At 52.9% G+C, this 121,896-nt stretch overlaps 4 protein-coding genes across 5 annotated transcripts in view; 1 reads left to right on the plus strand and 3 right to left on the minus strand.

Annotated features, from left to right (window-relative positions):
- IL17RA (interleukin 17 receptor A) overlaps positions 1-28,909 on the plus strand; it is a 38,547-nt gene extending 9,638 nt beyond the window's left edge. Inside the window, exons 2-13 of one of the 2 annotated variants that reach the window (XM_068141832.1) lie at positions 1,190-1,214; positions 5,269-5,409; positions 7,167-7,291; positions 9,103-9,229; positions 12,323-12,370; positions 12,478-12,635; positions 15,762-15,839; positions 16,271-16,346; positions 16,431-16,445; positions 20,115-20,216; positions 22,237-22,278; positions 24,864-28,909. In XM_068141832.1, the coding sequence (XP_067997933.1) occupies positions 1,190-1,214; positions 5,269-5,409; positions 7,167-7,291; positions 9,103-9,229; positions 12,323-12,370; positions 12,478-12,635; positions 15,762-15,839; positions 16,271-16,346; positions 16,431-16,445; positions 20,115-20,216; positions 22,237-22,278; positions 24,864-26,368 (2,442 nt within the window). In that variant the 3' untranslated portion in view covers positions 26,369-28,909. The remainder of the gene's footprint in view (positions 1-1,189; positions 1,215-5,268; positions 5,410-7,166; positions 7,292-9,102; positions 9,230-12,322; positions 12,371-12,477; positions 12,636-15,761; positions 15,840-16,270; positions 16,347-16,430; positions 16,446-20,114; positions 20,217-22,236; positions 22,279-24,863) is intronic. The other variant, XM_068141833.1, reaches the window with a different exon arrangement.
- A 3,103-nt stretch (positions 28,910-32,012) lies between these two features.
- On the minus strand, positions 32,013-36,999 carry TMEM121B (transmembrane protein 121B). The gene is given in 2 exon segments (XM_068141740.1): positions 32,013-36,245; positions 36,247-36,999. Coding segments are annotated over 2 exon segments (1,512 nt in total). The 5' UTR covers positions 36,988-36,999; the 3' UTR covers positions 32,013-35,474.
- An 8,903-nt stretch (positions 37,000-45,902) lies between these two features.
- HDHD5 (haloacid dehalogenase like hydrolase domain containing 5) lies at positions 45,903-56,381 on the minus strand. Its single transcript, XM_068141834.1, has 8 exons — positions 56,241-56,381; positions 55,888-56,088; positions 55,496-55,608; positions 54,261-54,354; positions 53,731-53,764; positions 53,136-53,310; positions 51,537-51,725; positions 45,903-49,586 (listed from the first exon to the last, which is right to left on the minus strand). Exons 1-8 carry the CDS (start codon positions 56,334-56,336, stop codon positions 49,229-49,231), a joined length of 1,260 nt encoding a protein of 419 aa, XP_067997935.1. The 5' UTR covers positions 56,337-56,381; the 3' UTR covers positions 45,903-49,228.
- Positions 56,382-65,484: 9,103 nt separating this feature from the next.
- ADA2 (adenosine deaminase 2) lies at positions 65,485-100,892 on the minus strand. Its single transcript, XM_068141836.1, has 10 exons — positions 100,597-100,892; positions 98,961-99,289; positions 94,068-94,293; positions 83,899-84,109; positions 78,264-78,391; positions 77,073-77,163; positions 75,190-75,298; positions 71,923-72,080; positions 69,534-69,736; positions 65,485-68,622 (listed from the first exon to the last, which is right to left on the minus strand). The coding sequence occupies exons 2-10, from the start codon at positions 99,274-99,276 to the stop codon at positions 68,514-68,516; spliced, it is 1,551 nt and encodes a 516-aa protein (XP_067997937.1). The 5' UTR covers positions 99,277-99,289; positions 100,597-100,892; the 3' UTR covers positions 65,485-68,513.
- Positions 100,893-121,896: the final 21,004 nt, after the last annotated feature.

Genomic DNA, 121,896 nt, shown 5'->3' on the forward strand with positions numbered 1-121,896 from the left:
ACCTGCTCCAGTGTTCCACCACCCTCCTGGTGCTGCAACTCAGTCCCAGTGCATTGGGATAAGATTAAGCATAAAATGTCTGAAAGCAAAAGGTTTTTCTCCAGTCCCTTGGTTGTGTATATGCTGGTTGGGTCTTCTTTTGTCTGACTTGCACACAGAGTCCAAGCTGCAGGCTTTGCTGCTGCTGCTGCTCATTAGCAGTGCAACCAAATGGCAAAACCCAAGAGGTGATTAAAACCTGGGGATGGCATCACTGTGAGGCATTGTGGTGGTTTAAGCCCTAGCTGGGAGTTAAGAGCTCAGATGGGGGCAATCTCTCCCCTGCTCCCCCCTCCTCCCTCTCAACAGAGAGGGAAAAGAAAGGGAAGGGAAGGAGCAAATCCACCAAGCAATGATTTGGAGTCAGCCTGGAAGTAGAGAGGTGAAGAGCTGTCTTTAAACAATATCTGTATAACACTAACAGGTATGGTTCACAAGGGCAAGGAACAAGGATGGATGGGAGGGGGCCAAAGAAGAAGAATACAAACCCAGTCTCTGTGAAGAGGCACAGAGGCAGCAGGGAGAAGGATCAGGCCTGACCATGGGGCAGAGGAGCAGGAGGGCAGCTCCAGTAGCTCTCATCCAGGGGAGGCAGGAGCCAAAAGGAGAGCCAGTAGCTGCAATGCCCTGCTTTTGATCCCCTAGCTGGGCAGGGAGGGGGAGTGGAACAGACTCAGCTTCCCAGGGGAGAAACGCCCTGCAGGGAGGGCAAAGCACCTGCAAGCCCTCCCCCTGCTTTGGTTTTGTTTCCAGGATGGGGGTTAGCCCAGCACAGGCACTGGATTGGCAGAATGAGCACCAGAAACCTCACTACAGAATCCCAGAATGGGCTGGGTTGGAAGGGACCTCCAAAGCTCACCCAGCCCAACCCCTCTGCACTCAGCAGGGACATCCTCCACTAGATCAGGCTGCCCAGAGCCCTGTCCAGCCTCACCTTGAATAGCTCCATGGATGTGGCCCCAACCACCTCCCTGGGCAACCTGTGCCAGTGTTCCACCACCCTCCTGGTGCAGAACCTGCTCCTACCATCATACATCACTGTTCACTCAACTGTTTTCCCCCTGGCTCTCTCCTGCCCCCAAGCAGCAGCCAGTTACTGTCAATGCAGTTTCTACTCTGAGAGTAACAGTCTTGTTTCTTCCCCCCACAGGACTTGAGCTGCCTGGTCAAAAACAGTAAGTCATTTTGTTCTATGGGGTTTTTTTTCCCCTTTTATTGCAGGTTTCTCATTAGACCATGCTGGGCTAGGGGCATTTTTAACTGGGCCCACACACCAAGTTGTTCTTGCTAGAGTGGGAGAGATGGAAAGCAAAGCACTGCTACCATGCCTTGCTTTGGGGTTGATCCACAGCCCCAGAGCCAGCCAAAGGAGGAAAGGGAAGTCACCAGGGTGTGGGGGTGGGCAGTGGGGTGGGAGCCAGCCCAGCTTGTTTAGCTTCTAATTAAAACTGAGCTGGTCACTTTTCCAAGAAATGGGAGTTTTAGGCCAAGCCTGCCAGGAAATGTCCATGACAAGCTGCTGTGTCTGTGAGAGTTCATGCTGGCAAATGAATGCAGAGAACTGGGATGCCAAAGGGGGCTGCAGCTGAGAGCAATTGCTGTCAGTTATTCACCTTCTAATCCAGTGAATGAACTCAGTCTTGGTGTTCTGCTTAACCTACATGCCTCTGTCATTAGGGAAAGGAGGCTAGAGTTATTCTAAGGCCCACTGAACAGATATGTTGGACACCTAGAATCAACCAGGCTGGAAAAGATGTGTCCAGAGAAGGGCAACAAGGCTGGGGAGGGGTCTGGAGCACAGCCCTGTGAGGAGAGGCTGAGGGAGCTGGGGTTGCTTAGCCTGGAGAGGAGGAAGCTCAGGGGAGACCTTATTGCTCTCTACAACTCCCTGAAGGGAGGTTGTAGCCAGGTGGGGGTTGGTCTCTTCTCCCAGGCAACCAGCACCAGAACAAGAGGACACAGTCTCAAGCTGTGCCAGGGGAGGTTTAGGCTGGAGGTGAGGAGAAAGTTCTTCACTGAGAGAGTCATTGGTCATTGGAATGTGCTGCCCAGGGAGGTGGTGGAGTCCCCATCCCTGGAGGTGTTCAGGAGAGGATTGGATGTGGCACTTGGTGTGATGGTCTAGTAGGCATGAGGTGTTGGGTGCTAGGTTGGACTTGATGATCTTTGAGGTCTAAAGTAGAAGAGGTCAAATCTCAGCACTGGCACACATTGAAAAGCTTTGAGTGCAATTGTGGGCATTGTAGTCTAAAAAAATGAGAGTATCGAGTGTTGGTTTGGCACACAGAGGTGTCTGGACAGCACTGCAGGACCCTCTGGCCTTGCTTTGCAGTCCTTGTTCTAAGTGGGCTCATTTCTGCTTCAGTACCCAGCCATGTGTAGAATAGAATAGAATAGACCAGGTTGGAAGAGACCTTCAAGATCGAGTCCAACCTATCGTCCAACACCACCTAATCAACTAACCCATGGCACAAAGCACCCCATCAAGTCTCCTCCTGAACACCTCCAGTGATGGTTACTCCACCACCTCCCCAGGCAGCCCATTCCAATGGGCAAGCACTCTCTCTGTGTAAAACTTCCTCTTAACCTTCAGCCTGAACCTCCCCTGGCACAGCTTGAGACTGTGTCCTCTTGTTCTGGTACTGGCTGCCTGGGAGAAGAGACCAACCAGTGCCTGTTCACAACCTCCCTTCAGGGAGTTGTAGAGAGCAAGAAGGTCTCCCCTGAGTCTCCTCCTCTCCAGGCTAAGCAGCCCCAGCTCCCTCAGCCTCTCCTCACAGGGCTGTGTTCCAAACCCCTCACCAACTTCATTGCCCTTCTCTGGACTCATTCCAGCAAGTCAACCTCCTTCCTAAACTGAGGGGCCCAGAACTGGACACAGGACTCAAGGTGTGGCCTAACCAGTGCAGTGTACAGGGGCAGAATGACCTCCCTGCTCCTGCTGGCCACACTGTTCCTGATGCAGGCCAGGATGCCATTGGCCCTCCTGGCTGCCTGGGCACACTGCAGGCTCATGTTCAGCCTACCATCAACCTGTACCCCCAGGTCCCTCTCTGCCTGGCTGCTCTCAGCCACTCTGACCCCAGCCTGTAGCACTGCTTGGGGTTGTTGTGGCTGATGTGCAGAACCTGGCACTTGGATGTGTTCAATCTCCTGCCCTTGGACTCTGCCCATCTGTCCAGCCTGTCCAGGTCCCTCTGCAGAGCCTCTCTACCCTCCAGCAGATCAACTCCTGCCCCCAGCTTGGTGTTGTCTGCAAATGTACTGCTGATGGACTCAATGCCCTCATCCAGATCATCAGTAGAGATGTTAAAGATAAATCAATGAAGATGTTCAAGTGTACTCCTGGCAGCAGTGTTTTTGCAGTCATGCTTGGTGTGCCAGGTTCAGGGAGGTGACTGTGCTGGGAGTAACCAGATGAAACACTTGGGGTTTCTGTTTTGACAGGAGGAGGGTTGGGTGGCCTTGGTTTGGAGCAGATTTCCCAGCTCCACCACTAAAATGCTGCCTTGTTGGAATATTTGGTTTAAGCTCTGCACTGTTCTTGTTAGGTTTTACTGCTCCAGGGGAAGGTTTTCTTGGGTTGCTTTGCTCTGGGGGGGTTGGTTGGTTAGGGCTGTGTAGTGCTTAGGGCATTGTTTCTCTGGAAGTGCTTTAATCTTAGCAGGGTTTCCGTAGATGTTTTTGTGGTAGAATGAGCATTTGAGGGTTGTCTGCTTGCTCCCTAAGCCTCAAATCATGCTGTTACAGAAGGGATGGTGCCTGCTTTCCTCTGTTCCCATTACTGACCCAGCCCAAAAAGACTTGACAGTGTGTTTTGGGGTGACTGACCATGCTGTTTCGAATACACTCTGGTTAAGTCAGATATCTGACCAAAGTCTAAGTGGATGACATCTGTCTGATGCCTGTCATAACTGAGCTCATTTTCTGATCAGATTTCATCAGCAGTTTCCCCTAGCACTGTTGACTGGCATCATTCACTTTTCTGTCCAAAGAGCTCTTTTATTCAGGCAAGGCATTGCAAGCAGCTGTTGGGAGTGACCTCCAGATGGATATTCAAATGAGCAATGAGGCAGTCTTTAATCAGAAAGTAATTCACTACTGGAGCAATTGCCCTCAGTACCTGAAAGGCTTCTTATCCCTGGAAGGCTGGGAATGAGTATGAGTCTTCTAGCATAGGTCTGTTCAGCAGCCAGCAATGGACCTGCTGCAGGAGATGGTGAAATTACTTAGAATGAGAGAATCAGTAAGGTTGGAAGAGATCTCAAAGATCATCAGATCCAACCTGTCACCCAAGACCTCCTGACTGCTAAACCATGGCACCAAGTGCCACATCCAGTCCCCTCTTGAACCCCTCCAGGGATGGGGACTCCACCACCTCCCTGGGCAGCACATCCCAATGGCTAACAACTCTCTCACCTCCCCTGGCCTTGCTTAGCCTGACTGCATAGTGTGATAATTACTAATGAATTTTAAGGGAAAGGCAACTTGGAAGTGTCACAGTCTCACAGTATGGCTAAGGTTGGAAGAGACCTCGAGGATCATCGAGTCCAACCTGTCACCACAGACCCCATGACTAGACCATGGCACCAAGTGCCACATCCAATCCCCTCTTGAACACCTCCAGGGATGGTGACTCCACCACCTCCCTGGGCAGCACATTCCAATGGTGAATGACTCTCTCAGTGAAGAACTTCTTCCTAACATCCAGCCTAAACTTCCCCTGGCACAGCTTGAGACTGTGTCCTCTTGTTCTGGTGCTGGTTGCCTGGGAGAAGAGACCAACCCCCACCTGGCTACAACCTCCTTTCAGGTAGTTGTAGAGAGCAATGAGGTCACCCCTGAGTCTCCTCTTCTCCAGGCTAAGCAACCCCAGCTCCCTCAGCCTCTCCTTACAGGGCTGTGCTCCAGACCCCTCCCCAGCCTTGTTGCCCTTTTCTGGACACCTTCAAGTGTCTCAATGTCCTTCTTAAACTGAGGGGCCCAGAACTGGACAGTTCCTAGAATGGAAGGAAGTGGAAGTTACTAGACTGAATGAACTCAAGCAATTTCAAGCAATTCTGTGAAGTTTTTGCCTTCTGGAAAGAGCCTTTCTGAGCTGGGACACTGTCAGTCACCCAGTGCTGCCCCCTGAGTAACCCTGACCCAAAGAGTAGACCATAATCGCAGTTAAGCAGAGCTTCCTCGCCTCCCCCCTGCCCCCAGTGACAGTTTTCATTTGCTGGACAGGTACCTGCATGGAGGCAAGCTGGAAGCCTGACCTGACTCCTTCTGCTCCAAGCAGTCTTCACGTCTCTTCTGATGTTTTCCACCAGATGGACGGAAAACTGCTGCCTGTGCTTCGGATCGAGTGGAAGGTGGCCACTGATGGTAAGTGGTGGCTGGTGAATGTGAACAGGGAACAGAGGAATTAGGTGTGACCTGGTAAGGATAGGGAAGAGAATTATGACTTGTAGATCTCCACTGATCTGGTCTTGAGAGCAGGCCTTTGAAATCTGGGGGGTTGACAGCTGCTTTTCATTTGGTGCAGGCTCTGGGCAGCCTGACCTAGCTGAGGATGCTCCTGTTGACTGCAGAGGGGGTTGGACCAGATGACCTTAGGAGGTTCCTTCCAACCCAGACCATTCTGTGATTTTATGATGTTTTGATTGTTCCTGACTGAATCAGGGCTCTGGGTGTGCTGGGTGTGAGAATTGAACATGTTCCCACCTGTGGGGTAATGACATTTGACATGGGAAAAGCAGGTGAGAATGGAATCGAGTGGCCCACACCTTCACAACAGAAACAAGGGGGTCTCTTCACCCAGGCAGCCAGCACCAGGACAAGGGGACACAGTCTCAAGCTGCATCAGGGGAGGTTTGGGCTGGAGGTGAGGAGAAAGTTCTTCACTGAGAGAGTCATTCACCATTGGAATGTGCTGCCCTGGGAGGTGGTGGAGTCCCCATCCCTGGAGGTGTTCAAGAGGGGATTGGTTGTGGCACTTGGTGCCATGGTCTAGTCATGAGGTCTGTGGTGACAGGTTGGACTTGATGATCTCTGAGGTCTCTTCCAACCTTGGTGTTACTGTGATTCTATGACAAATGGGAGTGTTGTCTTTTCAAGGGGTAATAATGACTGCAGGGGAATTCTGTCTGCAAACAGAGCAAATGAGAGCTAACTTGGGAGAGCACAAACAAACTGTGCACTGTTGAAGCAGTGCAAGTTGCTCTCATTTCCTGCCATCCAGTCCTTGTAATTTAGGTGTCCTATGGGCACCTGTGTCTTGGTAAATCACAGAATCACTCTGGGTGGAAAAGACCTTCAAGGTCATCAAGTCCAACCATTTCCTGATCCCTCCAGGGTCACTGCTACTGCATATCCTTGAGCACCATATCTGGATGGCTTTTAGATACCTCCAGGGGTGGTGATTCAACCACTTCTCTGGGCAGCCTGTTCCAGTCTTCAATAATATAGAAGTTTTCCCTAACATCCTAACCTAAACCTCCTCTGGTGTGACTTGATTCCATTTCCTCCTCTCCTGTCAGCTGTGACTTGTGAGAAGAGACCAGCACCCACCTCTCTACAACCTCCTTTCAGGTGGTGGCACAGAGTGACAAAATCTCAGCCTCCTTTTCTTCAGACCAAACAACTCCAGCTTCCTCAGCTGCTCCTCACAAGACTTGTCCTCAAAACCCTTCCATGGCTTTGTTGCCCTTCTCTGGACAGGCTCCAGCACCTCAGTGTCTCTCTTACACTGTGGCACCCAAAACTGAGCACAGCACTCAAGGTGTGGCCTAACCAGTGCTGAGTACAGCAAGACAATTGCCTGTCTGCTCCTGCTGGCCACACTATTCCTGCTCCAGGCCAGGCTGCACTGGCATTCTTGGCCACTTGGGCACACTGCTGGCTCATGTTCAGCCAGCTGTCAAACAGCTTTCCAGCCACGCAGCCCCAAGCCCGTAGTGTTGCATGGAGCTGCTGTGACCCCAGAGGCAGGACTCAGCACTTGTTGGAGTGCTTTTGGCTGGCCTCAGCCTGGCCAAGTCCCTCTGCAGAGCCTCCTTGCCCTCCAGCACATGGACTCTCCCCCTGGCTCGGTGTTGCCTGCAGACTGACTGGGGTGCTCTCGCTCTGCTCTGTGTCGGCAGCCAGCGTGCGGTATCTGGAAGGAGCGGAGCTGGCTGTGGTGCAGGTGAACAGCAATCAGCAGGTCTGTGCCCAGTTTGCCTTTCAGAACAATCTCCCGCTCCAGGTTCGTCCAGACGGAGGCCGGGTGAGTGCAGAGGGCTCCAACCGCTCTCCAGAGCCCACAGCTTTGCTTCTGCTTTCAGGCTTCAGTTATAAAGCACAGACTGCTTAGGAGGGTGGCTGAAGCTACCAGGATATACCTGGCTTGACACCTGCTGCCGTTGCCAGTATGTTTTGCTCTTCTGAGTAACAAGCTGCTTACCTTGGCTTCTCTGTCCCTCAGCTTTGAAGAATTGTTGTTTTCCATGCCTCTAACGCCTCTGAATGATGCTTAAAGCAAACTATTGCAGGAGTTTTTGCCTTCTGCTTGACAGCTGTGACACTGATAGCCTTTTTCACTCAGCCCTTCCCTGTGCTGGGCTCCCTCTCCCCTTGTGCTGGGCTCCCTCTCTCCCTGTGCTGGGCTCCCTCTCCCCTTGTGCTGGGCTCCCTCTCTCCCTGTGCTGGGCTCCCTCTCTCCCTGTGCTGGGCTCCCTCTCTCCCTGTGCTGGGCTCCCTCTCTCCCTGTGCTGGGCTCCCTCTCCCCTTGTGCTGGGCTCCCTCTCTCCCTGTGCTGGGCTCCCTCTCTCCCTGTGCTGGGCTCCCTCTCTCCCTGTGCTGGGCTCCCTCTCTCCCTGTGCTGGGCTCCCTCTCTCCCTGTGCTGGGCTCCCTCTCTCCCTGTGCTGGGCTCTTGCTGTGGAGAAAAGCACCAACCTTGGCCATGCTCCTTCAGCTCACACTTAGCCTTGGAAACTTGGTAGGAAAGTGCTGAGCCATCCCCAGCTGCCTTTCTGAGCAGCAGGAATCTGGAGCTGATTGCTCACCACGCAGAATTTAGCCACAGTTAGCTTACATCTGGAGGCAGTGCTTCTGCCAGAATCTGTGCAGCACTGCTGGTCTGGAGAACAGTAGGGATTAAAGCAAGTGTGTGGAGTGGCCAGGTACAGAACTGTATGATGGCAGTTCCAGCTGTTTAACACTCACATGGTGTGGGAGTTTTAAGCTGTGCCTTCAAAACTTTTCCCAGCTCTTGAGCAAAAAAGCAGTAAGATGTAAACAAATCACTCTTGGGTGTAAGAAGGAAAATAAAGGCCATTCTAACCCATCCATGGGAGAGAGATCTGCCATAAGAGTGGCTGCACCAAAACAATTTCTCTTCTCTTCTTGCTGCTTTGCTCTGGGGAGAGAGACTAACTTGCTCCTGCTTGACCTTGGCTGCATTGGTTTGGTATTAACTTCTCTGCTCCTTTCTCCCTCCTTTTGTACAGGGGGATAGAGGGGAAGGCAGAGAGGGAGAGGCTAGTAGCTTCTCCTGGTCTTTGGCCAGGGGGGTCCTTGTGCTGTTTATCAATTGTAAATGCTGTACCTCCTGGCTATTTTGTACGTGTCCCTTGCAGTCCATTGTAGGTTGTGGTGTTGCTTGTGAATACAGCTTGCATCTGCTGCCAGCTGAGCTGCTCTGGCAAAGTTAATGTTTGGGGGGGGGGGGGGGCGAGAATTTCAACCTACCACACATGGCACAGCAAGATTCCTACTACACTACAATTTCAGGCTCAAAACTGAGCCTAATATACTTCCAGTTCAGAATGGGATTGAGTGGGAGCTCCACACAGTTGGTTGGCACAAGGCTGTTGGATCAGGTGGAAGATCCCAAGCAATAACTGCCCTGCTGTCATTTCAGACACAGGGCAGGGGCCTGGTGCATTCCATGCACCTCACTTCCTTTGCTTTGTTTGGGTTTATTGCAGTCAGGCTTCAGAAGAAAGGTCACCTGGGCTGAGGGAGCCCAGTGGGGCAGGGCCGTGGCAGCTGTTAGTGCTTTGCTTTGAGTCTTCATAACTGCATTTTGGTTTCAGTGGAGCTTCACTTTCGACCGTTTTGAAGTGGAGCCTGGCCAGACTTACCAAGTGACTGTCTACCACCTGCCCAAACTGAGTGTGGATGGAGACAACAACTGCAAGTCCAAGTCATTCACAATGCCTGGTAAGAGGTGCTGGAGTCCCCTGGCAGCCTCGAGCTCAGGGCTGTGCTGGCTGTGGCCCTGTGGGCTGGGGGATTTGTTTTCAGGCCTGATCTTGTGAGAAAGGTTGGCAATAGGGAGGCAGGATGAGCAAAACCTCCTGTCCTCCCTGAAAGCTGCTGTTCAGAAAGTCCCTAGTGCTAGCCTTACCTCCAGTGCCCTGGTGTTATATATCCAAGATGTGTGTATCCTACATTGTGCTGCTGAGCAGGTACAGAGGCTGGAAAGGACTTGGGGGTGCTGAGGGATGAGAAGCTGGGCAGGAGCAGGCAGGGTGAGCTTGCAGCCCAGAAGGGAAATCACATCCTGGGCTGCATAAAAAGCAGCTTTGCCAGCAGATCCAGAGAGGTGATTCTGCCACTTTGCTCTGCTGAGACTTTACCTGGAGTACTGCTGGTCTGGAGCCCTCAATACAGGAAGGACAAGGACCTGATGGAGCAGGTCCAGAGGAAGCCATGAAAATGATCAGAGGGTTGGAACAGCTCTGCTATAAGGACAGGCTGAGGGAGCTGGGGGTGTTCAGCCTGGAGAAGAAAAGGCTCCAGGGAGACCTAATAGCAGCTTGACAGTACCTGAAGGGGGCTACAAGAAGGATGTTTGCAAAGGCCTGCAGGGACAGGACCAGGGGCAATGGCTTCAAACCAGAGCAGATTTGGATTGGATGTGAGGAACAAGTTCTGCACCATCAGGGTAGTGGAACACTGGCACAGGTTGCCCAGGGAGGTGGCTGGGGCCCCTTCCCTGGAGATATTCAGGGTGAGGATGGACAGGGCTCTGGGCAACCTGATGTAGTTGGGGATGTCCCTGCTGTGTGCAGAGGGGTTGGACTGGATGAGCTTTGGAGGTCCCTTCCAGCCCAGCCCATTCTGTGATTCTACCATTCTTCATCTACCTGCAAGGGACTGCAGAGCAATCTTCAAGCTGCCTGCAGGCTGTGACTGCAGCTTTTACTTCATTTGAAATCTCTTAGAGCTGCTCTTCTGCTTGGGGAAGGTGGAAGCACAGGACAGAATTTTTTGAAGTGGATGGAGTAAAGTTTGGCTTCTGTTAGTTCTCAAGCATGGCAACTTTGATTTCAAAGGCACCAGCAGGCATAACCAGGCAGGAAACTTGATAGAGCTGAGTGCCTGACCCTTTCTTATACATGTGAAAATGTTTGTTGTTCTCTCTGAAGATCCTGAGCAGCTGCAGTGCCCTCTGGCTCCACTGCCTAGGTTATAAATATTGGGCACCCAATACCCAGCTTGAAAACTGATTCAGAATTTCCCTTACCAGGTTCTAGCTGTCTTGTTGACTCTTTAGTTATGAGGTGGCAAACATGTGGTGTGCCAGTCAGTGTGTGCTGGAAAAGGAGAGGAGGCACTTGGGTGGTTCAGTCTGGAGAGGAGGAGGCTGAGGGGAGACCTCATTGCTCTCTACAAGTACCTGAAGGGAGGTTGGAGTGAGGAGGGGGCAGCCTCTGCTCCTTGGTGGCAAGGGACAGGAGCAGAGGAAATGGTTGCAAGCTTTGCCAGGGGAGGTTCAGGCTGGATGCTAGGAAATATTTCTTCCCAGAGAGGGCTCTCAGACACTGGAATGGTCTGCCCAGGGCAGTGCTGGAGCCACCATCCCTGGAGGTGTTTAAGCAGCGTGTGGAGCTGGTGCTTAGGGAGAGGGTTTAGTGCTGACCCTGCAGTGCTGGGTGGAAGGCTGGAGTGGATGAGCTTGGAAGTCTCTTCCAACTGGATGTTTTCCTGTGATTGTTTTCAGCCCCCTTATGCTTTCTTATACCTGGTGACTCTTCAGAGCTTCCTGGCTTTTATCCCTCACTGTTCTTCAGAAACCTAATGCCCTGCATCAAGCTCAGCAGCTGCAGGCAGCTTTGTTGATTCCAGCTCCTGTGAGCTGCAGCAGCACTGGAAATTCTCCAGCTTGGAAAACTGGAAGTTTAAGCTGTGCAATGTTTTGTTTTCAACTCTTTAAGCAGGGAGGTTTTCTTTTCCTTTGTCCAGACCCTGGAGAAGAGACCTCATTCAGGCTGAGACTTGTGAATCTCACATTGCTGAGCACTGAATATGTAACTGTGGATTTGCCACTGCAGAGAGCTGCCAAAGATCATCACAGCCAAGCTGCTAAATGAAATGCACCAATGTGGGAGTGTTCTCTCTTCCAAGATTCCAGCCTCCTCACCACTTCTGGGGCAGAGTGCTTCAGGGGGAATCTATTGCTGTGGGGCTCTCAGAGATCAATATGAAGTTTTCCTTCCACTCTGACTCTCTATGTAAGCTCTTCAGAGCTGTCAAACACTGCTGTTCCAACCAGTGCTGAGGCTTTCCAGGCTGAGGAATTATCTCTGGTCTGAAAATTAAAGGAAAAAATTAAAACACCAAACCACCAACAGAAACAAAACCAAAGCAAAGCAAATGCATCAGTGGAAGAGCTGGAGCTGGCTTATGGACATGCTGGAATGTAGCCAGGGAAGGGCCACGAGGGTGATCAGAGGGCTGGAGCTTCTCTCCTGTGAGGACAGGCTGGGAGGGCTGGCATTGTTCAGTCTGAAGAAAGGAAGGCTCCAAGGAAACCTTCTTATGGCCTTCCAGTATCTGAAGGGAGCTACAAGAAAGCTGGGGAGGGACTTTTTAGGATGCCGGGTAGTGATGGGATTAGGGGGAATGGATCCAAGCTAAAGGAAGGGAGATTAAGGTTATATGTTAGGGAGAAGTTGTTCCCCATGAGGGTGGTAAGAGACTGACACAGGGTGCCCAAGCAGGTGGTGGAAGCCTCATCCCTGGAGGTTTTTAAGGCCAGGTTGGATGTGGCTCTGGGCAACCTGCTGTAGTGTGAGGTGTCCCTGGCCATGGCAGGGGGGTTGGAACTGGCTGAGCCTTGAGGTCCCTTCCAACCCTGACAACTCTGTGATGCTATTCTGCTGCAGAGTTTGGTTTCTGACTTGGAACCAAGGTCTTTACTCATCAGGGAGGGCTTGGTTAGGTGTCTGACTTCTGATAAGAAAGTGGGTGTTTTTCCCCAGTGGAAGTAGAGTGTTTCTGACTAGTCCCTGGTGCTCTTTCTTGCAGGTTGCAAGGACTCTCTGATGAAAAAAACCACCCCCTGCATAAACACAGGTAAAAACCCAAGCAAACCCAAACTGTTTGAAGTCAGGGAGACATGGGCACTCTGCTGAAGCCTTTCTGACTGTTGAGAAACTTTGGAATATCTGCACTACTTCCAGGCAGCTTGTGGGAGCCCAGGATCCATGGTGAAAGCCTAGGTGACAGCACTCTGCTGGTGAGTTTTCACCCCTGGATGGAGCCCACTCGGTACAAAATCCATGTGGCCAGCTTCCTGAACCAGACACGGTGCAAAGTGATCACCCAGGACTTCACTGAGGTGAGGCCATCCCTGAGTGCTGCCCTCTCTGCTGACAAACACTTCTGCAGGGGTTGCTAAATCAGCACTTGGAGCCATGGTGGAGATGGAACTCACCCCCACACTGGCACAGCAGTTTTCAAGGAACTCTTTTCACAGGTTTTTAATCAGCTTGGGAAAGAAGAACTGGGATGCAGGAATTTGCTGGATCTTCATGGAATTGGCAGGGTGGGAAGGGACCTCAAGGCTCAGCCAGTTCCAACCCCCCTGCCATGGGCAGGGACACCTCACACTACAGCAGGTTGCTCACAGCCACATCCAGCCTGGCTGCAAACACCTCCAGGGATGAGGCTTCCACCACCTCCCTGGGCAACCTGTGCCAGGCTCTCACCACCCTCATGGGGAACAACTTCTTCCTAACATCCAATCTCAGTCTACACATTTGTATATTTTTAACACTCCCCCCAGTCCTTTCACTCCCTGACACCCTGAAAAGTCTCTCCCCAGCTTTCTTGTAGCCCCCTTCAGATACTAGAAGGCCACAGGAAGGTCTTCTCAGAGCCTTCTCCTCTCCAGACTGAAAAAACCCAAATCTCAGTCTGTCCTCATAGCAGAGCAGCTCCAGCCCTCTGCTCATCCTTGTGGCTCTTCTCTGGACACCTTCCAGCACCTCCAGATCCTTCCTGTAATAGAGGCTCCAGAACTGGACACAGAGCTCCAGCTGTGGTCTCAGCAGAGTGGAGTAGAGGGGGAGAATTGCCTCCCTCGCCCTGCTGGCTCTGCTTCTCTTGATGCTGCCCAGGCCTTGATGAAGGCACAGAGTGTGTCAGCAGTAAGCTGCCAGATGACACCAAGTTAGGTGTCTGTGCTGATCTGCACCAGGGTAGGGAGGCTCTGCAGAGGGACTTGGACAGATTGGATCCATGGCCAATGTTAACAGGATGAGCTTCAGCAAGGCCAAGTGCCAGGGCCTGCACTTGGGGCACAACAACCCCAAGCAATGCTGCAGGCTTGGGGCAGTGTGGCTGGAGAGCTGCTGGCAGAAAGGGACCTGGGGGTGCTCATGGACAAGCAGCTGAACAGGAGCCAGCAGTGTGCCCAGCTGGCCAAGAAAGCCAAAGGCATCCTGGCTGGGATCAGCAATGCTGTGTCCAGCAGCAGCAGGGAGGGGATTGTCCCCTGGGACTCAGCTCTGGGGAGGCCACACCTCGAGGCTTGTGTCCAGTTCTGGGCACCTCAGTACAAGAGAGATGTGGAGGTGCTGGAGCCAGGGCAGAGCAGGGCAAGGAAGCTGGGAAGGGCCTGGAGAAGAAATCTGCTGGAGAGTGACTGAAGGAGCTGGGGATGGTTAGTGTGAAACAGAGGAGGCTGAGGGGAGACCTCCTGGCTCTCTACAGCTACCTGAAAGGAGGTTGTGGAGAGGTTGGTGCTGGTCTCTTCTCCCAGGTAATTAATGACAGAACAAGAGGGAACAGCCTCAAGCTTCAGCAGGGCAGGGTCAGACTGGACAGTAGGAAGAATTTGTCCCCATCAAGAGTGGTCAGGCCTTGGAATGTGCTGCCCAGGGAGGTGGTGGAGTGCCCAAGCCTGGCTGTGTTTCAAGGTGTTTTGGCTGTGGTGCTTGGGGCTATGGTTTAGGGGTGACCCTTGCAGAGCCAGGTTCTGGGTTGGACTTGGTGATCCTGAGGCTCTTTTGCAACCTGAATGTCTCTGTGATTCTGTGGAAAAAACAAACCATTGTCTGTGTGGGGAAGTCTGTAATCAGCAAACCCCATGGCCCAGCCACATGCTCCAGCCCAGACTGTGGGCTGTACTGGGGGTCAGGGAGCACTGATCCCCTTGGCATCAGTGGTGCAGCTCACCCTTTCTTGGGATAACCTTTGCCAGTTTATTTGCATCCTGTTTAAAACCTTGTCATGTGTCTGCTCAGTGCTTGGTATCAGGACTTACTTGCAGCCAACGTGGTGGCATTCATTTGCCTTCTGTCCTCATTGTACAGCCCCTCCTATATTGATTTGGATGAGTTTCTGGGCCCAGCTTGTCAGGGTGCTGAGCCATCTGATTCAAACTGTATTCTTACCCTGAAAGGTTGGACTGGATGATCCTTGAGGAGCCTTCCAACCTGGGATTCTGTGAATGAATCTACAAAGAAACCCAAAGTTTGTCAGGTTGTGAGGGCTTTGCCTTTGTCAAGCCAGTCTCTGGGGGATAAGGCCAAGTTAATCAATCAAAGCTGAGGAGCAAAGCTTCACTCAAAGTGAGATTTGGATGCTGTAGGTCTTGCAGCCTGTGTTGTGGAGAAGCTCAAAGGAGATCTAGATTGGCTTCTGACATAAATGTTCTCCTTCAGGCATCTGAGGTAGGGGAAATGCTGAACATCACTGGTGCCAGTCCCCACTCTTCCTTTGAGGGAGAGCAGATAGGTTGGCATTCAGTTTTTAGCATCCTTCTGTTCTTCCACACACAGCAGTGCATGCAGTGAGAAGGGATTTGTTAACTTTCTGCTGCCACAGCTGGTGCAGCTGTGTGCATGGCCCCTCTTAGAGGTGAATGGACCTCATCTTAAACTCTGGGTCTGCTAATCACTGGGAAGAATGTTTAGATTATCTTGCTCTTGATGGCATGCAGCAGGTAAGAAGGCTGTCTGTTCTAGTGCCAGAGGCAGCAGTGCTGACAGCTGCTTTTAATGAACTGAGGAAGCTTGGTGAGGTTTGCAGAAGAAATAGCTGAAGTCATTTACCTTGAGTAACTGGAAGGTAACACACCTGGAATCAGGGAGTTATAGAATGGGCTGGGTTGGAAGGGAGCTCCAAAGATCATCTAGTCTAAGCTCTTCTGCAGTAGGCAGGGGTGTCCTCAACTAGATTCACACAGTGTACATCCTTGACTGCCTCCTGTTCTTGTGCCCCCTTAGCCTGCTGTGTTAACTGCATTGCCATGTCTGTCACGCAGACACCACACCTCCAGTGGTGGTGGCCAGGCCATTTATCCACTGTGCTCTCTGTAGTCTTCTTGTTCAGGAGCCAAAAAAAAAGACATTTGTACTCCTTTGGCCCATTCCATGTTCTCCTCTCAAGTCCTTTTGCCTTTCCTGTGCCTGCCTTCCCTGTCCTGCCTTCCCTCACGACCTGCCTCTGCTTTCTGCAGGGTGGACAGCAGGAGCAAGTTAACATCACAATCAAAATAGAAAAGAACATAAGAGCTTGCTGCAGCTATGAAATACAGGTAGGAGCTCACTGATGTGCCTGTGGCCTTCCTTCACCAGCAATGCAATGAGCATCTTAGGACTGTTGGGGGGTTTTGCATGGTGTTTGGCTCTGAGATGAGCTAATCCTACGTTTCCTCTGTCAGGGAAGTGATGATCATGGTGAACACTTGGGGCCTTCATGTGGTGTTCTCTGCAGGCAGTGGCTCTTCCTTAGTAGAGAGCTGCCAAGTCAGAGATTAGGGGCTGGGAGTGGCAAGTGTGCCACCTCAAGAACTCATTTCCTTTCTTAATGTATAGTGTAAGAATCCTTGATTGATTTTGTTTCCCTTAAAGGGCAGTGGGAATTCTGTGTCCCTGTGCAAAGGTACAGGGGAGAGCTGAAGTGGGGCAAGGTGCTCTCAAGAGCAGCTTCTTGGCTTCTGATTCTTTGTTTTCATTTCACCTGCAGATTCAGCCATTCTTCATGAACTGTGGCACAGACTGTCTGAGGCATTCTGCTTTCATCCCATGCCCACCAGCTCCAAGTGAGAACTGCTGTTCAGTGCATTAGATTCCCATTGTCTCACAGATGAGGCCTGAATTTCTAACATAACTCTTGTCTTTTGCAGGTACAGAACCAGAAGGTAAGAAGCTCTTCCAGTACCTTCAAACTTTTTCTTGGTTTGCTGTATGGCTTTGGGTTTTTTTTTGCTGCTGTTTTCCTTTCATAGAATCAACAAGGTTGGAAAAGACCTCAGAGATCATCAAGTCCAACCTAGCACCCAGCACCTCCTGACTAACTAAACCATGGCTCCAAGTGCCACATCCAGTCCCTTTTTGAGCACCTCCCTGGGCAGCACATTCCCATGGCCAATCTCTCTTGCTGGGAAGAATTTCCTCCTCACCTCCAGCCTAAACTTCCCCTGGCACAGCTTGAGACTGTGTCCTCTTGTTCTGGTGCTGGTTGCCTGGGAGAAGAGACCAACCCCCTCCTGGCTACAACCTCCCTTCAGGGAGTTGCAGAGAGCAAGAAGGTTTCCCCTGAGCCTCCTCCTCTCCAGGCTAAGCAACCCCAGCTCCCTCAGCCTCTCCTCACAGGGCTGTGCTCCAGACCCCTCCCCAGCCTTGTTGCCCTTCTCTGGACACCTTCAAGTGTCTCAATGTCCTTCTTAAACTGAGGAGCCCAGAACTGGACACAGGACTCAAGGTGTGGCCTAACCAGTGCTGAGTACAGGGCACAATTATCTCCCTGCTCCTGCTGGCCACACTGTTCCTGATGCAGGCCAGGATGCCATTGGCCTTCTTGGCTGCCTGGGCACACTGCAGGCTCATGTTCAGCCTACCATCAATCAGCACCCCCAGATCCCTCTCTGCCTGGCTGCTTTCAGCCACTCTGACCCCAGCCTGTAGCACTGCTTGGGGTTGTTGTGGCCAAAGTGCAGCACCTGGCACTTGGATTTGTTGAATTCCATCCTGTTGGCCTCTGCCCATCTGTGCAGCCTGGCAAGGTCCCTCTGCAGAGCCCTTCTAACCTCTAACAGATCAACTCCTGCCCCCAGCTTGGTGTTGTCTGAAAATTTCCTACCTTCAGAACAACAAATGATCCTTCCTGAGGATGGGCAGGAAATGTGCCCTGGTAAGGCTTGAGCTCAGGATGAGCTGTGGGGAGAGTTATTTCACCATGCCTTAACCAGGCAGGGATTTGCATGCAGGGAGAGCCTTAAAAAAGGGTTTTTTTTTTGCCTTGTTTCTTTTTTTGTTCTTAGAGCTGCCTCACTTGCTTGCATAAAGCTCTTTGAGAAACAGTTTTGACAAGAGGAGTCTCACTGTAAAATACTTTCTGCCACTTTGCTCAGTGTTAAGGAAAATCTGCATAATAGAAAGCAGCTTTTGGAGACAATGGCTTGCAGAGATTCATTTTGATGGTTGTCAAGAGAAATCATGTGCATGAGGGTGTCAGATCTCTTCTCTTTCTTTGGCTGCAACAGCACCTGTGAGGAGCCAAGAAATGACAAGGGGGAGGTGGGGTGGGGAGGAAGCCCTGTAGACTTGGGGGGGGGGGGAACCAACCAACACCAAAACCCACCCAACCTCACCCAAAATGGTGATCTGTTTGTTGGTGCTTAAGATAGATTTATATAAGAAGCAGGACCTGGGTAGCTAAGGATTGCTTCTTAGAGGAAGGTTATTGATCTGTGTCTGCAGTGCTGCACATATGGTGGAGCACAGCCCTGTGAGGAGAGGCTGAGGGAGCTGGGGTTGCTGAGCATGGAGAAGAGGAGGCTCAGGGGAGACCACCTTGCTCCCTACAACTACCTGAAGGGAGGTTGTAGCCAGGTGGGGGCTGGTCTCTTCTCCCAGGCAACCAGCACCAGAACAAGAGGACACAGTCTCAAGCTGTGCCAGGGGAGGTTTAGGCTGGAGGTGAGGAAGAAATTCTTCATAGAGAGAATCAGAATCACCAAGGTTGGAAGAGACCTTTGAGATCGAGTCCAACCTATCAACACAGACCTCATGACTAGACCATGGCACCAAGTGCCACGTCCAATCCCCTCTTGAACACCTCCAGGGATGGGGACTCCACCACCTCCCTGGGCAGCACATCCCAATGGCTAACAACTCTCCCAGTGAAGAACTTTCTCCTCACCTCCAGCCTAAACTTCCCCTGGTGCAGCTTGAGACTGTGTCCTCTTGTTCTGGTGCTGGTTGCCTGGGAGAAGAGACCAACCCCCTCCTGGATACAACCTCCCTTCAGGGAGTTGTAGAGAGCAATGAGGTCTCCCCTGAGCCTCCTCTTCTCCAGGCTAAGCAACCCCAGCTCCCTCAGCCTCTCCTCACAGGGCTGTGCTTGAGGCCTCTCCCCAGCCTCATTGCCCTTCTCTGGACACGAGAGAGATTGGCCACTGGGATGTGCTGCCCAGGGAGGTGGTGGAGTCACCATCCCTGGAGGTGTTTGGGAAGAGGCTGGATGGGGTGCTTGGTGCCATGCTTTAGTTGATTAGATGGTGTTGGGTGATAGGCTGGATGCAGTGAGCTTGAAGGTCTCTTCCAGCCTGGTTTATTCTGTCCTTTGTGGAGCAGCATCATCCAAAGCAGGAACTCAGTTTTGAGAAGTGTTGTAAGGAAGAAGCTCTGGGTTTGGGCAGAGCTGGGGTTGCCCTTTCCTGAGCCCTTGTCAGGGGTTAGGGCTGGGCTGGCCACTGAAGGGGTGTCAGAGCCTCTCTGTTAAGCCCTTTCATTCCCAAGGGGGAAGAGGGTGAGGAGGTGAGACTTGGGGATTGAAATGAAGAAAACTAAAGCTATTTTAATGAAAATACTAACAGTAAAATTAAATATACACAAATCTAGCCAAACCCAGTGTCAAATCCAACCCCCCTGATGATAATGACATCCCCAGCACCACTGATGCTGTGGCAGAAGTCCCAGACTGGCCTCCATGGCAGATGAGAACTGGGTTTGGTTATTCGTGGCTCAGGATTGAAGGCAGAACAGAGAGAGTCCTCCTTGGCCACCAACCACTGAGGAAGGAAGCTTGACCCTCCTGGTCCCTCAGCTTCCCACTGAATATGACTCTTGGTTTGGGGTAGTTTGCTGCTCAGTTCAGGGTCTCCTGTTCTGTCTGCTGGTTGCTGCAGGTGCAGCCTTTTACTCTTCATGCCCAATGTAGTGCACAAGCTTTAGCAGTGACCTTGGCCTGCACATCACAGAATCATAGAGTGGTCTGGGTTGGAAGGGACCTCCAAAGCTCATCCAGTCCGCCCCCCTCTGCACTCAGCAGGGACATCCTCAACTAGATCAGGCTGCCCAGAGCCTTGTCAATATCCCCAGGGATGAGGCCCCAACCACCTCCCTGAGCCACCTGTTCCAGTGTTCCACTACCCTGATGGTGCAGAGCTTGTTCCTAACATCCAATCCAAATCTGCTCTGGTCTGAAGCCATTGCCCCTGGTCCTGTCCCTGCAGGCCTTTGCAAACAGTCTCTCTCCATCCTTCTTGTAGCCCCCTTCAGGTACTGGCAGGCTGCTATTAGGTCTCCCTGGAGCCTTCTCTTCTGCAGGCTGAACACCCCCAGCTCCCTCAGCCTGTCCTCATAGCAGCCACTGATTGTTGCTGCTGCTGGAAGCAGACACTGTCTGTGAAAGCATTCCCACTAACTTCAGGAAGTGCAGCTGCTTAGGAGAGACTGAGCTGAGCAGTCAAAGCCCCGGGCACAGTGAGTTCTGCTGGAGCTCAATGCAGCGCTCAAGCAGCTTCTGTTCTGCTGTGGAGTCTGTTTGTGTAAAGCAGTATCTGAGCCCTGCTTTTGTACCACAGGTGATGGGATCATATGGCTCTACTGGTGCATCACTGGGACCTGTGTGCTGCTGGTGGGATCAGTCATAGCAGGTGTGGTCTGCATGACCCACAGACGGGCAGGTAAGACTCATGCCAGCTAAGAAGGAAAGATTCAATACTACAACTGTGTTTGTTTCCTACTCCTCTACCTACTCCTGTTGCTGTTTTCTTCCTTGCTGTTCTGATGTCTTGCCACTGAGGTAATGCCTGTGCCAACATAATCTGTTTTACATCATAGTGCTTGTAATATCCTCCTACCTTCCACTTAGTTAAGCCAAGCCCTCTGGGGGTTATGTTGAGTGATGCTCCATGGTGTATCACAGTATAACTAAGGTTGGAAGAGACCTCGAGGATCATTGAGTCCAACCTATCAACACAGACCTCATGACTAGACCATGGCACCAAGTGCCACATCCAATCCCCTCTTGAACACCTCCAGGGACGGTGACTCCACCACCTCCCTGGGCAGCACATTCCAATGACGAATGACTCGCTCGGTGAAGAACTTTCTCTTCACCTCGAGTCTAAATCTCCCCTGGCACAGCTTGAGACTGTGTCCCCTTGTTCTGGTGCTGCTTGCCTGGGAGAAGAGACCAACCCCTTCCTGTCTACAACCACCTTTCAGGTAGTTGTAGAGGGCAATGAGGTCACCCCTGAGCCTCCTCTTCTCCAGGCTAAGCAACCCCAGCTCCCTCAGCCTCTCCTCACAGGGCTGTGCTCAAGGCCTCTCCCCAGCCTTGTTGCCCTTCTCTGGACACCTTCAAGTCTCTCAATGTCCTTCTTAAACTGAGGGGCCCAGAACTGGACACAGGACTCAAGGTGTGGCCTAACAAAGGCAGAGCACAAGGCACAATGACTTCCCTGCTCCTGCTGGCCACACTGTTCCTAATGCAGGCCAGGATGCCATTGGCCTTCTTGGCCACCTGGGCACACTGCTGGCTCATGTTTAGGCAGCTGTCAATCAGCACCCCCAGGTCCCTTTCTGCCTGGCTGCTCTCCAGCCACTCTGACCCCAGCCTGTAGCTCTGCATGGGGTCGCTGTGGCCAAAGTGCAGCACCTGGCACTTGGACTTGTTGAATGCCATCCTGTTGGACTCTGCCCATCTGTCCAGTCAGTCGAGGTCCCTCTGCAGAGCCTTTTTACCCTCTACCTGACCAACATCTGCTCCTAACTTGGTGCCATCTGCAAACTTGCTGATGACTGACTCAATCCCCTCATCCAGATCATCAATGAAGATGGTAAAGAGGACAGGGCCCAGCACTGATCCCTGGGGGACGCCAGCCAGTTCCTTACCAGTGCTTCAGGCCTCAGAAAGGGAAAGAGGAACTTTGTAGCTCAGCTCTTTGTTTCCTGCAGATTGCTACAGATCTCTTACCCATTCATTTTGCTCCTGCATTGCCTAAGTTTTGCAGAACAGAAGCTTCCTGTTTGCCCAGGCTCTAGTCTTTCCACTGTCCCCCAAAGCCTCTGCAAAATTCCTTTCTTACACTATTCTGAGCTTGAAATAACAGTTTTCAGTGAAGAGGGAAGGAAAACGGGGCACAAAGGTTGACACTGAGCAGGTTGCAAAATTGGCTATTTGAGAACTAATTCCTAGTCCCTTGTGCTACAACCATGAGACAGTTATTGGGGGGGGGGGGAGGGGGGAAATGTGCAACTCACTGAAAGGAAAGGTTTTGGAGCATGTCTTAACAGCAGCCTCACCCCATAAGGTGTGATAGTTGCCACTTCAGAGGAGCCTGGATATTAAAATGTCTCTTCTCCTCAAAGGCAGGTAGCAGAACAGCTGGGGGGGCTCTGTACATCTGGAGACTGGCCAGATCTGAGGGAGACAGAGGAAATTGGTTTTGAGTGCATTCCTTCTCTCAAAGGAATGATGTAGCAAAGTCCATAGCCGAACTGCCTGTGGAGGAATCTTTATTCACTCAGTAGATTGATTTCTTCTATCAGGCTTCTCCCTCCCCTGCTTCTATCCCTGAACAGTTGAAGATTTGGGTTGTTGGGGGCTTTTTAACTCAGTCTTGGGAAGGTGGTGTCACTGTAAGGGCTTCATCTTGCTTCATGCTTTCAGCACTGACTGTGGCTTTCCCTCTCTCCCAGCTCGCCGGCGAGGGAAGTGCAGCCACGCTGATGTGCAGCCTGGTGAGTTGCTTTGCCTGTGTTTTATCAGCTATGTGTGGTGAGTTACAGAGCACAGAATTAACCAGGTTGGAAAAGACCTCAGAGATCACCAAGTCCAACCTAGCACCCAACACCATCTAATCAGCTGAACCAAGTGCCTCATCCAGGCTCTTCCTAAACACCTCCAGTGATGGTGACTCCACCACCCCCCTGGGCAGCACATCCCAATGGCCAATCTCTCTTGCTGGGAAGAATTTCTTCCTAACATCCAGCCTGAACCTCCTGTGTCACAGCTTGAGACTGTGTCCTCTTGTTCTGGTGCTGGTTGTCTGGGAGAAGAGACCAACCCCCACCTGGCTACAACCTCCCTTCAGGGAGTTGTGGTTCAGCAGGCCTGGAAGGGGCCAGCACACTCTCATAGGTGCTCTGTAGGTGCTTCTAAAAACTAAAAAAGTAGCCTAAGCCTCTTCCTGTTTAGCTAAAAAAGACTTTGTTCTATGGAATTTGGAAGGCCATATTTGCCAGATGGAAGATAACTGCTTGATAAAGTTATAGGCTTTTGAGCCAGCTGAGGCTGTGCTGGTAGGAGAACCTTTGCTGAGCATTGAAGCCACAGCATTCTGTGGTTCACCTTGCAATTCACAGTGAAAATAACCTCACTTTGATGAGAATCTGAGCCAGACCATCTCTGTCATGCAGAGTGACCAAGCCAAGCAAATTTCCATATGATGTAAAAAATGGCATGGGGTACAGGGGCAAAGGTAGTGAGAGCTAGAGCACACTTCCAGAAAACAGGTAGGTCTGCATTGGTTGTGAAGCAGCCAAGGGCATTCCAGACCCCTTGCAAGCTATTACCTTGACTGGATGGCATCCTGGCCTGCATCAGCAATACTGTGACCAGCAGGAGCAGGGAAGTCATTGTGCCCTGTGCTCAGCACTGCTTAGGCCACACCTTGAGTCCTGTGTCCAGTTCTGGGCCCCTCAGTTTAAGAAGGACATTGAGAGACTTGAAGGTGTCCAGAGAAGGGCAACAAGGCTGGGGAGAGGCCTTGAGCACAGCCCTGTGAGGAGAGGCTGAGGGAGCTGGGTAGCTAAGGATTGCTTCTTAGAGGAAGGTTATTGATCTGTGTCTGCAGAGTGCTGCACATATGGTGGAGCACAAGCCCTATGAGGAGAGGCTGGGGTTGCTTAGCCTGGAGAAGAGGAGGCTCAGGGGAGACCTTCTTGCTCTCTACAACTCCCTGAAGGGAGGTTGTAGCCAGGTGGGAGTTGGTCTCTTCTCCCAGGCACCCAGCAGCAGAACAAGAGGACACAGTCTCAAGCTGTGCCAGGGAAGGTTTAGGCTGGAGGTGAGGAGAAAGTTCTTCACCAAGAGAGTCATTCAGCATTGGAATGTGCTGCCCAGGGAGGTGGTGGAGTCCCCATCCCTGGAGGGGTTGAGGGGTTCAAGAGGGGATTGGATGTGGCACTTGGTGTCATGGTCTAGTCATGAGGTCTGTGTTGACAGGTTGGACTCGATGATCCTCGAGGTCTCTTCCAACCTTAGTGATTCTGTGACTTCCCCCCTCCCATCCCTGGTTGTCCTTTCATGCCCCTCTATGAAATCCAGGCCAGAGTTTGGCAGTTAAGTCTCTCTTTGTAAATTCCCTCACACAGTTTCAGGAAGTGGGAAAAATAGTGCTGTAGAATTTAGGCAGCACAAATAGCAGTGCTTGCATCTTCTGTCTTTAGAAGCAAGCCCAAATTTGTCCTTAGGCATAATTTCAGAACAAGCTGCCCAGGGAAGTGATGGGGAGGTGATCAAAAACTGTGTAGACATTGTACCTGGGGACACAGCTCAATGGGCACAGTGATGTTGGCTTGAAAGCTGGACTTGATGGTCTTGAAGGCCTTTTCCAACATTAATGGTGGTGTGATCACAGGAGATTGTTTGGGGGTAGGTGCAGTCAGCTCTTCAGAAGAGGCTGTGGACACATCTGCAAGCCTCTTGAGGCTGGTGTCTCACTGGTGTGGGGAATTCCATGGCCCATCCAGGCATTGCTGTAAATCACAGCTCCACTGCCTGGACTGCCACGTTGTGTTTACACCATTAGGTGATGTTTGCAGGTGTCGCCAAAGGAGCTTCAAACCCCGTAGCTGCTGGGACCTTTTGTTAACAGGGAGCTGAGGGCTCTTCAGTTTGGAGAGGAGGAGCCTGAGGGTGACCTCACTCATGCTGATAAAGCTGTGCAGGGTGAGTGCCCAGAGGCTGGAGCCAGGCTCTGCTGGGGGATGCCCAATGCCAGCACAAGAGGCAGTGGTGGAAGCTGAGGCAGAGGAAGTTCCATGGAAACAGGAGGAAACAGAGCCCTGGCACAGGCTGCCCAGGGGGGTTGTGGAGTCTCCCTCTCTGGAGATACTCCAAACCCACCTGGCTGTGTTCCTGTGTGACCTGCTCTAGGTGCTCCTGCTCTGGCAGGGGGGTTGGGCTGGATGAGTTTTGGAGGTTCCCTTCCAACCCCTAACGTTCTGTGATGCTGTGAATGTTGTCCTGTGCTGCTGGCTTCTGGCTTGCCCCACTGCAGAGTCAGGCATGCAGCCAGGACAGTTGTTTCCCTGCCTTTCAGCAGCGCTGTACAGCGACCTCCCCCTGCCGCCCCTGAAGCCGCGGAAGGTCTGGGTCGTGTACTCCGCCGACCACCTGCTGTACGTGGAGGTGGTGCTGAAGTTTGCCGAGTTCCTGATGACCGTCTGCGGCACCGCCGTCGCCCTGGACCTGCTGGCAGACCACCAGATCTCGGAGCTGGGGCCCTTGCCCTGGCTCACTCGACAGAAGAAGGAAATGGAAGACCTCTCTTCCAAGATCATCATCTTGTGTTCTCGGGGCACCCAGGCCAAGTGGCAGGCCATGCTCGGGGGCGAGCCCGTGTGCCTCAAGCAGGATCAGCAGAAGCCGATGGGAGACCTCTTCACCCCGGCCTTGAACCTGATCCTGCCGGACTTCAAGAAGCCGGCCTGCTTCGGGATGTACATCGTGTGCTACTTCGAGGGGATAAGCAGCGAGGGAGACATCCCTGACCTGTTCAACGTCACCTCCCGCTACCAGCTGATGGACAAGTTCGAGGATGTCTATTTCCGCATCCAGGACCTGGAGAAGTTCGAGCCCGGGCGCATCCGGCGCGTGCGGGAGATCGCCGCCGGCAGCTACAGCCAGACCCCCAGCGGGAGGAAGCTGAAAGAGGCAGTGGAAAAGTTCAAGCAGTGGCAGATGGAGCACCCAGAGTGGTTTGAGAAGGAAACTGTCTGCTTGGATAACGACGAAGAGCTGCAGTCCCTCAGCAGGGAGAGCCAGGTGGAGGAGGCTCTGCCAAGCGAAGCGGGTGGGATTGTGAGACACCAGCTGCACCTGAGGGAGCCTTACCCTGACTGCTGCTGTGTGCTCAACCTCCACATGCAGGAGGGTGAAAGTGCAGGGTGTAAACTGCAGCCCCAGCTGAACCCACGTGGGGATCTGCCTGCTCAGACCATGGTCCTGTCTGTAGAGGAGGCTCCCCTCGTGCAGATAGTGGAGCCAATGTCCTCCCTGGAAGATGGGAATGTCCTCAGTCATCATGTGCTGAGTAATGAGGACTGCATGGAAGGAGTTCCTCTTCTGGAGACAAGCTTTCCAATGAGGAACAATGTTATCCTCCCCAGTGACTCTGAGGTCTCAGCAATAGATGAGCAGAGTCCTGCCAGCCTTTCAGGCGAGCTGAGGCAGCACCTGAAGGGACTGATGTGCTCTCTGTATCAGCAGAGTGTCGCTCCTGCAGAGCCCTCTCTGTGCCAAGAGAAGGCTGATAAGCAACAGCAGTTGGTCTTTGATGACCAACACAAAGACCAAAGACAGTCAGTGCAGTCAGACCAAGGCTACATCTCTAGATGTTCTCCTCTGCCTCCTGATGATCTTGTGGAGGAGGAGGAGAAAGAGGAGGAGGGAGAGCAGCAGGAAGACACTGAACTCTCTCCAGAGGTCATGAACAGCCTAAAGAGCCTCCAGCAGTGGCTGTTCCTCCAGGACATTCAGCGGAGCTCTGACTGGGGGTGCCCAGCTGAGGTGAGGGATATTGGCCACTCACTGGAGGACTCTTAGGCTCTGTTTGGGACCTGCTCCACTTGCAATACCTGCACAGTGCTGAAACTGCTTTTGCAGCACCAGCCCTGGCCTTGCGTTGTAAATGCCTTACTGGTGGGATCTTCCTGTCTTCTAGGAGAGGGAATTGCCCAACAGACTGGTGACACAGCTTCCCATCTCTGCAGAGGGAAGCAAGGGCTACTGCCCCCTCTCTGAGAGAGCAGGCAGTACCTCTGTTTCTTGGTGAGATGTGTTAGGTTGGGTCCTCACTGATGGACGGCAGGAAGATTCTTCTGCCTCATCCACTCGTGCCTTCAAAGTGCCCTGCAGCTGTACCGGTTGTGTTGCACTGGGTGGAAGCCATGGCCAGGGTTTGTAAAGCCAGGCTTGGATCAGGTGGTGGCAAAATGTGCACTGCCATTTTCATGCACATTTTACATGGTTTGTTGTAAATACTTTGCTAAGATGTGTGCCTGAAACTTCAGCCAGGCTGGGCTGCCTCTGGCTGCTGCGTGTCTCTGGAGGCTTTTTGTTTTGCCACTTGCTCGTTGACAGCTGCATTTCCATGGGCCTGGGGGTGCTGGTGGGCAGCAAGCTCTGCAAGGGACAGCAATGTGCCCTGGGGGCCTAGAAAGCCGACGGGATCCTGGGGTGCATTCAGAGGAGTGTGTTCAGAGGAGTGTGTCCAGCAGAGCCAGGGAGGTTCTCCTCTACTCTGCCCTGGTGAGGCCCCACCTGTAATACTGCATCCAGCTCTGGGCTCCCCAGTTCCAGAGGGACAGGGATCTCCTGGAGAGAGTCCAATGGAGAGCTACAAGGATGCTGAAGGGACTGCAGCACTGCCCAGGGAGGAGAGGCTGAGAGCCCTGGGGCTGTTTAGTCTGGAAAGAAGACTGAGAGGGGATCTGATCAATGTCTATCAATAGCTGAGGGCTGGGGGTCAGGAAGGAAGGGACGGGGACAGCCTCTGCTCACTTGTGCCCTGGGATAGGACAAGGAGCAATGGATGGAAACTCCAGCACAGGAGGTTCCACCTCAACATGAGGAAGAACTTCTTGACTGTGATGGTTCCAGAGCCCTGGAGCAGGCTGCCCAGAGAGGCTGTGGAGTCTCCTTCTCTGGAGCCTTTCCATCCCTGTCTGGATGTGTTCCTGTGTGACCTGTGCTGGATTCTCTGCTCCTGCTCTGGCAGGGGGGTTGGACTCAATGACCTTCAGAGGTCCCTTCCAACCCCTAACATCCTCTGATCCTGTGATCCATGGCCATTTGGAAATCAACTGGAATTAAGTGGGATAAATGTGTAATTGGGAGTCTCCACAATTCTCCTCACTTCCCTGCTGGGAGCACACAGCTGTTGGGAGGTAGGTGCTTGAAAACCTACATTAGAAGGAAAGGAGAAGAGGAGGTAATGGACCAAAGAATGGGATCTGGGCTGCTTAAAAGAATGTGGGACTGAATCCAGGAAATGTCTGTTCTGCAGTGCTGTTTGCTTTGGGACATCTCAGCACCAGGAAGACTTCAACTGAAGATGTAGGTAGTGACACAATTAAGGCAATGAAAGACTGTTTTGGAGGGGGAAGAAGTGTAGCTTCAGCAGATGCTGGTTTGGAGTGGAGGTTGTAGCTGCATTAGGGGAGGCTGAGCTGAATTGTAGGAGGTTACTCTGTGGGTATGAACTCAAGCACAGGTAGTTCAGGGTAATCATTGTGAAATCAACTTCCAGGAGGAGTGATTGTAGCTCTATCAATTCCAGGGGTTTTAAACACTGGGCTAAGTGTACTGTTGCCTGGAGTGCCTGTTGGCCCATGGAGCACTGACTGGGGAGCAGACCAGCTGAGGCTGGCATTGACCTCATTTCTTACTGCTGCTTTTGTAGTCCAGCCCACTGGATAACAGCTTGTGAGGAGGCCACAAAAATGATCAGGGGTTGGAGCAGCTCTGCTACAAGGACAGGCTGAGGGAGCTGGGGGTGTTCAGCCTGGAAAAGAGAAGGCTCCAGGGAGACCTAATAGCAGCCTGCCAGTACCTGAAGGTGGCTACAAGAAGGATGGAGAGAGGCTGGTTGCAAAGGCCTGCAGGGACAGGACCAGGGGCAATGGCTTCAAACTAGAGCAGAGCAGATTTAGATTGGATGTTAGGAACAGGTTCTGCACCATCAGGGTGGTAGAACACTGGAACAGGTTGCCCAGGGAGGGAGCCCCACCCCTGGAGATATTCAAGGTGAGGCTGGACAGGGCTCTGGGCAACCTGATCTAGTGGAGGATGTCCCTGCTGAGTGCAGAGGGGGTTGGGCTGGATGAGGTTTGGAGGTCCCTGCCAAGCCAGCCCATTCAATGAAGTACACCCAGGCCTTGCTCCTGTGTGTTCAGACAAGCTTGTCACCTTCCTGTCTTTCTAAGTTTACTTGTCAACAACTCTCCAGTTAATTTTCCTGCAGCCTTTTCAGCCTCTGCTGCCTCAGAAGATGATGTGTTCTGTTGGTGTGTGTACTGTGTAATTGCCTTGCTTTGTGACTTGTGTTTTGTTCCTTAAATTAAAAGACAAGAATACTTTGGGATATATTTGCTTCAGTTCTTTGAGGTGCTTCCTTCTGCCTGACCTCTTCTGTTAGTATTTCTTACAGAAATCTGAGGGAGAGCTGTGAAACTGAACTGACAGGTGCCAAAACGTTCCTGCAAGGTGTTGCAGCTGTCCTCGGTTGAGCTGCGTACAGCTGAGGCCCTCACATGTGGGAGCAGGTCTAGGGAGGTTCTCTCTCTGCTCTGCCATGGTGGGACCACACCTGGAATATGTCTCCAGTTTTGGGCTCACTAGGTCAAGAGAGACAGAGGCCTGCTGCAGAGAGTCCAACAGAGAGCCCTGAGGATGATCAGGGTACTGGAGCACTGCCTTATGAGGAAAGGCTGAGAGTCTGGAGAGGAGAAGACTGGGAGGGGATCTGATCAATGTCTGTAAAGATCCGAGGGGCAGGCGTCAGGAAGGAAGGCACAGGGACAGCCTCTGCTGGCTCTAGCATCTCCCCTGTGAAGAGAGACTGAGAGCCCTGGGGCTGTTTAGTCTAGAGAAGAGAAGGCTGAGAGGGATCTGGTCAATGTCTATCAATAGCTGAGGGGTGGGTGTCAAGTGGAGGGGGCCAAGCTCTTTTGGGTGGTGCACAGCAATAAGCCAAGGACCAACGGATACAGACTTGAACAGAGAAGGTTTCAGCTCAACATGAGGAGAAACTTCTTTACAGTGAGGTTGGCAGAGCCCTGGAGCAGGCTGCCCAGAGAGATTGTGGAGTCTCCTTCTCTGGAGACTTTCCAACCCCACCTGGATGCATTCCTGTGTGGACTGCCCTGGGTGATCCTGCTTTTGGCAGGGGCCTTGGACTGGGTGATCTCTGGAGGTCCCTTCCAGCCTCTCACATTCTGTGAAGGGCATGGTCCTTCCAAGCAGGTCCCAAAGAAGGGCCACGTTTGTAACTGCTGCTCAGTGAGGCAGACTGTTCAGCCAGCTTGCTTTGTCTGCAGCCAGGTGCCTGGGAGGACAAACAAAGGGACACTCCCTGCATGGATCCAGAGTTAAGACTGGGTATCAGCTTCATTTGCTGTCTGTACAGCAGCTGGCCCAGCAGCAGATGGCATCTCAGCGCTGCTGCAGTGAGAAGCCCTTTCTCAGAGGATGCTGAATGCTTCTCCACTTGGTGATCCCACTGCTCAAAGTTTATCTTGTAAGCAATTAGCAGGGAAATTGGTTTATTCTCTTCCCCAAGAGCCTCTTTCAAGTGGTATGAATTCTGTAAATCATTGGGACAGGAAGCTCAGAAGTGTCCTCTGGATTTCCTTGCCTTGCTCATTCCTTTCTCAAATAACTCCCCTGGTATTACAGCTTTCAGAGTTTGCTTTCACAGTAAGCTTGGGGTAGGGGGGAGAACCCAGGCACTGCTATCATAGGGTGGTTTTGGTTGGAAGGGGACTGCTAAAGGTCTAGTTCATCCTCCCCCACCTACTCCTCTGCAGTGAGCAGGGACATCATTAACTACATCAGGTTGCTCAAAGCAGGACATCCTCGAATGTCTCCCGGGATGGGACATCCACCACCTCTCTGGGCAACCTGGGCCAGTGTTCCACTGCCCTCACTGTAAAGAAACCTCTTCCTTACATCAGTTTAAAGCTACCCCCTTTTAGTTTAAAACCATTCCCTCTTGTCCTGCCACTGCAGACCCTGCTGAAAACTGTCTCCATCTTGCTTCTAGATCTCCTTCAAGTAATTGGAAGGCCACAATAAGGTCTCCCTGGAGCCCTCTCCAGGCTGCACACCCCCAGCCCTTTCAGCCTTTCTTCCTAGCAGAGGTGCCCTGGCTCTCTGATCATTTTTGTGGCCTTTCTCTGGACCCACTCCAACAGATCCCTGTCCTTCTTCTGCTGAGGGCTCCAAACCTGCACAAAGTGCTCCAGGTGGAGCGTCACCAGAACAGAGGCGTGGGGCAGAATCACCTCCCTTGACCTGCTGGCTACACTTCTTTTGATGCTGGCCAGGATACAGTTGTCCCTCTGGGCTGTAAGCACACATTGCTGGCTCGCGTCCAGCTTTTCCTCCACTGGTATCCCCAAGTCCTCCTTCACATCCTTTTGTTCCCTGGCTTGTCTTGATGCCAGGCTTGATGCTTGTCTTGATGCCTGGCTTGTTAGGATTGCCCTGACCCAGGCTTAGGACCTTGCACTTGCCCTTGTTGGTCTTTATGAGGTTCACGCAGGTCCACTTCTCAGGCTCGTCCAGGTCCCTCTCAAGGATGGTCTCCTGTCTCTCCAGTGCATCAGCTGCACTGCTCAGCTTGCTGTCATCTGCAAACTTGCCAAGGGCCACTAGATGAAAAGAGTGAGCAGCAGTGTCCCTGAGGGCCAGCCCTGCTCTCTGATCTCCATCTGGAAATGGAGCACCCACTGCTATGTGACCATCTAACCCATTCCTCATCTGGTGAACACTACCCATCCGATCCATCTCTCTAAGTTAGAAAGGTCAGGTGGGGGCCTTACAGAAGTCCAGACACACAATGTCTGTAGCTCATGCCTTGTCTACTGATGTGGTCACTCCATCAGGGAAGTGTGGTAGTTTTAGGCTGTGCCTAGAGAATTGTCCACAGATCTTGAACCAAAAGTGACAGAATGGGAACAGGTTGGTCAGGCAGGACCTGCCCTTGGAGCCATGCTGGCTCTCACAAATCACCTCCCTGTCTCCCGTGTGTATTAGCATCGTTTCTAGGGGAAGCTGTTCCATGATCTTCCCAAGCACAGAGGTGAGGCTGACAGGTTGGTGGTTCCCAGGGATCCTCCTTTCCAGCCTTTGAAAAATGGGTGCAGTGTTTCCCTTTTCCCATACTCCAGGGACTTCACTGCCAGGACTTTTCAGGTAATCATGGAGAGTGGCTTGACAATGACACCAGCCAATTTCCTCAGGACTCTGGGATGCATCTTGTCAGGCCCCAGAGACTTGTGCCTGTTCAGGTTGCTCAGCTGGTCACAAACCTGATCCAGGAGGGATTTGGCTTCCCCAGCCTCCAGCAATCCAGCAGGAGGAAATGAAGGAACTTCAGTGCAGCTGCTGGGCCCTCGATGCAAAACTGAGTAGCCCAGCAAAAAAAACCAAAACCAAAAACCAAGGGGGAAAAAAAAGAGCAAAATCAGTCACAAGTTTCTGATTTTATTTTAACAATCTTGCTTTTAAAAAATACAAGTTCTGATTAATGAATTAATTAATTAATGCCAGGGGGATGCCAAGTGTCCATTGGCCAGGGGCTGGATTTCTCACTTCAGTTTCCCCTCCTGGGAGTAGTCACCTCGCTTGTCAGGATAGCAAAGAGAGAGAGAGAGCAATGAAACACTGAAGAGCTTGAGTGGTGTTACAAGGCCTGTAACAGAAACCCGAGTGGGTGTAGGTCTTTGTGTGGCACAATTTCACCTAGCAAAGTGCTACTGACCCAGGCCAGTCATTTCCCCTCGGCAGGACGTGCAGTTAGGTGTGCAAGGTGCATGGTCTGATGAGGTATTGCTTACACTTCGGTGGTGCTGCCGCCTCCCTCTTCTGCAAAGGAACCCTATTGTGCAGCAGAGGGCTTGAAGTGGAAGGGAGAGCTCAATTAACCAAAGAGAAGGGAATTCAAAGGGAGGGGCAGGCTTATCAACAAGGCTCTGAAGAGCTTTAAGGGTTTCTCTGTAGTCAGTCATTGAAAGGGCAGCAGAGCTGCCTTTTAGTTGCAAGGGGGCTCCTGCACAGTCAACTGCTACAAGAGTTTTACCCTCTCCAAAGGGCATGTTTGCTAACAACCCAGAAACCATAGCACCACAGAGAACCATTTTGCTACAAAGGAGTTCTGTGGAACAGAGCTGGGCTGTGGAGCCTCCTTCTCTGGAGATATTCCAGACCCGCCTGGATGTGTTCCTGTGTGATCTGCTCTGGCTGACCCTGCTCTGGCAAGGGGCAGTGGGGGTAGGGGAGGCTGGACTGCATGAGCTTTTAAGGTCCCCTCCACCCTTCTACCATTCTGTGGTTCTGGGATCATTTTGCAGGGTTGTCTGTCCCAGGCAACCTTTGCATCCAGGGCCAAATGGGAACTGTGCTGTCCCTGTCAGTTGGCTCCAAGGTGACAGGGTGAGAGAGACATTTCAAGTCTGCCATTTTCTCAGCCATGTCTGAAATGGGAAAAGGCACTCACTGTTGAAACAGCAACTTTGTCATGTGCTATGAAGGGGTGCTGAAGCCAGACTTGTGAAGGATTCTCCTCTAGTGTCTCAACTGTGGGTACACATCAGTGTGGGAGGGGTGTTCTGTGTGCTTGAGCGCTAGTGTGGACTCAGCCACAGCAGCAGCAGAACACAGCTGGGGATGAAATATCTTCCTTCACCTTGTTTCGGGGTGAAGTTGTTTTGTTTGGGTTTGTTTGCTGCTGTCTTTCCCTTTTCTTTAGCTGTTTGACTGAAGCATGGAATACTACCTGCATACCTGCAGGGAAGGTGTGAGGAAACAAAATCTCTGTACAAGCATCACCTACCTGCAGTTACAGCTCCTGGGGCTAGAAACTTAGCATCCCCCTCGGCACATCGCACGTCACACGGGAAGAAGGTCACAGTACCAAGTTTTACAATCACAGTCACTCACAGCACCAAGATTGTCCAGACAGAAATAAGTTACTGAAGAAGAAAGGCCACTGGCCAAAAGTCACACAAGTGCCCACGCGAGGGCTCAGGTTAAAAATAAAGCACTGGTGGGAAGGTTAAGCCTAGCGTTTTGCTGGCTCTCCTTATGGCAGGGGGAGAGTCACCTACCCTAGCTGCAGCTCACAGCAGGACAGCACTACTGCCCCATCCTTTCTAGGGGCTCTTCTACTAGCCCCTCAAAACCCATCAGCTGGGGGCGAAGAGCCCCATGGCACCCCCACTTCTGCCTGTGGGAGCTGGAAGTTACCAGACTGTAAACATTTTGTTGTAGCAGTCCACTGGAGCAGGCAGTTGATCTCACTCTGTGAAAAGGGAGGGGGGAGAGAGGCTGGGTCCCACTGAAGCCCAAGCCCCAGAGAATGAATAGGGTGCAGGGGAAGCCTGGGCTGTGCCTGCAGTTCTGCACTTGGCTCTGGGTAGCAGCTGCTTGTGCTTCATTTTCCCTTCTCATCAGGACAGCTCAGAAAAAGGCCTGGGACAGGAAACTGGCATTTTTCCAATGAATGCAGTCTTGCCCAGATAACAAAATATAAGCCTGGGAGGGGCAAAGTCCTTCCTCCAAAGGTGGCCTCTTGTGCTCCTGCTTTCATTCGGCTGGTTTCAGGAGCAGCCGGAGCCAGGCAGAGGAGGAGGCCTTCATCCCCACTGAACACTCATGGAGCTTAAAACCAAAGAGAACTGTGTTTCCATGTGAGGTTGCTAGCAATTAACCTTTTCCCCGTTTACCCTTAACCACATGCACATGGAGGACAGCACGCTGCTGCGGGGGCTTTCCCCAACACTCGGGAGCGCCTCTGCCTCAGAGACTCCTGCAGCACTTTGTTTTCTGTGCTGGAACGTGAGCTTCACCGAGTGCAGGGCCCGCCCTGAGCAGCGCCAACGTCCTCTGCTCCGCCGGTGCAGAGAGGGGGCAGAGTTTGCAGGGCCCCTGGCCCCATCTCTGCTCTCTCAAGTGGATGTGGAAGGGGCCCTGAGGAACTCTTCCTGGCCTATGTAAAAGGGAGCCCCTGCAGTGGGCATAAAAGCAAACCAACACTGATCCCATAAACATGCATATTCACAGAGAAATGAGAGCCCCAGCGTCTGGGTGCTGCTGTCTTAAGCAAGCAGTAGGCTGCTGTAAACCCTGTTCTCACCAGAAAGAAATGTCTCGGGGGGGGGGGGGAAGGGGGAGAGGGGAGGAGTTGTAAAATGGGGTCCGAACCCCTAGATTATGTCCACGCCAGGTTCATGTGTTTCTTTAGCCTGTGAAGAAGATGCAAAATATCGAAGCACAGAGGTAGACATTTTTTGGCATGGAGAAAGTGGCTCCTAGGCTTTGAGCCGCCCAGCTTGCTCCCAGATGTTGCCCAGTCGGTACACAACAGCCTGCTGTAGCTCTGCTGCTGGCGACGAGACCTAGCGAACCCAAACCGTGCTTCCTTCTGTCCCGCCCACGCCACAAAGGCACGGCGCTGCTGGTCAGACCCCTCTCACCGCTCCTCTTTGTGGTCAGGAGGAGTTCTCAAACGAAGGGACAAAAATCTACCGGTCCCCGCTGTCGAGAAAGAAAAGGTGAAACTAAACGTTTATGGGCACAAAGCAACACGATGTCCTGACGGGGAGCAGGAAGGGAAGAAGGGGACCCTCCAAACAAGCGGAGAGGCAGGAGGGGTAGAAGACGACCCATCACGAAGGGAGGTGCGTTTTTCGAGGACGAGCGTCAGCCGAAGCCTCTTGAAGGTAGTCTGGATTGCGCTGAGCTGCCGCTGCTGGATTTGTTCGCGGGAAAGGGAGGAGAGCGAGGGTTCTGCCGGGGCGTCCGCGTCCCTTTCTCCCTGCTCGGCCGCGGCGGCAGGAACCTGAGCAGAAACGCAGAGAGACTCTGCCGGGAGCGGACCCGGAGGCGGCGGGAGCCCCTCCGGGGGCGGCGGCCGTGGGAAACCGGTTCAGCCCTGGGCGGTGACCGCCAGGGCGTTCACGTACCCGTGAGGGCCCACGTCGGCGTCGGAGAGACCGTGGGCCAGCGGGGCGGCGGCGGCGGGGGCGGCGGTGGAGGGGCCGTATTTGACGGGCTGTGGGGCAGCGACGGGGCGGAGGAGGCAGCAGGTTTCCAGCGCCTCCAGGCCGCGGCAGGCCAGGAAGAAGAGGTTCTTCAGCATGAAGAGGGAGAGCGGCTGCTGGTAGCGTAGGAGCAGGAGGCAGCGGAGCGCCAGGAGCGGGGCGTCCAGCAGCCCGGCGGGCAGCAAGAGGTGGAGGGCGAGGCGGGCAGCGCCGGGGGGTCGGGCGGCGCTGAGCTCGTAGAGCCACAGCACCGGCGAGGCCAGGCAGAGGAAGTAGACGGCGATGAGGAGGTAGCGCAGCGGGGCGGGCAGCGGCGCCGGCCGCCCGGGCTGCAGCACCAGCTCCAGCAGGGAGAAGCTGTCGAGCAGGTCGAGGCAGGTGGCGAGGAAGGCGGCGGCGGCGCGGTGCTGCGGCGGCGGCTGCGGCGGCAGGAGCAGCTGCCCCGTGCCCTCGGTGCCGATGGCCCTAAGCAGGCAGTACAGCAGCGGTGCGGAGAGCGCCAGCGTGATGCGAAACCCGGTGATGCCCAGCGGCAGGCGCAGCTCGATCAGCTCCAGGATGGAGGTGCCCAGGATCAGCGCCGCCTTGGGCGTGAAGGCGATGGAGTAGATGAGCCAGGCGAGGTGCGCGTAGGCGAAGTCGCCGCCGCGGGGGGGGGGCCCCGGTCCCGCGACCCCCGGCCCCACGGCCGCCGGGGGGACCGTGCAGCAGCAGCGGGTGCGGCGGCGGCGGCCCGGGGGGCGGCGGGGGCCGCTCCCGGCGGCGCGCCCGGCTGTTGCGGCAGAAGAAGATGCCCCAGCCGGCCGCCAGCACCAGGTCGGTGGCGATCCAGCTGCACCAGTACAGGTCGGTTACGGCGATCAGGTAGAGGTCCAGCAACGCACCTTGCCCTAGCAGCAGCACCAGGGACAGCGCCTGGAAGCCCCAGCGCCGCCCGCCCGCCGCCCCTCCGGGCCCCAGCAGTGCCCCGGCCGCCGCCCCGCCGGCCGCCGCCCCGCCGCCGGCCGCCACCGCCCCGTACAGCTCCGCCGCCGTCATGCTGCGGCCCGGGCTCCCGCCGCCGCCGCTGCCGCTGCTACTGCTGCTGCTGGGGAGCGGCGAGGCGGCGGCCGGCAGCGGGGCGGCGGGCGGCGGCACCAGGGGCTTGCTGATGCTGATGCTGTCCTCCTCCTCCTCTTCTTCTTCCTCTTCCTCCTCCTCCTCGGTGCTGCTGCGGGGGCGGCGGGCCCGCGCAGAGCCCGAGCTCGAACCCGAGCCCCGCCGGCTGCCGCCGCTGCTGGAACCCCCCGGAAAGAGAGGCTGCCGGTCGGCGGCGTGCGGCAGCGGCGGCGGTGGCGGCGGCTGGAAGGAGCCCGAGGAGGAGGAGACCGAGCGCTGGTTGGAGACAGCGCGGTGCATGGTCCTCCCCGGCCCCCGAGCCGGCGCACCGGGCCCGACGGCCGCGCCGCGGCCCCCGGCCCGCCCCCTGCCCGCCCCCCGGTGCCGCCGCACCGGCAGCGGCAGCGGTGCGGAGAGCCCGAGCGGCGGGAGGAGGCCGGGGGCGGCGCCGAGCCGCAACCGCCGCAGCTGGCGGAGCTGAGGCGTCTCCGCTGGCGGCGGTGGGTGGGCTGGGGGTGGTAGAGAGGAGCGCCACTGTGCTGCCGGGGGAGGGGAGGAGGGGGGTGAGAAGGGGTGGGGTGGAAGACGATCCCCTTCCTGCCCCCCGCGCTGCACTAGAGCCAGAGCTCGGGGAGCACGGCCTGGCTGTCTCCTGCCCCCTGAGACGCCCGTGAATGGAGCCAGAGAATGGGCTGGGGCGGCTCACCCATGGGTACGCACATCACCCCGGCACTCACTCCAGACAAGCAGAAGTACTTCAGCCTGCCCTGATCTCTCTGGGCTGAGCAAGACAAGGGCCACTGGCCTACAACCAAGCCTCATGTGTGGCTCTGAGCATTTGCCCATATTTTGAGGCTGCAGTAAAGCAGGTGGCTGCTATCTGACCAATTTCCTGAGCTGAGCCAGGGCCCAAAGTGAGAGCTCTGCCCAGCCTTGCCTTGATGGGACGGTGGTTTTAAACCGGTGTGAATAGCTCTAAAGTTCCAGCTGCAACTGAAAGCATCAATCAGGGTCTTACAATCCCAGGCAGTGCTACAGGCTGGGGACAGCGTGGCTGGAGAGCTGCCAGGCAGAAATGCACCTGGGGGTACTGAATCACAGCAGCTGAACATGAGCCAGCAGTGTGCCCAGGTGGCCAAGAAAGCCAAGGTCATCCTGGCCTGCATCAGGATTAGTGTGGACAGCAGGAGCAGGGAAGTCATTCCGCCCTGTGCTCAGCACTGCACCTTGAGTCCTGTGTCCAGTTCTGGGCTCCTCAGTTCAGGACAGATGTTGACTTGCTGGGAGGTGTCCAGAGAAGGGCAACAAAGCTGGGGAGGGGTCTGGAGCACAGCCCTGTGAGGAGAGGCTGAGGGAGCTGGGGTTGCTTAGCCTGGAGGAGAGGAGGCTCAGGGGAGACCTTCTTGCTCTGTACAACATCCTGAAGGGAGGTTGTAGCCAGGTGGGGGTTGGTCTCTTCTCCCAGGCTACCAGCACCAGAACAAGAGGACACAGTCTCAAGCTGTGCCAGGGGAGGTTTAGGCTGGAGGTGAGGAAGAAATTCTTCTCAGGAGAGATTGGCCATGGGAATGTGCTGCCCAGGGAGGTGGTGGAGTCACCATCCTTGGAGGTGTTTAGGAAGAGCCTGGATGAGGCACTTGGTGCCAGGGTTTAGTTGATCAGATGGTGCTGGGTGAGAGGTTGGACTCCATGATCTCGAAGGTCTTGTCCAACCTGGTTAATTCTGTATGCTGTGTAATGGCCTCAACTTGAGCTTGGCTGCTTGGATGTGTCCCAGCGCCAGCACTGATGACTTGGCACATTGTGTTTCAAGGTGCCTTGGTGCTTGGCATCCCCATCAGTGCCAGTGCCCATGGGTGGTGAGCAGAGTGCTGCCTGTCAGTAGTGTGAAGCACACTGAGTAAGCTGTACCCACAAGCAGCTCTCTTAACTGCACTTTGAGATCAAGGTTCCAACCAGCTTGGCTTTTGAAGGGGCTGCTAATCAATGTGTGGGGCTAAATGAAACCCAGTGGGGCTTACTAGTGGGAAGGGACATCAAGGACCAAATGAGGACCCTCAGGAGCCCAGCTCCAGCATATGTCACAGGCTGCTCTTGACCACAAGGAGAAATTGGTCTGGGGTGCCAGGAAAATTCACACTTAAATGTGAAACAACTAAATGATTGTGAAAGGGAAGGGCAGAGCCAAGCTGGATTGCCATGAAGACTTCTTTACACACATAGCACTAAGAGGAAGAGCAGGAGAAGAATCGCAGCAAAAGCATCGCTGCCAGTGGCAACTTGGAGTGAGGGGGCACAGATGAATTCCTTTTCTCAAAGCATGGTCCAAACAGAGGGGCAAAATTAACTGGAGCCTATGCAAGCTGTGGTGTACCTGCTTGGGCAGCACAGAACTGAAGTGGCACAACCTGGGGCTATGGAGCTTGGAGAATAGGAGCCTGAGGGTGACCTCATTCATGTTTATAAAGATGTGCAGGGTGAGTGCCAAGAGGATGGAGCCAGGCTCTGCTGGGGGATGCCCAGCACAGGAGGCAGTGGTGGAAGTTATAGAATCATAGAATTGTCAGGGTTGGAAGGGACCTCAAGGCTCAGCCAGTTCCAATCCCCCTGCCATGGCCAGGGACACCTCACACTACAGCAGGTTGCTCACAGCCACATCCAGCCTGGCTGCAAACACCTCCAGGCATGAGGATTCCACCACCTCCCTGGGCAACCTGTGCCAGGCTCTCACCACCATCATGGGGAAGAGCAACTTCCTAACATCCAAACTGAATCTACCCATTTCTAGTTTTGTTCCATCCCCCCCAGTCCTATCACTCCCTGACACCCTAGAAAGTCCCTCCCCAGCTTTCTTGTAGCCCCCTGCAGATCCTGGAAGGCCACAAGAAGGTCTCCTTGTTGCCTTCTCTTCTTCAGACTGAACAACCCCAACATTCCTAGTCTGTCCTCACAGGAGAGGTGTTCCAGCCCTCTGATATTCCTTGTGGGCTTCTGCTGAGGCACTTGGCCCAGGCACTTCATGCCACATGAAGCCACAGAGCTACCCTTCCTTGGGACTGCTTCCCATGGCCTGCATCCCATGTTCATGCCTTGGAGCGTAGCTCCACGTTGCTGCCTCCACCGTGGTTCAGGGGACACTTGTGTCTCTGCATTGCTGAGGTCTGATGCTGGCCCACAGCCTCCCAGCCTGGGGAAATGGCAAGCTTCAGCATGAAGAAAGCAATGCAGCCCCACTCTCAGCTTAGTCTGAGGTCATTCAAGACGCAAGAAGACAGTAAGCAGCAAGCCACCTCTCCTTTCCTTGCCAAATATGTTTCTGTCCTGCTCACTTTGCTCTCCAGCCTCTCAAGGTGTGGATTTCGTCAGAGATGAAAATGCTACATCTGGGCTCTGCCACTGAGCTCTCTGCTTTGTTCACTGGCAAGGCTTGCTTTGTTCCTTTATTTTTTTGACAGACTTGGCTGCCAAAGAAGCTAAACCATGGCCAAACAATTCCTGTGTCTACAGTTTGTGTTCAGCCTCATAAACACCTTGCCTAGGGCTCTGGTGGATGCTCTTGAGCATGAGGCTTGAGGCCATGGCTGAGGAGGATGTTTGCTGTCAGTGTTGGCTTTGCTGTCAGTGTAGGTTCAAGCAGGGCTCAGTGCTGAGGTTGCCCTGGTTAGGGTCAGGGTGGCAGTCTTTGAACACCACCATCTGTGTCTCTGAATCTAGTTTCCACCAAGAGGCTGGGTTAGATGGCAGTGTACGTGATCAAACCCCACGTGCTCATGTACTGCATCCTGGCCTTCAGGATGGGCACACTCACCTGACCCTTCTCATGGTATGTCACTGGCATGATTAATGTGTGCTCAGTCCTGAGGGTTAGCTGGATTGGTCTTGCTCCTCCTACATTTGCCTGTCCCACTGAAAGAAAACACTCCCACTTCTACAAGAGGATGTGGTGTGAAACCAAGCATCCACCTGGGCTGCTCAGGGCAAAAGCTCTCATGCAGACTGGGTTGCTCCTGCCCTACCTGTGCAGCAGACAGTGGCAGTTTTGCCTCATTAACTTTCATGCTCCAGGTTTTGTGGGTGCCATAGGCTGGCCACGCTCACTTAGCTGCGCTGGCACTCTGCCCATGGGCACTCAGCTCTCTTCTGGCTCATTTCACAAAGGTCTGGGTGTGTTTCTTGCGGGAGTAAGTGCAGTTGGATGAGCATTCCTGAGCTTTGGGAGGGAATAGGCTGTCACCTGCATGGCCTGCCCACCTGTGGGAATAGGCTGTGACACACCAGCCAGGCGATGTGGCAAGCTCAGCCCAGGGGAATGGAGGAGTGAGGCACTTGCGGGGGGTTTGGGTGCTAAGTGGGCCTGCCTGGGCTTGCACCCCTTGTACTCTGGGGAGCAAAGTCCTGCCAGGCTGAAGCTGCATCAGCAGGGCAAGAGAAGCCCTATGGAAACATTATCCAGAGACCAAGGGATAGCTGGTGGGGCTGGGAAAGACATAGACTCATAGAATCATAGAATGGTCCAGGCCAGAAGGGACCTCCGAAGCTCATCCAGCCCAACCCCCTCTGCACTCAGCAGGGACATCCTCCACCAGATCAGGCTCTCCAGAGCCCTGTCCAGCCTCACCTTGAATATCTCTAGGGATAGGACCCCAACTACCTCCCTGGGCAACCTGTGCCAGTGTTCCACCACCCTCATGGTGCAGAACTTGTCCCTAACACCCAATCTCAATCTGCTCTGCTCTAGTTTGAAGCCATTGCCCCTGGTCCTCTCCCTGCAGGCCTTTGCAAACAGTCTCTCTCCATCCTTCTTGTAGCTACTTTCAGGTACTGGCAGGCTGCTATTAGGTCTCTTCACAGCCTTCTCTTCTGCAGGCTGAACAACCCCAGCTCCCTCAGCCTGTTGTCATAGCAGAGCTGCTCCAGCCCCCTGATCATTTTTGGGGCCCTCCTTTGGAGCCTCTCCATCAGGTCCATGTCCCTGCTTCCAAGGTAGGCAGGTGGGAACAGGGACCTTTGGCTATAGGGCAAGGGGAGCTATGAGCAGGGATGGGTCAGTATGGGAAAGCAGGGTGGGAGGTCAAGGGTTTTCTTGGGCTGATGATGGGCTTCAGCAGGGCAAACACAGCCCAGACCAACAGGTGAGAACAAGGGAAGAGCTTATTTGTGGGGAAGGAAGCAGGAACTGTGCCTGTGTGTTAAAATGGGAGTGAGAGGAGCAATGTCTTTGGCTCAGGAGAGCACTGAAGAGCTTTTTTGCAGCACGCTGTGGGATGAGCTCTGACAAGCTGCTGCCTCCCGTGTGATCCAGTTACTTAATGCAGTGTGCAGCCCTTGGAAGTGTGAGTGCTTAAGCATTACTGTTAAAACATTAAAAGGCTAAACTATAAATAGCTTCTACTCTCCAGCAGCTCGAAAGCTGTGTTTCTGGCTGCTTTAGGTGTTGGTGGGTATGCACCTCTATGTGTGTACCTACAGAGCTTTACAGGCAAGCAGCAGACAGCTGAGGTTTGTGAAACAGCCATCCTGAGGATCTGAAATGCTGCCACTTCCACTTTACACTGCTAGAGGAAACAAGGAGTGTGCCCTCCTAAATGCCCCTGCTGGGGGAAAGACAAAACCCTTCCTGAGGGCAGAACCCCAAAGGAAACAAAATAATGACTCAATTTCTTGGGGGGATGGGAAGGGAAGAGAAAAAAAGAAGTAAGTATATGCCTAAAATAAAGACCAGAAACTAAATCCCTAATTATACCCTGCAGTAAGCTGTCAGAAACTGGCAGCAGTGGGAGGAAAAGAGGCAAAGCTGAGCTCAGTGAGTTTGAGCATGATCTGCTCTAACCACACTTGAAATGTTTTGTGTGGGGGAAAGGAAGGTTCTGGGATTCTCTGGCACATGCTTTGTACTGCACTTATCTAACCCGTTCCAACAGCCAGGGTTCAAGTTACTGGCAAGCACAGAAGGGTTTCACCCGGCCAGCGCTGACATTCAAAGGTGCCTGGGTTTGTTCACCTCTGATTCACAGTCACAGACTATTAGGGGCTGGAAGAGACCTCAAAAGCTCATCCAGTCCAACCCCCTGCCAGAGTGGGAGCACAGATCACCCAGGAACACATCCAGGTGGGGTTTGAATACCTCCAGAGAAGGAGCTGCCACAGCCCCTCTGGGCAGCCTGTGCCAGGGTTCTGTCACCCTCACAGGGAAAAAACATTTCATAGTATCATAGTGTCATTCAGGGTTGGAAGGGACCACAAGGATCATCCAGTTCCAACCCCCCTGCCATGGGCAGGGACACCCCACACTAGATCAGCCTGCCCAGAGCCTCATCCAGCCTGGGCTTAAACACCTCCAGGGACGGGGCCTCGACCACCTCCCTGGACAACCCATTCCAGGGCTTCACCACTCTCATGGGGAAGAACTTCCTCCTCACCTCCAGCCTCAATCTCCCCACCTCCAGCTTCATTCCATTCCCCCTAGTCCTATCACTACCTGAGATCCTGAGCAGTCCCTCCCCAGCCTTCCTGTAGCCCCCTTCAGATACTGGAAGGCCACAATGAGGTCACCTGGGAGCCTTCTCTTCTGCAGACTGAACAGCCCCAACTCCTTCAGTCTGTCCTCACAGCAGAGGTGCTCCAGCCCTCTGATCATCCTCATGTCTTCATGGAACTTCCTACACCTGTGGGGATTTGAGCCTTAACTGGGACTTAAGAGCTCAGATGGGGACAAGGCTGAGAATCCCTCCCCTGCTCCCCCCTCCACTTTCCCAACAGAGAGGAAAAGAAAGGAAAGAAGCAAATCCACCAAGAAACAATTTGGATTCTGCTTGGGAGTAGAGAGGTAAAGAATTTTCTTCAAACAGAATATATATATGTAACAATAACAGGTAGGGTTCACAGGGGTAAGGAACAAGGATGGATGGGCAAAAAGAAATAGGAAATACAGAACCAGTCCCTTGCAAAGGTGGAGGTGCAGCAGGGAGGAGCGCGTGGCAGAGAAGCAGGGAGCCAGTGGCAGTCCTCCTCCAGGCAAAGAGCTAATGGCTGCAGTGGCCTCCTTTTTATAACCTTGCTGGACAGGGAGGGGGAGTGGAACAGACTCACTCACTTTCCCAGGGGGAAAACCCCCTGCAGGGAGGGCAATGCTCTCGAAAGCCCTCCCCTCCCCCTGCTTCCAGGATGGGTGTAACCCATCACAAAGCCTCAGCTTCCACCCAGTGTATGTAACTGCACCCAATGCTTGTCCAGCATTTTCAGAGGGTACAGAACTGTCAATCTATTGCTGGTAATTGCATTTCAGTTCAAAGAACTTTCAGTACCAGCAACAAATGTGAAGAGCTTCATGTTTTCAATGCTTGCAGGGGAGTGCAGGTTTGGAGTGTGAAGAGGATCTGGCAATTACTCTTAGTATTTTGTACTTAGTAACCATTGTGTGCTGCAGCTGGCTTTGAAGAGAAAGTGTAAGCTCTTAGCAGCTGAAGGGGAAAAGCAGGTTGATCACAGAGAATTAGAGAGAAAGGCTTTCTTGATGGAGCAGTTTGGTGCCCAGAGAAGATGCAGCCTGGTGCCTAGAGATGGAGCTGCCTTGCCAGTGTGGGGGTTTTAAAGTGTTGCAAACTGGACCCACAAAGGCCTTTAACTGCCTCATTTTCATCAGCTTGACCATGTGGCTGCAAAAATCCATGAAGAATTGTGCTTTTATAACTGAGGTAGAGTTTGGGTGTGCCCCTGAAGGGCTACAGTCTGTAACTGGGTAGGTAGGGAACTGCTTAACTTACCTCCACCAGAATCCATAGGCAAGCACTTCACAGCACTTCCCCTGCCAGCTATTTCTCACTGCATCCCCCTGGGAGCAAACTCCAACTTGAACAGGGCTCTCAAGACCCCTCTTGTTCAAGCTGTCCCCTTGTTCAGTGTTTCATGATGCCAGTGTTTTAACTCTGCTCCTTCTGCTGGTTAAGAATTTCTATGGCAGTCCAGCTTCCAGCTAGGGCTGTCTCCTACCCAGGACATCTAACCCTAGGCTGCCCTTTTGCTTTGACAATAGTGATTAAAAGCATTCAACCAAGAGGGTTGGGGTTTTGACCTTTTTCTGCCTAACTAAGCTTTGATATGCTCTATCTTGGGTGATTGTTCCAACTATTGGAGCACTGGGTAAGAGCAGAAGGCTGCTCAATGCTTTTTATTTGTTATTTATGAGAGCCTGTGGCCATAGCTCATTTCTCCAGAATGTAGACTACAGTTCAGTTGCTCTCTCTGCTGAGAATGAGACTCCTTGGCCTTAGCAAGGCCTTTGACACCATCTCCCAGGACATCCTAGTGAGCAAGCTCAGGAAGTGTGGGATGGAAGAGCAGACAGTGAGGAACTGGTTACAAGACAGAGATCAAAGGGTGGTGATCAGTGGTGCCAGGTCCAGCTGGAGAGCTGTAACTAGTGGAGTCCCCCAGGGATCAGTGCTGGGTCCGGTGCTGTTGAACTTCATTAATGACAATGATGAGGGAAGAGACAGACAGAGAGAGTCTGCTCAGCAAGTTTCCTGATGAGACCAGGCTGAGAGCCCTAGGGCTGTTCAGTCTGGAAAAGAGAAGACTTAGAAGGGATTTAATAAATGTTTATCAATATCTGGGGGCTGGGGGTCAGGAGGGAGGGGACAGGCTCTGCTCAGCTGCACCCTGGGATAGCACAAGGGGCAATGGATGTAAGCTCCAGCACAGGAGGTTCCACCTCAACACAAGGGGGAACTTCTTTACTGTAAGGGTCCCAGAGTCCTGGAGCAGGCTGCCCACAGAGGCTGTGGAGTCTCCTTCTCTGGATGGATCCAGGCCCATCTGGATGTGTTCCTCTGTGACCTGAGCTAGATTGTATGGCCCTGCTCTGGCAGGGGGTTGGACTCAATGATCTCTTTGGGTCCCTTCCAACCCCCATGATCCTGTGATCCTTGTCCAGTCACAGCTTGTGATGGGTCTCTTCCCCACTACAGAGCAGGAACCCTCAAAACTGCACTCATCCCATCTGACTACAGCAGATGTAGAGCTTACAGGGAATCCCAGTTTGTCCCTGTCAAAAGGCTTGCTGAAGGGGCACCTTTCAGGGTGATTCCCTCAAGGAATCCTGAGAATAGCTTGACAAACAGAAGAGAAGACAGAAATTGTCCTGCTAATTCCTCTAGGGTTGAGCTGAGCAAGAGGCCAGGATAATACTCACAAAATGTACACACATCAAGATAAAATTTATTTCAAAGTAAACCCCCTTTATTATTTTATGCATGTGCTAGAGCAAAGGAGCAGCTCCAGAACTGGGCTGAAATTACTATGAAAGCTAGAAACAATCACAGCTGCTGACTTCTCTGTATAATGTTGTCATCACTCTGCTACAGTGCACATCTGGAACATTGCTGAGTTACTGGAGAGCAGAAGACACACTAGGATTAAGCTTGGAGAAAGGAGACAGTAGTGTTATAGGAATCCCTGAATGCCAGGCTAGTGGTTGCATGTGTCATATGGAGTAAAGGAACTGACCTCTCTCTCCACCATGGTATTGCATGGCATAAAAGCTCTCTGCTTCGATCCAAACCAAGGTCTTGCCCCTCCTCTGGTTCCTCCTTGCTGTGCTCTGTTGCCTGGCCTCACTGCATACTCCCTTTAGACTTGGTTAAAATGCAGCACATGAAAGATGGCATTGGAAGGATCAGGCCTTCCCCACCCTTGCTGTGTAGGGCAGTGCACCATATAAACATTAAGGTATTAGCTCAGCAAGTGGAGTCCCTCTCCTGCTTGGTCCCATAATCTGCACAGAACTATGCTTGCTCCAGATGGGAGAACTATGGCTTCAGAAACACCACTTCTGTGTCATACATGAGACAAAGGGAAGGTTTTGTTCCTGCCACACTTGAGACTAATTCCAGGAAGCTGCAATTCCAAGGGAGAAGGACTTCACTGAATTCTAGCAGTACCAGATGTCCCCAAATGAGCTGCAGATAAGCTAGAAGCCCACACAGCACTCTAGCACAAAAAATGTGTGGAGACCGGGCAAACACTTTTGTCTCTAGAAACCTTCCACGATCAAGTCAGTACCCAGAAGCTGCTGGAGAGCCAGGAATTCCTGTTCCATCCACTGTGGGCATGCAGTTCCTAGGCAGTGACTTGGACAAAGAGGACTGTTTGAAAAAGCTGAAGCAGGGAAAGAGAGGAAAGGTCTCTGTGTTGTTCAGCCCAAGGACAGCCCATCTGACTCATGAGTGCACAGACCAACAAGCAGAGCCTTTCATGCAGCCTCGCTTGGCAAGAGCTGGGGCAAGGGCACAAGATTATTCTGGGTGTTCTCCTCCTCCCTTCTGCCCAATTTCAACTCACAAGCAAAGCATTTCTCAAAGTCCTTATCACTGAAGTTCCTCCTACACATTTGTAAGTCTCCCAGGGCACTGCTTCAGCACTCACATGGGAAAAAGAAACAAATCTGGCGCTGAAGGCAGGTTTGGCCTCTGCAGAGATTCACGTCAGTCAGCTCACCTCCACTGCTATCCCCAAGACAGAGAGGCTTGGCTCATCCTTCATGCAAATGCAAGCCTCTTCCTTTCTTGCAGGAGGTGCTACCTCCTTCATCTAGCTCCCTACCTCCCTTTCTGGCTGAGATGTGCCATGCATGCTGATATGCAATGACAAACTGCTTGTGGTTTCTCAGAATTCTCATGTGTGTTCCTTCCACAAAGCCTCTGACATCACCAGGGCAGCAGCCAGTGCACTTGGCTCCACCTGGGAGAGCTGATTTAGCAGCACTACACCCCTCAGGGAAGGCTGGTTCAGCAGCACCTGGTCTTTGAGTACCTGGCATCATGGCCTTCGGGAGAAGGAGCTCTGCCAAAGGTTACTGCACGCACCGATGGACAGACCTCAGCCCTTCTGCAGGCAAGTACCTACCAGCAGCAGGGAGAAGCTGGAGAGCTGTTGAAGCAGAACACCTATGCAAATGGATGCTGAGATCTGAGTTAAGAACAACTCAGACTTCTGTGCAGAACATCTTGTCTGTACCTGGTGTATGAAGCTACCTGGTGAAGCAGGAAGGAAGAGGGAGGCAGAGCAGACCTGTTTCTGCCCTCTCTCTGTGGTGAGAGCTAACCAGGAACACAGCTCAGCTGTGCTGGCTCCAAAGGTTTTTGCATTACAGATTCTTTTGTGCTTCTGAAAATCACAGTGCTCCTCTAGAATTCAGACACTCTTTGCTGAGCCAGTCTTTCACATGGGGTGTCTCAAGCAGTGCCTGACATAGGTCTCAATCTTTTTCTGGATAGTCCAAACTAGGAGAAGAGAGGCAACAGAAGACATGTCATAGAGGTAGGGAAATGTCCCTGGGCAGGCAAGTCCCAGCTGTGGGGACACTGCCAGCATGACAAAGGAAGAGGAGAGAACAGGGATGAGAATGCACGGGATATCCCTGAGCTGCAACCACACAAGGGAACAGGGGGAAAAGGAAGTGAAGGGTGGACACATTTGTATTCTTAAAGATGAAGTTGAGGATTTGGGGCTCAGGTCCCATCCTGGCTTGATGATCTCTTTCAATCCTGCATGCAAGGAAGGAGCAGAGGTGGGCTGTGACTCCTCCTAGTTGGTCCTTGTTCCAAAGAGGGGTCCCTCTTTGAAACCTGCACCATCTGAAGCAGGAGGCTGCTGCTTTTAAGAGTTTGGGGTCAGGCTGGGCGCTGAGGCAGCCTCTTGCCGCAGCACTTTGGTTTGGGTAATGCCAGCTTTGGAAATTCAGGCTCTGTGACGGTTTCCTCTGCTATTGAGAGCAGACTGCTGGCTCCCCAGTGAGATGTGAAAAGGCAGAGGCACTCACAGAATGCTAATCAGGGGGGCAGGGAACAATGTAACTTTCCCCTTGGCCCCGTAGCAAGTGGCTCTGGCTACTGCAGCTTCCTTTGAGGGGCACTCCCTCTCCGTAGCCGCTGGAGGACTGCAAACTGGGACTTTGTTTCAGAGCAATGGTGATGCAGTGCAAACCCCACCCTGAACAAAGGGAATTTGTTGAAGTCCATAGGCACTTACTCTTCATAAGGAGAATGTTAAGACTTAAAGCCATCCCTTAGCACAGCACCACCTGAGAACACAGCTTCTGGTGCACTCCCATCACAGACTGGACAAATAGTGCAGTGTATGAATGGTGCACGGCTGACAGAGGCTCCTTGTGCAGGGAAGAGCTTCATCCTCGAACACATCATGAGGATCTGGAGGGTGGACTTCCCTGATCTTCATGCATGAAAGGTGGAAAAGAACGAACTCTGAGGGCTGAACAAAACTAGGATTGCTGGGACAAGCCCTCTCCTTCTACCCTGTTTCCATGGTGGCTCAGTTATTGATGGCAGCAGTGTACATTCACAGTGGAAAGCCCGCTGGCAGCTGTCAGGATTGCACATGAGTATCAAAATCCAGGGGCTTCCAGTGCCGAGACAACCTTGGCTAGATTAGGAGATTGCTCCAGGACTCTCCCTGTTCTTTCCCTCTTCCCTCTCCAGTACATAGAATCCCTGATGGTAGAACTTGAGGCACACCTCTCTTAACCCTAGCTCCAGTCCTCCTTCTTGAAAGCAAGCTGCACAGCATCATTCACATCCTGCACTATGTAAGAAGCCTCCACCAGGCCGGGGTCGAAGCAGAAGTCCCGGTGGCCGTGGAACACAGCCTCTGCTGAGCCCTCCTGCCGCGCCCCGGCAGCGGCTGCCTCGTGGCGGTAGACCCCAGTGCAGACCAGGATAGACTCACAGCTCTCCACTGAGCCCTCGCAGCTCTCCCGCAGCTGCCCCCGGGGACTGGCTGCCTCCGGGCTCCTCTTCGCCCCAGCCTGCGCCTGGCTCCGCTGAGCTGACTGGAGGTAGTTGTTGTAGAGGTTTGCCCCATAGACATCAGACATGGGGTTATCCCTGCACAGGGTCACAGCATGGAGACAAGGGGTTATCCCTGCACAGGGTCACAGCATGGAGACAAGGGGTTATCCCTGCACAAGCTCACAGCATGGAGACAAGGGGTTATCCCTGCACAGGGTCACAGCATGGAGACAAGGGGTTATCCCTGCACAGGGTCACAGCATGGAGACAAGGGGTTATCCCTGCACAGGGTCACAGCATGGAGACAAGGGGTTATCCCTGCACAGGGTCACAGCATGGAGACAAGGGGTTATCCCTGCACAGGGTCACAGCATGGAGACAAGGGGTTATCCCTGCACAGGGTCACAGCATGGAGACAAGGGGTTATCCCTGCACAAGCTCACACCATGGAGACAAGGGGTTATCCCTGCACAAGCTCACAGCATGGAGACAAGGGGTTATCCCTGCACAGGGTCACAGCATGGAGACAAGGGGTTATCCCTGCACAAGCTCACACCATGGAGACAAGGGGTTATCCCTGCACAGGGTCACAGCATGGAGACAAGGGGTTATCCCTGCACAGGGTCACAGCATGGAGACAAGGGGTTATGCCTGCACAGGGTCACAGCATGGAGACAAGGGGTTATCCCTGCACAAGCTCACACCATGGAGACAAGGGGTTATCCCTGCACAGGGTCACAGCATGGAGACAAGGGGTTATCCCTGCACAAGGTCACACCATGGAGACAAGGGGTTATCCCTGCACAGGGTCACAGCATGGAGACAAGGGGTTATCCCTGCACAAGCTCACACCATGGAGACAAGGGGTTATCCCTGCACAGGGTCACAGCATGGAGACAAGGGGTTATCCCTGCACAAGGTCACACCATGGAGACAAGGGGTTATCCCTGCACAAGGTCACAGCTTGGAGACAAGGGGTTATCCCTGCACAAGCTCACAGCATGGAGACAAGGGGTTATTCCTGAATAAGGTCACAGCATGGAGACAAAGGGTTATCCCTGCACAAGCTCACAGCATGGAGACAAGGGGTTATCCCTGCACAAGGTCACAGCATGGAGACAAGGGGTTATCCCTGCACAGGGTCACAGCATGGAGACAAGGGGTTATCCCTGCACAAGGTCACAGCATGGAGACAAGGGGTTATCCCTGCACAAGGTCACAGCATGGAGACAAGGGGTTATCCCTGCACAAGCTCACAGCATGGAGACAAGGGGTTATCCCTGCACAAGGTCACAGCTTGGAGACAAGGGGTTATCCCTGCACAAGCTCACAGCATGGAGACAAGGGGTTATCCCTGCACAAGCTCACAGCATGGAGACAAGGGGTTATTCCTGAATAAGGTCACATCATGGAGACAAAGGGTTATCCCTGCACAAGGTCACAGCTTGGAGACAAGGGGTTATCCCTGCACAAGCTCACAGCATGGAACAGAATTGAGGAACAGGCCTGTGAGTCAAGTTCTGGTGCTGGTAGACTTTAAGGGAAGAAGGGGTGGAAGATACTTGCTAACATCAAGAGAAAACCACCCAGCCAAGGCCAGTGGGTCCACCTGCTGGCCTGTCCTGTTCAGCTGTGGTGAAGGCCGCGCGCCTCACGGCTTTCAAAAGGGACAAGATGTATTCAAAGCCCCTAAAGCAGTTACTGTTAAGGTATTCCCTACAGTCCCCAAGTGTTTGGTGTAGCTGGGCTAATGCCACTACATCTGGGTCTCTTAATATTTCTTTAATCCCGTCATGCTACATGCAGCCTGCAACCTACAGCAACCTACAGCTTGGTTAGGCTGATGGGGCCCTGCAGAAGGGCAGGCTGCAAGCCCCCAGCAAGCCTCTGTTCCAGCAGATGAAGCTCCAGAGATGCCACGGGGATTTCAGCATTCCTTTTAGAAATCTCCATTGAAATAACTACACACAAAACCACCCCCAAGCAAAAAACCCAAAGACCTGAGGAGCTGCAGACTTCTCTCAAGGCAAGTTAAGAGTCTCTTACCCAACGGCATAGAGGCGGCGGATGGGGGAGGTCCAGCCCTGCTTCTGGGCTTGCTCCTTTATCAAGTACTCAGCGTAGCGGTAGGTGACCGTGCTGGGTTTGCCAATCAAGGCCTCATACTTCAGCTCCCGGCCTGTCACCTTCTTGTAGATGCTCTCCAAGCACAGCAGGAAAGTGCCATGGCCAAACCTGCTCCAGAAAGGAGGTCATCAGTATCCCCAAGTCACAGAATGATTGAGGCTGGAACAGACCCAGGTGGCCAAGAAGGCCAATGGCATCCAGGCCTGCATCAGGAACAGTGTGGCCAGCAGGAGCAGGGAGGTCATTCTGCCCCTGTACTCAGCACTGGTTAGGCCACACCTTGAGTCCTGTGTCCAGTTCTGGGCCCCTCAGTTTAGGAAGGACATTGAAACTCTTGAAGGTGTCCAGAGAAGGGCAACAAAGCTGGGGAGGGGTCTGGAGCACAGCCCTGTGAGGAGAGGCTGAGGGAGCTGGGGTTGCTTAGCCTGGAGAAGAGGAGGCCCAGGGGAGACCTTATTGCTCTCTACAACTCCCTGAAGGGAGGTTGTAGCCAGGTGGGGGTTGGTCTCTTCTCCCAGGCAAGCAGCACCAGAACAAGAGGACACAGTCTCAGGCTGTGCCAGGGGAGGTTTAGGCTGGAGATGAGGAGAAAGTTCTTCCCAGAAAGAGATTGGCCATTGGGATGTGCTGCCCAGGGAGGTGGTGGAGTCACCATCCCTGGAGGTGTTCAAGAGGGGATTGGATATGGCATTTGGTGCCATGGTTTAGTTAGTCATGAGGTGTTGGGTGCTAGGTTGGACTTGATGATCTCTGAGGTCTTTTCCAACCTGGCTGATTCTATGATTCTATGATCTCTGAGATCAAGCCCAGCCTATGACCTAACACCACCACACCTACCAGACTATGGCACTAACCCTGACCATGTCACACCTCTGAAGCAGCAAACACTCAGTGAGGAGGAGCATCTCCTGTAACCAGGGTACCACCCAGTTTGGATGCATATCATTGATCTGTGTGGTAGCCAGCTTTTATCTATGGCACACCTGGAGTACTGCAGTCAGTTTTGAGCTCCCCGGTTTTTCTTGGGATCTACTGGAGAGAGTCCAAAGAGCTATGAGGATGATTAAGGCCCCTGAACATCTCTCCTATGGAGAAAGACTGAGAGCCCTGGGGCTATCTAGTCTGGAGAAGAGAAGGCTGAGAGGGGATCTGATCAATGACTGTAAGTATCTGAGGGGTGGGTGTCAAGAGGAAGGGGAGAGGCTCTTTTCAGTGGCACCCAGCAACAGAACAAGGAATAATGGACATAAGCTAAAACACTGGAGGTTCCACCTCCACATGAGGAGAAACTTCTTTACTGTGAGGGTGACCTACCCACAGTATCTACCCACCCATAGGCAGTGGTCTGGACTTTGCTTCTCCCAAGTTTGAGTCTTTGTTTCTCATGCAGTTTAGATATCTATGCTACTTATGCCATACAGTCAAGCTCTTTAACACTAAAAAAATGCAGCAAGAAGACATCATCTGCAGGAGGGCTGTGTGAAGTAGCCTAAACCAAATACCACACATGCTTTTCACCTGGGCATCTTTGCTTCAGCCATCCACAGGAGGTCCATGTTGCAGGCAAGGACAGGCAGATGGGGGTATGGTATGTCTTGCAGCTCTGCTCCAGGGTTCCCATTGCTCAAGAGCACATCAATAATAAGTTGCAGGCTTGTTTCCCACCTCACTGGCTCACCAAAGAGAACCACCCCTGGAAGAGTTCAAGAGATGCTTGGAAACTCATAGGATCCAAGTATAGGAGAGCATAGCAGAGGACCCACCAGCACGAGCCACCCACTAGCAGAACCACTGCTCTGCTGGGATGCCTGGTGAATGCAGCTACCATTGGAACATGGCTGGTGCCAGGGCTCCAGTCTGCACATCACTACCCCACATGCTCCATTGCTCCCAGATATGGGAACATGGCACAGAGAACAGCTGGCTTTGCTCTGAGCAAGCCAGTGCTTCATACTGTATGAGGGAAGCAAGGCTGCCTCCTGACTGCATCCTCTGAATGAGCTGCCTGTGGATGCCAACGAGCTGCCAGCACACCATTAGCTCCCATCCCAGCTGGCTGGCCTTGCTGTTAATCCTGCTTGCTGTTCAGAAGTAAACAAAGGCTCTTGCTTACCTTCTATAGTGGGGAAGCCAGTGGTTGGAGGTGGCTGCCAGAGAAAAACGAAGGCTGGGTTAGCAATGCAAAGCTTAATGCAATCTCCAAAACAAAACTCAAACAGCTTCCTTTCAACCTGCCAAGGCAGTTCCATAAAGAGGCAGGACAAGGTCACCTAGAACACTGGAAGAAATATTCCCCCCACTCTTCCACCCCAGATTGGATTTCATGGATCTTGCATTCCTGTCTCAGAGATGTTAACCAAACCACCTCACCACTCACTGCAAGGAACAGCAACAAAAGACAGGGGTGGCATGAGAAAGGAGAGGGGAAAGCCACTGCCCTTCCTGCAAGAGCCAACTCTGGAAAGCGCAGAGCAATGCTGGCTGCTCAGTACCAGTCCCAGGCTCTCACTACAGAAGGACACTAGCAGCTGTCTGCTTTGTGCCTCTGCAGTTTCTCTACCCCAGGACACACACAGTAAGCACCACCACCACCCTAGACCCCCCCCACCAACACCCCATGCTACAGACACATGAAGCAATTACCAACTCCTTCGGCCTCCGGCTGTGGTCCACCATATCCAAGAGTGGATATGCCTTTCGCAGCGCCTCCGTGGTGACCACATGCTTGAACCCCAGGCTATTTCAGACCATCAAGGAAAGCTCTGGAGACTGCTGCACTTTGGATGTGTTGTTTGGTTTTTTCCACATTGCTTGCAAAAGCATCTACTGGATTAAGAAATGTGAGAGCTAGTAAGCAAGGCAGTATTTTAAGCTGGTAATGCATAACCAAACTGCATGCTCTGCTTCAACCTAAAGGCAGCCCTACAGGTTACATAAATATCCCAGACTGGGGTGATTTACTTTCTAAACAGCAACCCCTGGAAACAGGCAAAGGGCAGAGGGTGCTCCAGGACAGAACAGATGTGCTTTGGGAGACCTAAGGTGATTGGTTTTGGCTCAGGGCAGCACAGACCTCTTGGCAAGAAACAGAATCAATGAAGCTTTCATCAGCTCAGCAGGTGAAAAGAAAATGGTCTGTACTGATAAAGCTCTGCAAGTGCAGGATGTGCTACCCTGGCTTGCAGAGCACCTTGCCCTTAGCTCACCCTACTGACCCTTGAGAAACATAAAGGGAGGCCAAAGTTTTGTAGCAGATGAAGTCCAATGTGATTCTGTGCCTGTACAGGTTGAGATGTTGCAAGCCCTGTAGATAGGTCTTATCTCCCTGCAGCCACAGGACACGTGAGACCTGCTATGTCATTGTCTCAGCCAGGCATTATGTATGTGGAATTGTCATTTAGACTAAGTCCCTGTACTGAGACCCTTTGGTTTGAATGACATTTGCATTCCTTCAATTGCTGTCAGATTCCTGGGGAAAGCTTTAGCTCTGGCAGTGACCCACAATGGACTCTGCTATGAAAGAATGGAAAGAGTGCAATGTTATCTCAAAAGAGAGGCCCAAGATGAAGGAGTCCTCATGGTGACATCTGACCAGCAGGAGCAGCAATGCAGCTCACAGCAGAGAGAATCCATGTGAGAAGCAAAGCACAGACTGAGGACAGCCAGGAGGTGACCAAGACAGCTCTCAACACTGAGTGCTTCCATTTGAGCTTCCCCATGAGAGTGCCTCCCCATAAGACGAGATCGGTGACCTTTCTGTCTTCTCACACTTCCACAAGCTGACTGAGTGAGCAGCACGGGCAGGGGCCGGGCAGGAGCAGCAGTGTTAGCTGGGAAGCTGCAGGGGGATGTCAAGAGAGACACAGAGCAAAGGATACTCCTGGGCATTCTCCTCCACGGGCCCCTGCCCGGCCACCAGCATGCACTTGTGGTGGAACTGGCTGAAGAGGCGCAGGGGGCTGTGGGACAGGATCACCTGCTCCGGAGACACCTGCGGGAAGGAGAGGCTGACGGGAGATCCCCGGGGAATATTCCCCCACTTTCTTCCCGCAGTCGGGTCGCATCCCTCACCCCGGCTGCTGCCACCCCGATCCCTTCACCGCTCCCGGGAAAACCGTGCTGTGTGGGTACCTTCCTGCTCCCTCCACAGAGGGACACCTAAAAGGGGGAGCCGTGATGGAGCTGCTGCCCAGCGGCAGGGGCTGGGACCGAGCCGCCGTCCCCTGGGCCGGCGGTGGCCGCCGGGGCGCGGTGCCGCCGCCGCTCTTACCTGCAGCTCCAGCGCCTGGGAGAGCTCTCGGGCCTTGGCCGACCTCAGGCAGTTGCCGGCGTTGGTCAGGAAGACGACGGGCACCCGGAGCCGCCCGCTGCCGTCCGCCAGCCTCCGGAAGGCCTGGCGGGCGGCGGGCACCGCCTGGCTGCCCCTCACCAGCACCCCGTCCACGTCGAAGAGGAACCCGAAGGCCGGCGGCTGCAAGGCGAGCGCAGGGGACGGTCACCCACCGGCCCGATCCCGGCTCCCTCCCTCCCGCGCCCAGCCCCGGCCGCCGCTGCCCTTCCTGGCGGCGGCAAGGACGCGGCCGGCCAGCCCGGGCCCTGGCCCCCGGCGCGGCCCCCGCTCACCCGGCCCCCGGCGCAGCCCCCGCGGGCAGGCGGCCCCCGCAGCCCAGCGGCGCGCAGCAGCCCCCGGCCGGCTCGCAGGCAGCCGCGCAGCGCCATGCCGCGCCCGCTCTGCTCCCGGGGCCGGCGGCGGCGCACGCCGGGGCTCGTAGTTCCCGGACTACAGCTCCCAGGGAGGCGCGGGGCCCGGTGGGGCGGGACCGGGGCTGAGGGAGCTGGGATGCGACCGCGGGCTGGCTGCCCGCGCCCCGAACCGGGCGGGGGCGGAGCAGGAAGGGTCCGATCCGCGATCACGGAGCTGGGGGAGGGTGCTGTCGGCTGCAGGGGTGCAGTGTCGTGTCCGCTTCGACCCAAAGGGTCACAGGCTTGGGGAGAGCTGGGAGAGAAAGTTGGGAAAGGTGAGCGGTTGCAGAAGCAGGTGTCGGGAGCGGCAGCGAGGCTGGCAGAGGAAGAGTGTGGTGGGGAAAGGGGCACGAACGGACACGCAAAGGAGAAGCGTGAGAAATCGGGCAGGAGAGATTAGGACAGGAGGGGAGGCAAGTGGTTTAGACCCTTCCCCATCAGTTACACCAGGCGACACAAGGGTTTATCTAATCTGTTTTGCACCAAGGGAGGTTTAGACTGAATGTTAGGAAGAAATTCTCCATAGAGTGATTGCCCATTGGAATGGGCTGCCCGGCGAGCTGGTGGAGTCGCCATCACTGGAGGTGTTTAGGAGGAGACTTGACGGGGTGCTTGCTGCCATGGTTTAGTTGATTAGATGGTGTTGGGTCATAGGCTGGACACGATGATCTTGAAGGTCTCTTCTAACCTGGTTCTATTCTATTCTATTCTATTCTATTCTATTCTATTCTATTCCCCAAATCACAGAACAGGGCACACACCCTTACCACTCCAGTGACAGGAGGCTCTTGGTTCTGTGGGTAAGGCTGCTCCAGTCCCCTATATCCCAGTCCTTAAAGTGAGGTTTCCCAGCATACAGCATGGCTTCAGTCTAAGGTGGTTACAGCTCCTGCCCACAGTGCACGTGTGAAGGATCTTCACTGCAGCTTTTACCCCTGCTAACTACAGCTCTGCCTTTGATCAGTCTTTTCTATTCAAACCCAAGTCTTGTGATCCCTTTCCTATAGGTCAAAAAAGTTTTCTCAAATTCTGATCATTTTCTTGCTCTTCAAAAGGCAGTGCCCCTGGGACTCCCCCTTTCCTGCTGTGAGGGACACTGTATTCAGCTGAGGCCCTTCTAGACCTGAGGGGTATGTGCCCTATGAGTTGAGGCTGAGAGCCCTGGGGGTTTTTAGTCTGGACAAGAGAAGACTGAGAGGGGATTTAATAAATGTTTATAAATATCTGAGGGGTGGGGGTCAGGAAGGAAGGGACAGGCTCTGCTCAGCTGCACCTTGTGGTAGGACAAGGGGCAATGGATGGAAACTCCAGCACAGGAGGTTCCACCTCAACATGAGGAAGAGCTCCTTCACTGTGAGTGTCCCAGAGCCCTGGAGCAGGCTGCCCAGAGAGGTTGTGGAGTCTCCTTCTCTGGAGACATTCAAGACCCATCTGGATGTGTTCCTGTGTGACCTGTGCTGGATTCTGTGCTCCTGCTATGGCAGGGGGCTTGGACTTGATGATCTTCGAAGGTCCCTTCCAACTCCTAACACCCAACGATCCTGTGATCTTATGAGGGAAGCAAAAGGTTCACTTTATGTCCACGGAGGCAAAACAATGTTTGGTTTCTGGCTAGGCTTAAGCTTCCTGTGATATGGCAGGCTTAACACCTATGACTTGAGACAAACAGTATAATTGTTTGGTTTTATGCTTCCATTGCCATGAACTCCAACCACAATTTAGTTTTGACCTGCTTTAACACCCAGAGTCTTTCCTGCTAAGCTAATAAAGCACTGGCAGCTCAGGTCTCCACTTTTGTACAGATGGTTCTTCCTCCCAAAGTGCCTTTGCCTTAATTGAATTATCTACTGTTTATTTTACATCATTGCCCAAACTTGGCAGGATCCCTTTAGTTTTTCCAAAGTGATTGCAGCTTATCCTGCACTGGCAAAGTTTATTCTGTCATTGGAGACATTGCTGAAAGTATTTAGCTCACTGTAGAACTGAGCTTCAGACCTTCTTCCAGGAGCACATGGGAGCCAGTTACAACTACATTGAATTACGCCTCCTTGACTGGAGCACCTTTGCTATGGAGCCAGACTCAAGAGAGTTGGGGCTGTTCAGTCTGGAGAAGAGAAGGCTCTGAGGAGACCTTCTTGTGGCCTTCCAGTATCTGAAGGGGGCTACCAGAAAGCTGGGGAGGGACTTTCTAGGGTGTCAGGGAGTGATGAGACTAGGGGGAATGGAGCAAAACTAGGAATGGGTAGATTGAGATTGGATGTTAGGAAGAAGTTCTTCCCCATGAGGGCGGTGAGAGCCTGGCACAGGTTGCCCAGGGACGTGGTGGCAGCTTCATCCCTGGAGGTTTTTGCAGCCAGGCTGGATGTGGCTCTGGGCAGCCTGATCTAGTGTGAGGTGTCCCTGCCCACGGCAGGGGTTTGGAGCTAAATGATCCTTCCAACCCTGACACTTCCACACCTGTTTACAGAGCAGAGACCTCCAACTTGATGTCTCTGGGCTGCTGCTGAGAAGTATGGTAGGCACTGAGAGAGGCAAACATCTTTCAAATGATAACCACCAGAATATTGCTCAGCTGCCCACAAAGGCTCCTGGCAGGGGAAAAGAAACCATTTGCTGTGGTTTCTGCCTATAGAGTATTGGATAATGCAGATCTATGAGCTTTTAAAGATACAACCACTTGCTAGTATACAGATGTCAGCACCTCCAGTTGCTGAAATCAGGCTGGCCAAATCGCATCACTGGGGTCTGTCAGTCCCTTCTTTTTACCTGTGAGGATACTTTTGCTCTTCTCCCCTTTCTGAGACTTGGTAAACGGGCTGTGAGCGGCATCTAGACAGTGTTCTAGGGTGGAAAGGATTTAATGGTGAAAACGTTTAGCATATCCTTGAGTCTGGGGGTTTGGGGGATGTGCAAGGGTTTACCCCCTTTATGGCCAGCACTGAGGAGGCACAGGGTGGGGGTCCAGGCCCCCTAAGGCTAATCGTAGGACTTTTAACAAGGCCAAGTGCCAGGTCCTCCACCTGCGTCACCAGAACCCCATGGTAAGCTACGGACCTGGGGATGTGTGGTTGGAAAGCTGTGAGTTGAAGAGGTGGGGTTTGGGGTTTTGATTGACAGTCGACTAAATATGAGCCAAGAGTGTGCCCAGGTAGCCAAGAAAGCCAAGGGCATCCTGGCTTGGATCAGAAACACTGTGGCCAGCAGGGGACAGGAGGTGATCATCCCCCTGTGCTCAGCACTGCTGAGGCCACACCTTGAGTGCTGTGGTCAGCTCTGGGACCCTCACTACAGGAAGGACATTGAGGGGCTGGAGAGTGTCCAGAGAAGGGCAAAGAGGCTGGGGAAGGGTCTGGAGCACCTGGGCTATGAGGAGGCACTGAGGGAGCTGGGGGTGTTCAGGCTGAAGAAGAGGAGGCTGAGGGGAGACCTCATTGCTCTCTACAGCTCCCTGAAGGGAGGTTGGAGTGAGGAGGGGGCAGCCTCTGCTCCTTGGTGGCAAGGGACAGGAGCAGAGGGAATGGTTCCAAGCTTTGCCAGGGGAGGTTCAGGCTGGATGCTAGGGAATTCTTCCCAGAGAGGGTTCTCAGACACTGGAATGGTCTGCCCAGGGCAGTGCTGGAGTCCCCATCCCTGGAGGTGTTCAAGCAGCGTGTGGCGCTTTGGGACATGGTTTAGCGTTGGCCCTTCAGTGTTGGGTCAGGGATTGGACTGGATGCGCTTGGAAGTTTCTTCCCACCGAATGTTTTCTGTGATTCCGTTTCTGATTTCGCCTCAACGCTGTTGGCGCCGCTCAGCGGTTCGGGAGTGGCACCTCCCGCCCGGGCCGGCAGGGGGCTCCGCTGCTCCACGGCGCGGGCGCGCGGGCGGGGCGGGGCGCACGGCGCGGCTCACCTGCTGGGCCCCGCCCCCTCCCGCAGGCCCCGCCCCCAGACCCCGCCCCCAGGCGGGCCGCCGCTGCTGCTGGCTGCGGGAGAGACGGCGCCGGCAGAGAGGGAATGCGGTTCTGCTCCAAAGAGGACTTCGGAAAGGCGGATTCTAACCTTAGAATCCGAATGGTTTGGGTTGGAAAAGGTCTCTAAAGCTAATCTCGTCCACGTACCCTGCAGTGAGCAGGGACATCTTTAACGATCAGCTTGCTCAGAGCCCTGTCCAACCTGACCGTGTATGTTTGAAGGGATGGGGACATCAACCCCACCCCAGGGCAGCCTGGGTCACTGTCTCACCGCCCTCACTGTGAAACATTTCCTCCCTATATCTAGTCTAAATCGGCGCTCTTTTTAGCTTAAAATCATTGTGCCTGGCCCTGTTGCAGCAGGCCCTGATAAAACAGACTGTCTCCATCTTTCTCACAGACCCAGGAAGGTCTCTCTGGACCCTTCTCTTCTCCAGGCTGACCAACCCCACTGCTCTCAGCCTTTCTTCACAGGGGAGGTGTTCCAGCCCTCTGATCATTTCTGTGGCCCTTCTCTGAATCTGCTCCAAGCGTTCCACATCTTTCTTGTGCTGAGGACTCCAGAGCTGGACACAGCACTCCAGGGAAGGCTCACCAGAGGAGAGCAGAGGGGCAGACTCACTTTGACCTGCTTGGCCACAGCTCTTTTTTTGGATGCAGCCTAGGACAGGATTTACTTTCTGGGCTGAAAGCACACATTGCCAGCTCACATCCAGCTTTTCATCCACCAGTGCCCCCAAATCCTGCTCCACATGTCTGCTCTCAATCTCTTCATCCCCTAGCCTGTACTGATACTGGGCATTGCTCCCCACTCAGGTGCAGGACCTGGCACAGCCTTCTCCTTCCAGTGAGGTGCTGGTCTTGTTTGTGTGATTTGCAGGAATTTTCCTTCCAGGACTAGGGAGAATGGAGCAAAACTAGAAATGGGTAGATTCAGTTTGGATGTTAGGAAGAAGGTCTTCCCCATGAGGGTGGTGAGAGACTGGCACAGGTTGCCCAGGAGGTGGTGGAAGCCTCATCCCTGGAGGTGTTTGCAGCCAGGCTGGATGTGGCTGTGAGCAACCTGCTGTAGTGTGAGGTGTCCCTGGCCATGGCAGGGGGGTTGGAACTGGCTGAGCCTCGAGGTCCCTTCCAACCCTGACAGTTCTGTTCATCAACCATAGCTGAAGCATGGGGTTTGGGCTGCCAGAGCACAGTGAGGGATGTTGGAGGTAGGTCCTGGGGTCCTGGGGCAGGTGGTTTTGTGCCTGATGTGGCTCTGACACACAACAGCTGGTGGAGAGTGCAGCTGTGTGACCAGCCAGGGTACCCTCCATGGATGAAGTGGCCCCACAGCGTGTGTGTGTGCCCTGGTGAGTGTTCCCAGCAGGCTGGCAGAGCTGCTGTGTTTATTTTTACAAGGAAGACCATCCCACAGGCCCAGCTGCTTACTTCTACATTGACACAGAGGGAGTTTGCCAGTGATCAGGCACAGGCTGAACCTGGCACATGCAGCAGGGGCTGAGAGTGGCATGGCTGCCAAGCACTGCACTCTGCTGAACCCCCCTCCTCCCAGAACCAACAGGCAGGCTTCAGCCAGTCAGCCCTGTGCTAGGCACCCAGTCTCATAATTCTCCCTTCAAGATTTGAGACTTTGTGGCTCTACAGCAGCTTCCCATTTGGATGTTGTTAGTGTGCAGGCACACCTGGCAACAGCCATATTCCATAAGATCCCTAGAGATGCTCCATCTGCCCTTCTCAGACCAGCCCACAGGAGCCTCCCTCTTCTTCCCCTGTCTGCACTGTATTTAGATGTATCCCCCACTCCTTTTCATGGCTGCCTTTAAAAACAAATGAAAGAGGCAGTTGCCCACAGCCTTCTCCCATGGGTCCCTGTGTAAACTTTGCAGCTCTGTTTTCCCTGGACTCGTAGCCCTGTCATCACCCACACCCTTCCTGACCTTCTAACATCCCCCTGCAAAGCAGCCATACCTTCCACCTCTTTTCTTACTGCAGTGCTTCCAATGGCACGAACCAGCCCTCCCCCCACCCCCCCTTGCTTTATCTCTTGTCTTTCCCTGCTGCAGCCTGCCCACGGAATGATGGACAAGCTAAAGGTTGAGAAAATACAGCAAAATGCCTTTCTTATCCTGTAATGACCAAGGGGGAGGACACAGCCTGATAAAAATGACAAGCCAGCAGAATTGAGAGGCAGACCCTTCACCTGCCTGTCCCTCAGCGGACAGAGAACGCTTGATAGCCCTGCCGTGATTGCAGCTGCTGCAGACCTGCAAGGGAAGGAATGAAGCAATTAGAGCTACAAGTTTGGTGGGGTTTGGGGGTTAGAAATGTCCTTCTGCTACCTGTGAAGAGACTAATTCAGAGCTGTACAGGAGTAAAACCTGAAGGTTTTTACCTGAGCATCAGGAGCGGGTGGGAAACACATCTGCAGCCCTGTGTGTTAATAGCCACAGGGCCTTGCTTAGCATCTGGCATCTGTGTAGTCCCACTGTGGTGATGCAGGCTCACATGATGTATAGATCCAGCTGCTGGCTGGGGCCTATCTCTATTTTCAACCTGCTACTTTCCTCCTCTGTTTTTATTGGCATGGTTTTTGACAGGACCACTAATGCTGCCTCAGCCGTTTCCTGCCAGTAAGTGACCAAGAGGCAAACATTTCATTTGCTAGAAGTGCCCCAAAGGCAGTCTAAGCTAACTAAACACTTTGCTAAACACTAGCAAACAAACAAGCAGAAAGAAAAAAGCAAGTCCTGTGACAGTGTGCTGTGGACAAAGCTCCATCCACCTCCCAGATAAACAAATTGACCCTGAAGGGGCCACAGGGAGAGACAGATGGGGGAAGATAACAGGCATAAGGCTTGATGTCTTCCTAGGGCTGCTTGAAGTAGCTCTTACAGAGACTTCCATGGATTTTCTACCCCTCACCCTTGCTCCTGAGTCTGGATGGAGGGACAGATCAAGAGGACACAGTCTGAAGCAGCCCCAGGGGAGATTTAGGCTGGATGTTAGGAAGAGATTCTTCCCAGCAAGAGAGATTGGCCATTGGGATGTGCTGCCCAGGGAGGTGGTGGAATCACCATCCCTGGAGGTGTTTAGAAGGAGCCTGGATGAAGCACTTGGTGCCATGGTTTAGTTGATCAGATGGTGTTGGGTGAGAGGTTGGACTTGATGATCCTGAAGGTCTTTTTCAACCTGGTTCTGTATTCTACTCTGCATTCTTCAGGTCTGCCTCACTCAGCCTCCCACCACTCCTGTGGCTGCCTCCAGCCCTGTTTGTCCACACAGCTCTTTCATCTCAGGTTTTCAGGTTCTCTAGCTAGCCCTTTCTGCCCATGGTCACCACGAGCAGGTCAGGAAAAGAGCCTCAAAGTTGTACTCTGTAGTTAGAATCACAGAATTGTCAGGGTTGGAAAGGACCTCAAGGCTCAGCCAGTTCCAACCCCCTGCCATGCCCAGGGACACCTCACACTACAGCAGGTTGCTCACAGCCACATCCAGCCTGGCTGCAAACACCTCCAGGCAGGAGGCTTCCACCACCTCCCTGGGCAACCTGTGCCAGGCTCTCACCACCTTCATGGGGTGAATCTACTCACCTCTAGCCTGAATCCATTCCCCCCAGTCCTGTCACTATCTGATACCCTAAGAAGTCCCTCCCTAGGCCCCCTTCAGATACTGGTGCTCTCCATGAGGCACTTGCCAACTCTCACTGGGCTGGCCATGCAGCATTTACTCTTGGTTCTTTTTGTTAAAATCATGCAAAAAAACCCCAAACCAAACCCCAACCACCACCACCACCGATGCCCACCCAACAGGTGAAGTGACCTGCAGTAGCTCCTTTCACTCTCCCAGGCTGCAGCCACCCCGGAGGTAGTATAACACTGTAAGAGGAGGAGAGGCAGCAGAAGCAGATTGTGTCTGTTGGGTAGTGTTTGCATGACAACACAGCCCTGAGCTCAGGCAGCCACTCTGGGGTTTGGAGAAGGGAGGTGGGGTGTGGAGGACCTCTGTCATGTCTCTGCCAGGTGGCTCAGGCTTGACTCCACATCATGTTAGCCCCATAGATTAAATTGCCCTTTGCAGCATGCAGTGAAGACATCTCAGGCTCCCTGACAGCCCTGCTCCAGGCTGAGTGATGTGAAACATTCCCCTCTCCTGCACAGGCCAGATGAAAACCCCACACCAAACACAGGCATCCTCAGATCTTTTTAGCAGGGAAAACAAGTAACATAATAATAGTAATAATAATAATAGTAATGATAAAATAAGCTCCACAATTAAAGGGTTTTGTGCTGGAATGTGTCCAGAGAAGGGCCAGGAGGATGAGCAGAGGGCTGGAGCACCTCTCCTATGAGGACAGACTGAAGGAGTTGGGGCTGTGCAGTCTGGAGAAGAGAAGGCTCTGAAGAGACCTAATTGTGGCCTTCCAATATCTGAAAGGGGGCTACAAGAAAGCTGGGGAGGGACTTTTGAGGGTGTCAGGGAGTGATAGGACTGGGGGGGATGGAGCAAAACTAGAAATGGGTAGATTCAGATTGGATGTGAGGAAGAAGTTCTTCCCCATGAGAGTGGCGAGAGCCTGGCACAGGCTGCCCAGGGAGGTGGTGGAAGCCTCATCCCTGGAGGTGTTTGCAGCCAGGCTGGATGTGGCTGTGAGCAACCTGCTGTAGTGTGAGGTGTCCCTGCCCATGGCAGGGGGGTTGGAACTGGATGCTCCTTGAGGCCCCTTCCAACCATGCCAGTTCTGTGATTCTGTGATTCCATGATTTAAATACAGGCTATGTTCTGAGAGAGGCAGGCCAGGAAGCATTACATGCCATTTCTTTGCTAACAAACGTGAGCAGGAGGCCAAGGTGCTGAGGGTAAGGGAATGGACTGGCTGCAAAACCCTTGGGAGTGTTACTGTGCATGCCAGCAGCTGAGTCTCAGTAAAGCCCTGCAGTCAAATTCACCTGAAGCTTTGGGTGTATCTGAACAGCTTGATCCCTCTTGACTAATTCCCTCCTTTTTTGTGCACATCCAGTCAGCCAGGTGAGGAGCAGGCTGGGCTTCTCAGTCTGAACTAAGGCCCACTCTAAGGAAGAGTTGATCCCCAGCAGTGAAAGCAGGCTGCCCCCCCCACCCCACCCCCTCCTTTTTGAGACTCACAAAGGCTCTAAAAGAGTTAAAGCCTGCCTACTGCCACAGGACTCCTGGGAAGCCAAGATCACCACACAGGACACTGCCCAGCTCAAGGAGAGATCCAAGGATGGCTCCACCACTGGTGTCAGCTTTCTTTGTGTGGTTCAGGTTCACAGTTAAAGCTTCACCTTCACCATGATCCTACAAACTCACAGGGTTTTGTGGGACTCCTCAGCATGGTCCTGGACACCCCCAACAGCAACCCAGCATGGCCCTGGGTGCCTCAGAGACCCTTCCACCATGGTCCCAGCCACCCATGAAAGATCCCCAAGCACTGTTAGCATGGTCATGGGCATCCCTCATGGTGGTCCTGGGCACCTCCAGCAGCATTGAAACATATGTGATCAGGATGGAGAAGTTTCTGCTCTGTGATGACTCTTCAGGAACTTCTTCACTGTGAGAGTCCCAGAGCCCTGGAGCAGGCTGCCCAGAGAGGTTGTGGAGGCTCCTCTGGAAACTTTCAAGACCCATCTGGATGCTGGATTCTGTGATACTGCTCTGGCAGGGGGGGTTTGACTTGATCTCCAGAGGTCCCTTCCAACCCTAACATCCTGTAATGAGGGTAACAAGGAGGAAGGACTACTGAAAAGTCATCAGTTGTTCAAGCCCTCAAGAGACAATGTGCATAAAGAGCTGAAAGCTTTCCACTGTGGCTGAACATGAGCCAGCAGTGTGCCCAGGGGGCTAAGAAGGCAAATGACATCCTGGCCTGCATCAGCAATAGTATCACAGTCTCACAGTATAACTAAGGTTGGAAGAGACCTCGAGGATCATCGAGTCCAACCTATCAACACAGACCCCATGACTAGACCATGGCACCAAGTGCCACATCCAATCCCCTCTTGAACACCTCCAGGGATGGTGACTCCACCACCTCCACGTTCAAGTGTGGCCAGCAGGAGCAGGGAAGTCATCCTGCCCTGTGCTCAGCACTGGTTAGGCCACACCTTGAGTCCTGTGTCCAGTTCTGGGCCCCTCAGTTCAAGAAGGACATTGAGACACTTGAAGGTGTCCAGAGAAGGGCAACCAGGCTGGGGAGGGGTCTGGAGCACAGCCCTGTGAGGAGAGGCTGAGGGAGCTGGGGTTGCTTAGCCTGGAGAAGAGGAGGCTCAGGGGAGACCTTCTTGCTCTCTCCAACTCCCTGAAGGGAGGTTGTAGCCAGGTGGGGGTTGGTCTCTTCTCCCAGGCAGACAGCACCAGCACAAGAGGACACAGTCTCAAGCTGTGCCAGGGGAAGTTTAGGCTGAAGGTGAGGAAGAAATTCTTCCCAGCAAGAGAGATTGGCCATGGGAATGTGCTGCCCAGGGAGGTGGTAGAGTCACCATCCCTGGAGGTGTTTCAGAAGAGCCTGGATGAGGCACTTGGTGCCATGGTTTAGTTGATTAGATGGTGTTGGGTGCTAGGTTGGACTTGATGATCTCTGAGGTCTTTTCCAACCTGGTTAGTTCTGTATTCTGTAAGTCAGGGAGAGGTGCTGGTTGATTCTGGGTGATTGGGGTGCATGTGCCAAAGGATTTAGTTGCATTTATTTAGATCCTCATAAAGAGTTTCCTTTTCTTTTTTAACCTTTTCTGCATCTAGTTCTTCTCCTGATGTTTTTGATGATATTAAGGAGAGGAATCTGCTTCTCCAGACGCCATGTATTGTGTAGTTGCCTCAATACCTGTTTGCCAAACAGCTGTAAACTATAAAGGTCTGCATAGAATCACTGAATCACAGAACTGTCAGGGTTCAAAGGGACCTCAGGAATCATCCAGTTCCAACCCCCCTGCCATGGCCAGGGACACCTCACACTACAGCAGGTTGCTCACAGCCACATCCAGCCTGGCTGCCAACACCTCCAGGGATGAGGCTGCCAACACCTCCCTGGGCAACCTGTGCCAGGCTCTCACCACCCTCATGGGGAAGAACTTCTTCCTCACATCCAGTCTGAATCTGCCCACTTCTAGAACACTGTGGATATCCACAGCCTGAGAGTAGTTCTCCACCAAGGTGAAATCCTCTGACAGGCTGCACAAGGCCACATTTGCAGTGAGCTGGGTGACAAAGACTGGCTGCAGAACCTCTTCACAGAGTGTTAGGGGCTGGAAGGGACCTTGAACACTCGTCTAGTCCAAATGCCCCTGCCAGAGCAGGATCACCTACACCCACCAGCAAGTGTTCCCTATAGATGCAGAGGCCTTGGCTAACATGGCCCAGTGCAGAGGGACAGTTTTCATGAACCTGGATGTGGAAAGCCAGGCTGCTGCTTTTGTTTTTTTCTCATGTGGAAAGTGTTTTGGCTTCTTTGTGACCACAGGACAAGAGAGGATGTTGCAGTAAAACACACAACCACCTGTTGTCAAGTGGGGCAGCTCCTCTTGGGGTTTATGAAGGCTGTGCAGCCAGGCCTCAGTGTCCTGGGGAGCACGTCCCATCAGCTTGGTTCCGGCTATGGCAGGTCCTGAAATAGCAGACCTCAGACCTATGGCTGGTTCTTCAGCCTAGCAGTGCTATTTTGGCAGCAGGCCCAGGGCTGAACGTAACAGGAGTCCCTCTCAGTCCTTGCTCCCCTGAAGGTCAGTGGCCCAACTGGTTGGATGTTTGTCTTAGCTGTCTCCGGCCAAGGTCTGCGTTTTGTAACGATAAGGCGAAGCTCAGAGGTCCTGGTGCTGGCAGGCTCCCACTCACCCTCATTAGCAAGCATGCTCTGCCCCAGTAAGGCTGCCTGTCAGGATTTGGCCACTGGCAGCTCTTCATTGTTTTGACTATTCCAAGCTGGGTGTTCTCCTGTTGCAGGCTTGCTGCTCCCTCTCACCTCCAGTCCATGACTTTCACAGCGCAGTGCAGCTTACTCGTAGCATTCAGGTCATTAATAGCATTCAGGCCATTAAGGCTTCCTTACCAGAACCACCCATTGCCAGGTGAGCCTTTGAGGTTCACTCATGCTGCTCAGACAGCAGAGAAGCAGCAGTCTCTCTCCTAGCAATAAGCCTGGCTTGTTGTGGCTTGCCAGATGCGTTCTGTGGTGGGTTTCCTCTGCTCTAAAGCCCCCCCAAAAAGCTATCAGAGAGGTCAGCAACAAACTGGTCCCATTTTTTCTGCCAGACATCTTGGGCTTTGGCTTTCTCATCTGGTAACATGGCACTGTATCTGTGAGGAGGAGAAAACTCACATTCAGACAGGAGACAAGGGGGCAGCTGTTTCAAGATCAGTGACCAAAATGAAAAGCCAGGAAGCAGCAACAGATTAACGCTTGGAGGATGTGCCTGCCTCGCACAGAGGAACAGCACAAAGAGCCCAGAGCTCCTTATGGCTGGGCTGGCTGTGGGTCAAGAAGTATCATGGCCTTATCAACAGCTACTGGCTCCTGCACCATGAAGACAAACAGCTCAGCCTAAACTCTCTGAGTGGCACCCAGTGACTGGTACAGAAGAGAAAACACTTCTGTTGCTTTCAGATGTGCCCCAGGCTCGGTCCATGTCGGCAGGAAGTAAGAGCATTTGGGCTTGGGACTGACATGAGGATTGGCACAGGATCTGGCAAACAGAGAAGAGTCTGGGATCATGCAGAAAAACCCTGGGCACCACATCCAAACTCTTTTGGGACATTCAGAACTGGCCAGATGAAAAGTGGTTAAACACACTCAAACTACGTGCTGGTAGATTGGGTTTTTTGCCCACACACCACACCCCCCCCATGTCTCCCCAGTGGGCCATGGCACACTCCAGAGCAAGTCAAACTTTGGCAGAAATAAACAAGTGGCACAAAGGCTTCAGACTTTCCCCATATCCAGAACCAGGTGCTGCAGACAAATTTTGGAAGAACGGAAGAGGAGCAGACACTGAGTGAGAGTAAGGCAAGGAAGGGCACAGGAGGAGTCTCTGGAGTCCCTCTGTCCTGCCCTTGGAAGAGACACACAGAGGAGGCTTTGGATTAATGGAAGCCCATCCAGTGGCAAAGGTGACTTTGAGCCCCAACCCTCAATACAGTTGGATTCCATGAAGCAAGCTGATAGCTCCCTTAGCATCACTGCAGCTACATGAGAAAGCTGAGGAACTTACTTTATAGAGTTTAGTGCCAGTTGTTTTAAGGTCCTCAGGTCAGCATTCATCCCTCCAACAGCCATGAACATCTCATAGAAGTCATAGGACACTCCCTTTGCACCGAAGACAGGGGGGTCATCAGGGCTGACCACAATGGGGTGCCCTTCAGCCATGAGGACAGCTGCAGGGTGACGCCGCAAGTCAGCTACCAACAGCAGGACCTTGGCAGGGAAGGAGGGGAGACAACATCACCTCAGGTTATTAATCACAGAATTGTCAGGGTTGGAAGGGACCTCAAAGATCAGCCAGTCCCAACCCCCCTGCCATGGGCAGGGACACCTCACACTACAGCAGGTTGCTCACAGCCACATCCAGCCTGGCTGCAAACACCTCCAGGGATGAGGCTTCCACCACCTCCTGGGCAACCTGTGCCAGGCTCTCACCACCCTCCTGGGGAAGAACTTCTTCCTAACATCCAATCTAAATCTGCCCTCCTCTAGTTTGGATCCATTCCCCCCAGTCCTATCACTCCCTGACACCCTCAAAAGTCCCTCCCCAGCTTTCTTGGAGCCCCCCGCAGATCCTGGAAGGCCACAAGAAGGTCTCCTCGGAGCACCCTCCAGACTGAACAACCCCAACTCTCTCAGTCTGTCTTCACAGCAGAGCAGCTCCAGCCCTCTGCTCATCCTCATGGCCCTGCTCTGGACACATTCCAGCACATCCAGATCCTTCCTGGCACAGAGGCTCCAGAACTGGAGCCAGAGCTCCAGCTGTGGTCTCAGCAGAGTGAAGCAGAGGGGCAGAATCCCCTCCCTGGCCCTGCTGGCCACACTTCTCTTGCTGCAGCCCAGGCTCTGCTTGGCTCTCTGGGCTGCAGGTGCTCACTGCTGGCTCCTGTTGAGCTTCTCATCCACCAGCACCCCCAAGGCCTTTTCTTCAGGACTGCTCTCAAGCCAGTCCCTGGCCAGCCTATAGCAGTGCCTGGGATTGCCCTGACCCAGCTGCAGGACCTTGGTCTTGGTCTTGTTGAACCTCCTGAGGCTGGCTTGGGCTCAGCTCTGCAGCCTGTCCAGGTCCCTCTGGATGGATCCCTTCCCTCCAACCCATCAGCTGCACCACACAGCTTGGTGCTCTCCATGTTGCTTCTGTCTCTTCTCCCTTCTGTACATGGGGGGGGTCATGGGGAGGCAGGGAAGGAGAAGCTAGTAGCTTCCCCTGGTTTTTGGCCCGGGGGGGTCCTTGTGCTGTTGATTAATTGTGAATCCCTGTAAATATTGCAAATCCTGGGTATTTTGTACATATTCCTTGCATTCCACTGTAGATTGTGGTGTTGCTTGTGAATACAGCTTTCCTTTGCTTCCACACTGAGGTGGTCTGGCAAATTTAATGTTGGGGGGGGGGGAAATTCCAACCCACCACACCTGGTTATAAATCCTGCAAACCAAAAGGCTCGCAGTTGCGATTCCAGCCTCTCAGCCTCTGACCCTCCTGGCCTTGAAGCATTTTCCATTATGTTTCTTTAGGCACCTGCCTGACTCTGGGTCTCATCTCCATTAGAGAAGACAGCCTCCCCAGGTTCCTCTGGACAGGAGTTTAAATGCTTTTGAGCTGACTGGCATCACAAGCCTTTGGTTGTTGTTGTTTTTTCCCCTCCACACAGCATGTGTCTGTGTAGCAGGCTGCAATGTGATGTGGTGCAAAAGAAGCTGAGCCAGCCTGGGTGCCACAAACCACCTAGCTGCCTCCCAGCTCCCTGCTGCTCCTAGCTGCCATGGTACATCCCATTCCCATGCCCCAGCCTGTCTCAGTTTAGAGTGAGACAGATTTGCTCTTTTAGCTCTTCCAAAAGGGGCACAAAATGCTCCCACAAGGGATTGGATAGGATTGGATAGCTCACATGGCAATGCTCCTCATAACTACATAAAACAGTGCAAAGCACAAAACATACACAAAATCCCTAGTGTGGGCTGAACACAGAACCCTTCACACTAACCTGCCTTTAAACCAAGCCAACAAACCCAAGCCTTCACGCTCCTCCCCACCAAGCCTCTCTACCCTCCATACCACACCACTGTGATGCAGCTAAAATTGGGCTTGGCAGCTCCAGGCCCCACTTAGGCTGCTCCAGGGCTAATTAGCAGCATTGCCAAGGCCAACACCAGGCCTGCCCTGCAAGAGTTAACAGCCCATGCATCCTCCTGGGAGGAGAGAGGGATGGTAAAAAGCAAAGGAACTGACTGCAGCCAGTTTGATAGGGATGCAGGACTCAGGGGAAGGAAATATCCCTCCCAGTCCACCTGCTGGACACTCTGGAACGTCCTGGAGCTCTGCGGCTTTGTGGTTTCTTAATAGCACCCCAGCCTCAAACTACCACATAGCCCCAAGACCTAAGGTTTTCCCAGCATACCTGGTTGGAGATGGGACAGACTTCCACAGGAATGTCCATCTTCAGGGACAAATTTTTGGCTACTGGGTGTTTAGTGAGGGCAAGCCCGTGGCCGATGCGGCTGGCGTTCAGCAGCAGCGCGTCCAGCACGTTATTGTCCACAGAGGTGCCCTGCCAATCTGAGCAGAGAGAGGGAAGGAAATGTGTTCTAGGCTGATGCCTAGGGAAATTTTCCACAGATTGAGTAGAAAAGTGGTAGAAGGTAAACAAATCACCATAGGATGCAAAAGGGAAAAGAATCATAGAATCACAGTATCACAGTATCACTTAGGTTGGAAAGGACCTCGAGGATCATCGAGTCCAACCTATCACCACAGACCCCATGACTAGACCATGGCTCCAAGTGCCACATCCAATCTCCTCTTGAACGCCTCCAGGGTCGATGACTCCACCACCTCCCTGGGCAACCCGTTCCAATGATGAATGACTCGCTTGGTGAAGAACTTTCTCCTCTCCTCAAGTCTAAACCTCCCCTGGCGCAGCTTGAGACTGTGTCCTCTTGTTCTGGTGCTGGTTGCCTGGCAGAAGAGACCAACCCCTTCCCGGCTACAACCACCTTTCAGGTAGTTGTAGAGAGCAATGAGGTCACCCCTGAGCCTCCTCTTCTCCAGGCTAAACAATCCCAGCTCCCTCAGCCTCTCCTCACAGGGCTGTGCTCAAGGCCTCTCCCCAGCCTTGTTGCCCTTCTCTGGACACCTTCAAGTGTCTCAATGTCCTTCTTAAACTGAGGAGCCCAGCACTGGACACAGGACTCAAGGTGCAGATCAATAAGGTTGGAAAAGACCTCAGAGATCATCAAGTCCAACCTGTCACCCAACACCTCATGACAACTAAACCATGGCTCCAAGTGCCACATCCAAGCCTTTTTAGAACACCTCCAGGGACAGTGACCCCACCACCTCCTGGGCAGCACATCCTAGTGCCCAATCTCTCTTTCTGGGAAGAACTTTCTCCTCACCTCCAGCCTAAACCTCCCCTGACACAGCTTGAGACTGTGTCCTCTTGTTCTGGTGCTGCTTGCCTGAAAGAAGAGACCAACCCCCACCTGGCTACAACCTCCTTTCAGGTAAATAATGATCAGGTCTAATTAATCCCAGTGCTCTGATAAGTAACATAAAGTTAGTTGTATAAACTAACTCTCTTTGGTTTCTTTGCTCTAGCAGGTACCAGCTGGCAGCTTTTGCTTGGCTGTTGCTGACCTTGGCTGCATTCTTGGTGTGGCTAAGAACTAACATGCTACCTTCTGCCCTTCTTCTTCTTTTCCCTTGGCCAGGGTGGGGGGAAGGGAGCAGGGAGGGGGAAGCTGTTGGTAGCCCCCAGGTTTTGTCCAGGGGGGTTCTTGTGTTGGTTATAAACTGCACATATATATAAACATTGTCTGTTTTGTACACATGCATTGCACTCCATGTGCCTGGATTGTAGTGTGCCTGTGAAAAGAGAGCTGGGTTTGCTTTCCAGATGAGCTGGTCTGGCAATTTTATTTTGGGGGGGTGTGGGGGTGTGGTGTGTGTGTGTAGTTTCAACCCACCACAAAATGTAGCTTCTCAAACTGCTAGAATGCTGTGCTAATAAATGCCCCAAGTGCAAGGTGAGAGGGTTGCTCATTCTCTGAGCTCCCACTTTGTATTTCCAGTGACACAGGGATCCAAGACATTGCCCAGCATGGAGAAACCCACCCGTGCCATCTGGCTTTAGATGCTGACAGTGTTGCTGTTACAGCTAAGCTGATCCTGCTGGTCCCCATTCCCAGCCAACAGGGAGAAGTAATAACTGCTGGGGAACAGGCTGTGCATCAGGATGTGATGGATTGACCCTTAAAAAGTGCTTGTGCTGTCCCTGGCTGTAAAGGGGGCCTAGGGTAACTCGTTCAGATGGAGATGTCTTCTCTGTAGATGTCTACATGCAATAAGCATAATACACAAGTTAGACACAGTTGGATACATCTCACCCAAACAGACTGCATAATACCTTGCCAATAACTATAGCCTGCCCCAGGAATTAATGGTAATGAGCAATTACTTTGATCAGGATCAGGCTCACAGGATGTTAGGGGTTGGAAGGGACCTCAGGAGATCTTCCAGTCCAAGCCCCCTGCCAAAGCAAGAGCACAGAATCCAGCACAGGTCACACAGGAACACATCCAGACAGGGATGGAAAGGCTCCAGAGAAGGAGACTCCACAACCTCTCTGGGCAGCCTGCTCCAGGGCTCTGGGACCCTCAGAGTGAAGAAGTTCCTCCTCATGTTGAGGTGGTTTATATCCACTGCCCCTTGTCCTATCCCAGGGCACAAGTGAGCAGAGCCTGTCCCTGTCCCTTCCTTCCTGACCCACAGCCCTCAGCTATTTTTGAACATTTATCAAATTCCCCCCTCAGTCTTCTCCAGACTAAACAGCCCCAGGGCTCTCAGCCTCTCCTCCCCAGGCAGTGCTGCAGTCCCTTCAGCATCCTTGTAGCCTTCCCTTGGACTCTCTCCAGCAGATCCCTGTCCCTCTGGAACTGGGGGGCCCAGACCTGGATGCAGTATTCCAGGTGTGGCCTCAACAGGGCAGAGTAGAGAAGGGGAGGAGAACCTCCCTGGCTCTGCTGGACACACTCCTGAATGCACCCCAGGATCCCATTGGCCGTCCTGGACACCAGGGCACATTGCTGTCCCATGCAGAACTTATTATCCACCAGCACTCCCAGGTCCTTCTCCAGGGGGCTGCTCCCTAACAGATCACCTCCTAACCTGCACTGCTGCAGTTTATTCTGCCTTCCCAGATGCAGGACTCTGCACTTATCCTTGTTGCACCTCATTAGGTTCCTCTTTGCCCAGCTCTCAGGCTGGTGAGGATATTCAGTTAGACATGAGGCTGGCTCAGCCATTCCTGCACCTCAAAGCATCAAATAACTGTTGAGGAATTCTGCTGCTGCTGTGGATGGGAGGGGAGGTGAGCTGCTGTGAGGAGGAAATGGCTACCAGCACTAACTCTTGCAGCATGGCTCCATGACACACACAGGGCAAAGGCACAGCAACATGATGCCTGCAGTCAAGAGCAGGGAACAGGTAGGGGAAGTGCCCTGGAGGAATGCAAGGGTAAGAAGCTGGTATGGAGAGAAGCATAGGGAAAACTGCTTAGATGCCTGTGTATACACACACACAGCACCCTGAGACAAACAGGCTTGCTTCTGTGCTGGGCAAGGCTTCACCTCTTCCCTCTTCAAGCAGTAACAGGCTTCATGCTTACCAGTCTCCCCAGCATGGAAAAAGTATGGCAAGCTGCCTCCCAGGGAATAGGGGATGGTGAGGGCATCCTTCAGATCCCATAAAGAATGACCTTCATCCTCATAACCAACCTGGGGGGAAGAGGAAAAGTATTCTTCACAGAATTGTCAGGGTTGGAAGGGACCTCAAGGATCAGCCAGTTCCAACCCCCCTGCCATGGCCAGGGACACCTCACACTACAGCAGGTTGCTCACAGCCACATCCAGCCTGGCTGCAAACACCTCCAGGGATGAGGCTTCCACCACCTCCCTGGGCAACCTGTGCCAGGCTCTCACCACCCTCATGGGAAAGAACTTCTTCCTTACATATAAATCTGCCCTCCTCTAGTTTGGATCCATTCCCCCCCTGTCCTATCACTCCCTGACACCCTCAAAAGTCCCTCCCCAGCTTTCTTGGAGCCCCCTTCAGACACTGGAAGGCCACAATTAAGTCTCCTCAGAGACTTCTCCAGACTGAACAGCCCCAACGCCCTCAGTCTGTCTCCATAGCAGAGCAGCTCCAGCCCTCTGCTCATCCTCATGACCCTTCTCTGGACACCTTCCAGCACCTCCAGATCCTTCCTGGAACAGAGGCTCCAGAACTGGACACAGAGTTCCAGGTGGGTTCTCACCAGAGTGGAGCAGAGGGGCAGACCTGCAGCCTGTCCAGGTCCCTCTGGATGCTTTGGAAGATGGTAAGACTTACAGCTATGCATCACTGAGGTGCCAACTGTGCTGAAATTCCAATGCTGTGAGGTAGAGAGCCAATTCTTTCAGAGGACTTTGTCAATTACCCTGAACAAAATCCTTAGCTGGAGGATTTGTGATTCATTTACACTGACTGCAGTACAGCACAGAGGATCTGGCTCTGGTATCAAACATATGCCTCATTATACATCTATTGCACCTTGAGGATCACAGAATGTTAGGGGTTGGAAGGGACTTCAGGGGATCCTCCTGTCCAATCCCCCCCTGCCAGAGCAGGACCAGAGAATCCAGCACAGGTCACACAGGAATGCATCCAGACAGGGCTGGGAAGGCTCCAGAGAAGGAGACTCCACAACCTCTCTGGGCAGCCTGCTCCAGGGCTCTGGGACCCTCACAGTGAAGAAGTTCCTCCTCATGTTGAGGTGGAACCTCCTGTGCTGGAGTTTCCATCCAGTGCCCCTTGTCCCATCACAGGGTGCAACTGAGCAGGCCCTGTCCCCTCCCTCCTGACCCCCAGCCCTCAGATATTGATAAACATTTATTAAATCCCCTCTCTGTCTTCTCCTCTCCAGACTAACCAACCCCAGGGCTCTCAGCCTTGGAATCACAGAATCAATAAGGCTGGAAAAGGTCTCAGAGATCATCAAGTCCAACCTAGCACCCAACACCTTATGACCAACTAAACCATGGTCCCAAGTGCCTCATCCAATCCTTTTTTGAACACCTCCAGGGATGGTGACTCCACCACCTCCCTGGGCAGCACATCCCAGTGGCCAATTACTCTTTCTGGGAAGAACTTTCTCCTCACCTCCAGCCTAAACTTCCCCTGGCACAGCTTGAGACTGTGTCCTCTTGTTCTGGTGCTGCTTGCCTGGGAGAAGAGACCAACCCCCTCCTGGCTACAACCTCCCTTCAGGGAGTTGTAGAGAGCAAGAAGGTCTCCCCTGAGCCTCCTCTTCTCCAGGCTAAGCAACCCCAGCTCCCTCAGCCTCTCCTCACAGGGCTGTGCTCCAGGCCCTTCATCATCCTTGCACCCCTCTGTTGGACTCTCTCCAGCAGACCCCTGTCCCTCTTGAACTGGGGAGCCCAGAACTGAATGCAATATTGCAGCAGAGGTCTCACTAGGAGTTAATGTGAAGCCACAGAAGAATATGGTTACCAGATCGAAGCCTGCCAGGGTGTCTGGGAACTGGGCTCTGAGCGCCATGGCAGTGACGATGGCTTCCTTAATCTGTGAAACATTCTCCATCCTAAAGAGCAAGAGAGAGACAGCAGTGCTCACTCCCAGGGGCCTGCCTTCTTTGGGTTTGACTTGTGAAATGAGCCCCCCAGGGGTATGTCCAAACTGCAAGTCTCTCCTGAATCTGACAACCAGCTTCAGGTCTCCAGAGTAACAGAAAGTTGTTATCATGAAAGGAAATCCCTGAGCGACCAGGAAATGCCTGCCTAGCCCCTGCTGGCCCTTCTGTTGAGCCCTGCTTGTCTGACTCACTGGCTACCAAGTAGGGAACACAACAGCATGGCAGGAAAATGCTTAGGCTGTTTTGGTTTGGGTGGTTTTGGGGTGGGGTGGGTTGGTGGTGTTTTGGTTGTGTTGGAGTGTTGGGGTTTTTTTGGTTGGTTGGTTTGGCTTTGGTTTTGGTCTTGGGTTGGGTTTGGTTTTGTTTGTTGTTCTCTTCTTTAACTTATCTAGATCTCTTCCAGCCCTATCAGACTTCACATCAGAGTGCATTTTGCAGAGAGACTCTGTCCATACTCAAGAAGGCCAGGGGCAAGCCAGCTCTGAACTGGACCATGATGAGCTGGGTAAGTAAATGGCACTGAGAGGTCTGTTCTATTTGCTCAGGATCACCTCACAGGACTTGGAGAACAGCCTTGTGCCTGCCTGCAAACAGCAGCACCAGCATACCATAGACATGCTGCTGGAGAGCAGTGTCTGAAGGGTCCCATGAGTGCCTGTACAGGGCACTGCTGGCACTGCTTCACTCACTGCAAAGAGGTGGAACATGTCCGGGCTGGGGAAGCAGCTTGGGCATGCCTGTATACAAGCAGCCCTCCCCTTGCTCCTTCCAGCACCCAGGGCTCACAGATGCCTGTCTCTCCAGCACAAGCCACGAGCTAACCCTGCTCACTTCACATGTACTCAGACTTATACAGATGATTTCTCATCCTCAGCCTTTCACATGTGCCAGGGAATGCTTCGAGAGTCAACACCCTGGGTCTGATCACGCACGCAGGCACTTCAGCTCAGCATCACTTCCACTGGCCTGGACCTCTCTGTCTCTGCTTCCATCTCTGCCCTAGCACAGCCAGCCATGCACAGCTGCTCTTAGCCCCACTCAGCCTCTACCTGTGTGCTGCAAATATAATCTTGGCTCCAAGAAAGTCAGGGTGCTCCTTCATGAACTGCCTGGTCACCTCCTGATAGGCTGCCACGGACCATGATTTATTGTGCCGGGTGCCATCCAGCTCGTACACCTGCAGGATGAAAAACACATGGCAAGCACAAGTTGCAAAAGGTGTTTTAGTGGGAGAGAGGAGAAATGGACTGAAGAAAGCCTTGGGAGAAGCAGTGTGCTATGGTCCTGGCAACAGGGCAGAAAAAAAGCAGAGCATTTTCTTGTTGAAGCATGCCACCAGCCTGGCATGAACTAAGGAGTGGTTTTTCTCCCTCCTCTGTTTAGTCTGGAGAAGGCTGAGAGGGAATCTGATCAATGTCTATCAGTAGCTGAGGGGTGGGGGGTAAGTGGAGGGGGCCAAGATCTTTTGGGTGGTGCACAGTAATGAGACAAGGACCAAAGGATACAAACTTGAACGTAAAAGGTTTCAGCTCAACATGAGGAGAAACTTCTTTGGTGTGAGGGTGCCAGAGCCCTGGAGCAGGCTGCCCAGAGGGGTTGTGGAGTCTCCTTCTCTGGAGACTTTCCAAAGCCCCCTGGATGCATTCCTGTGCAGACTGCCCTGGGTGATCCTGCTCTGGCAGGGGGTGGACTGGATCATCTGTGGAGGTGCCTTCCAACCTCTAAGGTACTGTGATGCAAACCCCAAGTTTCTCCCTGTTCAGACATGGCAAGCAAGCGCCACTGAGTACCCAGAGGAGACCATGACCTCTTCTTCATGTCTGTATCAGATGCTGGAACATTTTGTCCAGCTGTCTGGCGGCTCTGTGCCTTGCAGTGGCAGTCTGTCAGCCAAGACAGCCCCAAGGCACATGAGGGCTAAGCTCCAGAAGTCACCAGCTGGGCTGGGCTTCTGCTCCCCTCTGCCAGAGGTTTGCTCTGTGACCTTGAGACAGTCGTTTGGTCTGGCCAGGCTTTCCCAGTTCTCTGGCTGCAGAATGGGAAGAAGAATCCTTTTGGCATGCTCTGTCTCACCAGCTTGCTTTGTGAGCTCCTCACTGCCAGGACTATGTGCAGAGCCTTTGCCCTGATTTCAGCAGGAACACAGACCCTGCATGCCCCAGTTGATGCTAACCCACAAAGGCCCTGCCAGGAGTCACTCAGAAACAGTGGCTGGAATCAGTCTGTGCTCTTCTCATCCTTCTCACCTCTGTATTTCTCTTCCACCCTTCTCCTCCACCTTTCAGCTGGTCCACTCCACCTTCTTACTTCCCCTCTGGTGCTTCTCCTAAGAGTGATGCCCCTTGCTGAGCCCCTGCAGCTGGGCATGTCATGCCATCTCCCTTGAAGGCAGCAGCAGCCCCAGGGCCGCCGCAGACACCGGGAGGGAACTTTCCCCTGCCTCGGCCCCGGGGGAATGTGAGACTTTACACAGCTGGGTTTGCAAACACAGCTGGGTCTGGGGGGAGCTTTTCCACAGTGTTTGCTGTTTCACACTAAATCCTGACTTACATTTACTTTACTTCAGAGGCTGCTTCTGGCAGGCTGTGCTGCAAGGAGAGCTCTTTGCAGAGCGTTAGGGCTGCTGTCCGAGCCTGTAGAGAGCCTCCAGGTGTCCAAGCATCTCACTCTTCCTGTCACTCCCTGCTGTGGTAGGTTTAGGCTAGGCCCTTGAAAATGTGTCACAGATCTTGAACACAAAGTAGTAAAAATGTAAATAAATCACTACTGGGTGTGAAAAGGAACACTCAGATAATGCTAATCAAGCCCATGGGAGAGATACCTACCATAACGTTTGGTTCCCAAAACAATTTCTCTCTCTTCTCGCTTCTTGCCTCTGGGAGAGATTCTGACTGGCTTCTGCTTGACCCTGCCTGCACTGTTTTGGCTAGGTCTAACTTCTCTGCTCCTTTCTCTTCTCCCTTTTGTACAGGGGGGTGAGGGGAAGGCAGGGAGACTAGAAGCTAGTGATTTCTCCTGGTGTTTGACCAGGGGGGTCCTTGTGCTGTGTGTTTAGAATAGAATAAACCAAACCAGGTTGGAAGAGACCTTCAAGATCATCACGTCCAACCCATCAACCAATCCAACACCACCTAAACAGCTAACCCATGGCACCAAGCACCCCATCAAGTCTCCTCCTGAACACCTCCAATGACGGCGACTCCACCACCTCCCCAGGCAGCCCATCCCAATGGGCAATCACTCTCTCTGTATAGAACTTCTTCCTAACATCCAACCTGAACCTCCCCTGGCGCAGCCTGAGACTGTGTCCTCTTGTTCTGGTACTGGCTGCCTGGGAGAAGAGACCAACTTCTGCCTGTCTACAACCTCCCTTCAGGTAGTTGTAGAGAGCAATAAGGTCACCCCTGAGTCTCCTCTTCTCCAGGCTAAGCAATCCCAGCTCCCTCAGCCTCTCCTCACAGGGCTGTGTTCCAAACCCCTCACCAACTTTGTTGCCCTTCTCTGGACTCATTCCAGCAAGTCAACCTCCCTCCTAAACTGAGGGGCCCAGAACTGGACACAGGACTCAAGGTGTGGCCTAACCAGTGCAGTGTACAGGGGCAGAATGACCTCCCTGCTCCTGCTGGCCACACTGTTCCTGATGCAGGCCAGGATGCCATTGGCCCTCCTGGCTGCCTGGGCACACTGCAGGCTCATGTTCAGCCTACCATCGACCAGTACCCCCAGGTCCCTCTCTGCCTGGCTGCTCTCAGCCACTCTGACCCCAGCCTGTAGCACTGCCTGGGGTTGTTGTGGCCAATGTGCAGAACCTGGCACTTGGATGTGTTCAATCTCACGCCGTGGGACTCAGGTGTTAATTGCAGACACCTGTAAATATGTAAATACTGTCCATTTTGTACATGTTCCTTGCAGTCCACTGTAGATTGTAGTGCTGCTTGTAAATACAGCTTGCATTTGTTTCCAACTGGGCTGCTCTGGCAAGGTTAATGTTGGGGGGTGGGGGGAAAGTTCAACCCACCACACCTGCTCGCTTGGAATTTCACAGCAGTGTTTCCCTTCCTCCCCATCCCTGCTGCAGCCTAGCTGGCACCTCCCTGCCTACACTGCTGTGTCTCACAGCACTGCTCAGGCTGCAGGCAGCCTGCCTGCCTGCCTGCACCTCACAACACACCCAGCTGCCAGGTGCCAGCTAGCCTGGAGGCTCTGGAGGCTCCCATGCTTGGAGCAAGCATCAGGGGCTGGATGGGAAGCAAATCTTCCCTGCCAAGCCTCTCTTCAAATGACATTACAACCGTGGCTAAGGGCTGCTGGTAAATGCAGGGTATTTTCCAGTCAGGCCCAGGCACTTGTGTCATCACAGAGACTCTTGGCCCAGAAACCTGTGTGACCTGGGGGCATGCCAGCACTCACACTGCCTCACAGCTCAGGAATCTTGACATTGCTGCTATTTTCCCTTTCCAGGTACCCCAAAGACAGATGGTGACTGAGTTCAGAGCAACTGGCTCACGACCAACCCCCAGCAAAGTAAAGCACAGAGAAGCTTTATGGTCTTCTTCCCCCCCTGGTTTGGCTTTTTCCTTTCTGTTCAAAACACCCTTCTCATCTCAGGCAGGCTCTAGTGCCAGCCTGCAGCCCTGATACTGAGCCCTGTTTTGCTATGGAGCCAGCTTGAATCACAGAACCAACCAGGTTGGAAGAGACCTCCAAGAGCATCAAGTCCAACTGATCACCCAACCCTAACTAATCAACCAGACCATGGCACTGAGTGCCTCATCCAGGCTGTTCTTAAACACCTCCAGGGATGTTGAACCCACCCCCTCCCTGGGCAAGCCATTCCAGTGGCCAATCTCTCTGTCTGGAAGAACTTCTTTCTAAGATCAAGCCTAAACCTCCCCTGGCACAGCTTGAGACTGTGTCCTCTTGTTCTGGTGCTGGTTGCCTGGGAGAAGAGACCAACCCCAACCTGGCTACAACCTCCCTTCAGGGAGCTGTAGAGAGCAAGAAGGTCTCCCCTGAGGCTGCAAGAGGGCAGGGTGAGCAGTCCTGCTGCCCAGCTGTTGGGGAGGAGGCATGCACACAGCCAGATGGGCCTCCAGATTCGTCACAGCACCTGCCTGCCTGCTGACAGGGTGGCTGCACAGACTTGCCCAGCAGCACTGGGGGCTGCTGGGGTTCAGACATTCATTTGCAGCTGGCTGGAGCCCACCAGCCACTGCAGGCAAGGGCAATAAGGAAGTTGCTGGCAGGCACATTCAGGAATCAGGCCACCAGCAGGACCTCAGCAGGGCTGCTCCATCCACTGGACCCCCTGGGGTCAGCAGCAAGATGCCACCTGTGTTCCCATGTACAACCCACCACCACCACCTGGTTCTTGAGGGGCTGCTGTATGGACCTGGCACAGCAATGTCACTGCTGTTGCAGTGCACTGTTAAGAGTGTGGAGGTAGGTGGTGTAGTGAGGAACAGCAGCCCCAGTTCATTTGTTTTAGGAGGGGATCTGCCTCTCTGTCAGAGCTCCCACCTCAGCTGGAGCTGGACTGGAGAGCTGCATAGGAAAGATATGCCTGCAGTGTGAAAACTGTCACTGGGGAAGTAGGAACCATGATACCTGAAGAACTGTGATGGGGATCTGCTGGTGCTTGGGGAGGTGCTGCAACAGCATGGGATTATAGGACAATCAGCTCAGCTCCAGGTGACACAGAAAGGCCTAAACTAGTACCAACCTGTTTAAATGTTAGTGGCAATGTAAGCAGCAGTTCATGCTTCACACATAGCCAAAATTTTACCTCATCACAGGCTCACAGCATGTTAGGGGCTGGAAGGGACCGCTGGAGAGCTACAAGTCCAACCCCCCTGTCAGAGCAGGACCATAGAATCCAGCACAGGTCACACAGGAACACATCCAGACAGGGATGGAAAGGCTCCAGAGAAGGAGACTCCACAACCTCTCTGGGCAGCCTGCTCCAGGGCTCTGCAACCATCACAGTGCAGAAGTTCCTCCTCATGTTGAGGTAGAACATCCTGTGCTGGAGTTTCCATCCATTGCCTCTTATCCTACCACAGGGTACAAGTGAGCAGAGTCTGTCCCCTCCCTCTTGAGCCCCACCCCTCAGATATTGATAGACATTGATCAGATCCCCTCTCAGTCTTCCCTTCTGCAGACTAAACAGCCCCAGGGCTCTCAGCCTCTCCTCCCCAGGCAGTGCTGCAGTCCCCTCAGCATCCTTGCAGCCCTCCCTTGGCCCCTCTCCAGCAGATCCCTGTCCCTCCTGAACTGGGGAGCCCAGAGCTGGGTGTGGTATTGCATCTATGAGCTGTGGAGGGTTGTGCTTTGCCAGTCAGTGGCAGACTGGCAAACTGATGACTGCAGTGCAGACAAAGCTGAGATACATCTTCCCAACCAGCAAGGTCATGACACAGCTCCCAGTCAGAGTGTACCATGCAGGTTTGTGCTGCTGCCTCAGGAGGTATCACCCTTAGCCACAAAGAACAGGGCACCCCTGGCTTCCAAGCACTTGCCTATGCAAACCTCCAACAAAGACCTTTGAATATGATCAAGGTCTTCCAGCATCCTTAGAAGGGGAGGTATGCAAACATCCAAGAACTAAATTCAAGACAGGGCTTGAGAAAAGTTAAGGAGAGCTCAGGATTTCAAAGAGCAGTGGAGAAGCCAAAACACACATACCGGAGGCAGGAGAGCTCTGATCTCAACATACTGCACATTATCTTCATAGAACTCCAGCAGCCCCTGGTAGAAATAGGCCTTGAACACAGGTGCATAGCAGATAATTCCAGAGGCAATGAGAAAGACTTCCTCAAATCTTTTCCAAATGGAAGCCTGAGATGGGTAGGTGAGCTCAGGGAAATCCGTCACTAGGGTCAAGTTTCTCAGCAAGCTGTAGAACAGGGTAGGTAGAGGAGGAAGAATGAGAAGAATCACAGAATTATTGAGGCTGGAATAGAGCTCTGAGCTCATCAAGCCCAGCCTAGGACTCAACCCCACCACACCAACCAGACCATGGCACTGAGTGCCACATCCAGTCTGGCCTTAAACACCTCCAGGGACAGCGACTCCACTACCTCCCTGGGCAGTCCATTCCAGGCTCTAATTCCCCTTCCCATCAGCAAGTGCTTCCTAACATCCAACCTAAACCTCACCTGGCACAGCTTCAGGCCGTGCCCTCTCCTCTTGGCACAAGCTGCCTGGGAGCAGAGCCTGACCCCCACCTGACTGCAGCTTCCCTTCAGGTACTTGTGTGAGAAGGTCCCCCCTGAGCCTCCTCTCCTCCAGGCTGAACACCCCCAGCTCCCTCAGCCTCTCCTCAGCAGCCTTTCCCTCCAGTCCCTTCCCCAGGCTGGTTGCTCTCCTCTGGACCTGCTCCAGCACCTCAAGATCTTTCCTGCAGTGAGGGCCCAGAGCTGCAGACAGTGCTGGAGGTGAGGCCTCAGGAGTGCTGAGCACAGACGCAGAATTCCATCCCTAGTGCTGCTGGCCACACAAACAGCATGGAAAGGGCCACCAGCTGGCAGCTGGATGTTCAGTGCAGGAGGAAATAGGTTTCCTCCAAGATAGGTGTGAGCTTTGTTGGCAGAGACCAAGCTTTGTGGATGCAACACTCTCCCACCCACATGCTCCAGGGTGCAGAAGGGCAGTGGCTGTGAGGAATGGAATGGAATGGAATGGAATGGAATGGAATGGAATGGAATGGAATGGAATGGAATGGAATGGAATGGAATGGAATGGAACTAACCAGGTTGGAAGAGACCTTTGAGATCATCAAGTCCAACCTATCACCCAACACCATCTAATCAACTAAACCATGGCACCAAGCACCCCATCCAGTCTCTTCCTAAACACCTCCAGGGATGGTGACTCCACCACCTCCCTGGGCAGCACATCCCAATGGCCAATCTCTCTTTCTATGCCCAAGTTGTAACTCTGAGCCTGTTGGCATTGCAGTCCAACAGGCATGACAACAATTAGGAAGCATTCAGCTCATTTCTTTTCCTGCCACCTATACTTGCACCATGTGAAGGCTGGTAGAAGTAACAGCTGATAGGCAAAAAGCCATACACTACAGGTTGTGCTCCAAGCAGGGTAAGACTGTAAGTGTTCAGAACCTGCCTCTCCCTCTTTTGAGGGCAAAGTCTTGAGGAGTAATAGTGATACAGAAGCAGGTCTGAGGTTTTTGTGGCATAAGTATTGCACTCTGCTACCCAGATGCATCTTTATTCCTAAAGCAGGCTGGTACATTGCTCCTGTAAACAATATATTCTTCCAAACACCTTCCATGCCTGTAAAAGCTGTGCCACCTGACACTGTTCAGTGCCTAAAGGCAGGCTGAGACTCCAGAAAATGCCACATATTAGGTCACCATCAACCTGCTTACTAAGCCTGTAACTTGCCCTGGGACCCCACCCTGGAGCACTCTGTCCAGTTCTGGAATCCCTATTTACAAGAAAGCTCTGAAGGTGCTGGAAGGTGTCCAGAGAAGGGCCACGAGGATGAGCAGAGGGCTGGAGCTGCTCTGCTATGGAGATAGACTGAGAGAGTTGAGGTTGTTCAGTCTGGAGAAGAGAAGGCTCCAAGGAGACCTAATTGTGGCCTTCCAGTATCTGAAGGGGGCTACAAGAAAGCTGGGGAGGGACTTTTGAGGGTGTCAGGGAGGGATAGAACTGGGGAGAATGAATCCAAGCTAGAAGAGGGCAGATATAGATTAGACCTTAGGAAGAAGCTCTTCCCCAGGAGGGTGGTGAGAGACTGGCACAGGTTGCCCAGGGAGGTGGTGGAAGCCTCATCCCTGGAGGTGTTTGCAGCCAGGCTGGATGTGGCTGTGAGCAACCTGCTGTAGTGTGAGGTGTCCCTGGCCATGGCAGGGGGGTTGGAGCTGGCTGAGCCTTGAGGTCCCTTCCAACCCTGACAATTCTGTGATTCTATATTGTCAAAATATGTCATCTAACACAGACAGGGGAGGGGAAATGACTGAGAATCAGAAATGATTTTCCTCCCCAGTGGTAAAAACCTGATATCCTGCCTGCCTTGCTGATAACTTCTTCAGATCTGTCTGCTGGGAAACAGCTGCTAAGAATTGCAGGTCCTGGATTTTGCCTTAGTGGGATGGAAATGTGTTTATTTCCTTCCCAGGCTCAGCTGGCCTGTAAGCCTCTTTCAGAAATCCAGGGACTTTTATCAAGCAGAGTTTAAGGGAGGCAGTAATTGCAAGATTATCTTAGTTGTGGGTGACAGCTTGCATTTAGGACAGGCTGAGCATCTGTGCCACAACACTGCTCTCTGACAAGCCGATAGCCTTTATCCTGCCCAAAGCCTTGCCCCTGGCAACAGTTTTCCTTCCTCCAATGGTGGCCACCTGAAGAGGAGCTTGTCATAAATGTCTCAGATGTGTAGGCAAAGCCTGAATTGCAGTGCTGGGTGATTGACTTCATTCCTGGGTAGACAAACGGAAGCCATCCTAGCAAGCTACAGAGTCAGCTGCTTGCGGGTGGGTGGGCTTCCCAGGCTGGCCAGGCTTATCTAGTGCCAGGTGCTAGGCAGGTTCAAATAGAAATACCTTCATCCATGCTTCATCCCTCATCCACTTCTGTTCTTTCCCCTTGGTAACAGTTATGGATCTTTAATAACATTGTGTGTTTGATGTCTTGGCCTCCATCTCCACGCAGTGCTCTGCTCCGTGAGATGCTGGATTTGATTTGTGCTCCTATTATCTTCTGTGGATGGAGTGGAAGTCCTCCCTCCTACTGATGTGATCTGGTCCAAACTCATTACCTAAGACATCCTGGGTGGGGATGTCCCTTTTGAGTCCCTCCATCCTGCTCATAAACCAGAGCTCATTCCCCCGGCCTTTGCCTGCTGTTTCGCTCTCTGAGGACCTTCTTCCAACGGCTGCAGTTTAATTTCTTTCTCACTCTGCTAATTTCTTTGCTGGGAACAATTTTAGGAGCAAAACTGTGCATAAAGAGATGCTTGTGCCATGTTAGAGATGAGGTTTTAAACACTCAACAGTTAGGGAAATTCACAGTTAAGGTTTCCACAGCAACTTTGGCTCTGGCCTCCTGTGCATTACAATAGGGACTTTGGTGCCATTATCGCAGGACACCAGGCAACTCCAGCTACTGTTCAGCAATCCATGCTGCCAAAGAAGACTGAGCTAGCCCATGGCAGGGGTGGGCAGCACCTCCAGCTGGCAATGGGGAGCATACAGCAACAGGAGACACCACAGCATCACCCTAGAAACCAGGAATGCAGAAGCCAGGGGCAACTTGAAGGCACCGATCCAGCTGCAGGAGCTGTGGTGGAGGCCAACTGCCAGAGGAAAAGGTGTTCTGCAGTTTGGTGGGGAGGGGAGAGGAGATTTAGTGCGGGAAGAGCCAGGGAAAAGAGGCTTTGCTGCTCCACTCCCGGCCGGAGGGCAGCTCCCCTCCAGCCCTGCGTGCTGACTGAGAGACCTGCCCGCAGCCATGAGCTGAGCAGGGCTGTTCCCAGCAGCCCTGCAAGCACCGAGGCAAAAACCTCCCCGTGGATCAAACGGCCCTGCAAGCCCATTCTCGCCACCCTGCACGGCTTCCTTTCAGATAAGGACGGGTGGTGAGCTGGGCTCCCACTGCTTTCTCCCCTTGTCCTGTGAGAACTCTGCTCCTCCAGCAGTGAGCATGCACAGGGCTCCCCTCCCTGCCTTTCAATCTGAGCTGCACAAACTTGTGGCTGTTTACTTAGCCTGTGCTCCTGTGCTAGGAACAGCAATAAATCCCCCCCACACATACACCATCCTGCTCCTCAAAGCACATAAATCAAAGTGGGGTTTGTTGCCTTGTTTTTCATAACCCCCTTCCCTTGGAGACTGATTATTGATCCCTATAACTGCTGAAGGATTATTGTGTAACAGTGATCCAGCCTCGATAACCGGATCATCTCCTAAGGGCTTTTGCCATCGGGGGCTCATGCAGATGAAGCAAAGCTGCTTCTCCTTCTTCCCTGGGATGGGCCCTCAGCAGTGATCAGGTGCAGCCTACAAACAGCCTCCCATGTCATGTTGTGCATGCACTGAGCAATGCTATTGCAATGCATATGCCCACAGGGGCCCAGCTACAACCACCAGCTAAGGATTATTTATTTGCAGCTGTGCTTTTGGCTTTCTCTCCTCCATTTTTATGCTTTTTCTCTCCTCCTTTCCCCCCCCAAACTCTTTTGCTTTCTGGAGCTATGCAATGCAGAAGCAAAAGGTTTTGTTGCCTTGCTTTTAAAAGGGTTCTTTCCCTTGCTTCTTTTGCTGTTCTTGATGGGAAATTACATCCCCTCTCCTCACCCAGAGCATCTGAATGTCTTCCAGTGGTGCATTAAATAGTGTGACTAACATCTGTCACATGTGGTTCATTCACTTTCTCTCTCTCTCTCATCCTCTCTTCTTCTCCCCAAGGGTAGTCTTGTAGAGGGAGCAGAGTGCTTTGTTTCTGTAGTGGATTTTTATCCTTTTCTTTCTGTTTTTTCCCCCCTTGCAGTGCACACACTGCCCTATTTTTCTCTGAGACAAGGCAGTCAGAGGACATGGAGGAGAAGGTGATGGCAGCCTGGGCAGCCATTATTGCCCAGGGGAGTTGTCCCTGCAGCCTCGGCCGTGGTGTCAGCTCCCTCACAGATGACTTCATCCTGGTGATAGAGAGCTCTGCTGGGCCACCAGAGCTGTGCTGCTGGGCACAGCCTTAATCCTGGGGCTGCTGGCAGGGGATGATGTGTGTGGTGGTATGTCACAAATAGCTGGAATGTCAGCCTTGTTTCTCTCAGTATGTAGGGGCACACTTGCTGCAGAGACAGTGGCCATTATGTTGAATTTGGGGGGGGGGGAAGGCATTTTCCTGTACCATAATTGATTAAATAAGTGAAGATTACCTTTTATTCTTTTATGTCTCAAAGAAAAACAGAAAAAAAAAGGGGGGGGGAAAAAATCCCTTCTTTCCTCTGCCTCCTGGCCCACAGTCTCCTGCAGCATCCTTTTGGAAGCTCACCAGCAGTAGAATACTCCAGGGGCCTGGCCCTGTGCAGTCTGAATAGGAATGATTAAACCTTCTTTTGAGGGAAACAAACAAAAAAGACTTCCTTCTAAAGCACACACAGACATGGATGTGTCTGCATAGGCACCCAAAATGCAAACAACACAAATGTAATGCAGGCACCAATCTCTCTCTCTGTCTCTGTCTCCCTCCCTCTCACCCCTTCCTGGTCAGGAATGCAGGAAGGTGAAAGAGGTGCAGCCTCTTGGAAACGTTTCCATTGTTCCCTTCACTTTTGCTGATCCACCCTGCCTTGCATGAGAGCCCTCCCCTGCTGCCATATTCCCTTGATACTTCCTTGAAACCACCCAACTATCCATCCGTTCCTTCCTCTGACATCTGCTTTCTTTCAGCTTGTCAGTGCTCAAGGGCAAAGAGGAGAGCAGGAAAGAGGTAGCCTGGGATGCACATGTTCCAGAGACTGGGAGAGTTTCCAGGAACTGAGAAGCAGAACAGATTGGGGCCTATTCCTGGCTAGAGACCTATTTCCAGACGGCCAACAAACATTCCTAACCCCCTAGACTAGCACTCAGGGATTAGAGGAGAAGAGGAAGGGAAGTGCCTCAGTGTGGCTGTTGTTCGTGGGTTTGCACATTCTGGGAGATGGCTCCTTGGGGATGTCATGGTGATGAGCAGAGAAGGACAAGAAATGAAGGACAGCAGGCTCAGAGGAGTGGGTCTGAGCACCCAGGATGCAAGAAATCCAAGTTTGTGCTTGGCCCTAGCACACATCTGCAGGGGGAAATCACATCCAGCCTGGCCCTAAAAACCTCCAGGGATGAGGCTTCCACCACCTCCCTGGGCAACCTGTGCCAGGCTCTCACCACCCTCATGGGGAAGAACTTCTTCCTAACATCCAATCTGAATCTACCCATTTCTAGTTTTGCTCCATTCCCCCTAGTCTCATCACTCCCTGACACCCTAAAAAGTCCCTCTCCAGCTTCCTTGTAGCCCCCTTCAGATACTGGAAGGCCACAAGAAGGTTTCCTTGGAGTCTTCTCCTCTCCAGACAGCACAACCCCAACTCTCAGCCTGTCTTCATAGCAGAACAGCTCCAGCCCTCTGCTCATTCTAATGGCCCTTCTCTGGACACCTTCCAGCACCTCCAGATCACAGTATCACAGAATCACCAAGGTTGGAAGAGACCTCAAAGATCATCGAGTCCAACCTGTCACCACAGACCTCATGACTAGACCATGGCACCAAGTGCCACATCCAATCCCCTCTTGAACACTTCCAGGGATGGTGACTCCACCACCTCCCTGGGCAGCACATTCCAATGACCAATGACTCTCTCTGGGAAGAACTTTCTCCTAAACTCCAGCCTAAACCTCCCCTGGCACAGCTTGAGACTGTGTCCCCTTGTTCTGGTGCTGGTTGCCTAGGAGAAGAGACCAACCCCTTCCTGGCCACAACCACCCTTCAGGTAGTTGTAGAGGGCAATGAGGTCACCCCTGAGCCTCCTCTTCTCCAGGCTAAGCAACCTCAGCTCCCTCAGCCTCTCCTCACAGGGCTGTGCTCCAGACCCCTCCCCAGCCTTGTTGCCCTTCTCTGGACACCTTCAAGTCTCTCAATGTCCTTCCTAAACTGAGGGGCCCAGAACTGGACACAGGACTCAAGGTGTGGCCTAACCAGTGCTGAGCACAGGGCACAATGACCTCCCTGCTCCTGCTGGCCACACTGTTCCTGATGCAGGCCAGGATGCCATTGGCCTTCTTGGCCACCTGGGCACACTGCTGGCTCATGTTTAAGCAGCTGTCAATCAGCACCCCCAGGTCCCTCTCTGTTTGGCAGCTCTCAGCCACTCTGACCCCAGCCTGTAGCTCTGCATGGGGTTGTTGTGGCCAAAGTGCAGCACTTGGCACTTGGACTTGTTGAATGCCATCCCATTGGACTCTGCCCATCTGTCCAGTTGGTCGAGGTCCCTCTGCAGAGCCTTTCTGCGCTCTAACTGACCAACATCTGCTCCCAGCTTGGTGTCATCTGCAAACTTGCTGATGACTGACTCGACCCCCTCATCCAGATCATCAATGAAGATGTTAAAGAGGATGGGGCCCAGCACTGATCCCTGGGGAATGCCACTGGTGCCTGGCTGCCAGCTGGCTGTGGCACCATTCACCACCACTCTCTGGGCTCAGCATCCAGCCAGTTCCTAACCCAGTTCCTAATCCTTCCTGTAATAGCAGCTCCAGAACTGGACACAGTACTCCAAGTGGGATCTAGTGTGAGGTGTCCCTGCCCATGGCAGGGGGTTGGGAACTGGATGATCCTTGAGGTCCCTTCCAACCCTAACAATTCTATGATTCTATGATTCATTGGTCTCTGCCTTGCTTTTGTCTCTGCCCTTGGGGAGACCCTTCTAGTGGGGTCTGTCTTTTGTCCCTGGGCAGTGACTGACACTCTGAAGTCCTGCTTTGACTTGTGGCTACAGGCAACTAATACAAAAGAAGAGCAATGTTGTAAGAGTGAGAAGAGTGCCTCTGAGAAGAAGCCATGTTCCCAAACAGGACCAGACAATGAGCACCCAGCTCTGCTCCCCAGGTGTGCAGGATGCCATGGCCCCTAGCCTCTGCCAGGAAGGGGGGGCATGCTATAGAAATGCAGCAAAGGGCTGCTCCTGAAACAGCCAGTGCAATGGCTTGGGCTCTGCTGCTGTTTCCAAATCCATTCTCTTGCATACTATTCATGGGTCTCCTGGTGACTAGAACTGGTGCTGTGGCCTTTCCCTCCTCATCAGTCTCATGGATGGAAGGGAGCTCTTTGGAAGATGTAAATCAGTGACTTCTCACTGGATCTTATGTCTTCTATCATGTCAGGGCAGCTGAGCCTCATGATATAAAAGGTCAAGTGGCCTGGGTCTGGCACTGCTTGCTCCTTCCCTTCCAGATCTCTATAGCAGATAGGTGGAGTGACAGCTCCCTCTGCCTCGTACCTCACTGTTGTTGGAGGGGAAAGGCAACACCATGCCAAAGGTCTGGCAGCTCCTCAGCTTGCTCTCTGACCTCCTTCCTGGACCAGCTTCCATGTGGATGGGATACCAGCTCCCTGAGAGTCTCTATTTAAGAGCAGACACCCTCACTGAGGAACAGTAAAATAAATCCCATCAAGTTTCCCCTAGGAAATACTGTCATTAAAGCCACTCTCACATTAATCCAACCTTTTCCTTGGGTGTCAGCAAGGTGATGCTGTCTTCAAACACATGACACCTCACACTATTTTTTGCTGTGGACCCCAGCCCCCAGAGCATTGTGGATGGCAGTGCCCTCTGATTCACAGAATTGTCAGGGTTGGAAGGGACCTCAAGGCTCAGCCAGTTCCAAGCCCCCTGCCATGCCCAGGGACACCTCACACTACAACAGGTTGCTCACAGCCACATCCAGCATGGCCTCAAAAACCTCCAGGCATGAGGCTTCCACCACCTCCCTGGGCAACCTGTGCCAGGCTCTCACCACTCTCATGGGGAACAACTTCTTCCTCATATCCAATCTGAATCTATCCATTTCTAGTTTTGCTCCATTGCCCCCAGTCGTATCCCTCCCTGACACCCTAAGAAGTCCCTCCCCAGCTTTCTTGCAGCCCCCTTCAGATACTGGAAGGCCACAGGAAGGTCTCCTCAGAGCCTTCCTTTCTCCAGACTGAACAGCCCCAACTCTCTCAGTCATGGATCACTACTCAATATTTCCCTTTGTCCTCATCACTCAGTGTCTGCCTTCATGCATTATTGAGCATGCTCTCCAGCCCCCTGCACACCACACACAAGTACATGCTTCTTCCTGGCAATGCTTTGTCTTAGGATCAGTGGCCCCTGGATGGGGAGATAGGACTCCCTCTTCCTGCTGCCACCAGCTGGAAGGGAAGCCAGACTATTCCCACCCCCCTGTAAGAAATTAAATGGTAGGTGGCTGCAATGCAATCAACTAACCTCTAGTCTTGATAAAAAAACAACCTGCCAGAAGTGAAGGCAGGAGTTGCTTGTGAGAGAGTGAGTGATGCTTCCTGAGCAGGACACAAATGGGAGAGCTCACAGGATGTCAGGGGTTGGAAGGGACCTAAACAGACCAGCAAGTCCAATCCCCCTGCCAGAGCAGGACCATACAATCTAGCTTAGGTCACAGAGGAATGCATCCAGACAGGGCCTTGAAAGTCTCCAGAGAAGGAGAGTCCACAACCTCTCTGAGGAACCTGTTCCAGTGGTCTGTGACTCTTACAGTAAAGTAGTACAGTAAAGCTGGACCAGGATGATCCTGCTTGCTACTGTTCTGGGCTCCACAATTCAAGACATTGAGACACTTGAATATGCCCAGAGAAGGGCAACGAGGCTGGGGAGAGGTCTGGAGCACAGCCCTGTGAGGAGAGGCTGAGGGAGCTGGGGTTGCTTAGCCTGGAGAAGAGGAGGCTCAGGGGAGACCTTCTTGCTCTCTACAACTCCCTGAAGGGAGGTTGCAGTCAGGAGGGGGTTGGCCTCTTCCCCCAGGCAACCAGCACCAGAACAAGAGGACACAGTCTCAAGATGTGCCAGGGGAAGTTTTAGGCTGGAGGTGAGGAGAAAGTTCTTCCCAGAAAGAGAGATTGGCCATTGGGATGTGCTGCCCAGGGAGGTGGTGGAGTCCCTGTCCTTGGAGGTGTTCAAAAAGGATTGGATGTGAGGCACTTGGAGCCATGGTTTAGTTGTCAGGAGGTGTTAGGTAATAAGTTGGACTCGATGATCTCTGAGGTCTTTTCCAACCTGGCTGATTCTATGATCAGCACTGTCAGGAAGCTCTGGCAGGCTTGCAGCCCCTCCTCACTCACCTGCTGTCAAAATCGGTGACATTCTGCAGCTGCCGCCGGTAAGCCTCTAGCAAAAGCCACTGGGAGCACTGGGCGGGCACCGGGGGAGGAGGGTGAGGCTTGGAGAAACGAAAGCGAACCGTGCCCGTGGGGGTGAAGCAGATGTAGCAGTCGGGGAGGTAGGTGGCATTGTACACCAGCCAGCCCACGCTCAGCAGGGCATAGTCGTGCAGGTGTAAGACAGCCCCTGGTGGGAAGGAGGGGGAAAAAAAAGTATGACCTAATGAGCCAAGGCAGCTGAGAAGAAGGAACCGAGGTTTAATGTGATGATAGTTTGAGTTTGCCTAACGCAGGGGCATCTGGAAAAGCTTCTAGAGAGCTGCGAGTGACCTCCGCCAGCAGAGCGCCCCCGGGCCGGCGGAAGCGGCTCCCTCCACATCAAACGCAGGGCAGGCAGAGCGTGACAGCAACCTGGGAGTGCAGGGAGGGGGAAATCAATAGGGAGCTCATTTTCTCTGCTGGGATGGAAAATGCTCCGAGTTATTAAAGGTCTTTTCAGACAGACTTCGCTCTGGGCTGGGTCAGGCTCTGCTGGTTTAAAGAGGAACTCCCCAGTAGGCAGCAGTTTACAAGGCAGCGCTGGCTGACTGCTAGACCTCAAGCAAGCCTTTGTCTCGAAGCTCTTTGAATCCCAGGCTCGACTTTCAGCATCTAGTCAGTGTTGCTTCTTTCCTCTCTTTGAAACTCTGGTCTACACCAAAATGCCAGCCCATGACACAGCAGGGAACTGCTTTCAGATGCAGGAGGACCATCTACTTCTACATCTTATCAAAAGCATTCTCACACTGCACATCTGCTGCTGGCCAGCACCAAGGGCCTCTGGGACACTCTGTCACTGGGCAGTGTGTTGACAACTGCCACTCTTCCTGGCATAAGAAGCATCCTTTACATTCTCACCTTCCTCAGCCCATGCTTTCTTTTATGCTAAAATCTCTCCTTTTGAGAGCTCTTTCCATGTTGTTGGTGCTTGAACTGAACTTCACCTTTGTAACGGGAAGATACTGTGAGGAGGTTGTAGCCAGGTGGGGGTTGGTCTCTTCTCCCAGGCAACCAGCACCAGAACAAGAGGACACAGTCTCAAGCTGCCCCAGGGGAGGTTTAGGCTGGATGTTAGGAAGAAATCCTTCCCAGCAAGCGAGATTGGCCCCTGGGATGTGCTGCCCAGGGAGGTGGTGGAGTCCCCATCACTGGAGGTGTTTAAGAGGATCCTGGATCACAGAATCACCAAGGTTGGAAGAGATCTCAAAGATCATCGAGTCCAACCTGTCACCACAGACCTCATGACTAAACCATGGCACCAAGTGCCACAACCAATCCCCTCTTGAACACCTCCAGGGATGGTGACTCCACCACCTCCTTGGGCAGCACATTCCAATGCTAAACAACTCACTCTGGGAAGAACTTTCTCCTAAACTCCAGCCTAAACCTCCCCTGGCACAGCATGAGACTGTGTCCTCTTATTCTGGTTGCCTAGGAGAAGAGACCAACCCCCTCCTGGCTACAACCACCCTTCAAGTAGTAGTAGAGAGCAATGAGGTCTCCCCTGAGCCTCCTCTTCTCCAGGCTAAGCAACCCCAGCTCCCTCAGCCTCTCCTCACAGGGCTGTGCTCAAGGCCTCTCCCCAGCCTCCTTGCCCTTCTCTGGACACCAGGCACTCGGTGCCATGGTTTAGTTTATTAGATGGTCTCCCAGTCAACCAGCACCAGAACAAGAGGACACAGTCTCAAGATGTGCTAAGGGAGATTTAGGCTGGAGGTGAGGAAGAAATTCTTCACAGAGAGAGATTGCCCATTGGAATGTGCTGCCCAGGGAGGTGGTGGAGTCACCATCCCTGGAGGTGTTTAAGAGGGGATTGGATGTGGCACTTGGTGCCATGGTTTAGTTGATTAGATGGTGTTGGGTGATAGGTTGGACTTGATGATCTCAAAGGTCTTTTCCAACCTGGTTTATTCTATTCTATTCCTACAGTAGCATATTTCATTAGTCTAAGGGAGACCTTGCAGTCAAAATAGATTTGATGCCCTTCAGGGTAAAGGGAGAACATGAGCAGCAAACACAAGACAAGAAACTGGTATGTAGGTGATATTAGATAAACTTCAGGACCACAATCATTAGTGGGCTAATCTTATCACAGTACAGTAGAGGTTGGAAGGGACCTCCAGAGATCATCCACTCCAACCCCCCTGCCAGAGCAGCATCACCCAGGGCAGTCTGCACAGGAATGCATCCAGGGGGGTTTGGAAAGTCTCCAGAGCAGGAGACTCTACAGCCTCTCTGGGCAGCCTGCTCCAGGGCTCTGGCACCCTCACTGTGAAGAAGTTTCTCCTCATGTTGAGCTGAAACCTTTTATGTTCAATTCTGTATCCACTGGCCTTTGTCTTATTGCTGTGCACCACCCAAAAGAGCTTGGCCCCCTCCACTTACCCCCCACCCCTCAGCTATTGATAGACATTGATCAGATCCCCTCTCAGCCTTCTCTTCTCCAGACTAAACATCCCCAGGGCTCTCAGTCTCTCTTCACAGGGGAGATCCTCAAGTCCCCTAAGCATCCTTGTGGCTCTCTGTTGGACTCTCCACAGCAGGTCTCTGTCTCTCTTGAACTGGGGAGCCCCAAACTGGACACAGTACTCCAGGTGTGGTCTCAACAGGGCAGAGTAGAGGGGGAGAAGAACCCCCCCAGCCCTGCTGGCTGTAATTTCTATAACCTCCAACTACAGGGAGTCATACTGTTAAGATGCTGAGGAAGTGTTGTTTCTGCTCTCAACAGAGAGTGACAGCATAGGTGTGCCACAGCTGTCTAGATCTGACCCTTCCCTCACTGGCAATGCCACCTGCTTTGTGAGCAGGAATAGAAATTACAACAGTAATTCCCAGGGGCTCTCATCAAGACTGAGGCCTCTTTGACTATGCTCTACTCAAGCAGCTCCAAGGAGGTGATTTTTGCCCTACAAGCTTACAGCTCTTGCAAAGATTCTGAGAAGCCACTTTAACAAATGCTGGATTGAAAAGTGTCATTTTTGGTCTGATTCCTTCTTGGTGTCAGAGACATCCCACTGGAGGTGAACAGGAGGCTACTTTCAAATTGCTTCCGTTTGGCAGTTAAAGGATAATGGCAGCTCTGAGTTACCAACCCCTCATGGTAACATTAGGATGCTGAAATCCAGGGATCCTCATCCCACACCAGAGGCTGGGAAGGAGAAGGTGGGAAGTACCTGGGCTATGAGGAAGGGCTGAGCGAGCTGTGAGTGTTCAGTCTGGACAAGAGGAGGCTGAGGGGAGACCTCACTGCTCTCTACAGCTCCCTGAAGGGAGGTTGGAGTGAGGAGGGGGCAGCCTCTGCTCCTTGGTGACAAGGACAGGACCAGAGGGAATGGTTCCAAGCTGCAGCAGGGGAGGTTCAGGCTGGATCTCAGGAAATATTTCTTCACTGGAGGGGTTCTCAAACTTTGGAATGGTCTGCCCAGGGCAGTGCTGGAGTCACCGTCCCTGGGGGTGTTCAAGCAGCCTGTGGACTTAGGGCTGTGGTTTAGTGGTGACCCTGCAGTGCTGCATCAAAGGCTGGGCTGGTCATCCAGCTTGAAGATCTCTTCCAACCTACGACATTCTGTTCTGTGCAGTGTGAAAGATGGCTCTTATCCTTGTGCCAGTGTCACAGCCTTACAAGTGAAAAATGCTCCTGTGGAGAAGCTGACTCTCAAATCATCTGAAGCAGGTCATCAACCTGTTTCCAGACAGCCATGTGGGCAAGGCCACAGGACTCTGAATCTAAAAAGGCATCACCTGGAAGGGGGGGACATGGAGACATTAGGTTTCCTGCTACCCAGCCTAGGTAGTTTAGCTTTCACCCTGACTAGAAATGTCCTCTCCCTCTTCCATTGCAACCTGGAGCACTGAGCTTTCAGATGCAGTTGTGTCCCAGCTGCTCATCAGAGGATGCACAGGATGGGCTGGTGAAGGTATTGGGCAATTTCATTTCACTATCTAACCCAAAATGGTCCAAATGCCTTCAAAACTGTGTCTGTGCTGCACAGTACAGAAGCCCTCTTGGTGTAGGCTGTGGCTGCCCACTAGAACATAGTTTCTCTGCTGCTCAACAGAGGAGAAAAGACATTTCTGACAACAAAAGGAGTAGCACCTGCCTTTAGAAGCAGATATCCCTGTGAGTGCACAGACCAGAACCTGATTCAGGACAGCTAAGAGAGAGAAGAGGTTTTACACAGTATTCTGTAGGTCACATCAACAAAAGCTTTGACTTGCTTTCAACAGGTAAAGAAATTTGCAGCGTTTGAGGTAGCACCTTCCTCCTCCAGCACCCCCAGACTTCCCAGATGACTTCCCTTCCTCCTCCAGCACCCCCAGACTTCCCAGATGACTTCCCTTCCTCCTCCAGCACCCCCAGACTTCCCAGATGACTTCCAAGTCTGCTACAGAACCACCTGCAAAAAGACTTATTGGGGGATACAGCATTTCTGGCTAGGAGAAGGCTGTCAGCATGTCTGTGGCATGGGTATGTAGAAGAAAGGAAAGGCCCTGGCTGAAACATGCTGAGCAAATATGGGTGCCTATGACATCTTGTCTTTGCTTCCTCTGCCCTTTCTCCCCACTTGAAAAGCTGAAGGATCCATATTGTAAGTTACACCAAGTGCTACAATTGCTGGAAATGTGCATTCCTCCAATCCATCCTCCTCTTCCTTTCCCCCCCTGCTCTGTTCCCAAGCTCAGAGGCAGGGCTTTTCCTGGAACCCAGTGTGCACAGTTTACAGCTCCCATAAGCTTGTCTGCCACACAGCACTTTGTCCTGGCTTTGCCACAGACAGCAGAAGGTGAGGGGAGGATGAGCAAGGCCAAGCCTACCTTTGGGCATGCGCCTCAAGATGCTGAACACGGTGCTCTGCTCAATGAGGCTTCTGGCCCGGAAGAAGTGCATGCTTGGAGGAAATTCTCCTCTAGCCATGGCCCTTGAGACCTCCTCTTGCTTGAGGTTTAGGAGCTTTGTACTGAGCTGCTGCTCCTCTCTGTTCAGCACCACATTGCCACCTGTCTGGTGGCTTTTCTCCTCCTGCATCAGAGCCTCCCGGTCCTTCCAGAGGGGAGCGGGAAGGCAGAAGGAAGCCAGGTTCAGGAAGAGGAGGTATGCCAGCCCTATGCCTTTCCCACGTGGAGCCTTCATCTTCTCACTGCACCTAGGCAGGGGGAAAAGGTCAGGGCATTAGCACAAGCCCAAAAGTGGCATCTTAGCAATGACCCCTTGGGATATTAAAATAGAAGAGAATTAACCAGGTTGGAAAAGACCTTTGAGATCATTGAGTCCAACCTATCACCCAGCACCATCTGATCAACTAAACCATGGCACCAAGTGCCTCATCCAGCCTCTTCTGAAACACCTCCAGGGATGGTGACTCCTCCACCTCCCTGGGCAGCACATCCCAATGGCCAATCTCTCTTTGAAGAATTTCTTGCCCTGTTGGCCCATCCTGCAGAAACAGCGAGTTAACTGTACCCTCAGTACTGAGGGGAGCATCTGATACCTGTGTCCCCTCTGTTTAGGGCTGGACATTAGCAGGCTTCCCTGTGATGCTCCTTGCAAGACTGCAGGCGGGATGGAGAAGAGAGAGATTGCTCCTTGGGTGAGACTGGCACCACATCAGGCAGATCTGCAATGTGGCAAAGGCCTTGCCCTGGAACAGTGGAGACTGGTGAGGTCAGGACTCTGACTTGCAAGCTGGGATGCAGCCCCCTCAGAACAAGGGGTGCTGGTGACAAGATGCTGACTGTGCTGCTAGTGTCCTGGGGAAGGAAGCAGGGGGCCACAGCACTTCAACTGCTTTTGGTTTTTTGCTTGAGCTAATTGGATTCCCTGGAGTCAAGAGAGGATCTCGTTGCACCCTTATAGTACATTCCAGCTATCAGAGGAGTTAATTTACAGGCAGCAAACCCCATGGCTTCCTCTGCAGTGCCAGAGGTGTGTGTCTTCCCGGCAACCCCAGAAGAAAGAGGACGGAAATGAGGCCATGGGAGTAGCAAGAGATCACAGAAGACAGGCACATGTGAACTCTGAGAACTCTGCCCTTCCCAAAAAAAGCACAGCTGCAACACAATCCTTCGACACCAGGCTTCAGTGGCCCTCCACACCGCTCTCTAGGCTACAGCAGGCTGGAGAGAGAGAGGCTCAGCTTCTGTAGAACGGTCCCCTGTGACTTGCACAGTGAGTTCCTGCTTGCACACGTGTCTTCTGTCTCTAGTCCCAGCTCTACCACCAGCATACCCTCAGTCCCATCAGTGGGTCCCAGGAGAGGAAGGGGGCGGGGGAGCAATCTGCTTGGAACAGAGATAGGGGGGCGGGGGGCAGACTCAGCCCCAGGAGAGGAAGGGGGCAGGGGAGCAATCTGCTTGGAACAGAGCTGGGGGTAGGCTCAGTCCCAGTCAGGCCCGGCTCTAACTGAGAGAAAGGAAGGTGCCGTCCTATCGCTGGTGAGACTGACTCACTTACTGTTAACTTTCCTCCTCCTTGCATCCAGAGCTCATCCAGCTGCCACCCGGGAGAGCAGGGCGCAGTTATCTCTCTTGCAAGCTGCCACTGTCCCAGCAAAGATAAAGAGACAGGATCCGTCCCGGCGGTGCGGAGCGAGGCACGGCCGACGCAAAAGATTCCTCTTCCTGTGCTGCCGCCCTGCCTTGCTCGGCTTTTATTCATCCCTGCCCCCCCTGCTTCATGAATATATAACGAGGAGGAGGAGGCAGGGGAGGGGGTGAAAAAAGCAGGGTGCAGGCGGCTGAAGCGAACGGGGCTGGGGAGCCAAAGCAGTGGGGTCACCTATGGGAACCCCTCCAGCCCCTGCACAGAACAGAGCTGAGCTCTTTAACTCATCAATGACTGCCGGCGAGCTGATCAGAGGCTTATCTCTGCGGCCCTCCCATGTGCTCTGATATGCAGATGTGGCTTTTAAACACCCAGGAAGAGCTGCCTCGGCAGGCATTGCCCGGGACGAGGAATCTGATTCCGAGCGCTGTGCGTTTGATGCAGACCCCACCGCAAACTCGCAGCTGGCTTTGCTTGCTTGCTTGTTTGCTTTTTCTCCTAGAGAATGGTTCGTAAAAACCGTTTTAAACGCTTTTTGCCCAGACTTCCCCAGCTGTGCAACCCAGGCAGATGCACCAGGGCTGCCTTGGGCAGGCAGGGCTGAGCCTGGGAGTCAGTCAGGTGGAGGAGGCTTCTGGAAGACAAAACCCCAAACCACAACAAATGTTGTAACTTTGCTGTTTTATTCTGCACACTTGAAGGGAAGAGAGTTTTAAATGCATTTAAAACAGATCTTATCTAAACAGCTTCCAGTGGGGAACAAAGGCCATGCAGCTTACTGGAATAAAAATGCAAATAACTAACTGAATGGGCTTTGATGAAAATGAAACAAGTACCTCACAAGCCAAGGAGTATTGTAAGCAACCCACAGCAGTCACAGGTTTTGGGGCAGAGAACCTGGTCAATAATGTGTTAAATTTCGTTGACAGATTGAAAGCAGGGTGGACAGGCTCCCCTGAATATCCCAGCTGGACACTTCACAGTACCACAGAACAGTAGAGGTTGGAAGGGACCTCCAGAGATCATCCACTCCAACCCCCCTGCCAGAGCAGCATCACCCAGGGCAGTCTGCACAGGAATGCATCCAGGGGGGTTTGGAAAGTCTCCAGAGAAGGAGACTCCACAACCTCTCTGGGCAGCCTGCTCCAGGGCTCTGGCACCCTCACTGTGAAGAAGTTTCTCCTCATGTTGAGCTGAAACCTTCTACATTCAAGTTTGTGTCCATTGGTCCTTGGCTTATTGCTGTGCACCACTGTGCACAGTAGAGCTTGCCCCCCTCCCCTTGCCCCCCACCCCTCAGCTATTGATATACATTGATCAGATTCCCTCTCAGCCTTCTCTTCTCCAGACTAAACAGCCCCAGGGCTCTCAGTCTCTCTTCACAGGGGAGATCCTCAAGTCCCCTAAGCATCCTCCTGGCTATTTCTTGGACTCTCTCCAGCAGGTCTCTGTCTCTTTTGAACTGGGGAGCCCAGGACTGGGCACAGCACTCCAGGCGTGGTCTCAGCAGGGCAGAGCAGAGGGGGAGAAGAACCTCCCTAGCCCTGCTGGCCACACTTCTTGCTGCCCCCCAGGGTCCCATTGTCTCTCTTGGCCACCAGGGCACATTGCTGTCCCATGCAGAACTTGCTGCCCATCAGCACTCCAAGGTCTTTCTCCATGGAGCTGCCCTCCAGCAGGGCAGTCCCTAACCTGCACTGGTGCCTGCTGTTGTTCCTCCCCAGGTGCAGGACCCTGCACTTGTCCTTATTGAACCCCAAGAGGTTTGCCTGCAGCCAGCTCTCAGCCTGCCCAGCTCTGGTTGGATGGCAGCACAGCCTGGCAGGTGTCAGCCACCCCCCAGTTTTGTATCATCAGGAACTTGCTAAAGGTGCACTCCATTCCCTCAGCCAGGTCATTGATACTGAACAAAACTGGATCCAGTAATGATCCCCGGGGAACACCACCGGCCCCAGGCCTCCAAGGTGACTCTGTGCCACTGATGACAGGGTTAAATGTCATTGACTGGAGCCACTGCAACAGATTGAAAGCAGGGTGAACAGGGTCCCCTGAATATCTCAGCTAGACACTTGTCAGCTTTTCCTCCTCTCCTGGTCCCTTCACCCTTTGCTGTCACCAAGATCAGTGCCAGCATCTATGCAGGGATGAGCCAGGGTTCCCCAGGGCTCTCCAAGCCCCAGAGGGCAGTGTGTCCAGAGGGTGGCTGCAGCCCCTTCCCTGCCCCTCAGCAGGATGGATTTTTCTGGAGTCTGGAGATGATCCTGCTCCCAAAGTCAGAGCAGAGGAGGCAAAAGATGACCCAACTGTGCTTTGCAGCAACTATCAGTTGAAAAAAGCAGCCCAAGGATGGGAAGCACGAGGAAGGATCACAGAGGGAAGCGTGTGGAGTGGAAAAGAAACGGTTAAACAGGGACAAGTGTTCCACCTACAGGTACCTTCAAGGGAACAACATAAGCAAAGGAGGGGATTTGCTCTCTTTATCTCCCAGTAGTAAAACCTGATGGTTAGGAGCTTAAAACCCAATTCAGGCTAGGCAGTAAGAAAACCATCTCTAGAGTGAGCAATGTAGTGCTAGAGACAGGTTCCCAGGGAGGAGAATTGAGGAGGGGTTCAAACGCTGTGCAAAGAACTTCAAACAGCAGTTCAGAGCCAGGCAGGGGGGTTGGTAATGCCTGCCAGAGGGCCTCTGAGGTTTCAAAGCAGCACTGGTTTGTCCTGTCACATCAAGCTTGAAAAGCAAAAGCAAAGCCTAGTGCTAAAACACTTCTTTAATGGGACTGTTCCACATAAGCAATCACAGCCACTGGCAGGGGAGTGCTGTGCAAAGGTTGCAAGGGTTGTGCTAGGGAATAAGGTGTTTGAGATGCTTTGCTCTCTGTTAACTTGGGCTCCATGCTCTGAAAACATAAAAATCACAGGGGGCCAGCACTAGTGGAACAAGAGCACAGATGCTTTTGGCTAGGACCTGTCTGGACATGGAGGGCAGAAGGAGCCAGGGTATGGAGCAGGTCCAGAGGAGGGCCCTGAGAATGATCAAGGGGCTGGAGCACCTCTGCTATGAGGCTGAGGGAGCTGGGGGTGTTCAGCCTGGAGAAGAGAAGGCTCCAGGGAAACCTAATAGAAACCTTCCAGTACCTGAAGGGGGCTACAAGAAGGATGGAGAGAGGCTGTTGGCAAAGGCCTGCAGGGACAGGACCAGGGCCAATGGCTTCAAACCAGAGCAGAGCAGATTGAGATTGGGTGTTAGGAACAAGTTCTGCACCATGAGGGTAGCAGAGCACTGGAACAGGTTGCCCAGGGAGATATTCCAGGTGAGGCTGGACAGGGCTCTGGGCAACCTGATCTAGTGGAGGATGTCCCTGCTGAGTGCAGAGGGGGTTGGACTGGATGAGCTTTGGAGGTCCCTTCTGGCCTGGACTATTCTGTGGTTGCCATCAGCCAGGAGCCCCATTTGTGGGAGGGCCTGGGTCCCTGTAGTGCCTGCAGGCATTCACAGCTCTGGCTTCAGGCCTCCCTGGGAACCAAGGTAGGGTATAGGAAAACTTCCTCTGCATAAAGGACCAGCAAGAAATGTTGCAGGAGTCATGCCAGCAGATCTCTTGGCTGGTTTGAGTTGTTACTGAGAAGTGGGGAGCCTGTCTAGAGGTTGTGTGTTAGCTGTGTGTCTGTGCACAAGATTGCAGTTCCTGTCCAGTCGTGGCTGGTTCCTAAAATAACCTTGAAAGCTGCTTGGCTCCAGTTCTGCTTGCTGTTTGGTTAGAGCTGATAGAGGCACAGTCTTGCCCAGCTCCTTCATCAAATGCCCTTCCTATTGCCTGCTCAGCCCATGCTGACCCCCTGGGCTGCTGCAGCTGTACCTAGCAGTGTGCAAAAGCCCTGCTTGAAAGCTGTCAGGGGCACTCTTTCCCTCTGCCCAGGTGCACATCAGATGCATGTGAAGCCCTAAATAGCTGGTGGCCACCACACAGAGTTCTCAGTGAATGCCCTTTGGCTCAGTTTCAGTTCCACATGCAGACTGCTTTGGGCCTGGTTCTATGTGTGGCTTGTTCTGTATTTGGGGTTGTTTTCTTAAACCTTTTGACTTCTTGGAAGATGGCTGCCACCTCCCCCAGCACATTTCCCCACCTCTTGCTCCTGCAGCCTCACAGCTGCCATCACAGCTGGATGTCTGCTCCCACTGGTCAGTCCTGACAGCAGCAGGGGTGCGAAGGGGAGCACAGACACAGTCCCCAGCGCTGGGGTGAAGGCAGAGGGAAGGGCTGCAGAGGCAGAGGCAGCACTGGGCTTGCAGACCTCTGTTTTTCACTTCATCTCTCAGCTCCTTGTCTCACACAGTGCTTTACAGCACCCTGCACAGTTCAGCCTCCTGCTGCAGCCTCTGCATGGAGGATCAGCTTGCTGTGTGCCCCTGCAGATCCCACTGCCAGATTAAATCCCTGCAGCGTGTGGAGATGACAGCAAAAGCTTTAGTGGTGGTGAATCCAGCAGAGGCTAAGCCTAAGCTCTAGTGGTGATGAATCCAGCAGAGGCTAAGACTAAGCTTTAGTGGTGATGAATCCAGCAGAGGCTAGGCCTAAGGGAGGTGCAGACCTGTCTATGTTGCCTGAGTGGGGAGCTCATTGTGTGTAAACCAAATCCTAACCAAGGAGTATTTCTGATAGTAGAGAGGTTGGATGTCTCTTAGCTTCCCAGCCTCTGAACATGCTGACAGGAAGGATCTGGAGGTGCTGGAAGGTGTCCAGAGAAGGGCCAGGAGGATGAGCAGAGGGCTGGAGCTGCTCTGCTGTGAAAGCAGACTGAGAGAATTGGGGTTGTTCAGTCTGGAGAAGAGAAGGCTCCGAGGTGACCTCATTGTGGCCTTCCAGTATCTGAAGGGGGCTACAAGAAAGCTGGGGAGGGACTTTTGAGGGTCTTGAGTAGTGATAGTACTGGAGGGAATGGATCCAAACTAGCAATGGGCAGATTCAGATTGGATGTGAGGAAGAAGTTCTTTCCCATGAGGGTGGTGAGAGCCTGGCACAGGTTGCCCAGGGAGGTGGTGCCTCATCCCTGGAGGTGTTTGCAGCCAGGCTGGATGTGGCTGTGAGCAATCTGCTGTAGTGTGAGGTGTCCCTGCCCATGGCAGAGGGGTTGGAACTGGCTGATCCTTGAGGTCCCTTCCAACCCTGACAATTCTGTGATTCTATGACATCTAATTCATGCTCTGGAAATGCTTTCCCAGCTCTATCAGTTAGCTGTCTTTCCTGTGCCAGCTGCCTCAGCTGTGAAATGGAACCAGCTCTCTGCCTAGCTGCCCTGCTTGACAGTGGTGCAGTGCCCTGGTGAAATGGCCAGGCTGCCCAGGCCAGAGGCTGGGTGGCTGCACTTTTGAAGTGCTCTAGTTTTGAGGAGAAAACTGTGAAGTGGGGCAGGGGGCTGGAAGACAGCTGTAGGTGAGCAGTACAGTAGTGAATGAGAGCAGGCTGTGCAGAGCCTGCTCCTTGAACCCCTCTCTCTCGGCTGTGCCTGGGCAAGACCGCAGTGCCAGTCCCTGCTCTGAAGTGGTTCCAGCCTCTCAGCCCCAGGTTACTGCCTGAAATGAAAATGCCTAGAACGTGTAAAAGTCCTTAGTGCTGTAAATTATTATCCAGAATAGACTGCACCATGATGTTCAGGAAGAGTTGGCGATCCTGAGGGTCTTTTCCAACCTGAAAGTTTCTGTGTGATTCCTTGTGTGATTGAAACCTCTTCACTGGCCTGCTAAATAACCTCTGCTTTGATCTGGCTAGGCACAGGGTGGGGTTCCCCCCTCAACTTTGCACCCAGCCAGGCAAAAATCTGGGACATTTACCAGCCAAGCAAGGAGGTCAGTGGGAGCCCTGCAGGAGAGGACAACAGTCTGCCATGGTTCATGCTAGCAGCACTGCTTCCCAGCCTACAGCCAAGCTCTGCTCCCCCTTCAGAAACCCTCCCTCCCCATGGCTGCCCAGCCATGCTTCTGTGCATAGAATCATAGAATCATTAAGGCTGAAAAGATCATCAAGCCCAACCATAACCCAAGTACCATGACCACTAAACTGTGTTCTGAAGCACCACATCTACAGTTTCTTGAACACCTCCAGGGATGGCAGCTCCACCACCTCCCAGGGCAGCCTGTTCCAAGGCCTCACCACTCTCTCAGTAAAGAAATGTTTCCCAATGTCCAATCTAACCCTCCCCTGGCACAACTGAAGTCCATTTCCTCTTGTCCTGTTGGGAGCTACTGTGGAGAAGAGACCAACGCCAGCCTTACTACAGCCTCCTTTCAGGGAGCTGTAGAGAGCAGTGAGGTCTCCCCTTAGCCTTCTCCAGACTAAATAACCCTCAGCCACTCCTCATATCCTGCCCTCCAAACCCCTCACCAACCTCATTGCTCTTCTCTGGACACCACCCAGGCCCTCACTGTCTTTCCTATCCTGTGGCACCCAGAGCTGATCACAGCACTCAAGCTGTGGCATTCCCAGTGCTGAGTACGGGGGCATGGTCCTTTCCTTGCTCCTGCTGGACACAGTGGTTTTGATACAGGCCAGGATGCCCTTGGCCTCCTTGGCCTCCTGGGCACACTGCTGGCTCATGTTCAGTGACTGTCCATCAGCATACCCAGATCTTTTTCCATCAGGCTGCTTTCCAGCCACTCTTCCCTGAGCCTGTAGTATTGTTTGGGGTTGTTGTGACCAAAGTGCAGGACCTAGCACTTGGTCTTGTTCAACCTCATCTCACTGACCTCAGTGCATCAATCTAAGCTGTCCAGCTCTCCCTGCAGAGCCTGCCTACCCTCCAGCAGACCAACACTCCTGCTCAATTTAGTGTCATCTGCAAACTTGCTGATGGTGCTCTCAATCCCCTCACCCAAATCACTGATAAAGAAATTAAACAGAACTGGCCCCAGCACCAAGCCCTGGGGGACACTGCTTGCAACCAGCCACCAGCTGGATTTCACTCCCTGTATCACAACAGGGGCCTGGCCATCCAGCCAGTTTTGAATCCAGCATCTGTCCTTCCCCTCCTCCTCAGCTCCACCTGTGGCCATCTGAGGTTTTAAAATGAGTAACAGCCTCAAGATGCCACAAGGACAGGAGAGAGCCAGGGAAAGAGCTAAACTCCCAGGTTAAGGATGAATCACACCACAAGTGGAGTCATTGATTTGTAATCATTGCCTGGCTCCCAAATAGCTTGTGAATTCCTGAGCAGTGACTGCCATGAGGTGCTTTGGCCTATTCCCAGCACACCTGCAAAAACTCACCGCCCTTCTGCTCAGGAGAGCAGGGCTCACAGCTCTGTCAGCCCATTGGCACTCGCTCTCCGGCATCGGAGCCAGCAGCGTCCACCCACAGCAGCCTGCAGCACCTCAGGCTGCTGCTGCTGAGCTGAGCCTGCACAGCCATCACAGAACCACACAGAACCAACCAGGCTGGAAGAGACCTCCAAAATCATCAAGTCCAACTGATCACCCAACCCTATCTAATCAACCAGCCCATGGCACTGAGTGCTTCATCCAGGCTTTTCTTAAACACCTCCAGAGACAGTGACCCCAACATCTCCCTGGGCAGCACATCCCAATGGCCAGTCTCTCTGTCTGGGAAGAATTTCTTTCTAGCATCCAGCCTAAACCTCCCCTGGCACAGCTTGAGACTGTGTCCTCTTGTTCTGGTGCTGCTTGCCTGGGAGAAGAGACCAACCCCCACCTGGCTACAACCTCCCTTCAGGAAGCTGTAGAGAGCAATAAGGTCTCCCCTGAGCCTCCTCCTCTCCAGGCTAAGCAATCCCAGCTCCCTCAGCCTCTCCTTATAGGGCTTGTAATAAGTAAGTCAAACTGCATGATTTCCTTCTAAGCCCTCCCCCTGCCCAGCTCGCTCCCCACGGCTGTCACACAGTGGAAGGCTGGGAAGGAGAAGGACAAAACAAAGCAAGGCAGTGTGTATTAGCACTCTTGTTGCTTTGGGAGCAAACAGCAGGCTGCCAAGGGCTTCCAGGACAGGAGCTGAGAGCCCTGGCTGCTTGGGGAAAAGGCTTAGCATCATCTAGGGCAGGTTCCAAGTTGTCTCTGAGGTTCCTGGGCAAAGGTTTCCAGAGAACAGCAGCAGAGCCTTGTGTGTGTTATTTGTATTCTTGTATTCTCTCCCTCTGCTACCTACTAGAGGCAAGAAAGGAAGCAAACTAAGCAACTGAAACGACCTGAATTAGCAAGAGTACTTGACTCACTCTCTCTGGGGAATGACTTTAGGGAGGGAAGCAGCCCAGTCCCACTGGGGGAAGTGTTTTCTCTCTTTTTTGCATTAGTCACCTCGTGTTTCCTGCCTGACCTTTGGTGTCTCTGCATCACCAGGCTGTGGTGACTCCCACAGCTCAGCATGGCTTTGAGGGAATTTGCCCTTCTGTAACAAGCAGGGCAAAGTTCCTCCTCCAAACAGCTATATTCCATCTAAACACCCTCCTACTCCAAGCTCCCAGCTCCAGCCACCTGACTTCCCCAGCTAGAACCTGAAGCAAACCCTAATCTCTGCCCTAATCCCCTGAACCTGTGCCCCAAGAGTCCATCACACCTTGGTACAGAGGATCTGAGTAGATCCCTGGTCACACTGCAGCTCTGCCAGGATATCCTGTGTCTCCACATCAACCACCTCCTCATCTCACTGCCCCTACATCTCACTCTATCTACATTACCCAGGCTGCTCCACCATCCCCTGCACTTCAAGCCCTGTTAGTAAGAAGCACAAAGCCTTGCAGTAGCAGAGCACCATGGTTTCTCTCTCTCTCTCCCTGGGCTCTCACAGAAGTCTCACCAGAAGGTACATATTCTACACTGCATCCCAAAGCTATGGCTCTGTCAGATACTTCACAGCTCCAGATGTGCTTTGGGAGAGAGGGTAACAAAGGTTAGGAAGCACACCAGCAGCTACCCCCAACCTTCAGCTGCTCAGAGTCACAGAAACATTCAGGTTGGAAAAGAGCCTCAGGATCACAAAGTCCAACCCAGAACCCTGCACTACAAGGGTCACCCCTAAACCATAGCCCCAAGCACCACAGCCAAAACACCATGAAACACAGCCAGGCCTGGGGACTCCCCCACCTCCCTGGGCAGCACATTCCAAGGCCTGACCACTCTTGATGGGAAAAAACTTTTCCTAATGGCCAGTCTAAACCTACCCAGTGGCAGCTTGAGGCCCTTCCCTCTTGTTCTGTCACCTGTGAGAAGAGACCAGCACCAACCTCTCCACAACCTCCTTTCAGGGAGCTCTAGAGAGCCAGGAGGTCTCCTCTCAGCCTCCTCTGTTTCACACTAACCAGCCCCAGCTCCTTCAGTCACTCTCCAGCAGATTTCTTCTCCAGGCCCTTCCCAGCTTCCTTGCCCTGCTCTGCCCTGGCTCCATCCCCTCCACATCTCTCTTGGATTGAGGTGCCCAGAACTGGACACAACCCTCGAGGTGTGGCCTCCCCAGAGCTGAGTCCCAGGGGACAATCCCCTCCCTGCTCCTGCTGGACACAGCATTGCTGATCCCAGCCAGGATGCCTTTGGCTTTCTTGGCCAGCTGGGCACACTGCTGGCTCCTGTTCAGCTGCTTATCCATGAGCACCCCCAGGTCCCTTTCTGCCAGCAGCTCTCCAGCCACACTGCCCCAAGCCTGTAGTGTTGCTTGGGGTTGTTGTGCCCCAAGTGCAGGGCCTGGCACCTGGCCTTGCTGAAGCTCATCCTGTTAACATTGACCATGGATCCAATCTGTCCAAGTCCCTCTGCAGAGCTTACCTACCCTGGTGCAGATCAACACTGGCACCTAACATGGTGTGTCATCTGCCAACTTACTGATAGAATAGAATAGAATAGAATAGAATAGAATAGAATAGAATAGAATAGAATAGAATAGGTTGGAAGAGACCTTCAAGATCATCCCATCCAACCCATCAACCAATCCAACACCACCTAAACAACTAACCCATGGCACCAAGCACCCCATCAAGTCTCCTCCTGAACACCTCCAGGGATGGTGACTCCACCACCTCCCCAGGCAGCCCATTCCAATGGCCAATCTCTCTCTCTGTATAGAACTTCTTCCTAACCTCCAGCCTAAACCTCCCCTGGCACAGCCTGAGACTGTGTCCTCTTGTTCTGGTACTGGCTGACACAGAGTGCTGATACACTCTGTGCCTTCATCAAGGTCATCAATAAAGATGTCAAACAGAAGTTACTCTATAGTGTATAGTTTCTTTTCCTCCTGTGCATGAGGCAAGTTGATATTTGGAATGGGTTTAAACTACAAAATGCATGGCAGTGAGGATTGTTTGAGTTAAAAACTGACCTCCCAGAAGTGCCTTGCAACAAAGCCTCATCCTGCCCAGGGAAACTTCATTGAAGAGATGTCAAAACATTCCCCTCAGAGGTACATCCATATCCTGTCACTAAAAATGCAGGCAGTGCCCTCAAGCCAGTCAGCACTATCAGCACTGCCAGCAGAACTCCATTCCCCCCAAGCATTGCCCAGCTTCTTAGGCAGGGCTCTGCTCTGTGGGGTTTGTATTGCTATCAGCTGTAGCAGCACCTGGGCAGCAGATCTTAAAGCAAAGTGAAGGTGACAAGAGTCACCTGTGCAGGGTACACACTCAACAGCAGGGACTGAGCCCTTGGGATTGCCACAGAAAAAGCTCAGGGCATTTCTGGCGTGCCTGGACTTGTTGGTCCTGTTCTTCAGGGGCATTCCAGCTCAGCCCATAACACTTTGCCTCTTGTCCCCTGGCACCTCCCAACCCTGTCCTGCAGGTAGTGGTAGGTGCAATCTTCACTTCCCCTAAATCCCTGCATTGCCCCAAGAGATGCTCTTTCACTGCCACAGCACTACCTGCAGCAAGCAGAGATGTCTTCAGTGCACCTACCCCAACGTGGGTGACAAGGAAGGTACAAATCATGGAATCATAGAATTGTCAGGGTTGGAAGGGACCTCAAGGTCTCCAGGCTAAGCAACCCCAGCTCCCTCAGCCTCTCCTCACAGGGCTGTGCTCAAGGCCTCTCCCCAGCCTTGTTGCCCTTCTCTGGACACCTTCAAGTCTCTCAATGACCTTCTTAAACTGAGGAGCCCAGAACTGGACACAGGACTCACAGTGTGGCCTAACCAGTGCAGTGTACAGGGGCACAATGACCTCCCTGCTCCTGCTGGCCACACTATTCCTGATGCAGGCCAGGATGCCATTGGCCTTCTTGGCCACTTGAGCACACTGCTGGCTCATGTTCAGCTGGTGCAAGATCCTCAGTTCACAGGACAAGAGCAGAACAGGACCTCACTAAGGCTTTTTAGCAGAGCTTTCTCAAATAGCTCTCTTCAACAGTGGACACCTGCACGATTGTCTGAGTTATCCCACAGAGTCAAGCCTCCAGAGGGTCTGCTCAGGGCCCTGATGCTAGCTACCACATTCTGTAAACCTCCTCAAGGCAGATGTAGTTTCCAGGGATTAATACAATCTGCTGCCAGTCTCTAGACTCGAGCACCACACCACTATAAATGCTCATGGTAACCACAGCAGGCATTGTGAAGGAAAAGACCTTTATCACCTTAATAAATCCTGATGAAGAGCCACTGAAGGAGCTGGGGCTGTTTGGTTTGGAAAAGAGGAGGCTGAGGGGAGACCTCCTGGCTCTCTACAGCTACCTGAAAGGAGGTTGTGGAGAGGTTGGTGCTGGTCTCTTCTCCCAGGTGATAGAACAAGAGGGAAGGGCCTCAAGCTGCCACTGGGTAGGTTTAGACTGGCCATTAGGAAGAGTTTTTTTCCCATGCAGAGTGGTCAAGCCTTGGAATGTGCTGCCCAGGGAGGTCATGGAGTCCCCAAGCCTGGATGTGTTTCATGGTGGTTTGGCTGTGGTGCTTGGGGCTATGGTTTAAGGGTGACCCTTGTAGAGTAGGGCTCTGGGTTGGACTTGGTGATCCTGAGGCTCTTTTCCAAGCTGAATGTTTCTGTGATCCTGTGATCAGGCACCACTCACCTGTACCCCAAACTCTCTGCCGTGTTGGAACAAGCCTGTGTTAGAACTGCACAGCACTCAGTTCTTCCTTAAACACCACCAAGCCCTGCCATGGCACATCCTGAGGCAAATCATGCAACAGGAGGCTGTGCACTGTGGTTTCACTGAGGCTGGCCTCTAACTCTTTGCCTTTTGCTCTTGATCTGACAGCAAATGCCCCTTACAGCTGGGTGCCATTTGTTTTCCCTTGCTCTGAGTTTTCTACAGCTTTGATCTCTGGTATCCCTACCTGTCTGTGTCAGGGGCCTTCTGTAACTTCTGTGGCTTTTTGGGAAGGTGAGAGGCAGTGGAGGGAGGTATGGTTTGTAGCATCACAACCCAGCAGTGGTTTGGCACCCCTATGCCTTCTGCAGCAGTGCAGGTCCCTGGGTTTGTAAAGATCTTGCTCCCAGGAAAGGGATATGGAAAAATGGGGAGCAAGCAGAGGAACTACATAAAGATGAGTGTTTTAGCAAAGCTTTTGAAACAGTGTTGGGGACAAAAAGCAGTGCAAAGCATGGGAGAAATTCTGCCTCAGGGGTAATACAGGCATGCTAAAAGAGTATTCACCATTTTGCTCTGGAAATGGAGAGCTATAAGCCAAGCTGAACCCCTAACTGCCTCCAGTGATTGTGGCAGCTTCTATGTGCTCATCCTGTTGTGAGTCAGGCCTGATCAGATCTTATCTGCAGCTCTCTCAGGTGTTCAAAACCTGCCTCTGAAAGATAACAAGGAAGGTGAAATATCACAGTATCACAGTATAACTAAGGTTGGAAGAGACCTCGAGGATCATCAAGTCCAACCTGTCACCACAGACCTCATGACTAGACCATGGCACCAAGTGCCACGTAAATATTTGCCACTCATGCCATCCTCACCAGTCACAGAATTGTCAGGGTTGGAAGGGACCTCAAGGCTCATCCAGTTCCAACCCCCCTGCCATGGGCAGGGACACCTCACACTACAGCAGGCTGCTCAGAGCCACATCCAGCCTGGCTGCAAACACCTCCAGGCATGAGGCTTCCACCACCTCCCTGGGCAACCTGTGCCAGGCTCTCACCACCCTTGTGATGATGAACTTCCTTATCTCCCTTTCTCTAACTTGGATCCATTCCCCCCAGTCCTATCATTCCCTGACACCCTCAAAAGTCCCTCCCCAGCTTTCTTGTAGCCCCCTTCAGATACTGAAAGGCCACAAGAAGGTCTTGCTGGAGCCTTCTCTTCTCCAGATCAAACAACCTCAACTCTCTCAGCCTGTCTTCATGGAGAGGAGCTCCAGCCCTGAGAAGAAGAGAAGAGCAGCCACCAGCACCCTTTTTGGACTCTTTTATGGAACCAAGATGAAGATAGATCAAGGTAGGGATGCAGGAGGGACAGCAGTGCAATATGTTCAAAGATCTTTTGCAGACTCTGCATCCAGCTTCTGCGTCAGTGAGGCCCTAATGCAGTATCTTAGAGTCATCGCATCATAGAATTGTCAAGGTCAAGGGACCTCAAGGCTCAGCCAGTTCCAACCCCCCTGCCATGGCCAGGGACACCTCACACTACAGCAGGTTGCTCACAGCCACATCCAGCATGGCCTTCAAAAACCTCCAGGCATGAGATTTCCATCACCTCCCTGGGCAACCTGTGCCAGTCTCTCACCACCCTCATGGGGAACAACTTCTTCCTAACACCCAGTTTGAAGCATTTCTACTTTTTTCCCCAACCTCCCCAGTCCTATCACTCCCTGACACCCTCAAAAGTCCCTCCCCAGCTTTCTTGTAGCCCCCTTCAGACACTGGAAGGCCACAATTAGGTCTCCTTGGAGCCTTCTCTTCTCCAGACTGCACAACCCCAACTCTCTCAGTCTGTCCTCACAGCAGAGCAGCTCCAGCCCTCTGCTCATCCTCCTGGCCCTTCTCTGGACACCTTCCAGCATCTCCAGATCCTTCCTGGAACACAGGCTCCAGAACTGGACACAGAGCTCCTAAAAAAAATGCAAACCAAATCAAGCTTAATAAAGCCTACAATGAGATACAGCCAGGCTGCAGCACACTGGGAAAGGCCTTCTCCGTTAGTGAGAGGAAAGGAGATCCAGCAGCTACATTTAGTGGGTGGATGTCTTAATGCCTCTGACACCGCCAGCTCGCCTCCTCCTGCTGCTGTGCCAGCCCAGCCTGCACTGCCAGTTGCAGCGCTGATGCAAAGCTGTAATTGCCAGCATGGAGGCTGGGGCCAAGGGGAATTCGCTGAGGCAGCCAGCGTGAGGCTCTCCAGCAGTCTGTCAGCTCCTTCAGCCTGCGACGGAAATTAATCACTGAAGCTGGAGGAAGCGCACCTGAAACAAAACCCCCACTGGCCTCACTGAGGAGGCAGGACATGTCCAGCCTGTTGAAATGACACTGTAATTAAAACTTAATAAAAAGTGGCATTTATCAATGGGCTGTGTTAACTGTGTCTGAAGCCACCGGGATAAAAGCAAAACTCCTCTCGGTCTTTTCCTGCCGCGTTAAAAGCAAGGGAGGCATGAAACGGATCAATAACGCCGGCCACGTTGGCTCTTTGTTCAGGCCAGAAGAAAGCTTTGCTGTTGGAAAGCCTCAGTTGGCATGGCTTCAGCCACTGAGACGCTGCCTCTTGGCCTCTGCCAGGGCCCCTGCTGGCAAGCTCCAAAAGAGATTGCCAGGGTACTTACATGGGCGCATAAAGAATGCTCCCAAAAACGCTGCCGGGGACCAGCTGTCCCACTCCAGGGGACACCTCCAGGTTATTTGCATGAGCAAATACAAATGTATGCCCCAGAGAGCGCTGCCAAGGCCCCTGCTGGCATGCAGCAGGGGCTGCTGCCAGGGTAGTCACCCGGACACAAAGCAGCGCAAGACTCGAGGTGAGGCTGCCACGGACCTGGTGTGTTCATATCTCACTCCTGTGAGGGCGCTTCGTGGCACAGCCCCTTGTGGGCTCATAAGCACCCAGCGCCCTTCATCCCAGCTGGATTGCTCTCCACTTCTTTTGTGCTGGCTACAGACCTGCAAAGCAGGAAGACTGCCAGACGTTGAGCTCCTTCCTTCCCTCGCCCAGCTGCGTCCGTCTCTCTCCAGCCACACAACAGCTGAGCAGCTCAGCACAGTGCCACCTGCTCCCCACCTCCAAGCTCCCCCTCCAAATCCCATGTGCAGTCCCCCCAGGGATGCTTAGTGTGTTCCCCCTTTGGCTACACCCTCCTTCTGCGGGGCTCTGTGCCCCCATGGAGCCGTGGGGTGGATCAAGCAGTGTGCAGCAGTCAGGAGATGTGGGCACCTTAGGATGAAACTCTAAATAAGCCTGGCTGAGGCAGGGTGGCCAAGGCAGGCAGCAATGGGGAGAAGAAAGGCCTGGGGACAAACAGGATACCCTGGTCTTCAGTCTGCTGCTGGGTGTGCTTGTGGCTAGTCCCAGTCTGCTCATGGGGAGCAGCTACTGTGGCTTCTGCTAAGAATGCCCCAGAAGTGCATGCTCACATTTGCTGTTGGGTTTGCTTAGGCTGTGACCCTGGTTCTTCCCCCTGAGCTCCTGTCGTGGCTGGAGTGCTGCTCTTCCCCCTCACTGCTTATCTGCTGTACTTCATCAGCCACTGGCTTGCCACAGGCCATCAAACCTGTGAACACCACTAACTGCGTGGAGGTGGTGGTTTAACTCCAGTTCTCTTAAACAATCAAGTAGTCTGGAGAGGAGAAGACTGAGAGGGGATTTCATAAATGGTTATAAATATCTGAGGGCTGGGGGTCAAGAGAGAGGGGGCAGGCTCTGCTCAGCTGCACCCTGGGATAGGACAAGGAGCAATGGATATAAACTACAGCATAGGAGGTTCCACCTCAACATCAGGAGGAACTTCTTCACTGTGAGGGTTACAGAGCCCTGGAGCAGGCTGCCCAGAGAGGTTGTGAAGTCTCCCTCTCTGAGCACTTTCCAGCCCTGTCTGGATGTGTTCCTGTGTGACCTGTGCTGGTTTCTCTGGTCCTGCTCTGGCAGGGGGGTTGGACTCAAAGGTTTCCAGAGGTCTCTTCCAACCCCTAACACCCTGTGAGCCTGTGACACCAGGCTGGTCCCTTTTTGGTTGCTGGTAAGTCCCTGTTCTCCTCTCTTTCAGCTTACAGTAGCCACTAACAGAGAAGTCACACCAAGACTGCCAAGGAACAGGCTGCCCAGGGAAGTGGTTGAATTGCCATCCCTGAATGTGATTAAATCCAGCTAAATATGGTGGGCAAGGACATGGTGTAGTAGTGGTCCTGGTAGAGCCAGAGAATGGTTGTACTTGGTGACCTTAAAGGTCTTTTCCAACCAGAGTGATTCTGTGAGTCATGCTCTGGTTGCCAGCAGGCTTTCAGCAAGTGCAGCTGGCACAAGCACACTGCTGGTGTGATGCAGGCACCCTTCAGGGATGCTGAAAATGGGTAAAAGCACTTTCAGAGAGACAGCTCTTGGGCACTTTGCCCTTAGGAAGGTCAGTGCTGCTGCATGGCCAGCACCTTCTGAGAGAAATAAAGCTGGTAGAAAGTAAGTTTGCTTCTGTGCTTCCCACCTGAGCCGGTGGTTAAACTGTGGAGCTCACGCCCTCGAGATGTTTAAGGTAAAGGATTTTTTCTGCACCTTTTCACAAGGCCCTGGCACAAGCCCTTACTTGAGTACAGACACTTGTGCCTTTCCTCTCAACCCAGATCACCCTCAGGACTGCTCAGGATTGCAGTGGCTATTATCAGTGCTGAGTTTAAACAGGAACAGAGGAACTGGTTTGTGTTGGATCACACAAACTCTCCCTCTCTTCTAGCACTCTGGTTTCACCTTGGGTCAGCATCACAGGCAGAGACACAACAACCTTCAGTAGGCAGAAGCAGGAGCAGTTCCCTACCAAGGAAACTTTTCCCAAACTCACAGTATCACAGTATCACCAAGGTTGGAAGAGACCTCAAAGATCATCGAGTCCAACCTGTCACCACAGACCTCATGACTAGACCATGGCACCAAGTGCCACATCCAATCCCCTCTTGAACACCTCCAGGGATGGCGACTCCCTGGGCAGCACATTCCAAAGGCTAACAACTCTCTCTGGGAAGAATTTCTTCCTCACCTCCAGCCTAAACCTCCCCTGGCACAGCTTGAGATTGTGTCCTCTTGTTCTGGTGCTGGTTGCCTGGGAGAAGAGACCAACCCCCTCCTGGCTACAACCTCCCCTCAGGGAGTTGTAGACAGCAGTAAGGTCTCCCCCGAGCCTCCTCTTCTCCGGGCTGAACTCCACCCAGGGAAGGCTGAATTCAGCTTTGGTAAGCAGGGTTTACATCACTAGAAGCTTTTGGTACTTTAATTACAGCTTTTAATATTGGCTCTAAAAATGTTTGAGGCCTGCTGAACTCTTCTGAGTCCTGCTAAGACCCCTGGGCTCCGTTGCACATGGCCAAAGGAAATTCCACAGGTATGATGTGAACGGTGTGGAAAGGCATCGCCTTTAACTGTCCTAATGTGATTTCTGAGGTAGTTGAGTATCTCTGTATTTCACACAATGAAACAGGGAGATGAGGGAATCTGGAGGTGCTGGAAGGTGTCCAGAGAAGGGCCATGAGGATGAGCAGAGGGCTGGAGCTCCTCTCCTGTAAGGACAGACTGAGAGAGTTGGGGTTGTGCAGTCTGGAGAGGAGAAGGCTCCAAGGAGACCTCATTGTGGCCTTCCAGTATCTCCAAGAAAGCTGGGGAGGGAGTTTTTAGGGTGTCAGGTAATGGAAGGACTAGGGGGTATGGAGCAAAACTAGAAGTGGGTAGATTCAGATTGGATGTTAGGAAGAAGTTCTTCCCCATGAGGGTGGTGAGAGACTGGCACAGGTTGCCCAGGGAGGTGGTGGAAGCCTCATGCCTGGAGGTTTTTAAGGCCATGCTGGATGTGGCTGTGAGCAACCTGCTGTAGTGTGAGGTGTCCCTGCCCATGGCAGGGGGTTTGGAACTAGGTAATCCTTGAGGTCCCTTCCAACCCTGACAATTCTATGATTCTATAATCTTTTTGAGATGAAAAGGGGAGTTGAGTGAATCTTTTTGAGATGCTTATTACTTTAAGGAGTTTTATCAAGCTGCAACCACAAATGAGGGATTAAGGAGACTTTGACTCTGCCTCGGCTGGGGAGGAAAAATCCCTTTGTTTTTAGAGTGGGCTTCTGCTTCCCATTTGCATTCAGATTTAAAAGTACTCTGTATAGTGACAAAGCAAAGCTCTTGGTGCTTTTCCCTTTCCTGCACCTTGGTTTTGCACAACTTCCTTGTAAATGCACCACCAGTGCAGGAGATTGATGCAAAGAGTTAGGGAGCAAAACCTGCTGCATCGATGAAGGCTTGTGGAGATGTGAAGACTGCCAAAGGCTCAGCCCTCCTGTTTGGTTTGCAGGGCTGCAAAACGTCTGGGTTTAGTGAGTTGGGCAAATGCAGTCTGAAGCAACTGAGAGACAGATGTGAGACCCTGTGATGCCAGTGCTACAGCCTCGCTTTTCAAGCTAGAACAATACTTTAAAATGAAAAATTCATTACCCAGATCTGTGCAAAGCAAATGAAGCTCAGCCTCTCCTAACCTTGACATTTTCCAGACTGCTGGCCAAAGCCATGGGTAGGACACACGCACACACATCCATCCACCCCCCCCACTCTTCAAAGGGCTGGCTCGTCTGCCAGAGAATGCCTTTCAGATGTGGCTTATCTTCTCCGAACGAGCTGTGACACCACCGAGTCCCAGCCTATGAGGCACCGAGTGTCTCTACTGCCGGTTACTGAAACCGCTGGTGGTGAAGGCTTTGACCATGCACTTGCTGGGGTGCAGTCCCCGAAGGACTGCGCCCAAAAGAGAGGCTAAAAGCAAAGTGCAGCGATTAGTAAACCCGCGGCCAGAAGACCATTCGCAAGTGCTTTTGCCAGTCGCCGCTCGCACTTAGCCATTGTGAGCTGTTTTGGCAGCCGGGCTCTGCTCGTTGACGGGAGGCTGTCCTAACGCCACCCTCCTCGCTGTGTGTTTTGTCCTCGGTTCTCCCCCAGCTCCCTCGGTAATGTGACAGTTTCTGCCAAACGATGTTAGTGCATTAGCCACTTTTCAAGCCATCGCTTCCCCGCTGGGGAGGGTCTCTGCAGAAAGGGAGGATGGAGACCCGCAAGCCTCTCAGCTCCAAAGAGATTTTCCCCTCTCCGGTTAGTGGTATTCCCTGAGCCCTGTTGATGAAAGACACAGATGTGTCTGCAGAGGAGCAGATCTCAGCGCCTGCCTCATTCCCCAGAGCCCTCTTCAGCCAGTTTGATGTCTAAGTGGAAGCGAAGAAAATAAGCTGACAGTGGGGTTACCACCCAGATGATTTTCTGAATTGATTAGCTGCTTTTTCACAGGTCTCACAGCCTTACAAACAGCAGCCTCGTTGGATCTCACAAGCTAAGTAATGACCTCGGCTAGGAGAGCTCTAGAGAAAGACCAGCCGTAATGATGTGCTGCTTCCCTAGGAAAGAAACAAAGGAAAAGCCAGGGGGAAACAACGTGAAGGGAACTAAATAACAGCTAGAAAGAGGCAAGGGAAATGCAGCTTGCAGGAGTGAGAGGAAAAATAAGCACCTTTCAGCAGCAGCTGCTTTTCACTCCAATTTGAATGTAAAGGGCTGGGCGGGCAAGGGGAAGGTAGCTCAGGCTACGACTTCTTGAGATCAAGCCTGGGAGCGTGGGGCAGGCTCAGCAGCAGCTAAGGACCTTCTTTGGGTGTGTTGTGTTAGAGGTGATGTTGTAATAAACTCCAGATCCCTTCCAGCTGTCATGTGCTGGCCAGCCTGCTGCCGTAGGTGGGATGGCCAGGGGCCACCCATCACCTCCTTGCTGAACAGAGCCAAGCCGCGCAGGGCAAGCATGGTCCCTTCAGTCAGGCTCCCGCATGCCAAAACCCTCCCAGCCACGAGATTTTTTTGGCTCAAGCAGGGGCACCATTTGTGCCACAGACCTTCCTCCCACAGCTGCTCCCCTGCCCTGGCCCCAACTTGCTGGCTGTCAGTGCACAGTCTGTCTGTTTGTCTTTCCAGGGTCTTGCACCCCTGGGGCAAAATCTCTGGGATCTGCAAAGGGGAGAAGGCTGCTGAGCCCAGAAGCCTTATCGAGGCTTCCTTGGATTCTGACACCGTTTCTGAGAAGGAAGGCTCTCCCTGGGCAGGCCTGTACCTGGGGAAGCTTCATCACAAGTGGGGCTGGTGGCTGGCTGGCCTGCAGAGCACTTTGGGATCCAGAAGTGCCCTATGCAAAATGTGAGCTACATGTGCCTCTGGGTAGACACTTCAGTGAGGGCTGCCCCTGGCCTTACCTCAGGTGCCACACTCTGCTAATCCCTGCAGTGGTGATGTGGGGGGAGGAAATTTGTGGAAGTGGAGAGGCTTAGGCTGGAGTCCAAAGGTCTATGCTAATTTGGATCAGAAAATCCATCTTTGAAGGAGAACAAATGGCCCAGACCTCCTTAGCATTTGCTCCTGCCTCCTCCTCAACCCCCACAATAATGCAGGTTAGAAGAGGAAGGGTGCTACAGAGCCTCATCTCATTGCTTTTTCCCATCTGTGCTGTGCTAGTCCTGCCAGAGGTTTTATTTCATACACATGAAAATAAAAACCACAGGCTGGAAATAACACACACACCCCCCCAACGTCCCCTCCGCAAGCGCCCCAGCCTAGAACTGCAGTCTGCTGCTCTCGGAGCCTCTAATTAGCTAAGCAAGACAAGCACTCATTAGCCCCACCTGGGTCACTCTGCAACTGGGAAAGAGGAGCATTAACCCCCACATGGCTCCAGAAGAGCTAGGTGAGGGGCAGATTCATTTCCTGTGGCTGCCTGTCCCAACAGCAGGGCCCCAGGCAGCCCAGCCCCGCGGCGCTGTGCCTTTGGGTGGCGGCTGCGGCCGGGGTGGATGTGGGTGCTGGGGTGGACATCAGCATGAGGAGGCTGGGGATGCTGACAGCGCTTCTCCAGCTCCTCCACAGAGGCTGATCTGATCTCTCTGTGAAGTGCTATTAGTTGCAGATTTTGAGGGGCACTTTGGGAGGGGGAGGGATTTGTTACAGCGCCGCAGAGCGCAGCGCTGCGATTTCAGCTGTTCTTGTGCTCTGAAGTGCTTTGGAAGCTTCTCCTGGAGTCTGCCTTGGAATAGGAGGAGGCTCTGGCACGATGGGGACAGCCAGAGCTCAGTTTGGCACCGATCTGA

This window comes from Melanerpes formicivorus, unplaced genomic scaffold (assembly GCF_026170545.1).
Source record: "Melanerpes formicivorus ecotype bairdi unplaced genomic scaffold, bMelFor1.0.p_v2 SCAF_8, whole genome shotgun sequence".
NCBI classification, from domain to species: Eukaryota; Metazoa; Chordata; class Aves; order Piciformes; family Picidae; genus Melanerpes; species Melanerpes formicivorus.

Excerpts from the sequence above, each read along its gene's own strand:
- HDHD5 (XM_068141834.1), bottom strand. The coding sequence starts at position 56,336 with ATGGCGCTGCGCGGCTGCCTGCGAGCCGGCCGGGGGCTGCTGCGCGCC. Across the intron at positions 55,609-55,887 it reads CCCAGGCGCTGGAGCTGCAG|GTGTCTCCGGAGCAGGTGAT; the intron begins GTAAGAGCGGCG and ends TCCTTCCCGCAG. Across the intron at positions 51,726-53,135 it reads GCTGAAGCAAAGATGCCCAG|GTTTGGCCATGGCACTTTCC; the intron begins GTGAAAAGCATG and ends TTTCTGGAGCAG.
- ADA2 (XM_068141836.1), bottom strand. The coding sequence starts at position 99,276 with ATGAAGGCTCCACGTGGGAAAGGCATAGGGCTGGCATACCTCCTCTTC. Across the intron at positions 72,081-75,189 it reads TTTCCATGCTGGGGAGACTG|ATTGGCAGGGCACCTCTGTG; the intron begins GTAAGCATGAAG and ends CTCTCTGCTCAG. Across the intron at positions 69,737-71,922 it reads TCTGTCCCATCTCCAACCAG|GTCCTGCTGTTGGTAGCTGA; the intron begins GTATGCTGGGAA and ends TTCCCTGCCAAG.